Source organism: Ascidiella aspersa, chromosome 6, assembly GCF_963924565.1.
Source record: "Ascidiella aspersa chromosome 6, kaAscAspe10.2, whole genome shotgun sequence".
Taxonomy (NCBI): domain Eukaryota; kingdom Metazoa; phylum Chordata; class Ascidiacea; order Phlebobranchia; family Ascidiidae; genus Ascidiella; species Ascidiella aspersa.
The window spans coordinates 4,322,126-4,447,104 of NC_139452.1; the positions used below are offsets into that span (position 1 = coordinate 4,322,126).

Consider the following 124,979-nt stretch of genomic DNA (forward strand, 5'->3'; position numbering starts at 1 on the left):
ATGAGTGTATGCGTACCAGTCCTTTGCTAATAAAATAAAATTTCCAAGATATGAAACGAATATCCCCAGATCCCAAGGTCTAAGCTGAAATACCAAGATCTTGGGAAAAATCCCAAGGAGTGACAGCCCTGGTCACACAGTGTACAAGTCTTTGAACGGTGACGGTTCTCTGTTAAACAGTACGAAAAATCAACATACCGAAATGCGATTATGACGTCATACACGGCTATGGCAGAAGACCATTTACAATCTTACATTAACGTAAAAGCAGATACTCATAATTTAGCACAAACAAGTATTTATGTTGCTTTTACATTAGTGAGCAGGAAATATTGCAACAATAAATGTACGTACCAACTTGTTACGGATCCAGAGTTAACTTGGATAAAAACATGCACAGCTAATATTTAGTTCCAGTTGTTTATAATCAAATACTAAACAAACACTAAACGCAGTATGGCGCTGGTCTAGAATTCTACCACATTTTCGGGTTTGGGTGGGTCAAGCATTATTATTATATTTGTTGGGTAGGGTAAGCAATATTATTAAATGATAACACTTGACCCACCCTCAAGCGAACACTAACCGACACCCTAACCTCAATATTATACGTTGCTTTAATAATTGTTTCAACGCTGTGGTAGGATTCTAGACCAGTGCCCGCAATATTAATAACTTCCTACAAAATCTAAGCTTAATACAGCTAACTAGTACAAAAATACATAATTTACAGTTAGCAACTGAAAGTTAAGAACTTGCGCCATGTGCTTTTTGCTAGCAAAAAACTAGAAGGGAAAACGGTAACATTGTTACGTCATCAACATAGATACTAAATAACGCTTCTCGCTGTAAATCATTTTGGTAATGAGTGTATACTGTATAGTTTTGCTGTAAAGCTTATAAGAATAATTTGGCGCAACAAAATACCCTTGTACATAGTTTTGATATTTTAAATGATATTGCAATCCACAGAACTTTTACACTTGCGCAATAATTTGCGATTAGGGATGCTTGATAACCAGCGTTGGAATTTCAAATTTTTTTGTCAGCCGGTTCTATCACAAAAGTCATATATTTCAGCCGGTTCTGTTATCAAAAGTCATATTATCCGGTAAATAATTAAAGTATTACAAGAACAGGATGCAACCCCAGGTTCCAGCGAAAGTTGCGAACTGCGAACCGACTGAATCCCATCACTGCTAAGAGTCACACTAAAATTAAAAAGCAGCAGTCGTCTCATGACTTGCTTTTATGGCCCAACAGTTCCATTTTCTGACAAACGATGAAGCACATACAAAATTTTATTTATCCATAATTTGCTTAAGCGAAAGCATAATTTGCTTCAACTACGGTATACAACAGTTGCCACTTTTATGTGATTTTATGAACTAGTTTTTGACTCGTCGTGTCGTAGAACCCAACAACGCTAGCAAGAATTTATGCCGCCGAACTCAAACACTTTTATACCAACAGACATTCAACTATAAACAAGCTGTATTTTATAACTACTTGTAGCGAGGACTGTTAATCAGGGATAAAACTAAGGTATTTCGCAATTCATACCTGATGGAGGATAAGGTTTGGCGCGAAAAATTGCTTTTTTTTAGTTCAAATTTTAAAAAAAATATGGAATGGCCTCGTGTATTTGTAAAATATGTTGCAGACCGCACGATTTGTGTCCGCGCGCCGTAGGTAGCCCACCCTTGCTTAATAGGCTATAAACAAACGAATTTTGCATTTTGCAAAAGCCAGTTACCAAGTGCGATCAAAAAAATTCCACGCTGATTGAAATCAGCTGTTTATGAGGGAGTGAATTATCTGGAAAATACTTTGACCAAATGAAGGCAGGATAAGGTATGCAGTAATGCTTACTACAGCTATTTATTTAGGTTAGGGTACATGTTTAGCGTTTGGGTTCAGGTGGGTCAAGTATTCTTATATTTTTAATCTCCTAGATCAACAGATGTCTGGAAAATTATAAATTATTATTTATCATTGCGAGTGGCTGCATTAGGCATTACGTCATACCTTATCCTGCCTTGGACTCAACATTTGGTCAGTGTTCTTTCTGAATAATGTATACAATTAATTAATTGTCCGCGCAAAATTGTCAGTTCTTATAGAATGGGAAAAATAAATTTGTGGATTAGTAAATGTTGTTGTTAGCTGTAAAAACGAAAAGGCACTTTGTTTCGATTCAATATTACCAAACGAATAAAGAGAATTATTTGTAACAATTGCGCCCAAGTTAAACTTATCTGGAAACTTCTTTAGTTCGTTTTCGATTGTTAAATTGTACAGGTTAAGATAAATGCTTTCCCATGGCCTTTAGCATTCAGATCGATTGTAGCACTGGTGCGCCACTTGACGGTCGACAACATAACAATACAATTGGCGGATAGTGGCGGTAGAGAATCAAATTAAGCGATGAAGTCTAATTTACCGTTAACTGTGTGTTTGTGGTATAAAAGTAAAATTCCTAAGAAATTTATACTAAAATAGTTTCTTAATAGAAACAAATTAAAATAGAAAAATTAAGAAAAAAATTAAAGACTTTTGCAATGTCCCACTTCACGGAAATCTTTAGTAAAAGGCGAAAGATTTACACGTTGTGAAATAAGGCCCAGAGTAACGAGGTTTTGGTATTTAATTATTATGACGGAAGTTACTGCGACTAAGAATTGCTGTGCCAGGCCACTCTTTGGATACTATTGGAGACAATTTTGTTACTACCTCTAAATTTAGTATGAAAAACTTTTCCTCCCCAATTCCTTCCTGGAACAAAATTTTCCATGAAAGGATTAATATATAGCTGAATGCAGATTTTCTATATGATTGTGATAGAAATTTTGTTTCGATAACGATTTCGTAAAACCGAACAAATATTGCCGACGCTTTAAAATGTTCAATATTCTCATAAACTTGACATAAGAGCAAACCCTAAAGTGTATTTCCTTTAAAAAAGTTATTTGCTCAATGTACATAGTTTAATATTTTCTAAGACAGTGTGCCTGCCCTAAAAATAAGCACAAATCATAGAAATAGGCCTAAAATCGTCTATTGGAAAGCCTGCCTATGGGAATTTATTGCCTGCTGTGTTAAATTAGTTGGTAGCAAGACATTTGGGTTTTTGTTTACCATTATAAAAGTCAAATTTGGATTTAAATATCTCAAAATTAAAATCAAATTTCGACTGGAATGTCTTGTTATTATTAGTTTTGATCACTTACTGACCCACCTAATTTTAGGAAACTTTCGCACATGATATGTGTTTGTTTCATTTCTATTTTTTCTGTATAGTTTACATGCAATTTGTGCTGTATTTAATGCGCAGTTATTGTATAAGCTGTGTACTTTTAGCTTGTGAATAAAATTAACCGATGTATATATTTTTTCAATGACCTAGGAAAAATGTTTTAAATTGCAAGATAAGCAAAATATAAAGATTGTCTTTATGGCACGTACACTTTTTTTAAACTAGAGTTTTTAAAATCTTTCTTTCATTTATATTTTAATATTTATTAATACTTTACCCAATATATTTATTAAAACTTTACCTAAAATTAAATTGAATTGAACCATTTTTTAAGGATTTAGGGAGTTCTTCTTCAACATTATTAACATAAATTTAATTCAAATTCGAGTCAGTCTGCAATTAAATATCCTCGGTTCGTAAACTTGTAACGAATTTCAACATGTCTAAAATTTCCTAAAAACTTTCCTATAAGTATTTCTTTTTTTTCAGTTTAAAGCACAATTTTTTCTCTTTTTTAGACCTTTCGGTCTGTTAGACCTTTCGCTAGTCTTATAATTGTTCTTGTTTGTTCATTTTACCTGATATAGTCTTGCAATTTTGTTTCAAATTTTATGATATTTTAATAAATATTTCTTTTACAGAGAATTTACCATCAGCAATCTGTTTAAACCACCTAAAACTGGGTTACACCAGAATTTGGAGAAATTCGGAGTACAAAAGTTTTAAATTTTTTTTAAATTGAATAAAGCTTTTTCCCATTTTCAATTTTACGATTTTTTAATAAATATTTATTATTATTATTTAGGTATCAGATTTTTTATCAGCGACCTGTTCAAATAAACTAAAACTGGCTTACAAAAGATTTGAAGGAATTTAGAGAAAAAAGTTTTGATAGAACAATTCTAAATTTGACAAGACTGTAGGCTAGTATTTTTTTTTATACATTTTTTATTAAATCTTATTTTAAAATAGATTTTTTTGCATATTTATCAACAATCTGTTTAAATCACATTAAACTTGCTTAAACCAGGATTTGGAGGAATTTAGTGCATAAATGTTTTGATAGAGAATTTAAAAGTTTTCAATTCCTTTAATGTTTTAATTTTTAAATTTTCAATAAATTTTATATTTTTTCTTTTAATAAAACTGCTTTAAACCACAGCACAAAAGTGTTGATAAAGAATTCTAAAATTTGGAAAGACTGCATAGTGCTCCCATAATTTCAATTTAAACAGTTTTTAATAAATCTTATTTTTTCAAGAGATTTATCAGAATTTTCATCAGCAACTTGTTTAAACCATCTCAAACTGGTTTGCACCAAAATTTTAGAAAATTCAGAGTCAAATATGTTTTCAAGAAACTTTAAAAATTTGACAAGGCTGTTATCTTTTTCTTGTTTTCATTTTTTTTCTGGGAAATTTACTAGAATCAACAACCTGTTTAAACCATAAATTTAAAAGAAAATGTCAAATAATTCTTGTTAATTTTCATAAATGTTTTTATTCCAAAAAACTGGATTTTTCATCAGCAACCAGTTTAAACAACCTTAAACTTGCGATTTGGAGGGATTTTGATCACAAAAGTTTTGATAGAGAATTTACAAGTTTGCAAGACTGTAGTATTTCCATGTTTTATTTTTTGACAGTAAATATTTTTATATTTTCTTTCATTACAACTGTTTTAAACCACCGCAAACGTTAGCCAAAAAAATTGAAGCATAAAAATTTTGATAGAATATTTAAAATTTGGCAAAACTGTAGCATTCACCATTTTCAATTTATACATTTATTAAAAAATCCTAATTTATAAGGGATTTATCAGAATTTTCATCAGCAACTTGTTTAAACCATCTCAAACTGGTTTACACCAGAAGTTTAGAAAATTCAGAGTCAAATATTTTTTTGGGGGGAAATTTGCTTGAATTACCGTCAGCAACCTGTTTAAACCACCTTAAACTGACTTAAACCAGATTTCGGGGAAATCAGAGTCATAAATTGAGTCAATTGTTAAAAGAAAATTTTTAGATTGGACAATATTTATAAATTTTCATAAATGTTCTTATTAAAAAAAAATGATTTCTCCTCAGCAACCTGTTTAAACCATCTTAAACTTGCTTATACAACGATTTAAAGGAATTTTGATGACAAAAGTTTATAAAGAAAATTTTTAAATTTGGCTAGGATTTAGCCTTTCGCGTTTTTTAATTTAAACAAATTTTAAATAAATCATTTTTGGAGGCGAAATTTGCCAGGTTTATTATCAGATATCTGCTTTAAACCATTGGTTCTTTAACGCTGGTCCGAAAACGATTAACGATCACGGGTCGAAAGTTCTACAGCAAATCTTTAAATAAAATACCGTTATATAGCCAAAGCGCCTGTAAACGTGTTTTATCAGCCAAGTTTAAATAATTAATACCTAGTTTCCGAAACTTACTGTTCTCTGGTTTGACAGGCGTCCTACATTTTAGAGCTTTACTTTACTCTAATCTTTTCCTGACTTGAAACTCGCGTGCAAATAAAATGAAACCCACAAAAATTTTATAAATGGCATGAGAATGCATACAGTCATTTCATGAAATTTTTATACGAAATTATCATAAACAGCACGTTTTATAGGTAAAATAAATTTACAAAATATATAAAGGCAAAAAATAACACTTGCTTAAATCACAAGTAAAACATGTTGGAATAATAAAAGTTCAGCAACAATATAAAATGTGCAATTTGCTGCACATCTTCTTTCTAAGTCATCAATTCTTGCATTTTTTATAACCCGGCGACATTGCATTATGACCTTTCCTTGATTCCAGGAATTCTTTGTGGACCTTTTTCTGTTTAGTGAGTTCATAAATCCTAGCAATCGTCTTGTCTTTCCGTGAGCCATGAATAATCATGAATTAAGATGATGTGATACAAATAGAACGTCGACAGATTCTTTAAAGTCCGTAAAATACAAATAAAGCATCGTACGCATTAGTTAATGAACTGGTTGACAAAGTAACCTAAAAGTCAATGTTGTAAACAAATCACTTTGAAATGAATGAAGTCGCAGTCAATTTATTTGTCAAAACACTTATGTCCAAGTCAAGTTTTTTTAATAAATAACAGGTATAGCCACAGTGAAGTCATAATTAGAGAAACAAAAGTTGAACGTTAAACTATTCAAATTGGTAAACTCGTTCGATTATGATCAATGTAAAAAAAATAACTCAAAACACAATATAGCGAGCAAATTGTTTTATGTTTAAGACTCAAAATAAATATTTCAATTTTATCAAAAAATGCCTGAAAAAAACTCTTCGTTTCAACCCAAGACATTTGCCCAAAAGACCTAAGTCAAGTCAAGTCGTTTGTCCGAAAGACTTGAGTCAGGTCAAGTCATTTATAAATAGTGACTTAAGTGCACTTCGTCAAGTCATTGGCTAAATCAATACAAAACTACTTACAGGTGTGTTGTTGGCCTTATATGGCTGTTGAAGGGCATGGCTTTATTGTTATGTCCCAAATACTAGATGTATAACATGTCAAGTATCGTATATCACTTTTACCATTAAATGTTATAAATTAGCAAGTAAACAATGTTTTCATATTTATCTGTAGTCATTCAATCCATATCCTACTGTTTCCAAAATCTTTCATCGTAACAGCAATACTGCTTTAAAATCCAATTCATTTTGATAGTATTGAATCAGGGGTTCTTGAACTTTTTTTACCGCGGACCCCTAAATTGTTTTTTTGTTATGCGTGGACCACAGGAGGCGAGAAATTAAAAAAAATGATGTCATAAATTGACGTCACAATACAAATAGAATTCAGAAATCTGCCGATTTCTGTCCAAAAAATGTGAAGGTGCCTTCATCGACCCCCAAAAACTAGTTCACGGACCCCCAAGGGGTCCATGGACCCCAGTTTAAGAGCCCCTGTATTAAATGGTATTTAACTTTTCTTCTACTTTAGGACATAAATATTATATCGCAGCAAATGCATAATGAATAAAATTAGACCCATGTAGTTCGAAAAGCGCAATTTTAACCCAATGGAAACTTTTCTACCAGGTGTTTTATAAAATTGACACTGCGTTTCAGCATTGTATGCACCTTTTTAATTGCCCACAATATAGAGTTGTCGTCGATTTCGCCATGCACATTAAAAGGCTTCTCATTTTACATTGAACCTCAGTATCTAACAAACACCTAGCGGATTTGCCTCTAGGTGGCGCTGTACGGTAAGTTAAATTTTTGTTTCGTTTTTTTCCATGAAAACCCAAATCTTTAAAAACGCCCCCTTTTAACGCAGTAGAAGATGTTTAGTGCCCGTTTTAGGTTTAAGTTACCCAAGTAGGTTTGTTTTATTAAAGGTTTTAGCAAGTAGGTTACTGCTTTTTTTATAAAACGTAAAATTAAAATATCTTATAATCTTAAGCATGTGGCGTCCTTTCGGAAAGGTTGTATATAATGGCATAGGACATGTGCTACACACATTTAAAGAAAGCATGGAATTAAATCTTTGTAAATGGTCGAATTTGTCTAATTCTAAATAGGGTAATTATGTGACACTATATATATTGACAAATCGTATTGAATCTTCGATAGGATTTTGCACATTCGTGCTTCATCAGGTCAAAGTAGAAATGAAAGCATTTAAAATGCACGAAGTAGAAGCACAAGCGCGAGTAAAACACAATAGGAATGATGAATTCTATTATATACGTAATTTACAGTAGGTGACTTATATTATTTGATAGCTAGAGAAAGCGCACCGCTTCGAACAACAATCAGTCAGCGAGTCCGAAATTTTTCAGAAGTGTTTTCGTCGGCATTATGTGTTTTGAGGGCAAGATTTATAGTGGGGACACATAGTAAGCTAATATTATTTAAATTGTAAAACAAATCACCATTAAAATTGCTTTTAAGCGAACCACAGAGAATATAAGTTTTGCACCAGGGTCGTATTTCAGTCTGGCCAGTCTCTTTTCACAAGTGGCGGCAAAATTTCGACTGAAGTGCTATCGAGGCCTGCTCAACGCTCTGCGCTCCATCGCGTAAGTAGAGCGCAAGCGAATCTCGACTCCCAGTTCGTTTTTTTGCCCTGAAAGTTTGCAATTTTTTTTTGCTTCGCACGAACTCGCAAGGTTGTAAATAAACATTCTCGGGATGCAACGATGCAATAAGAAGTTACGAAATTGTTGGCACTGATTTTGAATGGTTTAAAAATAGACCTTAGATAGTTTATTTTCATTGTGGTGTTCTATCCGTATTTTAATATTCTTTTAAATATTAAGTCAAATAATCTTTTTTAGGTAGGCGCCAGTTCATTAACCGTTAAGCTGTTAGATGTATGAATAAAATATTTGAACCTATAAATAAATATTTGGTTATTGTTTTGCGAAATTATTTATTCGAGAAGGTCCAGTAGTCTGGCATATAATAAAATGCTCTTTTATCATTTGTGCAATATATTATTTCAAATAACGCCTTTGATTTTTGATATATTGGATTTTCGTTGCTGAATTCCGATAAGCAGAATCTGAACGTTATTTCAAAATTTGGCAAAAGGTTTGATCAAAGATTTTTCTAATTTTTCGCATTTAATTTATGCTTAAATTTTGTTTGACTTATAACCTATACCCTTTATAAAATTAGTTTACCGGGAACATCGTATCTGTTTGAATACCAAATCAAAATAGTAGTACACAGTAGTTAGTCAGAATATTGAGATATTAGTTTCATTACAGGAGGTTTTACCAGACTGGTGTTTTAAAATTATGTTTAGAAAAACAACCGTTCAAGTTTTTTAATTTAACGACCACACGTGTTTAAATGTGTTTATATAGTCAGTGGTGACATCGTAGTAATGCGCAAAAAGAAGTATAGTATTCTACAAGAATGTACAGTCACGGTATTGAGAACTTTTAACAAAACCCTATAAATGGGGAACGTATAATATCTCCACAGTCATTATAAGATAAAGTTTTCCCTTTGAAGTTGTGCTTCATAAGATGCTGAGACTGCGACCAGAAATTCGGCCCCGGTCATCATTCGCCAGTTATTGGGTTGCGTCAGTTGAGAAACCCAATACACCGCTGTTTTACTGGGTGCTTTTGGCAACGTGCTACTTTCAAAGCGAAAGCTATCGGTGTTTCTCAACTGTTGGTACGCGTGCAGCTTTCAAGTCTTAAGCGGAGTTTAAGGAAAAATAAGAAATTGCAATATTATTGCGGTATATTTCAGTTATATTCTCTCTTCGTCATGTTAAATTTATATATACTAGTTAAAATTTGACGTTTGCGCTATGAGCGAGATTTTTAATGCAGTGTTTGGGTTCAATCAACATAACAAAATAAACCGGTGGTGCGCGAGTATCTTTTCCAGTCTTTCGCGAGTTTGTGAAAAACAGGAAATGGCAATAATATTGCGGTATCTATAAGCTATACTTGATCTTTGCCAGCAATTTGTGTTGACCTGCAGAATTAAAAATTCGCTAATGCTATACGAGCAAGGTTTGCATTTCAGTTTTTGAGTTTAATCAACGTAAGTAAAATTTTTTTTATTTCATATTAGTATGGTATGGCCGACCAGGTGGTATGGCCAAAAAGGTGAATATCCACTGGTTTAAGTTTAGCTTGAAACAAATTGTTCAAAATCGAATCGCCAGAGATGATATAACTTAAAACTGACAATAGTCTATACGTACAGCAATACGTTGTTTTTAATTTTTTTATATCGCCAAACTAAGCTATTTATTCGAGTATTTACAAATATTTAGACAAGTTTACCATAGTTTTTAATGTAGCGGTGTTACTTTAAAGCAAAATGGTTGGACGTTGCAGTAGTAAGACGTAATAAAAATATTAAAGCCCATAAAAAATGCTTCTATTTACGGTAATATCATTTCGTGTTGCCTTTTTTGGGGTAAGTCACATTTGGCCGTGACTCAAACTTGTAAAGAAACCCAATGCTTCTCGCAGGATGACTTACGGCTGAAAATGACGTAATTAAGGTAGGGTTATTTCGTTGGTTGAATCACCCCAAGACTTCTATGATTCATAAGGCGTTTAAATCACGATTTTTTCGACGAATTGGCGTAAGTTGTGAAATCGGAACCGAATGCCCAGGGAAATAGTTTAGTGATGATCACGTTATTTGGAGCGTAACGTTTTTTTAAAATAGATACCAAGGTTTGCATATAGGCCTACATCAAACGCATCACTTGGCTGGAATAGTGTAGTTATTAAATATAATGTGTTATTTTTTCCTTAAAGATGTATTTTCTAAAGCTTTTTTTAAAAGTTGTTAATATGTTAATATGTGATCTAATTAAAAGACCAGTTTAAAGAAAACCTAACATAATTAAATATTGGAAGCTGCAATATAGAAAGTCGCACAATACATTATTAGTGGAAAATCAAAATAAAGTAAAAAACGTTTACAACCCCCAAACGCGAATTTAAGTGTTTAATTCCATCCAGTGTAATAAACGCCGCGCTTCCACCGCTCTCACAAGTTACGTAATCCCAGCTTCGGCGCGCTCTAGACATAAACGCTCAAAACCCTTCGAACCTTTACCAATGTTTCGCCGCTGGGACGATTTAAAAAGCGACTCTCTGGGCCCCATTGGGTGAAGGCAAAAAGGGACTCGAGCGTTTCAAAAGCCTCCAAGCACTTTACGCTTGAAGAACGTCGATGAATGCCTGTGACTTGGTACTGGGAGACTCTCAAAAGCTGTACACAGCCTGTAGTTTGTACTGGCGCTTTTATTATCCACCGTTTGGGTGGCTGGTATTTTGACGAGTGGTGAAATTAGGCGGGGAGCATAGAACACGGTTTGGTCCATTTTTTACAAGAAACGAATGAGCGAACACTTTTGTCTAGCTTTGATGCTTGTCAGCGTTGTTTCAATTTATTAGATTTGAATCTGGGATGCCGGGAAAAACAAATTGAGAAATCTTTATTGTGTTTGTCTTTTAGGTTATTTTCAACTTTTTTTAAAGATAAAACTTTTTTGTTATGTTACTCTACCTTGTAGAATTCCACTGATATTATCTTCTTTTCATTACGCCTTTACGTTTGTAACGTACACGTTACGGAAAACAGTACAACGCAAAATACAATGTGTCGCCCAATCAATAGTGACAAGTCGTCTAATTCGCCTTCGTATTAAATCTCATTTTTGTATTTTAACAACATACAGTTTAACTTAGTTTATTTTACGTAATAAACAGGATAAAAATTAACGATAACATGACATAAAAAAGTTAACAATTATATTATATCGTTAATCAACTGTTTATTACTGGTAATATTTATGCTTTATTAGTAACCATTGAGTTTTTGCAAATTGACTTTCACACAATTTAAATCACTTTTTTTTACAATTTTTCTAATCAGTGAGTTGCTGTTTTAAGCACCTGCACCCCAGTTTAAAACCAGCCAACTTTTTTAAACAACGTTTACCCCGGTCGTTTTAGGGTTAAAACTGGGTCTATGGGTTTCCTGGCCCCTCACGGTTCAGTGAACCCGGGGCGAGGTCCTAAACGTTCTTGACTGGGTTCATTCTTGAAAAACAAGTTCATCGCAACGTTTTGACGGACTCTTGTTTTTACAGGAAAGCGGTATTTTTTAAAAGGGCGCCAAATATGTTTGACGGAAACTAATTTGTTTTGTGTAATTTTTTTTACGCATTTTTGTAAAATTCTAAAAATTTTTTGAGCTAAACGCGCAGTACCGAACCCATACTATACTTCATGTTTGTGTTTTAAATTTACTTGTTTCATAGTTTACAACTGGTACGAAGGAAACTGAAAACCGATTTTGAATGTGAAATGGAAAACTTAAACGGATTAAAAATAAACTCCTACGATTTTTGTTCGATAAATTGGTAATTTAAACGTTACATTTTTTTCGGACGGTAACAACTTTCCATGGTGGTAATAATCAAGCAGAAAACTAAAAGTGCGCTTCGGCAAGTAATCTTTTTATTCGCGTTTTCCTGACTTTTTAGAAAACATTAGATTTTGTTTCCGCTTGTTTAAGATGCTCAATTAATCGGTCTGGTAATTAAAGCATATTCAAAACTGGAAAAAAATTAATTGGTTAAACAGAAACAACCCATAACGATTTTGCGGAAGATCTTGAATGAAAATGTTCAAGTAAAAACTTTTGTTCGCTCATTGCGCAAATTTATTTTATATTGTGTTTTTTTTTGTTCACTAATGGGTAAAAAATCAAAATGCGCAGAGACAAGTTAGGTTTTCAAAAAAAAACGAGACAGCTCGAAAAACCAATACGGTTCAGTGCGTGTTTTCTAGTTTAAAATTGCCTTCAAGTTAACAACCGTAGAAACAAAAATCGAACGGTCGAGTTGTGTTGTATTCAAAAGCACCCACGCACAAAATAACCCACCAAACACACGGCAGTGTAGCACTTTTAACCAATCGAGCGTCGGCCTAGCTAGCGGTGTGATACTTGGCCAGCCAGGCGTAGCCCCTCTACAATGGCTCGGTGTTGAGTTTCAAGTGAAATATCGCGCGTTCTCTTTGTGCCAGAGCCGCCGTCGCGCTTGGCGATTTCATTTAACCCCGTTCCCTTTTTGTGCCCATTCAGTCTGTTGCTCGGTCGCTCTGTTGTTCGCTGTACATGTTTTTTTTCGCCTCTAGGCTTCGGTTGGGTGTTTGGGCGTTGGTTAGTGTTTTATATAAAGGCAAAAATCTCCTTGCTGCGAATTTTGTGTTTTGATGATGATCTTCTGTCCGAATATGTTGCAATTTTTAAAACGATTTAACGATGGTTTTCAAACAGTGTAAAAATATTTTTTAATTTTTGTAATAAGATAATTTATTTTTTTTAGATTTTGATTATACTGGTTTTAAAGGCGACAAACTCTTGTCACGAAATTTGTGGATTTGGAGTGATTTTGAGTCAAGATTTGTTCGAATATTCGAAATAAGTCAGCAGTGATAGCGAAACATTGTTGAAAAAATGTTTAATTTAAGCAGAAGAATTTTTGAAGAATTTTTTTGGCGGCAACAGTATATTTAGGTATTTTTTTAAAGTTTTTTTTAATTTTATTGCTTGTATTTTAGTTTTGAATACACGCTTTAAGTTAAAAACTCATTCTTTGTCGCTGTTTCGCTGTACAGTTTTTTTTTCGCCTCTAGGTTTCGGTGGGGTCGTTGGGCGATGGTTGATTTTGCGCTGTTTTTATAACAGCGAACAACTCTTGATAAGACTTGTATTGATTTGTAGTGATTTTAAGTCAGAATTTGTTGAAGTATGTTAGCAGCGATACTAAAACAATGAAAAATTTAATTTAGGTAGATTAATTCGTTTTGAAATTTTTATAATTTTTTGGTGTTTTTTTTATTTTATTACAGGTATTTTGGTTTTAAATTCATACTCCATCACTGTTTGCGAGCTGTGTAAAGGTTTTATTTATAAAATTAAGGTATATTTTTTATTTTGATTAGACCGTTTATAATAAAAGCTTTATTAAAATCTGTTATAAAATAAGTCAGTAAAAAGTAAAAAAATCAAGAAAATGGTGAACGGAGCTTTACAAGTTTGTGGTTTCGTTACTGCCCTGTTGGGCTGGATCTTGTCCATCGTGACATGCGCCATTCCAAGTTGGAGAAAGAGCGACCAGCAAGGTACAAAAGTGTTTTGTTCCCCCAATTTATCCTCTTGTGAACGTTATCAATATATCGCACAATTTTTCGTTGGAAGCGCATTCCATTAATAAAACTTATATATTTTTCAAAATAATAAAAATAGTTTTGATCTAAAATAGACTAAAAAGACCGAAACTCTTCGAAAGAACTTTCGTTCGTTCGCATCAAAATTGAACATGGTTAAACAAAAACTAACTTTTCACGCGTATATTTTATCCGTAGTATTTAACATTGAGTCAAATCAATACATTATGGTTTACAAGGGATGTGTTTTGTAGAATACGCTGGTACCTGTACAACGCCAAAAAAGACTGCGTAAATGAACAAAATAACCTCCTTGGTATATTGGGGTACTGTAAACCAGTATAAGCCGTTTTAGTCCTTTTAATAATCTTGATTAGAAATGTCCGGTACTTGAAACTTTATTGCGACATAGATAACGATAAGTTTGGGAGAGAAGTTCAGCGACCCAATCCAATATCAAATGACGTCATTTCGATACCGAAAGAAGCTAAGTAGATGAAATTTGGATAGAAAACCATTGTCTAAACTCCTCTATTAATTTAGTATCGGTCGAGTACCGATACTACCACTTAACACGGTTCCGATCCGATATTATCGAATATTCCTACATACACCCCTATTGTATCTTGTGATTGGGTATAACAGGGTTTTTTTTAAGGTTTGGTTTGGGTGACCGCTAAGTAGTTTTAAGAGACCGCAAGTGTTTCAATTAAATACCAAAAAGTTGCAAGTCCAAAATTTTGGAAACCGCTGGAGAAATTTGGGGGACCGTTTTTGTCTCCCAAAACACCTTAAAAAACACACTGGGGTATCAGCTCCGATCTGATATTATGGTACATCTCTAATCTCGATGCGTGAAATAAGTAGCCTACTTTACTAACACATTAATCGGTTTTATTGCAACTTTTCAGGCGAGGTTATTGAGTCAGTGTATCGGACGACGGGCTTGTGGTCGGCCTGCACACATCAGACCACAGGAATCTATGCTTGTGATTCTTACGACTCCTTCTTTCTCGGCCTCCCCGTCTCTTTGCAGGTATGTGGCTATCACCCCAAAGATCTTATTGTGCCCCTGTGGACACGGTTTGCCTTGTGTTCCACCCTTTGGTCGCTATTGTGTTTACGCACAAGTGTACGACATTCCTATAAGCAGGGTTGCCATGCTAATGCTATTGCCATTAGCATAGACCGCAAAAGGACGAGGAGAAATTTAACTTTTCATACAACGAAACACGCTTTTAAACAAATCTTTGCTTTCATGCGAGCCAAGACCTACCACATTTGATCAAAAATGCTTGTTTGTTCAACGGCATTTTCGGTCTTAAACTTAATCTATTGTAAACAACTAAACGTAATAAACGTAATTCTAGTTCAAAAAAAAAATGACCCAAGACCACACTTTTAACAATAAAAAAAGCAAAAATTATACTTTTTAGGCAATTTACTGCCATGGTTAAATCTATGGTTTGGTTGTGTGTTTCACCGAACAACTCCACTGATGTCGAGCTTTTGCTTGCCCAACACTAAAGTAGAGGGCTTAATGGCCATTAGGACGCTTCCCAGAAAACCGCCAAACTATTGTAGTAAGCTTCCCGTAGCTTCCTATTGTTCGAGTTAAATTCGACCAGTTTTCAAGGCCTTTTAAAAGGGTCCCGGCTCTTTATTACCAGCAGCTTTTTCTACGTTTTTAGCAATGATTTAGCGCCATTTGTTTTCTAATTCAGTTTTAACAGCTGTTTTGAACACACCAGTTTTATACTTTATTCAAATTAGCACTAAATTAAGTCAGTAAAACTGGTTCAAAAAGGGAGCCGGTATTGAAATGGCTATGTTAGCTGGCCAGCTCGTCAGCCAGACTAAAGCTTGTTCACGAACGTTTTCCTTTTGAAAAGGAACGCCGTGGAAAGATGTAACAAAAGGTAAATGGCTTACCTTTTCAAGGACGAACTAGCGGCCTTGGTAATCTTGTTACAACATTTTTCTACAGGACGCTAAGCGAATGAATGCTAAAGCCCAGACTTGCCTGTTAGTTTTCCAATGTTTATTTTTTACATGGAGTCTGGAGTCAGGTGACCTTTTTGACGTATTTTAACCGATTGTTTCTTAAAATGAACCTTTCGTCATCCTCGTTTGGCCTGAACCCTTTAAATGACTTGCACTGAAAACTAATTTATAGTATAAAGTTGTTATATTTCGAAATGACCCTCCATTATCCTCTGTAATGCAAACGTTAGAAACTCTCTTTTCGTTATATAATCTTTTGAACTTGCAATGCTAAAAATAACAAACTGTGACCTAAAATTGCGCTGGTTTACTTGAGCCTAGGCTGTCCGTGCCTTTAGGGCTAAGACTGGAAACAAATTTCAGAAACCTTTTTTTTTCAAATCTAATTGTAAATATAAGGAAGTTATGTACTTATTTAAACATACCGGTACATGGCTTAAGAAGCAAACTTTATCCTAACAATTCACTCTGGTTTATGTTTCCAGGCCGCCCGTGCCCTCACCTGTCTGAGCATGGCCGTTGGATTCTTCGGGGCCATCCTTTGCATCATGGGACTCAACTGCACCAACGTTTCCACTGACAACCCCAAGCTTAAGTCCCGTATGGTGAGCACTTGAATTTTTTAACTTTATCGTGGTTCTTCAGCTTTTTGGGGGGTCGGTTAACACCAGTGGTGAAGGAGTCCGGAACGACCCCGGTGTTAAAGAATAAAAAAAATACATATATATTTTTACAAGAAAGATTAATTTTTACCAGGCCATATCCCTTCTTTACCAGGCTATCCTGTTACTTCCTAAATTTTTATTTAAAGTAAGATTTCAGGTACCTCAATCGATGACCTCAGGTTTCATAAGTTTCTTGTTTTATGGACAAATTTTGAAATATATTAATCCCATTGTAGCTCACGCAACAGAATAATAATTTCACGTAGATACATTTTGTAAGCTTTTTGGGGATTTAAATCGAAAATCAATTTAAAGCCAAAAAGGTCGAACCAATCAAAATGTTGTCATAAGGGAAGTAGAACGTTTGTTGAATTAGACAAAATGGTATTAAACCATGGGCTTTATCCGGCGGGTTGGCTGTGAAAAGCATACGAGGAATGAAATCGTCCCCAAAATGAATTCTTCAAAATTTCACTACACTTGTATTCAATTGATGTAACGATTCCAGGAACGAAATTTAATAAAAAAGCACGGTAAAGAGGAAATACAACGTTTGTTCAAGTGTTGACAAAGCTGCTAGTTCAAAACCCAGCCAAGTGCCAATTGAGCGATTTAATTTTCCTGCGATGAAAGCTTCAATTTTCACCCTTGCTTGTTTGTCCATAGTTATGACGTCATTTAGTATCGGATAGCGGTACTTTTTGTGTAAAATATCGTTTATCGGTATCGAAATAATATGAGTATTAACAAAAGTCCCTAAAGACGATTCCAGAAATAAAATAAAAGACGATTTTCAGAAAAAAAAACTATTACGGATGAAAGGAAGTATAACATTAATTTAGGTGTTGACAAAACTCCAATATTCAACCCGCACACAAGTCCCAATAGTATTCAACGATTTAGTTTTCCTGCGCTGAAAGTTTCAATTTCCTCCATTACGCTTGTTTGAGAATAGTGATGACGTCATTTGGTATCGAATCGCGATATTTTTTTCTAAAATATCGGGTATTGGAATCGGAAGAAAATGACCAGTATCTGACATTCCTATGCGAAGTTGTTTTAACGATTTCAAGAACCAAGAACTAATATAGAAACACGGATAAGAGGAAATATAACATTCATTCAGGTGTTGACAAAATTTCAATATTGCGACCCACGCAAGTCGCAATGTTATTTGTCACGAGACCCAGTTTCCCCAGAATAGAATTCGCCCTCTCTCGCCCACGCAAATCCCAGACAGCGTAGTCGCACCTAACGCCTTATAAGGAGCGTCCAACACAGACTAAAGGCGACCGTACACAGGAATAGAATGGGTCTCTACGTAATTGTGTTGGCTTACCCTTATGAAAGGTGCGGTCTGGCTGTTACGACATCCCTGTGTGACTTGGGTACTGAGAAGTGTTTTTTTCGGGGGTTTTGGGTTACCCCGAATTACCCCGAACTTTTATGACGTCATTTTTTCGGAGTCATGGGTTTGGATAATTTCGTTGTGGGCTTTTCCTGTTTCGATGTTTGTTTGGGTTTTACGCTTGGGTTGGTAAATACGTATTAGGCGCTAATTATCGTAATTTTCAAAGTATTATATATTTAAAAATACCTGTATATAAAGTAATTTAACGTTCTCAAGGTCATCTATTCCTTTAATGATTTACGTTTGCAAAATAATTTAGGGTCAGTTTAAGCCTATACTTCGCCCTTTTTCTTTTTTATTAGGATTACTTTGAGTGCAATTGCACAGTTTTTCTACAATTCTGTTCCTAAACTAGAACGACCTAAATGTCAGTTCGTCTGATCGATTTACGTTGAAAGCAGTCGAGTGTGACGGCGGATAGAATCGGAATGTTTTCGCTTGATCACAAAAGCCCGAAAGAAAACAAGAGCCGTGCGGTTTATTATTGGGGGGCCATGGTTTAACATTGTCACAGACAAATTCGCCCTCTTGTGTTTTTAGGGATTCGAATAGATGCCATCCCTGATGAAACCTATAGGCGCACAGTATAGTTCTTTAAACGGGTGAAATTTTGATTGCGTGTTTTGTTTAGAGTGCTTGTAAATTAGGTCAAGCGATTCCGAGTGCTAACGATTTTGTATCAATTCGTCAACGAATTCGATTTTATCATAATCTAGCTTTTCCAAGGTTACCGAATCAAAAATATTTTTTTCGTTTATTTATTTTTTTCAATTTGTAAATAGTTAAAACGTGTCGCAGGGTAACTTTCGCACAAATAAATTTGGCGATAAAAGTTGCGTCGAAGCTTCCCCAACCCAAAAATGTTAAGCTTAATCGCGATTATTGAAATCATTGGCCTCCACCATCTTTCCAATTAGATTATTGTGAAGGTATGTCGAGGCCTAAAAAACAATAGTCCCAAGTGAGGTTCGAACTCACGACCTCGGCCGTCCCGGGACCATTACTTGACCAAGTGAACTAACGCAGGCTCAGTGGGGAGCGAAAACATCCATAGCATTGCTACCTACTCCAACTTGTTTGTAAATCTAGGCTCAGGTGAGATTCGAACCCACGACCTGGACAATCTGGGAACAACCATATCCCGACTAAGCTACGTGTGTAACGAATGTTTCATTTGCCTTAAAGAGAAATGCATAATAAAACCTGGTCCGTCATATTAGTTAATACTTAGCATAACGAAAAGGCAAACAAACGTAAATATTGGCAGCCTCGAAAGCCCAACAAAATTTGAACACAACATAAAGTAAAATAAAAGTGTGAATTTCATTTTAGCTAAAAACGTGATCCAGTATCACTAATTGTGTAATGAATGTAATAGTTTGTTTAAAGATGTATATGGCTAAAAACCTGATCCCGACATCACTTATCCTCATCTTCTTCTGTCCTCCAGGTGATCGTTTCCGCGATCCTGAACATGATCGGAGGAATCGCTATCGGGATCGCCGTGTCCTGGTTCGCATCCAACATCCTCCGGGAATATCAGAACCAGGTCCTCCTTGGATCCACTCTGGCCGCCACAAAATACGTCTACGGGGAGGCACTCTTCCTTGGATGGGTGAGTCCCGAGATTAAATTCACATATTTTAGGTTAAAATTTCCAACGGGGCTGGATTAAAAGATTGGACGAATCTTTGAATCTCAGAGGAGTCTTTAAAGTTGATCAAGTCAAAAATGTCTACAGTTAAAAAAGCAGCTTCAGAAAGGCTAGATCACAGTTGTTGAACACATTTGTGTGTGCATCTTTCATTGAATGGCTAGTTGTGAGCCTAAAACCGCGAGATTTAATTTATATTTTAGGTTAAACTTTACAACGGGGCTGGATTAAAAGATGATGTGATCTTCTAAAAAGGTCTTAAATTTTAAAGCCTTTAAAGTTGATCAATTCTAAACTGTCTTCGGTTTAAAGAAAATGGCGAGCAAACGATTTTTCTTTTAAAGTCCGAATAAGGGATTTACATAGGCGGTTAAAGTTGTTTGACATGGTGTTTATAAATATGAAATTAACAGACTTTTGTCTTTATCTGTTTCCACAGACGGCTCGCCATTGTGAGTTAGTTTTTTATAGTTTGGGTAACTTTTACACTCAGTCCCACAAAAACAAAAATTTTATTAACTTTTTGTATATTTAAACCACTTTGATTTTTTTGTATTTTTGAACGTTTTTTAAACCATATCAATTTTTTGAACCAAAATAATCAAATTCAAAGTTTGGTATTTTTATTAAACTTGGCATATTTTCTTCATAAGCTATGTGACGAGACAAAGGCGTGTCATTATGTCTAAATCTTTTCATCGGTCCAGTGGACTCTAATTCGTAATTCAGTATTGCGTATACATACGTCATTAAAAGCCGATACTTCGCGGATTTGTCGACAGTCAGAAATGTGACGTAATTTAATTACGTCTTTGTTGAACGGGAAACCATAACAGAAATCAGGATTGAACCTAATATGCCTAAGGTTAAAAGGTTCCAGACTAGCTCTGATAGAACTTTAACAGTGAGAGCGCCTTTTGGATCGGGTATACTTATTTAAGGGTTCGTGAATTGAGTTATCATGTTTGGCATTCTCTAAAACTTGTTTTATCGGCCATGCCGGTGGTGAAGTTCTTATTTCCCACGTTATGCGCGCATATTAAATTACCAAAGAACCTCAAACTTGTTCCGGGTGAGTTAAAACTGCTCACCCGATTACGACGGTGATAAAAACTATTGATAGTCGGTGATGAAACCTATTGATTTGGTGTAGTGAAAAAAAGCGGGGCTTACTCTAACTTTTAACATCAAATCGTATACTTGAAAAGCAAACGAAAAAAATAGCATATCACCTCTAGCACAGGGGTTCTTAAACTGGGGTCCATGAACCCCTTGGAGGTGCGTAAATTAGTTTTAGGGGGTCCATGAAGGCCTAATTGAAATATTTGTGTATATTTAAAAAGTAATCATTTTTTCAAAGAAAGCAGTTTAATTACAACCAAAATGGTTTTGTACTGACTGTATTTAGACTCCATTATACTTTCACATTTTTTAGACCGAAATCTACAGATTCATGAAGTTTATTTGTATTGTAACGTCAGTTTATGACGTCATTTTTTGACAATTTTTACATATCGTGGTCCACACGACGTCAAAAAAAATATTTTAGGGGTCGCTATATAAAAAGTTTGAGAACCCCTGATCTAGCAGTAGGTTGGACAACCACAATGTTCACGGCTTATAAAGACTTTTATAAAGGTTGGCGGCTGTAAGGGTTAAGTTACAAGGTTGGATTTCACTTGAATGCGTTTAGTTTTGCTTGTCTGCATACCAGCACCTATTCAACGCAGCTTGTTGGAATGTAGAGTGTAAAACCAGTTTTCGGTTAGGTCTTGTTACCTTTCAGCATAACTTTCATTAGTCACTTTACATAGTTTTAAGCCATTTTTTACTTGTGAATGCAAGTTTCTGGATAACTTAAGATTTTAAGCATCTTACTTTTTTTTTTTTTTGACGACCCTAATCACATTGTTCGTAGACCTTTAACTAAACCAACACAAATTTACACAGTTTTCTGCAAAAAAAAATAACTTAGTTAGGACTTTCTAGCTCTAGCGAATAAAAATTGATTGGATAAATTTTAATTAATCTTTTTTAATTTTCATCGACGTTTTATTTGCAACTTGTGGTCTATACTTTTACGTCAAGACTTTATTGTTTTCAATTAATACACCCGTGGTCATTGAGTTAATTTGCTCATCATGCCAAAATAAAAATACCCAAAAAACACCTGAACCCTACATTACTTTCTTGCTTTAATTTCCTAATTATTTAGCTTTCTATAGTGTTTAGTTTAATACCCGAAAAAAACCTATCGTTTTTTTTCCAACATTTATTTTGTGTTTACTCTTTAATGGTACTGAAAATTAACTGGCGTACCTGAACCTACATTTATTTATTGTATTTATTTGGTTGTCAAGGTTTCTATGGCGGTAAGCATCATTTAAAAATTATTTATTTGAACAACATTTATTTTTTTTCTTATTTTTTAAGCTTTCTATGGCGTTAACATCATTAAAAATACGAGAATTGTTGAATTGACCAACATTTTACTCAGTTTATTGGTTTACTTGTTCAGGTTTCAATGGTTCTGAGTATTATCGGCGGCTTGGTTCAATGCTGCTCATCATGGAATGTTGACGACGATGATTCTGGTCGTGGTCATTACGCCTACAACCCTCCCAAGCCCAAGCATTCCTCGGCCGAATACATCTGAGTGAACAACATACAAAAGGCACACCAACTACTATTAGCACCTACACACGGGTCATGTTGCACACGAAAAATTATCACTTCAAGTCAATTTCTGTACTCTTAACTGTAAAATGAATCTTACTTTCAAGCCGTATTTGCCTTGTTAAATGTTGTAAGTTAGGCGGCACCGTTATTTGGCAAATAATTGTAACTTTAATTATCTTTTTACAGCCTTGTTTAGGTAAAACAACGAAATTTCGTTTGTTTAATTTGTGTTCTTACATGTTTTGTTTTTACTTGATTAAACGTGGCTGTTGTTATATAATTAGCGTTTAACAGTGTCACCTAACTTACAGATTAAGTCTTAACGTCGAGCTTAACTTCTATCAATTTAGCAACGTTTTATTTTGTGCTTTTAAGTTACCAACCAGAAAAACATTCAGCTTGCATTTTGTCCTGCTTTCGTGAATTTCCAGTCGTCTATTCTTGTTTTTTTGTACAAAGGGTTGCTGTGATTGTACCATGTAGTAAACCGAACGCGGTCGACTGATGTCAATGCTCCTACCTACTTTTAAATTGCGTTGCTGTTTGCTCGTTTTTTCCTGATAACAATCAATGAAAATTTCCCTGAAGCATTACGCTCTTCGGCGCTTTTGCAGTCCTGTCAAGTTTTTGTAACGGAGAACTTAAATTTTTGTGAATATCGTCGCCCTCCTAATAAATCGGTTTTCTGTAAAAGCGTCTCTTGTTGGCAGCCTATTGCTGATTAAGGTAACATAATTTCGACATAGGCCTAAAAGCGAAATAATTCCCAGCCGAAAACGAAATAATAGCAAATACGGTTTGTCGGACCCGGAAGGAATCTTTGATCTTTTTTACTTGGCCCAGCCAACGTAGTTTAATAATTGTTATAAAAAGCCTATATTTTGGACATACAAATTACTAGGAAAGTCTTAAATAACATCAGCCCCAAATGTAATTTTTACCGGAGCTCCCTGTAATATTTTAGTAGCTTGTATTCATTTGAAAATAAATTAAGTCCAAGTCATCAGTTTCCCAAGTCAAGTCATAATTAGAACAAGTCAACTCCAAGCCATAAAATCAAACGTTAAGTCAGCGTGGTCCAACTGCAGGCCCGCGAGTTCAGCTTTTTGGGCCCGCGAACTGATAGTCAGCTTTAGTTCAAATTGGCAATATCACTTCAATTTTTGTTTTTTAATTTTTTGGTGTTGAAATTAGTTCATAACTGCCGCAATTGAACAAAGGTATACATTCCATAAAGTTAGTATATATGCCATAGACTATGTATAATTTGCCAGCAATAAGCCTAAGAATCGCAATATAAAAACATTGGCCCGCAAGATAAAATAGACCTTGTTTTTGGCCAACGATGAAAAGAAGTTGATCCACCCTGCGTTGAACTAATAGAAAATTCATATGTTATTAGCACTAACTGAACTAAAAAATACGAACAACGCAACATATAGCAAGCAAACTGTTTTATGTGCAAAACCTAGGATAACTAGCCCAATTAAGAAAAAAAATTATGGATAAAAACATTTAAATTTAAGTCATTTGTCCGAAAGACTGAAGTCAAGTCATTTAAAAACAGTGACTTAAGTCGAGTCAATGATTTAAGTCATTACAACATTGGTAGCTTTTCAAACAAAGGGTTACAATTTGTTAACAAAATAATCGTTCAAATAATGTCCACGATGGTACATCGGACTTAGCCAGAACATAGGCTTAAATCAAAGTTTAATGTCGGACTTATTTACAAAAGTTTATATAGCCTAAATTCGTAACTTACCTCAGTGGAGCAAAATGACTTGCTTAGAAATTAACCTGCCATCGCTCAGTCGGCAAAGAGCACGCCAGTTAAACTTATAAACCTTTTAATCTAGTATTTACGACAAAAAACGCAAACTCGGGGGAGACACAGTGCAAAAAAGGTCACGGAGAAAACACAAGAGCATCTAGAAGTCTGTCAGAACAACTGCGAACTGACAAGTGACCAGGAAATACTTGAAAACGCCGGAAAATACTCTTTAAAAGCGGTCTGCTAGAACTAGTGCCCGCTCTTCTATGGGAAACTATAGGAAAAGTAGAAAAGATTCAATCGAAAAAATAGAAATCTAAAAAAGAACAAGGAGCTAAACGGGCGCTTTTTATAGAGATATGTTACACGAATACAAGCAAAAAAGATAGAAAAATAACACGGGAAACTTTTACCGAGAACTGTTAGGAGCTGGAGTGTACAAGGGAAGGAATGCAGGTAGTTTCAACATTTAAAAAAACTCAAAAAGAATAAGGTATTTTTTGGTTACGTTTGGATTAAATTTTTGGTCCAATAGCTGATTGCAAGTATATTTTCAGTTGTAAATAAAAGCATTTTAAGCAAAAGATTAGGAATTTATATTGATACCCTACAACGGAAAAAGTTTGCAAGCCTTATAACAGATTGTAGATATATCCACGAAGCTTGTTACAAAAAGAAACAGGTCTGTGTGTGTCCATTGTAAAAATCACAAACAACTACAGTAATGGAATCGTTGAAATACGCTTATCGAGCCATGACGCAGGGTTGCCACACAGTTTAATGAAAGAAAAATTCACAGACATTCAAAGAAAATTTATAGCTTTTGAAAGAACCTTATGTTGGATCGTTCGACGTTTTTTTTCATATAGTTTGAAAAAGAAAACACTAAAATGCTCTGGTCAATACAATGATAAATAGTTAGAGGTTGTTATTGGTATTCGCTCCTAATTAACACAATAACTTGGAGCTGAACATAAAATAATACAAGACAATTCAAAGACTTAGAAAACATAGGGATTTTTTTAAGACGTTTTAATACACAAATCAATCCAAAGACACTCAAATAATTTTTAAGGTTCAAAGACTTTACGGCCGGCAACCCTGGGTAAAGAAATGGGAAAATAAAATGCTTACAACTATAAAAAAACAGATATCACAATACACAAGCGTGGTCCCTTAACACTAAGAGCTCTTCACAATGAAAAATCGAGTGTAAATAAGCTTAGAGTTAGAACCGTTTAAACTTGTCACTGCAAAAAGGTCCGCTTTCAGAAAATGTGTTTTTGCGGTAAATTAGGACAAGCGCAAAAAATAAGCAAAAAACGAAAGCTAGAAAATTTTAAACAAAGAAATAATCCGATTTCTTTCCTTTCTTTTTACATACACGCCGCAACAGTGTAATAATTAATAGGGATTTGTACACTGTACGAGTATTTATCGCCTATATATTTTTTCGATCTATATTAAAAGCAGGGGTGGGCAACTTACAGAACGCGGGCCAAACCGGGCCAGCTAATTAATATCATCCGGCCCGCTATCTCCTTTACGAAATGAGTAAGAGGCCATTTCTACTATTTTTGGCGATTTCAACTAGGTAAATACGAAAATTGTCCAGCCTCAAGGTGTAATGTCTACTATGGATTGGATATAACAACAATAGAAGTTTCGCCAACTCATTGATCTGAATGCACAATTGTCAGTTAAAATTTGTTAAGGCCAGCAGAGACCTTTCCGAGGTTGGTTTTGGCCCGCGACTAGGAAAAGATGGCCTGCCCATGGGCAATAGGATAACACTTTGAAGAAAAGGCTGGTAATGTGCAGAGTTTAATCCACAGAAGGGGTGTTTTTAACACGATAATTCTCACAGAGATTTTTGTTTGGTAGACGCTAATCGATTTACAGGGAAAAAAAACCTTGAAAAAAAAATTTGCCCACGGGTCATTTTTATAGAATCCACGACAATATTTACGGAGGTTTTGACGCCACAAAATTCACACAAACGTAAGACAAACTACCAGAATAAAGGAATAGACGTTCGCGCAAAAACATAAAATAAATAATATTCGATATTAATTGAGGGCCATATTTATATCAAGTTTCAATATTCGTTTTTCGAAGAAAAAACAACCTTTGTAAATTGACATGCATTCGCCATTAGGGATTTATGTCCAGTCTGTTGGTATTAAATATTAAAACAACCAGATTTGATTGTAGGGCATATTGTTAGTTGTTGATTATTTCAGGTTACCTTTTATTTAACCTTTGTTTCGTTTTTTAATAAACAAATAACGAAAATATAGAAAACCCAACGCTTGAAAGTGACCGTGAAGTGTCACGAAAAAAAGAAATTAAAAATGGAACTAAGAATTTTTCTTTAGAAAATCAGTCCACTCAGGCCAAACAGCTAAAACGGGGCCAAATGAGCGTGAACAAGGGGATGAACCACGTTAAAAACTTTGCAAACTTTCCAGAAGGATATAAAAAAATTGGGGTACGCAAATAAAATGGTACCAGGTTTTCAGAAAAAAAAAAGACTCCAGAAAAAACATTTAAAGCGTTAAATGTACTTTTGTGTTAAAAATGTCGTTAACCCTATTAAATGGAGAACGCCGCTTTAGAGGGACAACATTTTCCTTTAAAGCAGGGAAATTGTATAATTAGGGGACCTAGAACAGCGTTACCCAACTGCGGAGCAGTCCTTAGGGGCCATAAGCATATATTATTTCGAATATTAACCATTCACACTCAATTTGTCATTATTATGACTTTAAAACATCCATTGTTAAGCAGTTTTCCAGTTGGTCAGCAAAATGGGCCCTTGGAAGGGGGCCACTACTTAAGAAAGGTTGTAAGCCGAGAAATAAAACCGAAAAAACGGGTAAAAATCGTTTGTTTTCTTTAACCATAAACCAGTATAACTCATCTCCAACTCTTGGGACAAACTATAACGAGTTCTCGATGAACTCCTTAACCATCGGTCCCACGTTCTTGAGTTCTGCTAGGTCAAGGAGTCGCTCGTCGAGTAGGGAGTAAAACGTGACGGTTAGCTGTTCCAGCTCCCTCTTCAGCTGGATTGCACTCCCTCCTTTGTGCGAGAGTAGAAGGTTCCAGAGCACGGGAAGACCGTAGCGCTCCAGAACCTGCATCTTACGGGATCCGATGTTCGACACAAGCTCTGGGGGAATAAGGAGATGTTTAGTTCGAAATTTTTGTAGTGCTTATTACGCTTGAGGTTTGGAATGATTTTATTTTTTTCCGTTTTGGAAAGCACCTGTTTTTGTTGAATTGTGTTTCAGAGTACAATAAATTAGTAAGGCTCTTCTTGTGAAGTATAGCGAAGTAGTTTAAGATTAGGAGCATATTGGGGCAGGGTTGCGGACTTAGTTAAAAATAACCGAGTCCGACTTCGTCCAAATGTAATATTTCGTTAAAAAACGTAGATATTCAGCAATCCACTCCTAGGGGTGTTATATAATTCATCTAACCACAATACGATATGATACTGGCGATCCCCTTCATTAAGAAGTTGCTTGTACTAACAGATTGAGCAAGCATTGGCGCATGGTTGTTTCTCGACTCGTTCCTCTCTGAGCCTGCATAGCTCAGTTGGTAGAGCGACGGTCCCGGCTTGACCGGAGGTCGTGAGTTCGAACCTCACTGCAGGCTAGTTGTTTTTTCTAGTCTGCTCTGCTTGCATCCTTGTTCGACAGATTCGGTGAAGAGTCTGCAATGGCTTTTCGGTGAACCACAATACATGGTTGAAAAATATCCATCCATATATTTTATTCTGCTTTTACAATTTGCAGTTTTCGTCCATATCAGTTTCGAAATTTGATACTGTGCATGTGCGTGCCGAACTCGGGACTCGGGTAGTACGTTCCTTTTTTCAAATTTTGGTTTAACTATTGATGAGGTTTAGATATATATTGAATTTACAATATGTCACGTTTGTCAAACACCATTTGAAAGCAACTAATTTCGACGAAGCTATGTTTTTAGTAATGGTGATAATAATGGCAAAAAAATCTGCGTTAGGTTTTAGCTGGCAAAGATTACATGTATTTGATACATTTTTGTGTTTTTCGTGACATCTTACCGTTAAACTTGACGATTGCCACTTGTCTTGCCTTGGTTGGTCCATATTGTGCCGCGTTTCCAACAGCTTGGAGCAAGAGCATCGAGTCTACACAAGCAAAACACTAAATATTACAAGATGTCCCTTGAAATATAACATACCGTAAATCAGTAAATATTACACGACTAATTTTGCACTAATCTATAGAGAGACTTTAACTTAGTGTTGCTCATTATACCGGGAGCCTTTTGGAAAGCAAACCGGATATAATTTTTTTTATCCGATGCAAAAACACCGTAGGTCTTCAAGAAACTAACCGAGTCAGCCAGTTAAGGCTATTTAATTTATACAAGTCAGGCTAGAAAAACATCTAGCTTGCGGTGAGGTTCGAACTCACGACCTCCGGTCATCTGCACTACAATATTTAACCTTTTAAACAACTTCAAAAGGGCCAGATCACAGCTGTTGAACATGTAAGTGTGTGCTGCATCCTGCATTGTCGATGCAAAAACATGACAAGAAAACCAACGGTGTTAGTACTTTAACAGCAACATATACGCATAAATATGTATCTATAAACCCTTAAACAAAAGCTCCAGCCCTTCAACATACCGACTTTCTTGAGTAGCACATCGACCACGGTTAACGCGAGGTCTCCATTCGCTTTGGACGGGATGAGTTTGAAAAGGTCGGGAACCAGTTTGCTGAGGGAGTCCTTCAAACCTTCACCCAACACCTCGATAAGCCGGGGTAAGGCTTCAAGGGCTACTGAGTTGAGCTTGATGTTGGCGGTTGTAAGTAAAGTGCTGAAGCAGTCCATTACCTGTGACGGTAAGTTTGGTTGAGTTTGAGGTTGTTTCATTTTAGTGTTTTTTTCATAAAGTAGCTATTTTTAGTTTAATATTAAGTAGGCATAGCCACTGTTGTTTTGATTTTAATCAATGACTTGACTTAAATGCTGTTTTTAAATGACTTGATTTAAGGTATTTTAGACAATCACTTGACTTGAATCTAATTATTGAGTCAAATGGCTTGGGCTGAAGTTTAGTGTTTTTATTTAACATTATTATGTAAATCGAGTGATTTAACTAAATTTGCGCGCGTAAACCATATCACTTATATATGTTGGGTTTTTGGTTACTTTTTAAAGTGCTGAAGCAGTCATGTGACGATCAGTTTAATTGAGTTTGGGGTTATTTAGATATAGTTTTTTTTATTATGTAGCGATTTTTAGTTAAATATTAAGTAATAACTAGGCATGCACGAAGCCACTGTTTTTAAATGACTTGACCTAACTTTTATTTTTATATCAATGACTTAAAGTTGACTTGCTCTAGAAATGATTTAATTGGGGCTGGACTTGGGCAACTAAACTTATTATTTTTTCAAAAAATTGATTTGAACTTAAATTAGTTTAGAAATGACTCGACTGGGACGAAGGTGATTTAAAATGACTTCTTTTCAACAGTAGGCTAGTGTGCATAGCTCCAATGTATCAACTAGCAGTGGCGTTATTAAAAGTTAGAAAATTATGTGGATGTTAACCAGCCTGCATTACATAGGTCCATATTTACCTTCATAACGTGTTCCTCTATGAGAGCTGGATTGCTGTCAGCTTTACTGAGCAATGTGGCGACGGCATTCTTGCGTTCCTCGAAAGAACCTTTGCTCAGCTCGTAACACAGAACCTTCACTTCTTCGTGGTCCTATCAAAGTTAAAATTGTTAAATTAGTAATATACAGATCGACTGATATCATTTTTTCGGACCGGTGCCGAAACCCGATTTTTAACGTTTTTGCCAGACCGATGCCTGATACCCAGTGTTTTTTTTAAGGTGTTTTTTCCCCAAATTTCTCCAGCGGTTTCCCAAATTTTGGACTTGCAACTTTTTGGTATTTAAATGAAACACTTGCGGTCTCTTAACACTGCTTAGCGGAAATTGAGTTAATTTGCAGGAAAAAACGTTCATATTTTCATACTAAATATTACTCGAAAATTTACTGATATCAATATATCGGTAAACCGGTATATCGGTCTATATCTACAGATCATACTAGGAACAGTTGTCGAACACACATATGTGTAACTTGCATCTCTCATTGAACGCTTACCAGATCTGAGAAGTTCCTTGACCCAGCTTTCCTCCTGGCAGGAGCACTGGATGACGCTTGGGAGGAGTGCTCGGAGAGGCGGTGGTGTGCTCCTGGAGCGGATCCGCTCATCCTGGTGGTGGAGAGGTTACGACGTCCTCCCTTCGAACTGGAGGAGCCGAGACCCTGAGGAAGAAGACACACTTTCATCTTCGGCGAATTTAGATGTAAAATGGTGGATGTGACGACTAGGGTTTGATGGCTGTTCTAGTCTTCTTCATGGAGGACATTTTACCGTAAAATATTTATATATTGCTTTAACTTTTTTTAAGACCAATTTATTTATTTTTGATATTTTTTATTCATATAATAGTTTTTCAACATCTTATTGAGTGGTTCTATGGCTCTTGCCCCACATGGGTCGCACAAGCACAATTGAAATCTGCCAAAAATTAGACTGTTGTAAATTAATTTAAGAACTTTTTTCTTTATATTCAAGTTTCTTTCATTCCATCATAGACTAAATTATTGCTTTAAACCAGGGGTGTCCAACAAGCGGCACGCGTGCCAAATGTGACACGCGACCTAATAAAAAATGGCACGCAAGCCCTCCCTAAAAATACTAAAATTGTTATTTAGCCAATTGCCCAAAAAGCTCAATTTGTTATTCAGCCAATTGTCAGAAAATACTAAGTTTGTTAAACAGCCTAAGTTTGTTATATTGCCATTGTTTGTTCACAATATAAAACAATCGCGGTAATCGCGACAACCAACAATTACTTTTGATATAGTAACATTATTCTGTGTGGAGGCTAGCATTCACATAATATTATTAAGCTTGGTGTGAAGAAACAAAAGTGAGCTCAACGAGAGACACTTTGATGCAGTGATGCGCATTTCTACTAGACAGTTTTTTTTTTCAAGTTTAAATATACGTTCTTAATTTTGGTAAAAAAGCGCTTTTATAATTAAAAAGAATTGGTTCGGTTACGAAACTTTGGCACGGGAAAAAGTTATAAGATAAAAATTGGCACGTCGGCATGTTTGAGTTGGACACCCCTGTTTTACACACATTTCCCTACATTTCGTCTTATTAAACTAAACTTTTGCATCGTAAGAAGTTTTGGCGCTTCCAGGGCACTATCCCTCCAACAAATCATGTATGTGTTCAAGGCAGGTTTAGTTGATTACGACACAATATGAAAGCTGAATAGTTTAGTAAGTAGGTCAGTGGAGTAAAACGCCATCAAACCATATTAATCTTTTTAATAGGAATCGACAAAATCCAATAAAAACTAACATATATACTTTAAGACTTTCTTGTCTCAGTCAAAATCAGTCACTATAGGTTCTAGTTTATCAAAGAGAAATATATTTCGCCAATCACGGCATCATCAGTCTCTAAAAAACGAATACAAAATAATGTAAACACGTAAACCAGGTGGTAGAAATTAAAAGTCATAGGAAAATAATCGTAGAACCAAGAGCAACAAACTACGCGACCAGGTTAAAAATATACAAGATAAAAGTTATAGGAATAGGCCATAGTGCTATAGAAAACCGGACCATCCTGCTACCCAAGTCTTGGGAAAAACAACAACCAGCTGTGTTGGTAAAGCGAAAAGAAAAAAGGATGGCAAGAGGTGGTTGTTAGGGCGAGGAAATATCTTCTTTTTTACATATTCAGTTTGCAAAAACTGACATATCATACTATAGTTTTTCGTGTCTTTGGACGCGAGGTGTTTACAAAACCTAAGTTTATCCCATTCGAAAAAGTTTGGGAACCAATTTTAGAATAACGGACTCTGACATTGTTTCAAGTTATTCTAGTTAACAGACCAAAGCCATTTTTACCAGGGTAATCTATTGCTTCACTAACAACTTATAAAAGAATTAGTTTGCAGTTGCGTCATAAGAAAAGCTGGGGTATATTTAATGACACTGTCTGAATTTATTTGCAAGGGACAAAATAATGTCGTTTGAAAAAAAGGTTAGATAGATATTTGCCCTCATTTTGTTTTAAATTATTACTAAAAAAATTGTTACGTACAATAAGTGCAAGAACGGCATTTCAAAGAATTAATTAATATTTTTTTTGCGATTTCACACCGATTCAAAGTTTTTTATGAAAATTAACATATTCTGTCTGGGCAAAATACTTTTAAAAAACAACCACCTTTTATTTATCAATTTCACCATAAAAAAACGTCATCATTTCACTCGAAGCATCTACAAGTACTTGACGGTCATTTGAAATCCTAAGGGCCTTACTTAACAAAAAAACGAAAGCAATGTTTAAACAAGTGGGCATCAAACACTTGATCAAGAAAGGCGATTATTTAATATACACTCAAGCCTGTATGACGTCACACACCCCCCCCCCCCCCCCCCCCCCCAAGCAATCGAATTGAGTGGCCAACCGTTTTGATGTTCAGTTTTCAATCATAACTTAGATTGTCGTGAATTTATAGATGAAATATTAAGGAAACGGATTACACACGTATGACATAAGTCACATAACCTTAAAAAGGATCCCTATAAACATCAAACCTTACTAAAAAACTTATTAGGGCCAAGTTTAAATTCCATTTTTTAGAATAAAGATGAAATAAACTATTGTGTTTTCAAAATACTGCAAAACTACTTTCGAAAAGTTTAAAAAACTACAAAAAAAAAATTAAAACGTATAAACGCACAATTCACAATTTGTCAGGATTATTTGACTTTTTACCAGAATAAAACCCGTATATCATATTAATTGTAATGTGAGAAAAGCGATTTATGATTTTTTTTGCTTCGAATAGAAAGAGAGGAATAATTGAAACTGCTGACTTATAAAGTTTAAATAACGTTGCCGTTTGTTTTTGACGTAACGAATTTTCCAAAACTGCACACTAGTGTTCTACCGGTTTAAATCACTGTTATAAACAAACAAATAGTGCAAATTAGGTAGCACTATAAAAAGACAAATTGTACTAAATCTCGCCAAGCTTTCGCTCAACCGTGCTTCAGAAAACAATTGTCCCCCGGACATTAGGTGAAAAAACGAGAGACTTTTTAAAGCATGTTTACAGATAATAGGTGGCATAAATTAATTTTTATTAAGGCTATAAAAAAATACTGCTTTTTTATTGAGATATCACCTCTCCCATCTTAAGCTAAATCAGCAACAATATTTATGTGTATGAATATGCTGTTGCTACCAGGCATTGTTTCAATTGTACAAGTGTTCTTCCAGCAAAATTTATATAGGTGAATGTTATAAAATATATGTGAATGTTATTGTAGTTTTTTACCCTCTGTTGTATCGCAAGGGCGCTGTCCTTAATCTCCTGAGCACTCTTTTTGGGGAGATATTTGTCGAGGCAGGCGTTGAAGTCCGGGTGCGACATCAGGTCGTTAATGATGAAGCGTCCGTAGTAACGCACATCAGGTGAACTATCCACTATGAAGGTGGACACCTGAGGAAAGGGGGTAAAAATTGTAAATCGCAACGATTTTTCAATACCTTGTTGTCGATTTTAATTACCAGGGAGCTACTTTTTGTGAAAGAAACTACATTTTTTATGTAGAAATTTACAATTACTATGGGACGGAAAAACTGATTTTAAATTTTTACTGAAAAAACCTCAGTATACCATTAGCATACTAATTCCCAAAAAGAAAGAAAAATCATAATAACTTTTAACATATTGTATGAAAAAAATTGAGCCTCTTTATTTGATTGAAAAAACGTTTATTTTTTCAATACACAAACACTAAGCTGCAAAATTTTGTTCTATTTTACCAAAAATGCTGTAAAACGTGAATGGCGCATTTTAATATAAATGTTATGTGGCAATTCAAACAGTCAAGCAAAACTAAAAAAAAAAACTTTTATGCAAAAAAACGTAAATCAATTTTTAATATTTTTATTTATTCGTGAAAACGTCCTAGTTATAAAACAATTACAATTTAGGTAACTTACAGCATCCAACAGTTTGTCAGTAATGTCTTTCACTCCACTCAATGCCTTCCCGGGCCCCATTTTCTCCACGATTTGGGAACAACAGTGTGCTGTCGTCTTGCGGATTGTCTTGTTTTTGTGCCTAGAAAAATAAAAAAAGTTAAAGACGGGTAAATTTAACAAAACATAGTTTTTTAGTAAAATAGTACATTATTAACTAGAAGCCAGTACTAGATATGGTAAAGAGGGGCAGGGGCGTATCAAAAAATCCAAAGTTTGGGCCTCGAATTTTTAACTTGGGGAATTCCCATAATTTCCGTCTGACGTTAATGGCGCCATAAAATAGGGAAGACGCTTAACGCAAACTGCAATTTTACGTCCAAAATTAATAGAGAAAGGTGCTCTATGGATAAATAATTCCGTGCGTTTACGATCGAAACCAGTTGAAAAAAAAGTGACGAAAAGGCACCAGTTTGTGTTTGACTTTAGTTTCGCATTAGCTTAAAATAGTTGACCCAATTCCATTTAAAACTCGGACTCTCAAAACCCCTGGATACGCTATTGATGATTAAATTTTTTATGTTAAGTAAAATGTTGCTAAGTTACAAGAACAAAAAATTATACTATATTACACCCCATGCAAACGAATGGGGCGTGTCTAACAATATTGCCATTTGCCGAGACAACAAACAAAATTTCTAACGTCTGCCCCTTTTGGCAAACAATAGGTACATTAAAATAGGGCGTGGAATCCTTCAACAAATAAAAGACAATGATGAAAAACTTAGTCTCGTTTTCTTGATGGGGAGAGGAATTTTTTTGTAAGATTGTTATCATCTCTCGTTCAAATTCCCAGCGTATTTTTTTTGTTTGGTTTAATTTACAGATATTTCTAAATGCTGAAAAGTATCGTGTCATTTTTTGGTTGTTTTCTACATATTCTTATTGTTTATGGGTGCAACATTTTTAAACGATTTGTGAAAAAAAATAACAAGAAACTAGACGGGGGTGCGGTTGTTGCATATTTTGTCAGGGGGTATATTTTCAGGGCTTAGTGTTTATTTTTATTTTGTTTTAATTTTTTTTTAAATTGATTTTATTTTTTTCAATTTTTATTTTTTCATATTCATTTTTTAATTTTAATTTTTTATTTTTTATTTTTTAATATTTGTATTGTGTATTTTATATTATATATTTCATATTTTGTTTTTCATTTTCCTTAACTTGTTTCTGCAAGCAAAAACAGATATGGGCCGAAAACTTCCCCACTTTGATGCGAAAGGGGTTCAAATATGGCGTAGTATTTGGGGAATGATCGAAACATATATTTGATAAATAGAATTTACGTAGATAATGTGTATGGCCATTTTATTACATTTTGGCCAGCTTACGTGTTTGAAAAGCAAACATTATCATTCTCCTAAAGACTAAAAATGGTTTAACGCCTATGGTTCGCAATAGTTTTCAAACTTATTCTCGGTAAATTTTTACCATGGCTTGGTCTGAGCAATCACTGTTAAAACAGACTTTAAATCTGTCGTTTCAAACAATATGAAACGCACTATTATGTGCCTAATACGAAAACTATTAAATCGAAAGTTTTGCTAGTTGTTTAGGCCTGATATTGGTATGTTGGTTGGAGCAACATGCACAACAGGTGCTAACAGAGAGGCGTACACTGCCTTAAGATTTCGCATTTAAATTTGCGGCGGTAAATACACCCTATTGACACTTCATTATTAGGCGAAGCTTATCGCAAAGTAATTGGTCGCCCGAAAAAATGCTGAATAAATTTTCGGCCCATATAATAACGGCAAAAACAAGATATGACCCGGAAATAAATTTTCGGCCCATATAAATAACAAAAAAAAAATTAAGTTGAAATTAAATTGTAAAGCATGTTAAGTAGAGAAAATCAACTTTGACCAAGCTACATTACAGATCTGTTCATAGTGTAACCAATTGCAACTTGTTTAATTAAAAGGCAGCATTTAAAAAAATATTGCGAATAAACTGACTGACAAAAATCAGATTACGTTATTATTTCAGGTGAAAACGTTGACTTCAAACAATAATTCCTTTAGTTTTGGTTGAATGATATGGGTTTAAAATGCACAAAATTAAACATTCCAATATTTTAAATGCTGCAAGAATATAAAAATAACTTTCAATCAACAGACCAACCAAATGCCAAAACGGAAAGACCAAAAAACATGGCCGAAAAAACAACCCCAAATCATTTAACTAAAAAGTAATCTCTTAAAAAAATGTCAAAAAGGCAATGCCCTTGGCTAAGCAGGTGCTTTATGTAAACTATCCACCCACCTTTGACCAACAGTTAGGAACGGTGGAATGAGCTTAGTGGGTGTGGCTGAAGTGATGACGCTTTGCAGTGCTTTGTTAATCTCCTCCTTCATGAAGGTATTTGCTATTCCCGACTCCGTCAACAGAGCGCGGATCATAATCTGTAATTGCAATTCAACATCTTATGTTCAGTTTAAAAATTTTAATTTTTTTAATTCTTACCTGTTAGTATTTTGCATAAATCAAATAACCATCAAATTTTTTTTTTTTAAATGAAACAACCAGGGAAGTTACTTTGATTTTCCAGACAAATACAAATTAAATGCTATCAAAAGTTAACAACGATTTATTCATAATGTTAACATGCAGTCTACTATTGTTTGGGCAATAATTATCAAATCTATGTTTAAATGACTTAAGTCCCAGTCAAGTCGTTTGTGAAATAAGTCAAGACCAGGTCAACTCTTTAAAAAACTGACAAGACAAGTATTAATCCAAGTCATCAGTTGCCCAAGTCAAGTCCCAGTTAAGTCATTATTAGAGCAAGTCAACTTCAAGTCAAGTCATTGACATAAAAATAAAAAGATTAACTATTCAAATTATTAAACTCGTCTGATTTATGAGCAGATTTTCATCTAAAAACTAAAAATTTTGACCAAAAGAGTTAAATCCATCTAGTGATTTGAAAACAGTTGCTGTAAGTACAGAGGCATGAACTAAAGGCATAACAAACCTACATCACACAATAAAAATAAAAATTTATATCACTATCATTTGAGAGATGAAAGTTGTAAAACAAGTTTATCATGCTATTGGTCAAGTTTTTAGCAAGATTGTTAAAAAGCAAGCAAATTACATGGGGAAAGTATTGAGGACACACGCATTATAATTTACGCGTCATTTCCACTATCAAACGAATGTTATTTACTGTTTCGGGCTAGTTAGTTAACAGAGAATAGTTAACAATACAAATGAACATAAAAGGTGCAACTGCTTGGATAAGGGGATAATTATTCACCACAAGAAGCCTTTACAAGTATCACGTATCTGTCTGAAGAATAATCACAGGGGTGTAAGGTGACAAAAGACTTCCGCTTTCTCAAACAACGTTTTGTGAATGGCAATGTGCCCATTTCCTACACTATTATTATTGGTGGATTAAAGACTCCATGATAACAACAACACTAAAATTTTTAAAAGCTGGGATAATGTCATAATTTTACGAAGTGCTTGAGATTGGTAAAAAGCAGACCTGTTGAAAAAAATCGTTTTTACTACGTTATTCTTATTCACTGGCAAGGTAAAAAGGTTTTCATTTAAAGCAGTTTCAAATCTGATATTACACAAGAAGTAAAAGGTATCCCACTATTTCAAGTTGAAATTTGCTTTTCCCATATATTTTGTAAATAATTTTGCAGCTACGCAAATATAAAGCAAAAACAGAAAATCGATGCTTTAGCGGCTCGATTCTTTATATTGCTTCCACAATTCTCTCAATTTAACTTGCTCAGTACGCATCTCGATAAATCTAAGCTTGACAACTACTATAGTCGGTGACCCAACCATATAACAGCCACGCAACATTTTGGGTTGTTAGCCATGGTGTTAGAAACACTGGTTAAATAGACAAGGTTTTGGTGTTAAACGTAAGCTTATCTTTTGTTGAACATTGATACCGACCTCTACGCTAGTGTCCAACACTGGTCGCTTAAGGTTGTTGTAGATGTCGCAGATGGTGCTCACACATTTTCGTGAAACTTGAGATCGAAGGTTGTGAACCTGAAGAGACAAATTTTAGAAGTTAAAAATTCGTGGGTGGCTAATATTGGCTGAAATATCTTGAAACAAAAGATGCATAAAATACAAAAATCAAACTATGGATTTGCTAAAACACTGCATTGTGTAACCTTTTGGTAAAAACCAGGCAAATCTTTAATGAAAAGTAGTTAATAGTTGTTAACTCTTGTATACTTTATTCCAAAATTATGTATTATGTTCAGCAATTTATGTATTTTTTGCATATATATCATTACGTATAAGTTTTCTGTTTAATAACAGTTTGAAATTTATCAGATATTTGGTAAATAACAACAGGAGAATGTAAATCAAACAACATTTAAAATTATAATTTTGCCAACAAAACCACATTTCACAAATAGTTACGACATTTACAACACTTACAGATTTTGTGAGAAGTACAAGGATGTCGTGAAATCTTGACGCGAGCACGTTTGGATGGTAGATTGCGAGTCGTGAAATGATCGACAATCCGTTGTTAACTGCTTCCCAGTCCGATGAGCCGATGAGTTTGATCGCATCGGTGAGGTTTCGCTCGGGATTATCTAACGGAGTTCTGGTGGCACCAGCTGATGACACTGATGTTGATGATGAAGCTAATTTAATAAAATGAAAAAATATGACTTTAGCTGAATTATATGACAAGCTTCAAAAAATGTAGAAACATAATTTAAAATGTTTGGTTTAGGTGAGTGTGTTTTAAAATGGTTACAGTCCGATTTTCTTTAATCACCATTAAAAAAATACAATTTAATTTTAGGATTGAATAGTTTATTAGCGTTTATTTTTTTACAAAAATTTCACATTCAGCCATTTCCTAATGAAGAAAAACACTGGATTTTCATGAATAACAACAAATCTTAAGCGACCAGTTTCCTAAATGAAGGAGTCTAAAAAAATTAGTCTTTGCAAAATAGCGAAAAAATTAAAATAGATAAATTGGCTAAAGCAAAATAAGTAAACCAATTATTATCTTGGCCAAATGAGAAATTACAACTTCATTTTATGATATTAAACTTATAAGAACAAAATTTATGTTTCTTGCTCCAAAAAAATTAAACATAAAGAACAAATGGTTTGCCTTAAAGCCAACCAAGAATAGATCAATTTCCAAAGGAACTAAACCCACCTCGATACACTTCAGTATACGTCAGCCTAATATGAATGCCGCAATTTTTATAATTTTCATTTTCTTCTTGTTGTGGTTTATATTTTTGGTTTGTGATTTTACTAAGGTTTAATTAAGTTAGGAAACTGATTAGAATTGTTGTTATTTATGAAAAACAGTGTCTTTATTTTAATGTTTAACAGTGCCACCTGATTTTCACATTTGGATTTAGACAAATATTGTTATCAACAAATGAAAAAAGGTAGGCTATGGAGTTTTTATAAAACTTTTAATAAACTAATAATTTTCAGCTAAAATGTATAATAATGGATACTAGTGGTTAAAAGTATTCTGAAGGAAACTATTCCAAATACAAGTAAAAGGATAAGTTCATAATGACCAAAAAGAAACTTAGTAAAAACAGAATAAGCCAGACAGTACAAAACAACAATGCTGTTCCTAGTCATTTCATCATAAAGAATACACAGACAGCATTCCATTCATTCGAACCTCAATATAAGCAAATGGATCTATTGAATAAACACACAGTGTGTTGGTATTTGGTTAAAAACCAAGGTCTAGGGTACAATGTATGTTTGAGTGCAAACAAGCTAGGTGGGGAATCAAACAATATGGAACATTAGATGAATTTAACGTGTTGTACATATCCAAGTTCTACATATCCAAGTTCCACATATATGCATATGAAAATAGAAAAAAAAGATCATATCAAATTTAGTATTATGGTCATATGAAATTGGAAAAAAAATTATAAAAATAAAAAGTGACTTGTTATTTAAGTGTCCCTGCTTAATGTATGTTTGAGTGTAGTAAACAAAGGTAGGTGGGGAATAAAACAAGATATGGAACATTCAGTAATTCAAAAGTATTCTACATGAGCAAGACAAACCAAACTATATCATATACAATTAATCGTAAGAAATTCGAAAAAAAAATTAACTTATCATCTGCAATTATTTATGTGAATTAAGAGAAAGATTAACTATATAAAATGAAAAAAATATATATCACATGAAGTAGGGAAAAAATTAACTAGTAGTACAAAATTGATAAAATGAAATTGAAAAAAAAGCTACATCATATAAAATTAGAAAAAAATTACAAATAGAAACTAACTTATTATATTTTAATCAATAAATTAGGTGTCCAATTTAATTTAAATTTGTAATGCTTATGCCTTGATAACCAACTAGAAAAAGAGCACAAACAAAAATTTAGATTAGACTAAACTCAGTCTGTCAGCCACTCTTTCTCAGAAATTTGGTTTTAATTTTTTTTAATTTTTAGAAATTTATTCTTTCCAAAGACACACAAAAATTAAAAAGTTTGACTAACCGGCTTTGAATTGACTTGGTGCGTTGAAAGATTGGGAGAATTCCATTTTACTTGGATTGAACGATGGTTTCTTCTTTAAACTGTCGATTTTAGCACTCCTCAAGAAAAAAAATAAAGTTTTAATTTAAAAAAATACTGTCAATAAATTCTAACATTTAAATCAGTACAAACTTTTTACTGTACAAAAACTGTCAAATGATTTACTATCTATAATAAAAGCTTATTCATATATTGTATATAGATTGTAATTTACTAATGCACGCTCTGTAGTAATTACAACACCAAGACATACAAACAAAAAATCTTTACAGCAACAGTAAAACATCACAAACAAGAACAGTTGTGAAAGAATAATAAAGTTTTTTTATTTGAGAAAGCACATTGTGAACTTGTCAACTTGAAGTAACCAACAGGATGGAAACAAAAGAGTCCCGAATTTTACGAGCCAGTTAAGTAATATAAAGCTCAGCTGGGTACTTTAGTTATAATGCAGAGTACACAAACCTTATTTCTGCCAGAGGTTTAGTTGGGGAACGTTCGGGTGATGAATATGGGAAACTTTTCGAAACAGGATCTGAATCTAAAAAGGAAAAGTTATTAAATCTTTCCAATAGGTTTGTAAAACAGTAAATTTATATTGACATAAAGAAATACCTTTTTAGTGTAATTACAATAAGGTTACCCCTGAATGACTTTTTCAAGAGTTTTCAACAATTATTAGATCCATTCTATCGAGTGAATCATAGTCATTAAGGCCAGTACATAAATAAGAGTATTAAAATTAAAGCGAAATAAAACAAAAAAAAAATGGAAATTGTGAAAAATATTGTGAAAAATGTATTAAAAGAATGGCCTATTTTTTTTTTAATTATATACTAAACAAAGTGACACAAACAAGGTAAATTTGTGGGCAACCCTCATTAAATAACTACATTTTCTGAACTAAAATAAATAGAAAATTAATAGGGTATGTTACTGGAAAAAGGCAAAGTCTAACAGTGTAAAAAATATCACATTTAATTTTGCACTTTAAAAAGTTATTCTGGTTTGTCGCCTTCCCATTTATCTCTAATGTAGTTAAAAGATAAAACTAACCTAAAATTTTTGGGCTGCTCCTGTCTTGCTTTAAATGTGAAGTTTCTTTTTCCTTGTAGTGAGTGAAAAACGAACTTGAGGATAGATTCTTCTTCTGCAAGGAATCCTGTGGCGGAACTGATTTCCCCAAAACGCCATCTGTAACAAAATATACAAGGATTTGAGTATTTATTGGTAGTTTAATTGGCCCCCACTAAATTGAGTTCATTGAAAGACTGTATCCTAGGTGTACATAAATGTGTATAAATGTTACAGTTCATCAATATGAATAAAAAGCACAAGGTTTAACCAAAAATAATGGCATGCTACATATTTGAAAAAATACTTTAAGGTTTAAATGTATTGTTTTTAGGTACAAATGTAAATCCTTAAATATAGGGGATTTTTTAGGCTTTGTCAAGCTCAAAAACACACATCTTCAGAGTACATTGAATTTTAAATCTAGTTTAAACATTGATATTAATAAATGTTTGGATGATTTATACACTACTTACTGATTTTTAATATTTTTTTTCAGAATAGAAAATACCCTTTAAAAAAAATAATTTAGCCTATTTGTACATAATTCACAAACATTCTGGCAAGCTCCATTTCTGAGAAATTTTACAAAGTAAACAAACATAAACTTTCCTGGTCTTTATTGTAAAAAGTAAATAAACTCTGATAGGAGAAAATAACAAAAAAAAGATTCAAAGGCTTTATGGCAACTCTGTAAACTTAATTAAACAAAAACATTCATCAATATAACTCAACCAAATAAAGACAAACTATAAACAAAACATAATATTTTTCTACAAATCATAGTTTTAAATGATTACCTTTCTTGTAGAATCGCCTACAACACATATTTGCCGAATCAAATTGTTTTGGACATGCCAATGGACAAATGCTTAAATATATAGTGGTCATCCCACTTCAGGGACTAATGCTTTTTCAAAAAAAAAAAAAAAAAAAAAAAAGATTGCGCAAAACAAGATAAGCAACTCAGCTTTTCAAAATTTTATTGGGTTGGCAAAACTTCAAGGAAAGGCGGTTGGAAGAAAATTATTTCAAGTGTTGGTTTTGCTCTTTGCTAAACACTTGTTGTGCTCAAGGCCCGTGCCAATATTCGCCGCAAGATGTTTGAACAGTTTTAATCAAAAAGATCCCCTTTAAAAGTGTGCCTGGCAATATGAAGAATTCATTTCTCTGTTTTTGGTTATTTTTATTATTATCAGATTACCATTATTCATTATTTATTATTTTTATCTTTTAATTAAAAAGCGTCAGGCCCAAGTCTCTGACTAATTTTTTTGAATGACATACTTTTATCGTTGTTTTTAAAAGTTATACCTTTCAAAGAGTAGGAATAAAAACTAAAGAAAGTTTAGGATAAAAAATAAAATAAAATCTGGACAAAAAGAGTTATTTGATGTCTATGGCTTGTGTTTCTTCGTGTTTTTTGAGGTAATCATTTTACTATTTAATAATAATTCCTATGCTATTCAAAAACAATTGAACTGATCTTAAGTTTCTAAAAACAGGCAAAACACGATTTTATATAACTTAAATATAATAAATATTAAAATAACATTATTTTTTTGAAAAGTTTTTTTTTTTTTTTTGAAGAAAAAATTGTGTCAAAAAACTTACAAGTGAGTAAAACTGCTCTTTTTTTTCAGATCACATAACTTACTTTCAAAAAAAATAAAGCAAATTTTAAGATGCAGAACAAGTTTTGTCACTGATAAGCTGACAAAAGCAAAATAAAAAAAAGGTAATTTTTTAAATGTAGAGGCAAATCCCAGCCTACCTAATGTTTTTGTAGTTTCCCTGGCACTACGTTCAATAACCGGAGAATCCAATTCTGACCTAAGTGAAGTTGAAGACGGAGTTGGGGAGAATACACCTGGTTTACAAAACAAATAAAATTCAAGCAAATGAAAAATTGAAACAAATCGGTTGTATTCTATCCACTTAACCACCCACTATGCTACATTCACAGTTGCTAAAAAGCATGCCCATTTTACTATATTTATATTCCCTTCTTTTTTTATGTCATATATTTATGCAAATATAGGCGCTGGTCTATAATCCTACAACATTTTCGTCCGGGGTTTATATTGCGGGTGGGAGTTACTGTTTGGGTTTGGCTGGGTGAGGTATTTTTATTATTTTTATTCTCCCATATTTATTTATTTATTGCAATTTCAATTTTATCAACTCGTTCTGTTCCTAAAAAGTGGTAGCATTCTAGACCAGCGCCCAAATGTCTTTATAAAACTTTATTTTTCTTTGAAATGGCCAGCTAAAATAGTATATAGTTTAAAATTGTACTGATCGGTACAGTTTAACATGTTTGAACTTCTAATTTAAGCAAACACAAGCTAACTAATATCAGACATTTTGTGTTCAAATATTTTTGCGGACAAATTTAATAATTTATAGAGTAAAACTTTTAAGGTAAGCCACCAAGAGACCTTAGTATTTTTAACAAAATTCAGTAAGCATTAAGGATTAAACTGACATTTATCTTCTAAAAATGTTTGGTTTATCGCTGGAAAAAACATAATCTTGTAATTTGGCAAACAAAAGTTAAATAATATCAGATTTTGTGTTTAAAAACGGACATATTTAATAATTTGAGTAAAATTTCCGTAAGTCACCAAGAGAGCTTAGAATTTATAACTAAATTCATTTAACAGTGCTGATTAAATTGACATTTATCTTCTTAATATGTGCTGCATTCGTTGGAAAATAATATAATCTTAAAATGCGCCAAAGAGAGGTAAAATGATCAGACTTTAAACTTGGACAAATTTAATAAATTATTAAGCAAAAATTTTAAGGTAAGACACCAGACTTCAAAATTACTAACTAAATCATTCAGCACTAAGGATTAAATTGACATTTATCTTCTTAATATGTGTGCTGTTATCGTTGGAAAACACACATAACTTAATGGCTTAACTTCATATGGGCTACATCAAATATTACGAACCTTTTCCTTGAATGTTGAATGAACCTTCAAAGCTGTGTGACTGGATTGATGGGCTGGTAGGGCCTCCTGTTTAATAATACATGGATGTTTGGTAAGAAGTTATACAAACAGCAAAATGTCAAGTAACTCGGGTGAATCACAAAGGTCTAAGCTGGGGGTTTTTGAATGGCAGGAGTTCGGAAAACATTTTTTATGTTAAGTAGGTGTGTATTGGTAAGAATTTCGGTGAACAACAATAGCCAAATGTGGATTTATTTTATTTAGGGCAGGGTGTATGTCTTTCAGCTAACTTACAAATATGACAGTTACTTAGAACATGACGAAAACTTGGGAAATTTTTTAACTTAATTGTGCCAAACCCAGGCTTGCCATGTACACCACAATTAATTTAAAAACACGAACAACATGTACATTATAAACATAAAATTAAAAAAAATTTAATTATTTTAAACTTTATTTTTTCACAATTTTGACTTAAGTGTATGTCAAACTTGGGATTTTTTTACAAAATTCCTCATGTATATATATCTACATTTTAAAATAGAAGACTTTAATAACAATTTAAAAACATTATCAAAACAATCATGTTTTTTTTTCCTAAAAAAAATAAAAGTTTTTTGGGGTATTAAATTAATTATTTATAGACAGCTCTCCAGTTGGCAGAAAATAACACAACAAATATTTAAATGTTAATAATTTAGCAAAATCCTTTTATAAAACAATTAAAAATTACAGGTAATTATAAATTTAAATTTTGGTAAACCATCAAATATTGGCCAGCTTTTAAAATCCAGGGAAATAGCAAAATTATCTTTTAGCTTAAACTCTTGCTAAATATATTCAAAAAGAGTTATAATTTTGTGTATTAAACTATCAACTAAGATAATTTTGTGTATTAAACTATCAACTAAGATAATTTTGTGTATTAAACTATCAACTAAGATAATTTTGTGTATTAAACTATCAAATCACCTCTTGGTTTCTTTGTTCTATCAATGTGATGACTGGAAGGGGATTTTGTTCCACCGTTGGAACTTACAAGACTAGCAGAGGACAGTTGACTGATATTACTGGGACTTTCACTCAAGCTGCTGCCATTTCTTCCCATACCGACACCTACCACTGAAACGTCAGAGTTTACCTGAAAAAATGAGCAATTATGATTAGAATCAACATATTTGTTTAAAATAAATATGAAGATTAGTGTGTAGGTGTTGGTGTATGCTTGCGTGTGTGCTTCATAATTTAAAAGGGACAGGGATATGGAATCAAAATAAGTGAAGTATAGGTCAACTCATACAGAAAACAAAAATCTAGATAAAGAAAGTTGTTTAGATTTTTACTCAATTGGCCAACAATGCTAAACAACTCAAATATGTAAAAAAAGTCATAAAAAAATTAGGAAAACCATTTTAAGCTATAGAAACAATTTGAGAGTAAAATTTCATTTAAGATATCAAGAAATTACAACCTGATTTTGATTGCAAGCAAGACATTGGTGCATATATGGTTATTCTAACTAAGCCTTTCAGGATATTACAGGAGCATTTATTGTTAAAAAGTGTAATCGTTGTTACCATCAGGGCTGCGCAGTCGGAGTAAAATTATAACCACTAAGGCAAACGATAAGTTGTAAATGTGATATATTTTCTAACCATGTATTGTGGGTGGATGAATTATATGACATACCCTATGGATGGATTGCTGAAAATCCACCTTATTTTCGTTACATAAATGGGTGTAAGTACAGGCTGTACAGTCAGATCAAGTAAATGCTAGTACTGATGGCGATAAAACCTAAGACATACCGGCTTGCTGTCAAATGTTACTCCCATGTTTGGGTTGTATTTAAACGACGGTTTCGATTTGTCGTCTTCAAGGGAATAATCTGCATCATCGTCCAGCTTAATGGAGTAATCGAGACTGCGCTCCGAGTACCTGGTTAACAGTATTGGAAATTTAATAGAGCTTTACAAAAATGTCTAGACTGTGCTGTATTTAGGCCATTATTACAACTAAAAGTTCTGAAAAGAAACAAACTTATATTTGTTTGGTATATCTCAGAACTGAACCTTTAATAAAAACTGTATAGCAAGTTCTGCCCTACTGCAAATATCACAAAAAAAAAATCAGAATAAAAATCTGATCAAACAACTACAATTTAAAATTGTTATTTATTTGACTAATTTATGTATTAATATTGTGAAAAGCAACTTCATCAAAGGTTGTAAGCATAAATATCTGGGCGAAGTAATTTAATAGATACGGATATAACAGAAAAAAAAATTATAAAAAAAAATAAAACAAAAATGACCCGTTTATGCTAAATCCACCCGATCCGTTAGAAATCAGTGCATTTCTAAGCAAAAAGGTCTACGACAATCAGGGCATCCAATGGCAGAAAAGTCTAGACTTTTAGACCTTGAGGTCCTGGCAATGCACTAAAGGTAAACTCCCGGCGTAGATAAATTAAAAATATTCATTAAAAGTTCAGAAAAGATAACAAAAAATATGAGATAGGATTAATAACACTTGACCCACCTAAACCCTAACGCTAACCCGAATCCTAACCCAAATAATGTGCGTTATTTTAATATTTCTTTAAATGCTGGGGAAAAAAGCCCAAACTCGGATGGGCATAAGATGGTTTCTCGTCCATTGCATTTAAGATTATTACGTCACAAATTGAGGTATTGGGGCCTGAAGCGTTATAATTATTAAATTATCGCACATTATTTGGGTTAGGGCGCTGGTTAGCGTTTGGGTTTGGTTGGGTAAAGTATTGTTAAACTTAATCTTCTTATGCACATTTGTTAATGCAAATTAGTGCATTGTCCAAGACCTCAAAGTCTAAAAGTCGGACTTTTTGATCCTTTGAATGCACTGATTGTCGTAGACCTTTTTGCTTAGAACTGCACTGATTTCTGACGAATGGGGCGCTAAATCAATCTACCAAACAGGTTTTGGTCAAAAATATTGGGGTTAAACATATTGTATTCAAAATTTACCACAAGCTAAACAAATTTTAAGAATATTGTTTTAATAACAAGTTGTTCATGTTGCAGCAATATTGAAGTTGGCCTAATTTGAAACATCATAACATACTAGAAAGTTTACTTACAATGAAGTATCTGAGCTTGATATGGAGTCGGCGATACCCGAAGTACTGCTGCTTGTCGGCTGGCTTTGGATTTGTTTCCGCTTGTTCTGAGCGCTTCGACGAATCACTGAGAGCTGCGAATCAATCTGAAAAAAGTTGTTATTTATATTAGTGGAGATAAACATCTTGAAAAAAATTTAACATTAATTATTGCAAGCTGAATTTTTCAAAATATTTATCAGTTGGCGCAAATTTTACCTTTTTGGCTTTGCGATTTATTATCAAGACTATTTATGTTTGGTAAAGTTTAAAGATTATACTGAAAAATTTTTTTTAGACTTTAGAATACATGACACTTTGTGCATTGAAAGCTAATAAAAAAAAGCAGACAAAACTACCTACAAAATGAGAAATTTAAGCACAATAAAATAAGTCAATAACTTTAAGAACAAAATGCATGGATCTGTAATGTATTTTAATAATGAATTTAAAGCCAAAAATTCAAGTAAATCGACATTGTCTTGATTAAGCTGTTTCAAAACATGCTTGAATCGTCATCACTTAATGTCACATATCAACATTACATTAACTGAAGATGATACAAGCTCGTATCAAATCGTCTTTATTAAGATGATTTTAATTTACTCAACCAATTAGGTTTAAAAATTCATTATAAAAATAAATCAACCTTCCAACATACTTCATTGGGATCTTTCTCCAAGACCGGGTAATAAGACAACTGCTGAACGAGGCTGCTAGTGGAGCTGTAGTGGTCGGACTGGTCAGAACGGTCAGGACGCTCCGCCGTGTAGGCCGCCAAATCCTTGGCCTTGTTGTCCGGCAAAATGGTGTAGCGCTTTTTGACCTTCTGGGGAGATTTTGTGGTGCTCGGCGACCAGGTCCCCGAGTTGGTGACCTTCGGGGGAGGGTGGAAGGGTTTGTTCTCTCGGTGCTCGGGATGCGGGGCCTTCATGGCTGACCGAAGGGGGGCGCTGTTGCTATGGTTATGGAGCTGGTCGAGCATTCTTTCAAGCTGAGAGGACGAATCCTATGAAAAGAAAGGTTTTTTTGGGCGATGATTTCACAAGGTCATGATGTCAAGGTTTTCGAAATAAAGTTTGTTTTCAACAAGTGATGACTGATAACTGTTTTTAAAACATCGTCGCTTATTTTAGCCACGATTTTACAATTGCAGACAACTAATTAATCTATTACCACCTTTGCCACTGCCAAAAATTAGAGTGACATGTATTGTACCCTGGTATCTGTTTGGATCAGATTTCAAATAAACCAAGTTATGGGTTTTAGCAAACAATTATTTAGCTAGGAAGCAAGCCATTGAAAAGCTAAAATAAGAGTTTAACAAATGAAACTTAAGCTTAACTTTAAACTTTAACTTTAACCCAGTTGTTTTTCAAAAGAACATAACTTTTTAATCCCTCAAACTACTTTGGTAAAATAAAGTTTATTGGAATTAGGTTGAAAAACTCTATACATGTACAAAATTGCAGTTTTAAAAGCATATGGGTTAAAAAGGTTGGTTGTTATGACACCAAGTTGTAATTTTTTGTATTTTAAGTTAAACTGAAATATCAACTTACGCTCGGTTTGATCTCAGGTGATCTCACAACACGATCGTGAACCGAGCTCGTCGTTGAATTTAGCGAGTTCCTCTCTCTCCGGTTGGCCGCAGATCGTGCCAGGGTCGGTTTCAGTCGGATGGGTGAAGGAAGGGGGTCGGGGTCTGCAAAGTACAAAATTATTAAAATGTAGGGGGTTAAAAATAAGGAAATATATTACAATGTACAAAGCAGTGTTGTAATGACGTAAGTTCACTAAAGTCACTTTTTAAATTACTTGACAATTAGCTGGGATTAAAATCAAGTGTTTTCATTCATCAATTTTTACAAAATTGGGTTTATTTATCTAAACTTCTATTTATCTAAACAATTTGCTTGCGTGATTTTGTTAGTTTTAATTGAGTTTATATTGACCATAATAATCGGACGAGTTTACCAATTTTAATAATATACTTGCTTTATTTTTATGGCAAGACTTGTTCTAATAATTACTTGGACTAAGACTTGATTTGTTATTAATTAAAAAAGACTTGACTTGTACTTAAGTTTATCTTACAAATGACTAAACTGGGACTTCAAAAAATATTGGTTTACACTTGTGGTCCAAAAAAAAAGAACCTGAGAAAGAACTGATAATGACAATTTTTTAATTAATTAAAGGCTTTTGTTCTGTAAGCTTGAACCAGGTTCAGTAGTGACAAACCTAATATTAGCTAAATCCGTTAACAAATAATTCTTTGAAAAAAATTCATGCCCCTAACAAAAAATAATTTTAATGACTTTTATTTTCCAAAAAAGAACACTAAATTTTTTTATTTCAAATATTATAGAACAAAACATGTAAATACTAAATAACTTTTTGTTAGGACCAACACTTTTATTGTTTAGGTTTTAAAAATTATACTAAAAAAACTTTTTAAGACATTATACTAAAAAACTTTTTTTTTTTCAAGAGCAATAAAAGAGTTCAACAATTCATGGGAAAATTATAGCAAGACAATTTACAAAATGATGCTTACAAGAGCCTGAATCGTTCGAATCGTTTCTGTCATTTTCCTTCGGCTGGCGTTGCTCCCCCCGGTGGAAGAAAGTGCTCGGACAAGAGTTGGAGAGAAACGATTTGTCCGATGACGGTGAATCGCTTGCCGCAAACGATGGTTTGTAAATCGAAGAATTACCTGAAAAAAGAAAACAAGTTGATGTTGGTATTACTAATGCGAAGCCATAATTAGTTTATCTTTTAAAAAAAAAGAATCACTTTGTTTACATTTGCAAAGAAAGCTATTCTGTAGATAAACCTGTGTTATTTTTACCATTTATAAGCAGAAAATAAAACAGAAACAGATTTTAATAGAGTTAATTCGTTGGCATCTTTTGATTTATAAAACAAAATTTATTTAAAACTTTTTTAATGCATGTTCACAGATTATTAATTTATTGAGATATTCTAACTTGTAAGTCTATGATAGATCTACTAAAACACAGCATAGATATATGATTCTCTGTTTAAATACAAGTGTATAAAGTTTCATAAAAAGGTAATTGCATATAAGATAATTTTGTGGTACAATATTTGGTGTATCTTCACTAAAATATTACAATATTTATATAAATCACTCAAGGAAACAATTCAAAGCAATAGGGAAGTAATATGTCTATGGGGCGTTAAACATTCTTTTAAATTTACATACCTATTATCTGGATGCGATACATTCAAATTCACAGTGGACTGCTAAAACTAACAGTTGTACCTTCTTTATTTAAAATAAAACTTGAACATACACAACTACACAATAAGCCAGAAAGCACTAAGAGAGGTTTTTGGCTGGGAAAATTTTAGGACACCACTATTGTATGAGGTATTTCTTAAATGTCACATTCAAAACTCTCTGCTATAGTATGAGAGTACTTTACAAATCGTACTATCAGAAAGAATAACAAATGTGTGGTAATATATAGTACATGATAAAACAACACACTGTTAAACTTTAAGGTTGTTTGTATACAGGTTTTTTTTAAGGTTTGGTTTGGGTGACCGCTAAGAAGTTTTAAGAGACCGCAAGTGTTTTATTTAAATACCAAAAAGTCCAAAATTTGGGAAACCGCTGGAGAAATTTGAGGAACCGTTTTGGTCCGCCAAAACACCTTAAAAAAAACACTGTATTGTATATATAAAAAAAATTCGAAATCGGTCTGAAAAAAGAAAGTTAACACAATTTTTAAACCTTCAGAAAGTTTGAGTATCCCTTAAATTTCATAATTTAATCTGAAGAATTAGAAGTATTATATCAACTACATCTCTCTGGTAAAATATATATAGTTATGGAATTGCTGATTTACTTTGTTGAGCAACAAGTTGTGCAGAGTTACCCAAACCCTAACTGAGATAGGACACTTGCAACATGGAAGGCCACATTTTACAAGATAATAAAAACTAAAACCACCAAAAAATGCAGTAACATACAACTATCCAGCTGATAAATATATAGCCTTAAAAATACACTGAACTAAAAAGTGACATATTCAAGCCAGCTCGAAAGAACCAAGACAGGTTGAACTACCTGGAGAGTTTGAGAGCTGTAGCAATGGAGACCGGTTGGCCAGCACTTTCTTTTTTAAGTAGATTTCTTGATAACTGTTGCCTGCGCAAATAAATGCCTATTGTTCTCAAGGGTTTCACAATAAACCGGGGCAAATATTTAACACAGTGTACAGGCATGTGAACAAATAAGAAAATACCATTGTTTTTGAGAATAAAAAGGATATATACCGCATGAAATTAAACTAACTTACAGTAGCAGTTTACTCACAAAAGTGCAAAAAAATTAATTTTTAAACTTGTGAATTACTGTTAATTTAAATTCTTAGAAAAGTTAGTATCAAAATGGTCATTGAAATTTAAACTTTAACTTGTAGGTCCAACAGGAGTAAATGGTAAAGACGAACAATTCATACCAGAGCTGGTGATTTGTCCATTGTTAGTTAGTTGTGGTTTAAGGTCTGGTTGGCTGTTTGCCGAAGGTTTGTCCATGGACTCAGGCCCCCACATCGTGCGTGGTACCACGGGTGGCTGCCTTTCATTGGCCTTAGGCTCCGACAGTTGCTGAAAGATGCACAACAAAACTGTTGAGGGGCTTGTTTATAAAAGGCAATGACCCGAAACTGGGAAACAATAAGAGCCCGACAATTTGACAAAGATGAGTGATTTAAGATATTATGCATTTGTGAGACTAAAATTTTCCAAAATAAAAGGTTTACATATTCATTTTTTGTGGGAATCTTTGCTCAGAAAATGACTCTAAAACAAATAAACAATTATTCCTAATCGCTTTTTTGTATATTGGCATAAAACAAATTAAACCCAGTGCTATCAATTTTAGATTTTTAAACTTAAACTGAACGGATTTAACAGTTAAATGTATATCAAACAGAATGTTGTGCACAGTACAAAAGTTTAAACCATAACCTTATTTTTAGGAGTTTAAACTACCAAAAACTAGTTTTAAACATGTGTTAAAAAACGACTTTAAAGGGGGTGCCATCTTATTAATACAAACAGTTATTGTCAAGTACAGAGACTGCTAGTAGGGATGTTCAAAGTAGAATCCCAAGGTATTCTAGAATAATAGGTTTCGAATCTAGAATAACGAATCCAGAATAGCGAATCCTAGTATATTTTTATTAAATTATTTAACCTCGATTTTGTTTGGGGAAGGGATTAATCTTAATCTACCCTACAGGGCCCACAATCACAGCAATAAATCGCCCAAACAATTTTCTAACATGTGTACATTATAATAAAAAAACTCTCTCATATGTTGAACATTCTTAACAACTGTCATCTGAAGCCGTTCTGTAAACTGGAATATGTCAACTGTCCAGGTTGTGTCCAAAACTTATATTTTTGCCAATAGTGAGCAAATGCAACACTGCACACAGAAGTCTTAAGCAATTCGGTCCTGTTTTTGAAAGCATTGTTAAGTCTTATTGCTTCTTTTTTGACTAACATGATCTGTTATGCAGTCAAATGATGTACTGCAAAGAATACAAAGTTATTATTGACATAACGAATTCTTGACAATTACGTTGTGCATAACTGCATAACTTCCCTGAATATTGGCCTAAAGTTGACCTTAAGTAACCCCATAGCGCATTTTGTGGACGGCCAGCACGTTTTGCAACGCTATGTTACTTTTGCAACTTAACGCATTTAGGGAAATTGCGAACTCCACACCAGACATTACACGCTAGTCGCTCGCCCAATAACGCTTGATTGACACTTAATTATTAGACGAACGTTATCGCGAGACGCGGTAATTGGTCGCCCGAAAAAACGCTGACACTGCACTACGAGGTTACATTTAAAGCAAGCACCATAAATTGGTCGCCGCAGCGACAGGCCAAATTACCACACGCGTTTGTGCAATTAGGCGCGACGGTCGGCGGTAAAACATTAAATTATATCGGTTCCAATTACCCGAAATAAATGGCAGAATTGGATTCGAATCTCATCTGGATTCGAATCCAAGGATTCGATATTCTACTTTGAACATCCCTAACTGCTAGTTTCCTACAATTTACAATAAGCCTGATAATAAAACTTGTGAATTCCAAGATTGATTTACCAACCTTGACAGGTGCACTTCTTGGGTAGGAGCCTCCATCAAAATCCAAACTAGTCCACGGGAAATTCTGCCTCTGCTTTCCAGCACTGAGGTATCTCCTCGAGTGCTTCCCGTTGTTTTGGCTTCGGGCAACATCAGTTGTTTTCTTGCGCGGCCTTTGGCTTTCATGGTGGTTCTTTGTATCGATTTTTGACTTTGTGCTGCCTGCAGCCAAAACCCACTGCAGATCGGCACCCTGGGGTGACGTTACTGGGGCTGTCGATGGGGGAAAAATAGCATATTCAACCAGCATGTCCTCGTTAAGGCGTGGCAGCTGCTTGCGCACCAATCGCGCATGCACAGCCGACATTATACCAGTTGCGTCGTCATGGTGCAATTCAACTTGGTCTACAGCCTTTGAAATGGGCTGAAGTGACTTTGGACTTCCACCGAGCAAATGAGCAATAAGGGCGAAGCAATCTAAACATGCCTGGCGGACTACTGGTCTTGGGTCCAGCAAAAGCGGGGCTATCCTGTTGCAAATGTTGCTAATCTCCCTTTCCGATTCAATCTTGTTGTTGTTGGGTGAAATTTTGAGAAGGGAAGCGATAATGATGTTTATTGTGTCTTCTCGAACCTTGGCTTGCCGGTGCTGAAGTTTCGACCAGAGTTGTTCGCGTACTGGTTCCGGTCCTAAAATCTGCATTGTGTGCAGCAACAGCTTGTTCACCTCAGAGCGTATAACGTCCTTGGAGCATCCAAACTTCTTAGTTGTGCCGAGAACAATAACTTTCAGATAGTTGGAAAGTTTATTGCCCAGTTTGCCGACGATTACATCGAAGATACGAAAGTAATTGACAACAACCTGGGTGCTCTGGTCCTCCAGCATTGGTTGTATTATACTGAACACTGAAATGATATGATGCCGCAATAAATCAGCATTCCGTTCATCTGCAATAACATGCTTTATTTCTAGCCCGGCCTGCAGACGTACAGATGCGTCGGGGTCAGACAACCTTTCCAGCACTTCATTTGGAATGAATCCTAACTGATATGATGAATTGGAATACTTCTCGGATTGCTCCCGGTGGATTTGCGGATACTGATGTTCGACAACGTCGTGTCTTGGTTCTGGCGCTCGATGGTTATGATGACCATCGTAAGATGAATGTTCCGAAGCTGATCTAGCCATCTTGGAACGCTCAAAGCAAGCTGTAAGTTGACTTACAAATGTCGCTTTGATAGTGCCGGGCAGTTGCTCCACATAGCTGTTGAACTTTTTATCGCCCAAGAACTCTTTGAGCTTTTTCACAGTTTGAAAAGTGAGCTCTTTGTCAACCGAAATGTCGACGAGGTTACTCGCGAGGCCGTGCAGAATGTCGAAGAAATCTTCCTGGTGGAATTCGGGAAAGAGCAAGGTCGGGAATTTGTGCATGACGTGTTCCCTGATTTGGACGTTGGGGTTTTGCATTCCCTTCAATGCGATAACTTTAAAGATCTGGAAGACGTCGCAGGAGTGCTTCATGGAAATGTGCAGGGTTTGGAGGGATTCCTTTTGCAAGGTCACAGAAGGACTGCCCATATTGGAAACCACGTCAGCCATGATAATGCTCATGTAGGTGTCCATTTCCGATGCAAGTTGCGGGATAATTTTCGACACGATTTTCAGACACTGCGCTCTCACGCTTTGATTGCTGTCTTGAAGAGCAGACGCAAAGCCTTTGAAAAGGGATGTTTTGTTGTTGAAAATCAGGATGGTTTTGCCGTCTTTCAGATGCTCGTCCAAATAGCTCAGGCCCTCTCGTTTTCGCTCGGAAAAGAGCAAGTCGAGAACTACTTTTTCATCGAACTGATCGGACAGATACTCGCCCATGTAGTTGACGTGATTGGACATCGTTGGCAAGGTTTTGACTTTTAACATCGGTTCCTGTAACTCATGCAAGGCAAATGGAAGGTACTGCCTTTCAATGTTACTGGCCATTCCATAGGCAGTGTTCCCAACTAAGGCTTTTAATGAAATCAAGCTTTACCTTCATTCGGTTTCAAATTATTTATCCATCCTTGAGAAAATCCAAATTTAAAGGCTAAAAAGACAAAAAAGCTAAGTTTATACAGATTGTAAAGGCTTTAAAATGCATTTGGTCGGTTGCATGCGAGCCTATGTCAATATTTGCATTAAAACTGTCACAGAAACGGTAACTATGGAAGCTAAGCCGTTTGACGTAAAACACACAAATTGAAGTTATTTGTAAACTAACTTAATGCAACTAATCCGAACGCCGAATTGATTAACATGCCTTTTATTTCTAGTTTTTAGGTTTTAAAAGGCAAAGTTTACTTTTTGCAAAGGTATTTTACGTAGCGTCGGTCACCTACATAAATAAATCCTTGAGAACAAATTGTTGTTGATACCGCACGGTGGCGAAAGAGTGCTCACAATTTTCTGATTGGGGAAATATTGCGGTTTGGAGTTCTGAGTATTTTTAGAGGTTTTTTTTATTTGTGCACTATTCAATTATAACCGTGAAGTACTGTTAAAGAACCAATGTGACATAAAACCATCACATTGAAACATTTCAAAGTAATGTAGGACAGTTACACGCTTTACCGGAGTATTTGTAGAAAAACATACCTCGCCAAGCTGTCCTTTTGCTCTAGAAATAGCAGGACCTTATTAGCAACCGCTAGAACACCAATGTCGTCCAATTTACAACACAAATGAAGCCATAGCTCAGTTTTTAAATCGTGCTTGTTGTATTACGCTAAATATTTTCCAGACAGTCTAAATTAGTAACGAATACGGTTTTTGATTCCATGTTAAAAGGAAATGGGGAGATTACTCATTCATGTGGGCCTATCACAAAATTCTCAAAAAAAAATTTCTGAAAAAGTTTAAGCAAATGTAAAATATTTCGCGTAAATCACTGTGCTTCAATGTATCTTTAATCTTGCATAATATATTAAAACATATATCAACCAAAACCAATTAAACTTCAATCAGTTTCTAGTTTCTACTTTTACTTAAGAAACTCTATCCGTGTAAAAACATTTAGGCATATACAGTATTCCTCAAAACACAATTTCGCAAGCTATCAGAACAAACACTCGGGTAACTTTGCTTTAATAAACAATTTAAATGTGCAAATATAAAACGAAATACGGTACAGTAAAAGCTAACGAAACTAGTAGACGTTTCAAACACTCTGTGAAAACACCACCAAGTTCATGTCATGTTCGTTCATATTCTGTCCGTGTGAATGCATGTGCACAGTTGGGTTCAGATTCATTTTAGTTTGTACAGCCAAAAAAAATTATAAAACGAAAAGTAGTGAAAGCACCGGAAAAGTAAAAAAACAGCTGTCTGTCGGTAAGGTTCAACTGTCGCACATTTGCAGCAGCAATTACAGTTAAACTGACGCGTATGTAGCCTACAGTACAACCAGGGCTGCGGAGTCGGAGTCGAACGTGGGACTCGCGTAAGACCACGCAAAACCGAGTCCCGAGTCCGACATGCGCATTCGCACTACCGAATTTCAAAACTCATATAGCCGCCAATTGAAAATTGTACAGGTGGAAATGGCATATGGAGGAATATTTTCCATATGGGGGAATATTAATTATACGACACCCATATAGTGGATTGCTGAATATCCACATTATTTTAGTTACGTAAATTGGCGGAATACAGACTGTAGAGTCAGGTTCAGACTCGGGACTGAACAAAGTCAAACGTTTGACCGGAGTCGGACTGGGGTTTATTTGTTTGGCCGACTCCACAGACCTGCAGTAAACTTGAGTAAAATCAGCTTTTAAGTCACAGATAGGCCAACATTATGTATAGTGCAGTTTGTAAAATAAAAAAAAAAAAACAGACTCAGTTTATTTACAGTAGAAATGTCCGATACCTGACATTTTCTTCCGGTACCCGACAATTTGGCCAAAAATCTACGTCATTGCCATGCTCAATCAAGTAGAATAGATGAAATTGTAACGTTTAGAGGTTTGAGGTATAAGCCGAAACTCACTTTATCGTTCTAAAGTTTAGTTGACACCGGTTGTTGACCTACTCATTTTAATGAATTTACCATTTAAGGTTGAAATCGCTGCGTTGGAAAATAAAATATGGATAAAATTTATATATTATTTGATATCGGATAGGCAGCGATACCACACCAGTATCGGACGAATAGAGATACTACGACTTGGCAATGGGTATCGGCCCTGATCCGATATTATTTTTTTTTTTTTTCCTAATCTACCTTAATGTATAAAGCAAGATAATTCCATATTCACGAGAGTCCAGGTTTGGTCTTGCAGTTGTGTTTGGGTCATGTACATTTTAGTGCACTTTGCTTGGATGATTAAAGCAGGGCTAGAGAAACATTTTACATAAGCTGTGATAGGTTGCACACTTTTCGAATCACGAAATATAATTGAGTTTTAGAAAGTATGTCACTGTTTAGCCTATATACAGTGTGTAGTGCACTCGGCTGGTGGATACGACTGCAACATTAGTAGTTGTATGACATCATTCATGGCGTATCTCGACTGCGTTGTGCGGAAATTCGGTCAGTTCGTTTGCCAGCTGCTCTTTGGCGCTAACTTGCGGCGTGTCGACTTCGAAATGGTTGTGGAAGTTGGAATAATTCACCTGCGAGTAAAAGGGTTGTTCAATTTTGGCAAAAAAACAGGCCACGAGTTTATTCACATGTCAAGCACACCAGTTGTTCAACAAGGGTTAACTGCTTGTGGATCCAATGTTGTAAGCAAGTCCAATAAATCGACTTATATCCCAGTCAAACATTAAGTCCGTATCAAGTCGTGAGTTGTCCAAATCAGGTCATTGACATTAAAATAAATTGTTACCGTACAAAACCGAAACATTTTTTATTTAAGCAATGTTTTAAGTAACATACAGAAACTTAGAATTATAGTTTTAGCGTGTAAAGCCGTACGTAAAAAACAACAAGTTTAAAAAAACAACAAGTTTAAAAAGAGATAATTTTTTAGTGAAAACACGTTCGTCTATAGACAAGTTGTTTGCCTCAACTGATCATTTACTAAATAGAAGTCAAGCCAACTCATTTTAAACAGTGAATATGTAGACTTGAGTGTCAGTAAGTTGAGTCAACAAAACTGTTGTGTGCACACATAAAGTTAAAAAAAAGTTATTTACACGGCTACTAAGCCACGCCCCCAATTAAAAGGTGCGTATAGTCTGCTGTTTTAATCTGCAACTAAAACGTAAAACACAATGGACAAAGTTACCTTACTAAACACACCTCAAAAGGGTAAGTGTTTAGGTTGTGTATTACTTATTGAGCTTAGCATTAGAAGGCACAAAGCAAAGCAACGTTTCCCAAGACCAAAGAACAACGTAAATATAAACAATAACTTATAGACCTTATAGAATGAGGTGAAGCGACTGGTTCATTTACATCTATTCTTAAAGCCTTTTGTAAAGTTTGAGCGTTGCGTTAGGTTTTATAGTCAATCAACTAATATATGTTACCTCGTAGCATCCCTTTTCAAGCATAAGCACCGGCATGAACCTCTGGCCCCACAAAACCTCGTCTTCTACATAAGAACTCCTTGCTTGGCACGTCATACCTTTAAAAAGTCGATAAAAAATAAAATTTAGTGGAAAATCGTCTAGTTTTTTTTTACAATTTGCGTATTAAAACCTCGAACAAATATTTTTTTGAAAATATAGGTCTATATGTATCCGTAATACCTGTTCTTGTTAAAACAAATAATTTCTACAGTGCCAGGAAAGAAAAATAGCAACTTACCGGTTGCTTCCACCATTCCCTCCAAAATCACAACAATCTCGAACTCATCTTCCTTAAAGTCGCTCGACGACATGTTCCAGAACGGTGACTTTTCGTTTATGACGTGGCAGATGATGAGCGGGGTTACCTGAGGTCAAGTGAAAAACAAATGGGTGAGGTGAACGTCAATATTTAAGAAAAACACAACAATCTGTATTTTTGGTATCAGCCTTAAATTTCTGTCGCATTAAAAAATATATTTAATCTATATCGAATATAATATGTAGCTGTTTTTTAAATGTCATATTTAACGAAAAAAGAACACATTAGTAATAATCTATAATAAAAACAAATATGGGCCTGATTTCAGAAGTGTTTCATATGAAAAAGTTAAATTAGGTCGAAAAAAGAAAAAGCCATGACACACATTGAGAAAATACTATAATATTTTTTTAAGACTATTTTCTTCGTTGGTGACTAACCATAAAAAACACTTTTAATTTAAAAATAATATTTTACCAAGAATCTAAAAAGTGAATCAAAAAACAAAAAGCTCACAAAATGGAAAAATGTAGTAAAAATAACAAAAAATGTTAACAAAGAATGGTCTGTTACGTCATACCAGGAACAATCGATCGGCCCCTGTTGTGTAACCGACATCTAGGTCGGTTTGGTCGAGCGCCATGAATTCGCCTTCCACAGTTTGTCTCGACTTGATCAGCTTGGCTCGAATCTGGGCTTCTACTATGTGAGAACTTCTCAGGTCTCCAACCCTGAAAACAGGGGTGAAAAAAAGTTCATTGGTGAAAATAACAGTGTTGTAATGACTTAAGTCGATGCATTGCATTAAGGGCAATTAAGTCACTGTTTTCAAATGGCCTGACTTGTCTTAAGTCGTTTTGGTAAAATGACTTGACTTAAGTCTTTGAATCAAATGACTTGGGTTAAAATAAAGTGTTTTAATCAATATTTTATTATAAAATTGAGCTATTTATTTCAATTTTTGCACGTAAAGCCATTAGGTTGCTATATATTGTTTGTCTTTATTTTTTAGTTAAATTACTGCTCATAATCGGACGAGTTTACTGATTTTACTGATAGTGATTAATCGTTTTATTATTATATTAGTGGTTTGACTTAATCAGCTTTATTAGGCATTTAAACAGTACACTTTAAATATATGAATATGTTTATAAAGACCAAAAAATGGAAGCACGAAAAAAAACAAGCCGACGGCAACAGGCATATTGCCCTGAATCACAAAATAAACATCACAGCATTAATCGATAATGCTCAGGTCACCCGTATGCCAGACCCTTGTGTGTTTTTACAGGGATTTTCTAGTTTTTGATGCGTTTTGTTTTCCTCGAAGCACAAATTCGTCTGGGTTAAGTAAGGAGAAACGTGTTAAAACGCGCAAATTATTTTTGAGACTATGGTTAAGAATTTCGAGGACTGGGACAAGTTTGCTTAAAGAGCACACAAAACTACAAGTCTTATGACTTGGAACAATTAAGTTCTTCAAACAGAATACAATTGTAAAAGTACTGTTCTCCAATTGTACGTAGGCAAAATTCAATCCTGATTTGAAGTTTGGGGAAACGCTCTCCAATTACGACATGATTTTCGTATTAGTAGATAGACCACAAAATATTAACATTGGTAATTTACGAGCACAAACATCTTGTCAATTTGCGCAACTCATAATTTCATACCTGAACATGAGACACATCTCTCCATCTCTCAACGAGATAACTGCCTTCTCGCTAAACACCAACGTTTCTGCTCTCTTGTTTGGTTGCGATATTTTCACGAACATACAGCCCACCTGTGCACACATCACATTAAAACACAAGTTTTACTTTTTGTTTTATGTGCTACGAAATATAAACTTGAAGGTGAAGGGCAAACCCAGGCCAGCGGCCACATGGTCATAATTACTTATACGTGTCTTGCGAAAATTGCTAAGTTTAATAATTCCGAAACCTTTTCTGTTCAACATCCAACTATATGCAGAACGTCTCGAAAATACAATAAACGTAAAACATAATATTCAATCGATTGAAATGGAACGACTTGCTTAGCAGTGATTTAACCTACGGTGTGTCGCCAATTAATGAAAACGGACAAGATTCTCGTTCGGAAAATTAGTGTAGTTCGATTTTTAACAAAGTAATTCGCACGCATTCTTTGGCAAAGTAATATTAACCTTTAAATCCACGTTTTGCTAGTAAATTAAAGTTGAAGTTCTTGAACGACACTGTAAGCCGGTATAACTGTCATCAAGTTTTAGTACAGCCTACTTGTGATATAGCTCTTACCATGAAAGCGTCGACGATGGACCCAAAAATACTCTGTGTTAGAAGAAGGATAATCGCCTCCGGGCAGTTGTCGGTGATAGCACGCGTTCCGTAGCCTATCGTGACCTGTAGCACAAAGCAGGGGTTATTATGGGGTTTAAGGGGTCTGGAACATGAGAGAGCGATTGTTAATGGAATAAAGCTTGTTACTCAGACAGTTCTTTTGTAATCTGAATATGGCAATTAGAAAGGTATCTTATTGTTGCCCAGTCTAGTGCAGAGATTTGACCTACAGACCATTTTTTTTTCAGGGTGTGCTTTACAGCGACTAAAATACGTTTAATTAAAAAAAAATTTACATAATCTTTTAGCTAACGATTAAGTTTTTTTTTTTAAATCGCCTAAACAAGCCGAGCAAATTAAATATCGGGAGAGAAGCCAATCACACATTCCTATTTGGTTTTATGATAAAGGTTTTAAATCTTTTACGTAGCGAAACGAAGCACACAACAATGACATGACATTTCTGAGGTTTATCGATATATCGATCCAATGGAACAAACCCTGCCTTAAAGAAAATGCAATGATTTCTATTAGCTTGTTTACAATAAAAGACTACTATTATAATTTTGTCATAAAAATAACATTAAAGGAGCAGGGGTTCCAAACTGCTGTGCCATTTATAACGCTGAGTGATGCCGAGCGATATGTCAGATTCTTTTGGATTTCAATTTTTGATCCATAGGTGGGTTTTTTTAAACACTTTTTTACGTACAATTAGTGAAACAAATCGGAATGTTTTTCTACAGAGTACACAGTGAGTGTGCAGTTTTAATTGGTTTATTGTTACATGGCAGTTAACCACTTGGCGAAAATGCTTGTAAGGTTTCCACGAGCTATTTATAGTTGATGAAGGGTGCTGTAAGCCCCCAAATGTTCGGAACCACTGTCTTATAGGTTTACCTGTGTCTCGATTGAGAACAGAAAGGCGGAAGTGAAGGATTTTATGTTGATGACACAAACGTTTGTCGACCCCACGTCGGTTGAAAGATCACCCCTGAACAGCAAAACTTGTGAATGTATTGTTTGTACTCGAATGTTCTGCAATTCTGCATTCCGTATTGTTATTCAAGCCTATATATTGATGAGGATCAAATGTCGCAATTAAATATGGTTTTCACGCGTTTACAAGAACTATTTTACTCTTTAAAACGTATCAGAAAATACAAGTAAGAACTATGAAGAGTGTTTAGCAAAAACAACCAAATTAACGTGGGCATTGGGATCAAACAACACACTTGTAAATTTATCGTTTGTACCTGGGCGATTAGAGGTACACTTGGAAATCTGCATTTCGTTTTGCTATAAAAGCCTATATTTATGATGATAAAATGTCGCGAACAAATATGGTTGCATAAAAAGGTGTGTCTTTATGGAATCCAAAACCATTGGCAGCAGTTTCTGCTTGTCGATCACTGTTCCGCTGACGCGTATATTAACAATAAAACCTAATATTTAAATACCGGAGTACAACGAGGATCAAACACGAAAAATGTCTGATGCTTAACCAATGTCTGATCGTGATTTTATTCTGGTTTTTCAGCTTTAGGTTTTTAGCTTTGAGAATATGGTGTTCATACGTTTGTTAGGAAGCCCTCTACCACGTTTTAACAAAATAAAAGTATGGACTACAAAGTTTAAGAAGTTGCTGAGGGTCGTTCACAAACTTTAAGCGTGCAATCCCATAAAACTTAAGAGGGTGCCGCCCATGATTGGATAACTTTTGCACCTTTATTGTTCAGTTCGGGGCAGAAACCATTTGACAATCAACAGCATGCTATTCCAACGTATTCCTCGATAATAAATAACTTATAGTTGAGCGTCTACTTATCGTTGACCGTTTATAAGTTAATCCTTTTACTTTTGTTTGGCATGTGTTGGGACAAAAAAGTTATATAAATCTATCAAATACCTATAATCCAACGTGTCATCGCTTAAATCGTTGTTCTAACCGATTTACCTTATGTAGAGGCGATAATCTTGCATTTATGACAACAAATAAACGTTACATACGAATCTACCACAAACCAAATAAAGTTAGCTTTTGAACTTGAAAACACATACGACTATCATTATAATCCACAACCTGTCATCGCTCTAGTCTTACTCGATTTAAACAACGTTACCTTGCGTAGGCGATAATCCACCATATCAGTGCAAATCCGAGCCATGTTAAGGTGTAGGTTGCCACGAATATCGCAACGTTATAACTCCACGTCAAGTCCACGATCGAAGTGAAAAGGTCGGCGAAGTAACGAAGACGATCCTTTACGTTGCCATGACGGACGTTGCAGTGGCCATTTTTGGTCACAAACCTATGCAAATAATAAATAAATGAGTTAAGTGATAATTTATATCACAAATCCTATAATAAACGTACTGAGTTCAGTGGCAACATTTCGTCAAAATATTATACAGAGAGCGTACGAGTTGCACTGGGTTTTGTTGGTCATAAATCTTTTGCAAAATTGTAACGTTACCAGCGATAAAACCTCTCTTTTAAGTTTGAAACCTCTACTTTAAGTTAAAAAAAAATGATAAAATGACACAACCTTGTTTGACAGAAACAAAAACTATGAGCTATAAAAACAGGTTTAGGTTTTTTTAGCTCTGCTAAATTTCAAATACTTTTGGTAACCTTTTCAACAGACCACATCACATTTTCACCTCGCGAAGTATTATAACTAATAACTAGGGCCCGCAAAAGTCAATAAAGTTAAAAATTTTTAAGGAGCTCGTCTGTCCACGAATCAAAGAATAAAGTTGGTTTCAGAACCTAGGGGACTATTTCTAAGAAGTTTATAGGTTAAAATAAAGTCAAAATTTTCAATAAAGTCAAAATTTGTCAAATCATGGCTTTTGACAAAGTTTTTTGTGTTTCTTGAGAGTAATTTTTGTAAAAATCATCATGGAAGCATTGTAAATCAGGAACTGCAAGTTGTCCATTTTTTTATTCATAGTTACGCATTTAAATAATTCTTATAAAACACTTCCTCTTCATAAACGTGGTCTTTTCGAAGTTCAACAGTTTGGATCTTAGGAATAGCCTACTGACATTCTGTAATACAAAAATGTCTAAGCAAGCTAAATCTATCGCCAGAAAACACGAAGCACTTTTTAAATCCATAAAACAGCTTGACTTTGCGACAAAATATTACGTTTATGGGTCTGAAATCGACAAAATATTATGTTTGGGTAACTGACATCGATTCAAGGAAGAACTGTAGCCTCTACAAATAAGCAATTTCGTTAGGTTAAAATAAAGTTAAAATTTGATAAAAATAAAGTTAAAAAATTTTTTTTTAGGTTAAAATAAAAATGGCCCTACTAATAACATAACGCCCGTTACCATAATTTAAAATGAACAAAAATATCACATGAACTTATAATGATACAATCAGGTATCGAAACGTATTAATCAAGATGATGTCGATCTACTCGACCTTTTTGGCTCTGCAATTCATTATCAAGAAACAAATAACTTTATAACCTCGTCTGGCGCCTTTTCTTGATCGGTCGTTTAAAGGTTTTCGTGTGCGAAGTTTTCACCAGAGTATCATTGGCATTTCCTCTGAAGCTGGGTTGCATTTCTTCAGGGTAAAAGTGCCTGCGAAAAACACATTTGCTACAATCCTGTAACCAGACTTGGACAACTAGTTTTAGTTTTAGCTTTATGAAAATTAGATTAGAATTAAAACTAGAGTATTTTAGTTTTTCCACTTCAGATAACAATTAGATCTAAATCGGTTTGAGTTTTTTTCAAATTAGATTAGAATTACCGAATTCATAAAGTGTCAAATTTAAACTAAAATTTGAACTAGATTTTCATTTAATTATTCACAATCAATTCTATTTAAATCGCAAATTATTCTAATACGAACGTGAATGGTATATGTGTGAGTTAATTTTTATGCCTTTTTAGACTGTAAAAATTACATACAAGTCGCTCCATCCAAAGTTTTAATTGAAATTCTTTGTTTAAACTGAGAGACTAAAATGCCTTTGGACAAAGAGTTTTTTTGGTGAAACCCTAATTAGATTAGAACTAGATCACACAATCAATTCGCAAATTAGATTAGAATTAGAATTAGCTGCATTTTGCCCCAATTCATTAAAAACTAAAAATATCTAGTTGTCCAAGTCTGCCTGCAACCAACTAAAACCGTTACTGCATCCTCAACGCATATATAGGCAACGCGTAGTTTTCGACTGTTCATTGTTTTATAATGCGCGTTGACAGAGCTAAAATATTTCCAAGGACTGGTGGAATCGAACGGGCGTCGCATTTGCTTCGCTCAGCTGAACTTGTCAGCAGCTAAAAGCATTTCTGATGCAAAACATGAAACCTCGCCCAAAAAATAAAATAAGTTGTTAGAATTGTTTGATTTCTAAGCATAGTTTTTGCTTCACAGCAATTCAACACAAAACTGATCCTATTTTAAGAGTGGCGAAAATATGGTAAACCTCATTTAACCTAGTGCTTTTATGAACAACATGTCTTAATTAGCAATATACGTCTACAAATAAGACATATTGCTGTGATAAGCAATACACAAAACGTAAACACATAAAAACTTTAGTTTTGTAGAGAAATGAATGCCGAAATTGGTTTTCTTATTACGTTTGTCTGATCTTATCTACATTACACAAGGAAATCGCCATAAACGCACGGGATAATCGCCTTTGTTTGATTCATAAACAAAAACTACAGTTATCTAATCAAGTAATAAAACTCCTATAGCAGTAAAACTACGTTGGCTAAGTGACTATTGAAACAAAATTTTAATTCTTCACAGAAAATCACCTTATACCGCCCATAGTGTGGCCTTGCTGATAAAAGCCAATGTTCAACTAAGAGAAAGCCGAAAAAAAAATACATTTTACTTTCATGTGCCATGTACCATATCAAACGGAAACGCTTCGTATCTTTACAGCCACACTCCGTCGTGCTATTTGTAGATAGTGGGAAATATACTTTTGCGACCGTTCAGCCGAAACCGCGTAGCGGATTTATGAAAAACCGTACTGTAGTTTAGCAAAGCAAGCCATTTCTGAACAAGACCTGCATTTATTTAGTTTGGTATAATTTAAACAAAACTCGACCTCAAAACTGTTTTATCTTTCGATATGATCACTTGACTTAATACTTTTGCAAAAAGATTTAACTTGGACTTAGGTTATTTGGGACTTAAGTCATTTCAAAATGACTTGTTTACATCACTACGTCAACGGAACCTTAAAAAATCCATGTCTGTTCCGACCCACGCGAACTAAAATAAATTTTAGAGGCCGGTGTTCAAAAAAACGTTAAGAACCCTGTTCTAATTAAAATGTTGCGCAAAAGGGTTTGTTTTCAAGTCTTAAGTCCTGTATATGAAAATGAAGCTTTTCACTTGGCCCGACAGTCATTTTAACCACCGCAGCCAATGCAACGCATAAGTAAGCGAGCGTCAAAGTACAATAGTGTTCTTACCGGAATGCATGAAATTTTTCAGAAATGACGTCAAAAAGTTAAGTCGTTAAAAAAGAAACCGTGACCTGGTAACCTGGGCTTATCGTGAAATATGCAACTAAACTAGGCAAATATAGTTTGGGGACATTGGTTCTCTAAAACTTATTTTTTTTACCCGAACCAGCTTACTTTCCCACTGCGCATAAGCGATGATTAAAATAATGTGTTGTGTGTTGAAACGCCAGGTGTCTCGGCGTCAACATGTTTACTGCCATTTAAATTACCCCATCGATTTTTTGATACGCGATAGGAAACGGATCTAGTAGTTTTGTTTGCGGAATGCCACATTGAAACATATTGAGATATGACGTCACAAAGTTACGTCATAACGTGAAGTCACAAAGTTGCATTTAAACGCCACACAGTTCGTTTTCTTCGTTAAAGTTGTCGGAGAGGTTGTTACTTTAAACTAAAAGTTTAAACCAGGGGCGTGCACCTGCGGCCCGCGGGCCAAATGCGGCCAAAATATGTGGCCCTCGGTGTGCTTTGGTTTTTGGCCCGCACCACTAAACATTCAGGTAACTGTTAAAATATTGAAACTTCCTGACTGTTCCTTAGTCTTGGTCGCCTTATATAGCATGTCAATTTTTAGTTTATTATAATTAGAATAGAATGTGACCTGCTAACAAAATAAAACTACAAAATGTGTTTTGGATGCTGTTGCTGAAAGTGCACAACTTTGTGGGAAAGTGAATTACACTGAGCGCTGCAATTTTTTGTTCATTAAATGCTTTCGAATAGCTACTTATGGCCATGTAAAGAAAGCATATTAAGAAAGCATATTAAATGTCCGTTTGATCTTTTTCGCTCATTAGAAATGTAATTGTTTTATGTTCAATTTCAATCTTCATGTGAGTTTTAAAAAAGGAAACAAATTTCTCTCTGCGCAGCTAAGTAGTTTTTTACCGTTAACATCTCGATCTAAATAAGTTTCCACAGCTAAGTAAAAAAATGTGCTAGTCAACAATACGGTGCTAGGCCAACTGTGGACCGCGAGTTATTTTTGAATAGCTTGGTGTTATCATGTACCGTAGTTGTTGGCCGCATGATAGCCGTACATTCATTGTACTTTATTTTAACAATTGGTGTGGTATATGATGTTTTAAATTGGCTCAGCTTGGAAAGACCCACGTGCCAAATGTGATCCTGTTAGCCTGTAAAACTATGTTTTTTGCTAACTTTAACTCTATGTAAACGCAATTTTTTCGCGCTTCGCGCGTGTTCTTTTTTATATAATGTTTTACATTATGATATGGCAGTGTTTGGGTCATTAAGCGCCGTACAATATTTCACCTTAAAACCAAATATCCCCCTGAATCCGCCACTGTTTTCGTAGTGGTTTTATGTAGTGGGCCTTTAAGTAGCTCTGAAAAGACTACTTTGGGCCGCAACAAAAAGTTTGCCGACCACTGCACTAACAGGTAGACGACGAGATATGCAAGTGGCCCGTGGTCTAATCCGAATACACATATTTGGCCAGGCAGTATGAAAGGTTGCAGGCCCCTGGTTTAAACCAAAAAAGCTGCCTTATAAAGATTTAAATTGCGCAATTTTTGGATTTACGTAGCAAAGCATATGGCAACGGCTACGATCCGATATTATCGGACCAGATCAGAGCCGGTGCCACCCTAGTACCGGACGAAAACCGATACTTCTACATTTGGCATCGGGTATCGACTGCGATTCAGTATTATCGGAGCGCTTCAGAGCCTATGCCAAATGTAGAAGTATCGGTACTCGTCCGATATTTGGGTAGTATCGGTTTTAATCCGGTGCGACATTTTCGGACAACGCTAAAATAAATAAGCTACTCACGGTTGTTGAACGATTTGATCTGGTGACATTATGTTGCTCGGGTCGTTTAAGTTTTCGACAGCCGCCTCGTAAACATATCCGTTGTGCAGCAAGACCATCACGTGAGCTCAAACAACGGTGAAAACTCTCCCCTATACTTACAAGTCCTGGAACAGCTGGAAAACAATCAGTTGGAATTATTTATTTGCGCACGTCTGACCTTTGCTTCTATAGCAGTTTGTACAGGGCTTCGAAGTCGGACTCGGGACTCGAGTAAGACTATAAGTAAAAGTACCAGAGTTCCCAATCAGACGTGCGCATGCGTAGTACCATTTTTCGAAACTAATCAGGCAAAAAATTATAAAATCGTAAACGTGGAATAGATTGTGGTAGAATATCTGCCAACCACGTATTTCGAAGGAATGAATTGTATGATAACCTTAAGTGTATTACTGTATCCCCCTTGAAATAATTAACCACCAACATCTGGCCGATGTAAGCTAATATAAAAAGCCAGCAAAAATCGATCAAATCAGCAGTCACAAACTGTTCACACGTTGAGTTTGTTCGCGCACATTTGCTGAATTGGAATTATCAAACATTTTTAAGTAAAGCTGGTAGCACCGACTTACCGTTTTGTTTATTTTGCGAAGTATTCTTTCATTGTGTATTTATTTTCATCCCACACCCACACTTCAATCAGTTTAATAATGGCCTCAAATTTAGTCTTATATCAGTGTTTGTTCGTAAAACGTCACTATATAAATCTAATAAGGTAGCATTTGAAATGTTGGGCATTAAACAAGGCATATGTGCGTTAGACGTTTGGAAGCGATAGGTAAAGTAGACAAAAACAACCAGTAAAATATTATGGATTTTTGTCTGTCGAGGTTTTAAAGGTATTGCTGTTTACAACAGCTAAAAGGGATTTAAAGTATTAAGTCACGTCTTTACTGATACGGCGCACAAAACGTAGTAAATTATAAGAAATCTTTCTCAAAAAAGTGAAATCCCTTTGCCCGACGGCAACCTGATGGGGCTATATCAAACGTCTTTTTATCCAAAGGATAAAGCGCGCTACAGTAAAATACGTTTTTTATAATATTTCAAAAAGTCAATTTTAACCCCACAGCCAGCTGCTGACATTTGTAATGTGTCTATTGAACGTCAACCTAAAACAAATGAATATACTGTTGCTGCCAGGCATCGTTTCAATTGTAAAATTGTTCTTTCTTGTAAAATTGCACTAAAACGAATTTAATGAAAAGTATCAACCGTTACACGCCGTTAAATTTCTGCTATATCTATTCTTTATACATTTCATTACGACTTTCTCAGTAGTAGCAACGCACTGTATATGCAAGCGTACGGCTGAGGTCTATAGCACAGGCCTGCGCCTGTACAATGCATTATTCATGTTGATGGCAGCAAGCTAGACACAGCCAAAATAAAGTGAATATCCAACAACATTCTCTGGCAAAATCAGTCGTTTCATTCCACATGTTTACCTCAGAGCAACATAAACTAAAGACTGAAGGTTTTCGGCCTAATTTGCCGTTCTAAGGATATTCGTTTGTCTTCACATTCAAGCTAGGTGAAATCGATTAAAAAGACAAAGGCTCCATAAAATCGATATATTACATTTTCGTTGTAGGCCTACAAGCTATAGCTTTACAGCCATTGAATTTACTAGCAGGCTACTGCGTAGAATCAAATAGAAACAACTTTCTACTAGAGCAAATCGCAAATTACAAAAGGCAAATATCATTACAGCCTCTGAAACAAATCTAATGCGTACTATTCCCCAGGGTACAGCAACAAATTGCCTTAATTTTCCACTCTAAACAACAAACTAAAGATATTGTCCACAAATTTGCATTGCAATAAAACATGCCATTTTGTGGTAGATACACATTTAGGACAACATTTGAACTCCATTTTCTGCAAAAATGCTTTTAAAATCACCCTTTTTCGTTGTATTTCAAAAAAGAAATATGTTATATGAATGTTAGCCTGCGAAACTAATTTAATATGCAATATCCGGAAAGACATTTAAAAATAAAATCAGTTGTTTTGCTATTTAGGCTTTCAATTCGTTTTTACTGTAAACGCTATTTCAAGATAACGGTTTCGCAGGCTATTGGACAATGCTTTATAAATTAAAAACATCCTTTTAAATCAAGATTTATAGGCGCGGTTAGGCCATAAAACGACTTTTACAAGCTGACGATGTAGGCCTATAGACTTGCTAGTATATGCGACAAGCTCTGAATCACACCGTTGACTTTCTTAAAATTTAGGCAGGTTTTCATTGACCCTTGAAAATCAATCATTGGTTTACTTTAGTTTTGTTAAACTTTCACTGTTTGCATACTAGTTTTATTTTTCGACTTTTGTTTTACACTATTTTGGGAGATAAGTATAGAGAAACGCGAAACTTTATATAATACCTCAACGCTGGTTGCCAATGCAACTTTACGCTAGTAGAGTTCAACCTAATACAAACAGAATACGACAGCAAAACGGTTTTATTATCTGGTTATGTTGTACTGAACAAGGTTGCATGTTAAATATATGATACTTTACGTTTTCTAAAACAGGTAATTTTACCCCGTATATTTGCAAAACAACTAAAAAATAAGCATCAATTGTCGTATTTTGTTTATATGGAGAAAATAATCGCCTTTTCTAGCATTTATACGATAGAATACTTACAAACACTTTGCCATGCAATTCCTTAGACCATTAATGGCGGAGGTGTCATTTTCAGTTAAAGGGGGGTTTCCCAGAACTGCTTAAAGTGTAGACAGCTGAGAGAAGAAAACTGCGAAGGACAAACCAATGTCAATATGAGAAAAGTAGCAACTTTTCACAATAAATACAAACTTTGTCGTCGACTGTAGGCACATTTCATTAAGCTTAAACTATCATGGTTAACGTGAAATTTTGTGGTATTTGACAAAGTAAGAAAACGACAGAACAGCAGCTAGTTTATAAATTAAAAGGTCCAATGGCGCTGGTCTACACATTTTCGTCCGTGCATTATTTGGATTAGGGTGTTAGCTTTTGGTTGGAGGATTTTCAAAGTATTTTAAGTATTGTTATTATATTTATTCTCTCATATTTATTTTTTCCTTGCAATTTCAATTTTGACAACTCGTTAACTGTCAAAAAAGTGGTAGTATTTTAGACCACACTTATTTAATACCATATTTATAAAGCAGAATGTATAACAAATAACTTTATTTAGATTTTTTGTCAATTATTGCACTCTGCTTGTTTTTAACTACAAACTGTTTCCTATACCTGTACAGTTTAGGAGTATAGCTAGTGTGCTGGCTAGCTTTTGGTCAGTTTAGGCTAATCTAGTTTGTTTTAAAGTTGATTTTGTTGTTTCGCGCTGGTCTAGAATCCTACATTTATTTTAACAGTAACAAAACGAGTTGTCAAATTTTAAATTGTTAGGAAGAAAGAAATATTGGAGAATATTAATAATAACAATTGACCCACCCAAACTCTTACCTTAAACCAAATATTATTAGCAACATAAACCCCAGTGAAAATGTGGTAGGATTGTGGACCAGCACCTGTTGTTTTCCTGAATATACAGGTTCTTTAGTAATGTAGTCACTAACCCCCATTTTTATACTATTTTAGAAATATTGCTTTAAGTGTTAAACTGCCACATTTTGCAAAATGGCTGCCAAGTACAAGGTTGTGATGATTCGCCATGGTGAAAGCGAATGGAATAAACTAAACAAGTTCTGTGGATGGTTTGATGCAGAACTAAGTTCAAAGGGATTAGAGGAAGCAAAAGCAGCAGGGGAGGCTCTAAAAGATGCCGGGTACAAATTCGACATCGCTTATACTTCGGTGCTAAAAAGAGCCAACAACACCCTTGAAGAGATTTTAAAAATCCTTGGGCAGGAGGACCTTTGCGTTGAAAAGTCTTGGCGTCTCAACGAGCGTCATTACGGAGGCCTAACTGGCTTAAACAAAGCCGAAACTGCAAAGAAATACGGCGACGAGCAAGTACACATTTGGCGAAGAAGCTTTGACACTCCACCACCTGAAATGAAAGAGGATCATGAGTACTATGAAAAAATCGCAAAAGATGAAAGATACAGCAACATGAAACCAGGGGATATGCCGACTTGTGAAAGCCTCAAGCTGACCATCAAACGGGCGCTTCCGTACTGGAACGACAGCATTGTTCCAAGTATAAAGGCTGGAAAGAGCATTATCATCGCAGCGCACGGCAACAGTCTTCGAGGCATCGTAAAGTATTTAGACAACATGTCTGATGAAGCCATTATGGCACTGAACCTGCCAACTGGGATCCCCTTCTATTACGAACTGGACGAAAACATGAAACCGGTCACGTCTATGAAGTTTATGGGAAGTGAAGAGACAGTTCAAAAGGCAATGGCTGCTGTCGCAGCACAAGGCAAATCAAAGTAGTTCTGTCCAAGCATTTCGCCCCCATATAAAATTCAATATGTTAACCAGAAATTTATTTACACTGTCGTTTTGGATATTTTGTATTAATAGAGTACTTTTGTTATGCCTGTAAATGCACAATATTTTCTGTTTTTGTTTGTTGTTGCAGATCTTACTCAAAAATGCTTTTATTAATATTTGTATGAATGTTTAAATGTTGTCAATACAGTATATTAAGCATAAAACATTAATTTCTTGTTTGAAGTTTACAGGAAATTAAGATTATGTTTAAAGCAAAATATACTGTTGATCAAACCAATAAAAAGTAATTTTACAAAATTACATAAAAATAGTTATAGATAGAAAAACCATAACATCTAAAATAACAACTATTATAAAAAGCCAAAATTTTACATCACTAATAACAATTTGTTGTTTAGAATTGCCATTTTATTTGTGGTACAGTATCAGGCATTGCTCTTAGCAGTCAAAAACAGGTTTCCGAAACAAAATGTAAAAAGTTTATTAAGTCGGAGATATTAAATGTAATTTCAACCAACAATAATAATCACCCTTTTTTTATGCTAAACAATATGTTTATAGCAAAACAACTTAAAATAAAACGTAAAAAAAAGCAATTTAACATTATAAAAAGTTTACTAAGATGAACGTTTTCTACAGTTTTAATAATACGTTTTCTACAGTTTTAAAATAGTAACTTACCTTCAAAATTAAGTCACTGAAAACAAAAGCAATCTAGAACTATATGCCAATGCTAACATGGTTTTGCAAAATAAACATTACTGAACAAAAAAAATAAGCTTAGGCCAACCAAAAATGTTTAAATTCGAGTTCCAATGAGCAATAACTAGTTAATAATAAAACTAAGAAGTCTAGAGCTATAATTCTAATATATAAAAAAAACGTTTTTGCAAACTGTGCATCTTTTTTCAGTAAAATAACAACGTAGACCTACATGTAACTGGCCGGGAACCCATGTGCAGTAATGCATAACAAGATATATTAGCCAGTCAAGGAGATTGGGGCCCTAAAACATTCCAATGGAATATGGGTAACCACGTTAGTACAGTGATATTTGACAGCCATCCTACTGTTGAACAGTAATTTCAAATTGCGAAGCTGGTATTGTTAACTACAGTGTTCGACAAACTGTGGGCCTTTTAGCCAATTTTAATGGGCCGCCAGATATTTAATATTATTTCAGTTTTATCATGTAGTTGTGGGCAGGGGCGCCCGCAGAAAATTTTCCAGGGGGGGCAATCAGGGGTCTTGAATTTTCAACTTAGGGAATTCCCCTTTTTTTCGCCTGATGTTAATGAATAATGACGTCATTACAGATAGCACAGTTGCCGCCCCTGTCCTACGAAGAGGTAATGGTATCGTATGACGTCGTGTCACTTTTTACATGTGTTCCTGTGGAGTTGGCAATGAACATCGCGTCATCCAGGATTATAAACGACTATAGCCTTAAAGACAGAACACCATGGCTCCCGTTGGATATTGTGGACGGTTTGCGGATTTGCTTGGAGCAATCCTTTTTAACATTCAGGGGAAGCTTTTACCAGCAGGTTCAAGGCACAGCGATGGGTTCCCCGGTCTCTGTGGTTGTCGCGAACATGACAATGGAAGCGCTTGAGGAAAAAGACTTATCAACATTTGCCTACCCACCAAGATTCTGGCGGCGATATGTTGACGACATTTTTTGTGTCATTGATAATAACAAGGTTGAGGCATTTCTACAGCATCTCAACGAGGCGCAACCAGGCATTCTGTTTACCATGGAACTTCAATCGGTAAACTGTCTTCAATTTTTAGATGTTCAGGTCACAAGAACCGATGGCGGTGTCTTGTACTCGAAAGTGTACCACAAGCCAACGAGTACCGACAGGTATCTCAATTTTCGATCTCATCACCCTACATACCAGAAAAGAGGGGTGGTTCGTTCCCTGAAAGATCGGGCACGACGCTTGTGCACACTTAACGACGACTGCGAGGCGGAAAAATATAATGGCTACCCCAATTGGATTCTCCGTGATCGACGGGCAACTTGTCCCAAACAGGTGACTCATCCAAAAACAGAGGGTTTTGTGACACTTCCGTACATACCAAAACTGACGGATATTCTGCGGCGTATGTTGCGTGACTTTGGTGTAGCGGTGGGCGTCCAACCTGCCAATACTCTCCGCAAGCTACTGTGTCACCCGAAAGATCCAATCAACACCTTTGAACAACGAGGTGTTGTATATTCTATTCCCTGCGCCGAGTGTCCGTTAATATATATCGGGGACACTGGAAGGTCACTTAACACCCGACGAAAAGAACATCACCGGGATGTTGCCAACAGTGACGCGAAGAAGTCGGCCCTCTCCAATCACGCGGTGTCACAGGGCCACCGTATTAATTTTAATGCGGCGTCTGTTTTGGCCCGGAAATCTGACTACAGGAAAAGACTATTTCTTGAGTCATGGATTATTCACCAACGGGGCAACACAATGAACATCAAAACGGACGTGATGCTTTCAGCGTGCTACAGGCACCTGCTTAAAGATTAGAGGCCCAATCATTCGTTATCGCGTGTTGTTGTCGTTGCGTTGTGACGTGCTTGCGTTCCATTCTTTTTTCCTTTTTTCCTTTGTTTATCGTGCACTGTACTAGTCGCATTCAGTGTTATTTACCCTGATAAAGACGACCTGTATAGGACGTCGAAACGTCGGAATAAAAATTACATTTGCCAGAAGAGCTCTACAAACCTGATATTATGCCTGACAGCAATAGCTTATATAAGCAATTGTTAGTGCCTTTCTAACCTTTTGTAGCAGTTTGTGCTGGGCTGCAAGCTCGGGACTCGTGTAAGACTACCCGAGTCCGACGTGCGCATGCGCAATAGCATTTTTCGAAACTAGTTGTCGCTGGTATTATTTGATAGGGTCAAACTCTGGTCATTCTGTGCACAGCTTGTCCGACTGTGTCGCTCAAGCGCTTGTTGTAAATTTGATCGTCCAGTGCTCAAATTCCCAGTTGTGTTTTTCTCGCGTTTGCTAAAGAAATAGTAACACTTCTGGCCGATATAAGATATACGAAGCAGCAAAAATCGCTGGAATCAGCAGTCACAAACTGTCCACACGTGGATTTTGATCGCGCTTGTTTACGGAGTTAAAATCATCGAACATTTCTTAAGTAAAGCTGGTAGCACCGACTTACCGTTTGTTTGCCCGATGGTGTACGTTGGCGAAACGGGAAGATCGTTCAATACACGCAGGAAAGAGCATATTCGCGATGTGAACAACAACGACGCCAAGAAGTCAGCCTTGGCGCAGCACGCTTGCAGTCGTCAACACGATATTAATTTCGATGGGGGCACTGTTCTTGCTAGAGAGAGCGACTACCGAAAACGTCTGTTTCGCGAATCCTGGCAGATACACCGAACGCCGGATACGATGAATATCAAAACGGACGTTTTGTTTCCAGCGCCGTACCGACAGGTGTTAAAAGATAACCTCTAAATTGCGCGTTGTCTTATCGCTTTATATTTTGAACGTTGTTTTATCGCTGTGAATTTTGAACGCGGCTCGCGCATTTTTATCTTCTTTTTTCTTATTGTGATTTTACTTGGCGCCTTGTTGGCTTTGTGCGTCAGTCCCTGACGAAGGCTTGCCGGATAGTAAGTCGAAACGTTGGTAGAAAATAATATATATTGCCAGAGGAACCTGTTTTAAATATTACCGTTTGTTTATTCGCGATAAATTTATTGTGTATTTATTTTTTTTTATCCCACACCCACCCTTCATCAGTTCAATAATGGCCTCAAATTTAGGTCTTATTTCAGTGTTCGTTCGTAAAACGTCACTATATAAATCTAACAAGGTAGCATTTGAAATAATGGGCTTTAAACAAGGCATATGTGCGTTAGACGTTTGGAAGCGATAGGTAAAGCAAACAGAAAACAACCAGTAAAATAATATTGATTTTTTTGTCTGCCCAGACAGGTTTTAAAGGTATTGCTGTTCAAAACAGCTAAAAGGGATTTAAAGACCAAGTCACACCTTTACTGATAAGGTGCACAAAACGTTGTAAATTATAAGGAATCGTTCTCAAAAAAGTGAAATCCCTTTGCCCGACGGCAACCTGGGGCTACATCAAACGTCTTTTTATTCAAAGGATAAAGCGCGCTACAGTAAAACACGTTTTTTATAATATTTCTAAAAGTGAATTTTAACCTCACAGTCAGCTGCTGACATTTATAATGTGTCTATTGAACGTCAACCTAAAACAAATGAATATACTGTTGCTGCCAGGCATCGTTTCAAATGTAAAATTGTTCTTTCTTGTAAAATTGCACTAAAACGAATTTAATGAAAAGTACCAACGGTTACACGCCGTTAAATTTCTGCTATATCTATTCTTATACATTCCATTACGACCTTCTCAGTAGTAGCAACGCACTGTATATGCAAGCGTACGGCTGAGGTCTATAGCACAGGCCTGCGCCTGTACAATGCATTATTCATGTTGATGGCAGCAAGCTAGATTCATGTTGATGGCAGCAAGCTAGACACAGCCAAAATACATTGAATATACAACAACATTCGCTGGCAAAATCAGTCGTTACTAAAGACTGAAGGTTTTCGGCCAAATTTGCCGTTCTAAGGCTATTCGAATATCTTCAGATTCAAGCTAGGTGAAATCGATTGAAAAGACAAAGGCTCCATAAAATCAACATATTCCATTTCACTGTACAAGCTATAGCCTTTCAGTCGTTGAATTTACTAGCAGGTTACTGCGTAGAATCAAATAGAAACAAATTTCTACTAGAGCAAATCGAAAATTACAAAAGGCAAATATCATTACAGCCTCTGAAACAAATCTAATGCGTACTATTCCCCAGGGTACAGCAACAAAATTGCCTTAATGTTCCACTCTAAACAACAAACTAAAGATATTGTCCACACATTGGCGTTGCAATAAAAAAAACATTTTGCAAAAATCCCTTTAAAATCACCCTTTTTCGTTTGTATTTGTAAGGGAAATATGTTATATCACTGTTAGCCTGCGAAACTAATTTAATCTGCAATATCCGGAGAGACATTTAAAAATAAAATCAGTTGTTTTGCTATTTAGGCTTTCAATTCGTTTATACTGTAAACGCTATTCCAAGATAACGGTTTCGCAGGCCATTGGACAATGCTTTATAAATTAAAAACATCCTTTTAAATCAATATTTATAGGCGCGGTTATGCCATAAAACGACTTTAACAAGCCGACGTTATATAGACTTGCTAGTCTATGCGGCAAGCTCTATGTTAAACACACAGTTGACTTTCTTAAAATTTTAGGGAGGTTTTCATCAACCCTTGAAAAGTCATTTTACATTAGTTTTGTTAAACTTTCACTGTTTACTTTTTCGACTTTTGTTTTACATTATTTTGGGAGATGAAGCGTTGCGAAACGCGACTTTGTATATCATACTTAAACGCTGGGTGCCAATGCAATTTTATGCCAATAAAGTTCAACCGAATATAAACAGAATACGACAGCAAAATGGTTATTAACTATATTGAACAAGGTTGCATGTTAAATATCTGATACTTTAGGTTTTTCTAAAACAGGTAATTTCATCCCGTATATTTGCTAAACAACTAAAAAAAGCATTAATTGTCGTATTTTGTTTATATGGAAAAAACAATCGCTTTTTCTAGCATTTATACGATAGAATACTTCGAACACTTTGCCATGCAATTCCACGGACCATTAATGGCGGTGTCATTTAACTTAAAGGGGGGTTTCCCAGAACTGCTTAAAGTGTAGACAGCTGAGAGACCATTGTCATTTCGGCGAATTAATTTTTCATGCTTTTTTTAATATTTTTTACGCCGTTTAACACAATTTCACATTCTTTTGCCTACGACGTATAAAACTGAACTACAATTAAATATTTTCGCGGTTTTTGTCATCAATATAATCAGATTGTCAATTCATTCAGATATTTACAGCAAAACAGGTTATTTTTAAAACTATCCACACATAAAATTTCCTAAAAAATTACATACATCTACTAGCAAGTATTCTTAACAAGATAAGCATAGTCTCCCACTCTGGTCATTCAGATATTTTCAGCGAAATAGGTTTTCCGTAGCCCATTTGTGCTTAAAAACAAAAAAAAGTAAAGTTTGGGGGGTACATTTGGTCGAATTTTTAAAAACTATCCGCACATTAAATTATCCTAAAAATTTCCATACAACTACTAGAAAGTATTCTTAACAAGATAAGCATAGTCTCCCACTCTGGTCATTCAGATATTTTCAGCGAAATAGGTTTTCCGTAGCCCATTTGTGCTAAAAAAAGTAAAGTTTGGGGGGTACATTTGGTCGAATTTTTAAAAACTATCCGCACATTAAATTATCCTAAAAATTTCCATACAACTACTAGAAAATATTCTTAACAAGATAAGCATAATCTCCCACTCTGGTCATTCAGATATTTTCAGCGAAATAGGTTTTCAGTAGCCCATTTGTGCTTAAAAACAAAAAAAAGTAAAGTTTGGGGTGTACATTTGGTCGAATTTTTAAAAACTATCCACACATTAAATTATCTTAAAAATTTACATACAACTACTAGAAAGTATTCTTAACAAGATAAGCATAGTCTCCCACTCTGGTCATTCAGATATTTTCAGCGAAATACGTTTTCCGTAGCCCATTTGTGCTAAAAAAAAAGTAAAGTTTGGGGGGTACATTTGGTCGATTGTTTGAAAACTATACGCACATTAAAATTTCCATACAACTGCAAGAAAGTATTCTTAACAAGATAAGCATAGTCTCCCACTCTGGTCATTCAGATATTTTCAGCGAAATAGGTTTTCCGTAGCCCATTTGGGCTTAAAACCAAAAAAAATTAAAGTTTGGGGGGTACATTTGGTCGAAGTTTTAAAAACTATCCGCACATTAAAATTTCCTACAAATTTACATACAACCACTAGAAAGTATTCTTAACAAGATAAGCATAGTCTCCCACTCTGGTCATTCAGATATTTTCAGCGAAATCGGTTTTTGTGCTTAAAAACAAAAAAAAGTAAAGTTTGGGGGGTACATTTGGTTGCATACCTCTCTAGTAGCCTCATTAAGCTTATATGTGGCAAGTAATTTTAGGGTTTCACGTTTATTTTGTGTTAACCAAATAATTTTTTTTGTAATATTTTGCAAATGGCGTCAAACGCAAAAATGGTATAACATACCTTGATCCTTTAAAGCAGTGGTCGGCAAACTGTGAACCGCGACCCAAATGTTGGCCGCAGAGCCATTTTAGTGGCCCGCGAGTTACTTTTAAATGGTTTATTGTTATCATGTAGTTGTGGGCCGCGTGATGGCCGTGCATTCATTGCACTTCATTTTAAAAGTTTATGTGGCTGAGAATTACACTGTCTCAGCCTGGTTCAGGCCCGCGCGCCAAATGTGGCCATGTTCTTCCAACTGAAACCTGTAGGCGCAATTTTTGCGTTTCGCGTGATAAATGTGGTTTATTTGCATAATACGTGTTGTTTCTGTTAGGGAAGAACACGTTTCTTAAATTACTTGATCTATGACGTTACTTGTGACGTTAATGGTGCGGATTTTTATGTTCTTCTATCAGTTTTACTTTAATCCAGTGTTTCTTAACCTTTTTTGTTTAAGGGCGCACGTTAGAGACGTATGAAAACGTTGCGGCGCACCTTACGAGCGAAGCGAGCGCGAAATTTTTTAGGTGTACCGGTATTTCTCTTAAATTGTCTTCATTATGCCAATTTTGATGGTAATTGGCTTTTATGAATTTGTTGCTGATGAAACTACTTTTATTTGAACATTCTAACGTAGTTGGTTTCGGCAAACTTGTGTCTTCGTGTAGTATCAGCTCCTGTGCTTGCTACTGTACCTTGCTCTCAGTATGTTTTATCAAGGACACATAATAAAAGCACAACGTTTTCAACATCGTCACCATTGCGTGAAGGAATTTATCCGGGGGAACCAGACCGTGGCCCAAAACAACACCCTAGACCTTCTCTGGGGCTGTTACTATAGCAACCTCAAGGTCCGTGCGTCACATTTGGTGGTTTTCCATTGATTTCCGGCTGAAGTGAAAATTTGTTTCTCTCTTAAGCAACCTAGAGAGTGTTGCGTACTTAGCTGCATTAGACGCTTTTCTAGTCGTCGTGTGTTCTAGCTTACTTGTTTGCGTATTTTATCAAAGGGAGCGTTGAACAACTTGCTATCTGACACCAACCGAATCTGTAATTACAGTAAATGGAGTTTAATAAGCATATATTTTATCTACTTTACACAAATTTGCGTAGTTCAATAAATATAGCCTAAAGCGTTCCACAAGCATGTGGCGAAAGTGTATTTTTTTATAGTGTCTATAAATCAAAACTGTTTTTATTGTCATGAGGAACCGCAGTGTTTGGGATAAGCTGGTTTTTTTCGAAGGTTAACCGAGATACGCGACGCCTTTAATTTAAAACAATTTTAGCAAAATAGGATTGGACATACTAAAAACATAACTCAGATTTTTTCAGTTAAGCGGAAAATACAGCTGGGGGTGGGGGGGGGCATGACCACGCTCCCTTGGATACGCCCATGTTTGTCGGTTAGGCCGAAGCGGTTCCGCTTCAATTTAAAGACGAGCGTTGGTTCCGTTAAACTTGAACAAAGCAAGAAAAAAGGTTTGTGAGCGAACAAAATACGCGAGAGTCTGCATCGCAAGGTTGTCTCGTACTTCGCTCGACATTTACCACTTGTTGTTCAACCATTAGCGACTGAAAGTTTGAGATTTTGGTGAAAACCTTCTAAATGTAGCTCAGAAAACAAAAGCATAATTAAGTTCGGTTCAAAATATTTAAAATTAATGCCTTTTTATCAGTTTTAATCGTTTTTTTTAATTAAAAGCAGTCGTTATGTTTGCCTTACTGAAGGTGTTGTCAACAAAATTTGTTTACTATGTTTTTGCAAAGTAACATGTCAAAAATTCACGGTAAATCTTGTATTATTTAACAACTTTTTTAGCCGGTTTTGGCGCAAATTTTTATGGTGGACTTACTTTATGACGTCATTAATAACCGTTACTATCTGATTAACAGTAAAGACTACCATTGTCATTTCGGCGAAATAATTTTTCATGCTTTTTTTAACATTTTTTACGCCGGTTAACACAATTTCACTTTGTTTTGTCTACGACGTATAAAACTGAACTACAATTAAATATTTTCGAGTTTTTTGTTATCAATATAATCAGATTGTCAATTCATTCGGATATTTACAGCAAAATAGGTTTTCCGTAGCCCATTTGTGCTTAAAAACAAAGAAAAATTGAAGTTGGGGGTACATTTGGTCGAATTTTTAAAAACTATCCGCACATTAAATTATCCTAAAAATTTACATACAACTACTAGAAAGTATTCTTAACTAGATAAGCATAGTCTCCCACTCTGGTCATTCAGATATTTTCAGCGAAATAGGTTTTCCGTAGCCCATTTGTGCTTAAAAACCAAAAAAAATTAAAGTTTGGGGGGTACATTTGGTCGAATTTTTAAAAACTATCCGCACATTAAAATTTCCTACAAATTTACATACAACTACTAGAAAGTATTCTTAACAAGATAAGCATAGTCTCCCACTCTGGTCATTCAGATATTTTCAGCGAAATCGGTTTTTGTGCTTAAAAACAAAAAAAAAGTAAAGTTTGGGGGGTACATTTGGTTGCATACCTCTCTAGTAGCCTCATTAAGCTTATATGTGGCAAGTAATTTTTAGGGTTTCACGTTTATTTTGTGTTAACCAAATAATTTTATTTGTAATATTTTGCAAATGGCGTCAAACGCAAAAATGGTATAACATACCTTGATCCTTTAAAGCAGTGGTCGGCAAACTGTGAACCGCGACCCAAATGTTGGCCGCAGAGCCATTTTAGTGGCCCGCGAGTTACTTTTAAATGGTTTATTGTTATCATGTAGTTGTGGGCCGCGTGATGGCCGTGCATTCATTGCACTTCATTTTAAAAGTTTATGTGGCTGAGAATTACACTGTCTCAGCCTGGTTCAGGCCCGCGCGCCAAATGTGGCCATGTTCTTCCAACTGAAACCTGTAGGCGCAATTTTTGCGTTTCGCGTGATAAATGTGGTTTATTTGCATAATACGTGTTGTTTCTGTTAGGGAAGAACACGTTTCTTAAATTACTTGATCTATGACGTTACTTGTGACGTTAATGGTGCGGATTTTTATGTTCTTCTATCAGTTTTACTTTAATCCAGTGTTTCTTAACCTTTTTTGTTTAAGGGCGCACGTTAGAGACGTATGAAAACGTTGCGGCGCACCTTACGAGCGAAGCGAGCGCGAAATTTTTTAGGTGTACCGGTATTTCTCTTAAATTGTCTTCATTATGCCAATTTTGATGGTAATTGGCTTTTATGAATTTGTTGCTGATGAAACTACTTTTATTTGAACATTCTAACGTAGTTGGTTTCGGCAAACTTGTGTCTTCGTGTAGTATCAGCTCCTGTGCTTGCTACTGTACCTTGCTTTCAGTATGTTTTATCAAGGACACATAATAAAAGCACAACGTTTTCAACATCGTCACCATTGCGTGAAGGAATTTATCCGGGGAAACCAGACCGTGGCCCAAAACAACACCCTAGACCTTCTCTGGGGCTGTTACTATAGCAACCTCAAGGTCCGTGCGTCACATTTGGTGGTTTTCCATTGATTTCCGGCTGAAGTGAAAATTTGTTTCTCTCTTAAGCAACCTAGAGAGTGTTGCGTACTTAGCTGCATTAGACGCTTTTCTAGTCGTCGTGTGTTCTAGCTTACTTGTTTGCGTATTTTATCAAAGGGAGCGTTGAACAACTTGCTATCTGACACCAACCGAATCTGTAATTACAGTAAATGGAGTTTAATAAGCATATATTTTATCTACTTTACACAAATTTGCGTAGTTCAATAAATATAGCCTAAAGCGTTCCACAAGCATGCGGCGAAAGTGTATTTTTTTATAGTGTCTATAAATCAAAACTGTTTTTATTGTCATGAGGAACCGCAGTGTTTGGGATAAGCTGGTTTTTTTCGAAGGTTAACCGAGATACGCGACGCCTTTAATTTAAAACAATTTTAGCAAAATAGGATTGGACATACTAAAAACATAACTCAGATTTTTTCAGTTAAGCGGAAAATACAGCTGGGGGTGGGGGGGGGGCATGACCACGCTCCCTTGGATACGCCCATGTTTGTCGGTTAGGCCGAAGCGGTTCCGCTTCAATTTAAAGACGAGCGTTGGTTCCGTTAAACTTGAACAAAGCAAGAAAAAAGGTTTGTGAGCGAACAAAATAAGCGAGAGTCTGCATCGCAAGGTTGTCTCGTACTTCGCTCGACATTTAGCACTTGTTGTTCAACCATTAGCGACTGAAAGTTTGAGATTTTGGTGAAAACATTCCAAATGTAGCTCAGAAAACAAAAGCATAATTAAGTTCGGTTCAAAATATTTAAAATTAATGCCTTTTTATCAGTTTTAATCGTTTTTTTTTAATTAAAAGCAGTCGTTATGTTTGCCTTACTGAAGGTTTTGTCAACAAAATTTGTTTACTATGTTTTTGCAAAGTAACATGTCAAAAATTCACGGTAAATCTTGTATTATTTAACAACTTTTTTAGCCGGTTTTGGCGCAAATTTTTATGGTGGACTTACTTTATGACGTCATTAATAACCGTTACTATCTGATTAACAGTAAAGACTACCATTGTCATTTCGGCGAAATAATTTTTCATGCTTTTTTTAACATTTTTTACGCCGGTTAACACAATTTCACTTTGTTTTGTCTACGACGTATAAAACTGAACTACAATTAAATATTTTCGAGTTTTTTGTTATCAATATAATCAGATTGTCAATTCATTCGGATATTTACAGCAAAATAGGTTTTCCGTAGCCCATTTGTGCTTAAAAACAAAGAAAAATTGAAGTTGGGGGTACATTTGGTCGAATTTTTAAAAACTATCCGCACATTAAATTATCCTAAAAATTTACATACAACTACTAGAAAGTATTCTTAACTAGATAAGCATAGTCTCCCACTCTGGTCATTCAGATATTTTCAGCGAAATAGGTTTTCCGTAGCCCATTTGTGCTTAAAAACCAAAAAAAATTAAAGTTTGAGGGGTACATTTGGTCGAATTTTTAAAAACTATCCGCACATTAAAATTTCCTACAAATTTACATACAACTACTAGAAAGTATTCTTAACAAGATAAGCATAGTCTCCCACTCTGGTCATTCAGATATTTTCAGCGAAATCGGTTTTTGTGCTTAAAAACAAAAAAAGAGTAAAGTTTGGGGGGTACATTTGGTTGCATACCTCTCTAGTAGCCTCATTAAGCTTATATGTGGCAAGTAATTTTTAGGGTTTCACGTTTATTTTGTGTTAACCAAATAATTTTATTTGTAATATTTTGCAAATGGCGTCAAACGCAAAAATGGTATAACATACCTTGATCCTTTAAAGCAGTGGTCGGCAAACTGTGAACCGCGACCCAAATGTTGACCGCAGAGCCATTTTAGTGGCCCGCGAGTTACTTTTAAATGGTTTATTGTTATCATGTAGTTGTGGGCCGCGTGATAGCCGTGCATTCATTGCACTTCATTTTAAAAGTTTATGTGGCTGAGAATTACACTGTCTCAGCCTGGTTCAGGCCCGCGCGCCAAATGTGGCCATGTTCTTCCAACTGAAACCTGTAGGCGCAATTTTTTGCGTTTCGCGTGATAAATGTGGTTTATTTGCATAATACGTGTTGTTTCTGTTAGGGAAGAACACGTTTCTTAAATTACTTGATCTATGACGTTACTTGTGACGTTAATAGTGCGGATTTTTTTGTTCTTCTATCAGTTTTACTTTAATCCAGTATGTTTCTTAACCTTTTTTGCTTAAGGGCGCACGTTAGAGACGTATGAAAACGTTGCGGCGCACCTTACGAGCGAAGCGAGCTTGAAATTTTTTAGGTGTACCGGTATTTCTCTTAAATTGTCTTCATTATGCCAATTTTGATGGTAATTGGCTTTTATGAATTTGTTGCTGATGAAACTACTTTTATTTGAACATTCTAACGTAGTTGGTTTCGGCAAACTTGTGTGTTCGTGTAGTATCAGCTTCTGTGCTTGCTACTGTACCTTGCTCTCAGTATGTTTTATCAAGGACACATAATAAAAGCACAACGTTTTCAACATTGTCACCATTGCGTGAAGGAATTTATCCGGGGGAACCAGACCGTGGCCCAAAACAACACCCTAGACCTTCTCTGGGGCTGTTACTATAGCAACTCAAGGTCCGTGCGTCACATTTGGTGGTTTTCCATTGGTTTCCGGCTGAAGTGAAAATTTGTTTCTCTCTTAAGCAACCTAGAGAGTGTTGCGTACTTAGCTGCATTAGACGCTTTTCTAGTCGTCGTGTGTTCTAGCTTACTTGTTTGCGTATTTTATCAAAGGGAGCGTTGAACAACTTGCTATCTGACACCAGCCGAATCTGTAATTACAGTAAATGGAGTTTCATAAGCATATATTTTATTTACTTTACACAAATTTGCGTAGTTCAATAAATATAGCCTAAAGCGTTCCACAAGCATGTGGCGAAAGTGTATTTTTTTATAGTGTCTATAAATCAAAACTGTTTTTATTGTCATGAGGAACCGCTGTGTTTGGGATAAGCTGTTTTTTTTTCGAAGCTTAACCGAGATACGCGACGCCTTTAGTTTAAAACAATTTTAGCAAAATAGGATTGGACATACTAAAAACATAACTCAGATTTTTTCAGTTAAGCGGAAATTACAGCTGGGGGTGGGGGCGCATGACCACGCTCCCTTGCATACGCCCATGTTTGTCGGTTAGGCCGAAGCGGTTCCGCTTCAATTTAAAGACGAGCGTTGGTTCCGTTAAACTTGAACAAAGCAAGAAAAAAGGTTTGTGAGCGAACAAAATACGCGAGAGTCTGCATCGCAAGGTTGTCTCGTACTTCGCTCGACATTTAGCACTTGTTGTTCAACCATTAGCGACTGAAAGTTTGAGATTTTGGTGAAAACCTTCTAAATGTAGCTCAGAAAACAAAAGCATAATTAAGTTCGGTTCAAAATATTTAAAATTAATGCCTTTTTATCAGTTTTAATCGTTTTGTTTAATTAAAAGCAGTCGTTAAGTTTGCCTTACTGAAGGTTTTGTCAACAAAATTTGTTTACTATGTTTTTGCAAAGTAACATGTCAAAAATTCACGGTAAATCTTGTATTATTTGACAACTTTTTTAGCCGGTTTTGGCGCAAATTTTTATGGTGGACTTACTTTATGACGTCATTAATAACCGTTACTATCTGATTAACAGTAAAGACTACCATTGTCATTTCGGCGAAATAATTTTTCATGCTTTTTTAAACATTTTTTACGCCGTTTAACACAATTTCACTTTGTTTTGTCTACGACGTATAAAACTGAACTACAATTAAATATTTTCGCGTTTTTTGTCATCAATATAATCAGATTGTCAATTCATTCAGATATTTACAGCAAAATAGGTTTTCCGTAGCCCATTTGTGCTTAAAAACAAAGAAAAGTTGAAGTTGGGGGTACATTTGGTCGAATTTTTAAAAACTATCCGCACATTAAAATTTCCTAAAAATTTACAAGAAAGTATTCCTAACAAGATAAGCATAGTCTCCCACTCTGGTCATTCAGATATTTTCAGCGAAATAGGTTTTTGTGCTTAAAAACTAAAAAAATTAAAGTTTGGGGGGTACATTTGGTCGAATTTTTAAAAACTATCCGCACATTAAAATTTCCTACAAATTTACATACAACTACTAGAAAGTATTCTTAACAAGATAAGCATAGTCTCCCACTCTGGTCATTCAGATATTTTCAGCGAAATAGGTTTTCCGTAGCCCATTTGTGCTTAAAAACAAAAAAAATTAAAGTTTGGGGGGTACATTTGGTCGAATTTTTAAAAACTATCCGCACATTAAAATTTCCTAAAAATTTACAAGAAAGTATTCCTAACAAGATAAGCATAGTCTCCCACTCTGGTCATTCAGATATTTTCAGCGAAATAGGTTTTTGTGCTTAAAAACAAAAAACATTAAAGTTTGGGGGGTACATTTGGTCGAATTTTTAAAAACTATCCGCACATTAAAATTTCCTACAAATTTACATACAACTACTAGAAAGTATTCTTAACAAGATAAGCATAGTCTCCCACTCTGGTCATTCAGATATTCATTCAGCTAACGTGAAGTTTTGTGCTATTTGACAAAGTAAGAAAACGACAAAACAAACATAGTTTATAAATTAAAAGGTTTAATGGCGCTGGTCTACAATCCTACCACATTTTCTTCCGTGCATTATTTGGATTAAGGTGTTTAATTTAAGTATTGTTATTATATTTATTCTCCCATATTTATTTTTTCTTGCAATTTCAATTTTGACAACTCATTAACTGTCAAAAAGTGGTAGTATTTTAGACAAGCACCTATTTAATACTATATTTATAAAGCAAAATGTATAACAAGTAACTTAATTTAGATATTTTGTCAATTATTGCACTTTGCTTCTCTTTGAACTACAAATTGTTACTTAATGTACAGTTTGTGCTAATTTAACTTCCTTTTTGTTGTCAAGTTGATTTTGTCGTATTCTTATATATACGAGTGTTTTATTATTGTAGTAACTAACCCCCATTTTTGTATTATTGTAGAAATATTGCTTTAAGTTTTAAACTGCCACATTTTGCAAAATGGCTGCCAAGTACAAGGTTGTGATGATTCGCAACGGCGAAAGTGAATGGAACAAAAAAAACAAGTTCTGCGGATGGTTTGATGCAGAGCTAAGTATAAAGGGATTAAAGGAAGTAAAAGAAGCAGGGGAGGCTCTAAAAGATGCCGGTTACAAATTCGACATCGCTTACACTTCGGTGCTAAACAGAGCCAACAGCACCCTTGACGAGATTTTAAAAATCCTTGGGCAGGAGGACCTTCGCGTTGAAAGGTCTTGGCGTCTCAATGAGCGCCATTACGGAGGCCTAACTGGCTTGGACATAGCCGAAACCGTAAACATATACGGCCACGAGCAAGTACGCATTTGGCAAAGAAGCTTTGACACTCCACCACCTGAAATGAAAGAGGATCATGAGTACTATGAAATAATCGCAAAAGATGAGAGATACAGCAGCATGAAACCAGGTGATATGCCGACTTGTGAAAGCCTCAAGCTGACCCTCAAACGGGCGCTTCCGTACTGGAACGACAGCATTGTTCCAAGTATAAAGGCTGGAAAGAGCATTATCATTGCATCGCACGGCAACAGTCTTCGAGGCATCGTGAAGTATTTAGATGACATGTCTGATGAAGCCATTATGGCACTGAACCTGCCAACTGGGATCCCCTTCTATTACGAACTGGACGAAAACATGAAACCGGTCACGTCTATGAAGTTTATAGGAAGTGAAGAGACAGTTCAAAAGGCAATGGCAGCTGTTTCAGCACAAGGCTAATCAAAGTAGTCTGTCCAAGCATTTCGCCCCCATATAAAATTCAATATGTTAACCAGAAAATTATTTACACTCTTGTTTTGGATATTTTGTATTAATAGAGTACTTTTGTCATGCCTGTAAATGCACAATATTTTCTGTTTTTGTTTGTTGTAGCAGATCTTACCCAAAAATGCTTTTATTAATATTTGTATGAATATTTAAATGTTGTCAATACAGTATATTAAGCATTAATTTCTTGTTTGGAAGTCCACAGGAAATTAAGATTATGTTTAAAGCAAAATATACTGTTGATCAAACCAATTAATCTATCAGTAAAAAGTAATTTTACAAAATTACATAAAAATAGTTATAGATAGAAAAACCATAGCATCTGACATAACAACTATTATAAAAAGCCAAAATTTTACATCACGAATAACAATTTGTTGTTTAGAATTGCCATTTTATTTGTGGTACAGTATCAGGCACTGCTCTTAGCAGTCAAAAACAGGTTTCCGAAACAAAATGTAAAAAGTTTATTAAGTCAGAGATATTAAATGTAATTTCAACCAAAAATAATAATCATCCTTTTTTATGTTGAACACAAACAACAACATTGTAGCATTTAGCCTACTTTTACGTCAATATACACGTGACCATTGTCCACTGACGTGTGACCGCCGCGCCTAGCGAATTGCTTTTCCGCTTTTTGACAATTGAATTTATACGTCTTAGTGATAGGCGGCCAGAATCCACGCGGTATTATCGCGTGTGTACTGAGATTTGCGATGTAACAATCCCTAAGACGACAGAAGAAAATTCCATGGGCAAGTTGACCCACAATAACTTTAAAGCCAAACGCTAAGCTTACCGAATTGTGCATGAAATTTATCGCCATGTATCTATTATTCGATGTATCGCATTTCATCAATGTACGCCTGAAATTTATTTGTGTCACAAAGGGTCCGAGCGACCAAGAAAAATAATCGTTCAAACTTTGTTTATAAAACAGACAGCCTTCAGCTGTTCATTTGAGTTGCCGCAGCTTAAAAGAGCCCGGCCAAACATTTATTGTTTCCTGTATTGCATCTTCAATCGTTTGTGTACATATATATCACGGAGAAAACTCTTTTACAAAATCGCCCCCAAAAAAATCATAAAAACACCCATAAAACGTTGCTCTCTTGAGTTGTAAATATATTGTTTTCTAATAACGCCACGCTTGTTTTTCGCTCGCCATTTTTGCATGCTATTTCTCTTCATGTCCCACAGCTTTCGAACATGCACTCAAACCAAATCCTAATATCAATCTTCCAGATCTCTTTTCAAATTAATGAACAACCCTTCCTACGTCTGGCTTGTTCATTGGAAGGGGAATTCTGTAGCATTTAGCTTACTTTTACGTCACTATACACGTGACCATTGTTCACTGACGTGTGACCGCCGAGCCTAGCGAATTGCTTTTCCGCTTTTGACAATTCATTCTACTATATACGTCTTACTAATAGCGGCTTGAATCACCGCTCTGTTTATCGCTGTATTTCTGAGATTTGTAAATATACTCTAAGAGCAACTATCTACTGAGTGGATTGTCTTTGCTTAGAGTACAAGAAGTTAGAGTCGGATTAAGAACTTGTAAGAGACTTAGTCAGCCGTCGACCCTCGTCTACAGGGTCAGCAGCCTTCTTATAGCTCCCTACGAACTCTCCACGCTTCAACATAAATATGTTTTTAGCAAAACAACTTTAAATAAAATGTAAAAAAGGCAATTTAACATTACAAAAAGTTTATTAAGATGAACGTTTACTACAGTTTTAATAATATAGTAACTTACCTTCAAAATTAAGTCACTGAAAATTAAAGCAATCTAGAACTATATGCAGTTATGCCAATGCTAACATGGTTTTGCAAAAGACACATTACTGAACAAAAAATTAGGCTTAGGGCAACAACAAAATCCAATAAACTATAACTAGTTAATAATAAAACTAAGAAGTAAAGAGCTACAATTCTAATATGTAAAAAAACGTTTTTGCAAACTGTGAATATTTTTTCAGTAAAATAACAAAGTAGACCTACATGGTAATTATAGTAACCGCAAAATCAATCAAGTGTAACTGGCCGGGAACCCATGTGCAGTGATGCATAACAAGATATATTAGCCAGTCAAGGAGATTGGGGCCCTAAAACATTCCAATGGAATATGGGTAGCCACGCTAGCATACAGTGATATTTGACAGCCAACAGTAATTTCAAATTGCGAAGCTGGTATTGTGAACTACAGTGGTCGACAAACTGTCGGCCTTTTAGCCAATTTTAATGGGCCGCCAGCTATTTAATATTATTTCAGTTTTATCATGTAGTTGTGGGCCGCGTGATATCAGTCCTATCATTGTACTGTATTTGAAAAGTTGGTTTGGCTAAGAGTGTTTGATGTTAGTGTAGAGTACGTAGGCCTATTGTTATTTGTTGGTATTATTCGAACTTAATCTTTTATAACAAACTTATTGACGTGGCCAAACCGCAGTCCTCTCACCATTAAACATTTGACCGTGTCTGTAAACAAGTGACATGGAGATGTTACCCGTTAACACGCCTCTGCTAAATGCTGGTATGACCAGACGATGTGTACAAAAGCTGTGGGCATTAAGCCAAACGAGGCTAACGAAACTTAACCAACTAAAATAATGTAACGGACAGAAGTTATTATGCTGGACCGTTATTTGGCCTACTGTGCATGGACCTTAAGGTATTCTTATAAGTTGATTGCCGTTCTGATGTTATACAATAAACTCAGATCCGTTTAATACCTTGCTGTGGCTAAGCTGCCAGAACACGCAACCTTTCAAGCAACCTTCAAGTCAACTCAATAAATGATGCCGGTTTCAATCTTCAACTAGCAACAGCTTCAAACCAAAATCAGCCCTGCATTAGCACATTGTTGCATCCCAAAGTATGCGTTTAGCCAAGTTTAACCATGTAAATACAAATTGAATTCCTGTTAGCTATTATAAACGCCGTTGGTTTCGAGCAGTATTCGAGTCTCGTTTATGGTCACGTATCGGTTTAATTAAAGTTTTTGTTTGTGCTTCGCGCGATCAGACTGGATTTTAGCTGCATATTTTCGCACGAGGTCGCTCCAGAACACAAGATGATTTTTCTTTTGACGTAACTTTGTGTCGTCATTCTGAACATTGTTCTACTAGAGCAAATCGAAAATTACAAAAGGCAAATATCATTACAGCCTCTGAAACAAATCTAATGCGTACTATTCCCCAGGGTACAGCAACAAAATTGCCTTAATGTTCCACTCTAAACAACAAACTAAAGATATTGTCCACACATTGGCGTTGCAATAAAAAAAACATTTTGCAAAAATCCCTTTAAAATCACCCTTTTTCGTTTGTATTTGTAAGGGAAATATGTTATATCACTGTTAGCCTGCGAAACTAATTTAATCTGCAATATCCGGAGAGACATTTAAAAATAAAATCAGTTGTTTTGCTATTTAGGCTTTCAATTCGTTTATACTGTAAACGCTATTCCAAGATAACGGTTTCGCAGGCCATTGGACAATGCTTTATGAATTAAAAACATCCTTTTAAATCAATATTTATAGGCGCGGTTATGCCATAAAACGAATTTAACAAGCCGACGTTATATAGACTTGCTAGTCTATGCGGCAAGCTCTATGTTAAACACACAGTTGACTTTCTTAAAATTTTAGGGAGGTTTTCATCAACCCTTGAAAAGTCATTTTTACATTAGTTTTGTTAAACTTTCACTGTTTACTTTTTCGACTTTTGTTTTACGTTATTTTGGGAGATGAAGCCTTGCGAAACGCGACTTTGTATATCATACTTAAACGCTGGGTGCCAATGCAATTTTATGCCAATAAAGTTCAACCGAATATAAACAGAATACGACAGCAAAATGGTTATTAACTATATTGAACAAGGTTGCATGTTAAATATCTGATACTTTAGGTTTTTCTAAAACAGGTAATTTCATCCCGTATATTTGCTAAACAACTAAAAAAAAAGCATTAATTGTCGTATTTTGTTTATATGGAAAAAATAATCGCTTTTTCTAGCATTTATACGATAGAATACTTCGAACACTTTGCCATGCAATTCCACGGACCATTAATGGCGGTGTCATTTAACGTTTCCCAGAACTGCTTAAAGTGTAGACAGCTGAGAGACCATTGTCATTTCGGCGAATTAATTTTTCATGCTTTTTTTAACATTTTTTACGCCGTTTAACACAATTTCACATTCTTTTGCCTACGACGTATAAAACTGAACTACAATTAAATATTTTCACGGTTTTTGTCATCAATATAATCAGATTGTCAATTCATTCAGATATTTACAGCAAAACAGGTTATTTTTAAAACTATCCACACATAAAATTTCCTAAAAAATTACATACATCTACTAGCAAGTATTCTTAACAAGATAAGCATAGTCTCCTACTCTGGTCATTCAGATATTTTCAGCGAAATAGGTTTTCCGTAGCCCATTTGTGCTTAAAAACAAAAAAAAGTAAAGTTTGGGGGGTACATTTGGTCGAATTTTTAAAAACTATCCGCACATTAAATTATCCTAAAAATTTCCATACAACTACTAGAAAGTATTCTTAACAAGATAAGCATAGTCTCCCACTCTGGTCATTCAGATATTTTCAGCGAAATAGGTTTTCCGTAGCCCATTTGTGCTAAAAAAAGTAAAGTTTGGGGGGTACATTTGGTCGAATTTTTAAAAACTATCCGCACATTAAAATTTCCTAAAAATTTCCATACAACTACTAGAAAGTATTCTTAACAAGATAAGCATAGTCTCCCACTCTGGTCATTCAGATATTTTCAGCGAAATAAGTTTTCCGTAGCCCATTTGGGCTTAAAAACCAAAAAAAATTAAAGTTTGGGGGGTACATTTGGTCGAATTTTTAAAAACTATCCGCACATTAAAATTTCCTAAAAATTTACATACAACTACTAGAAAGTATTCTTAACAAGATAAGCATAGTCTCCCACTCTGGTCATTCAGATATTTTCAGCGAAATAGGTTTTTGTGCTTAAAAACAAAAAAAAGTAAAGTTTGGGGGGTACATTTGGTTGCATACCTCTCTAGTAGCCTCATTAAGCTTATATGTGGCAAGTAATTTTAGGGTTTCACGTTTATTTTGTGTTAACCAAATAATTGTTTTTTTAATATTTTGCAAATGGCGTCAAACGCAAAAATGGTATAACCTACCTTGATCCTTTAAAGCAGTGGTCGGCAAACTGTGAACCGCGACCCAAATGTTGGCCGCAGAGCCATTTTAGTGGCCCGCGAGTTACTTTTAAATGGTTTATTGTTATCATGTAGTTGTGGGCCGCGTGATAGCCGTGCATTCATTGCACTTCATTTTAAAAGTTTATGTGGCTGAGAATTACACTGTCTCAGCCTGGTTCAGGCCCGCGCGCCAAATGTGGCCATGTTCTTCCAACTGAAACCTGTAGGCGCAATTTTTTGAGTTTCGCGTGATAAATGTGGTTTATTTGCATAATACGTGTTGTTTCTGTTAGGGAAGAACACGTTTCTTAAATTACTTGATCTATGACGTTACTTGTGACGTTAATGGTGCGGATTTTTATGTTCTTCTATCAGTTTTACTTTAATCCAGTGTTTCTTAACCTTTTTTGCTTAAGGGCGCACGTTAGAGACGTATGAAAACGTTGCGGCGCACCTTACGAGCGAAGCGAGCGCGAAATTTTTTAGGTGTACCGGTATTTCTCTTAAATTGTCTTCATTATGCCAATTTTGATGGTAATTGGCTTTTATGAATTTGTTGCTGATGAAACTACTTTTATTTAAACATTCTAACGTAGTTGGTTTCGGCAAACTTGTGTGTTCGTTTAGCATCAGCTTCTGTGCTTGCTACTGTACCTTGCTCTCAGTATGTTTTATCAAGGACACATAATAAAAGCACAACGTTTTCAACATCGTCACCATTGCGTGAAGGAATTTATCCGGGGGAACCAGACCGTGGCCCAAAACAACACCCTAGACCTTCTCTGGGGCTGTTACTATAGCAACCTCAAGGTCCGTGCGTCACATTTGGTGGTTTTCCATTGGTTTCCGGCTGAAGTGAAAATTTGTTTCTCTCTTAAGCAACCTAGAGAGTGTTGCGTACTTAGCTGCATTAGACGCTTTTCTAGTCGTCGTGTGTTCTAGCTTACTTGTTTGCGTATTTTATCAAAGGGAGCGTTGAACAACTTGCTATTTGACACCAACCGAATCTGTAATTACAGTAAATGGAGTTTAATAAGCATATATTTTATCTACTTTACACAAATTTGCGTAGTTCAATAAATATAGCCTAAAGCGTTCCACAAGCATGTGGCGAAAGTGTATTTTTTTATAGTGTCTATAAATCAAAACTGTTTTTATTGTCATGAGGAACTGCTGTGTTTGGGATAAGCTGGTTTTTTTCGAAGGTTAACCGAGATACGCGACGCCTTTAATTTAAAACAATTTTAGCAAAATAGGATTGGACATACTAAAAACATAACTCAGATTTTTTCAGTTAAGCGGAAAATACAGCTGGGGGTGGGGGGGCATGACCACGCTCCCTTGGATACGCCCATGTTTGTCGGTTAGGCCGAAGCGGTTCCGCTTCAATTTAAAGACGAGCGTTGGTTCCGTTAAACTTCAACAAAGCAAGAAAAAAGGTTTGTGAGCGAACAAAATACGCGAGAGTCTGCATCGCAAGGTTGTCTCGTACTTCGCTCGACATTTACCACTTGTTGTTCAACCATTAGCGACTGAAAGTTTGAGATTTTGGTGAAAACCTTCTAAATGTAACTCAGAAAACAAAAGCATAATTAAGTTCGGTTCAAAATATTTAAAATTAATGCCTTTTTATTAGTTTTAATCGATTTTTTTTAATTAAAAGCAGTCGTTATGTTTGCCTTACTGAAGGTTTTGTCAACAGAATTTGTTTACTATGTTTTTGCAAAGTAACATGTCAAAAATTCACGGTAAATCTTGTATTATTTGACAACTTTTTTAGCCGGTTTTGGCGCAAATTTTTATGGTGGACTTACTTTATGACGTCATTAATAACCGTTACTATCTGATTAATAGTAAAGACTACCATTGTCATTTCGGCGAAATAATTTTTCATGCTTTTTTTAACATTTTTTACGCCGTTTAACACAATTTCACTTTGTTTTGTCTACGACGTATAAAACTGAACTACAATTAAATATTTTCGAGTTTTTTGTCATCAATATAATCAGATTGTCAATTCATTCAGATATTTACAGCAAAATAGGTTTTCCGTAGCCCATTTGTGCTTAAAAACAAAGAAAAATTGAAGTTGGGGGTACATTTGGTCGAATTTTTAAAAACTATCCACACATTAAAATTTCCTAAAAATTTACATACAACTACTAGAAAGTATTCTTAACAAGATAAGCATAGTCTCCCACTCTGGTCATTCAGATATTTTCAGCGAAATAGGTTTTCCGTAGCCCATTTGTGCTTTAAAACAAAAAAAAATTAAAGTTTGGGGGGTACATTTGGTCGAATTTTTAAAAAACTATCCGCACATTAAAATTTCCTACAAATTTACATACAACTACTAGAAAGTATTCTTAACAAGATAAGCATAGTCTCCCACTCTGGTCATTCAGATATTTTCAGCGAAATAGGTTTTTGTGCTTAAAAACAAAAAAAAAAGTAAAGTTTGGGGGGTACATTTGGTTGCATACCTCTCTAGTAGCCTCATTAAGCTTATATGTGGCAAGTAATTTTAGGGTTTCACGTTTATTTTGTGTTAACCAAATAATTGTTTTTGTAATATTTTGCAAATGGCGTCAAACGCAAAAATGGTATAACCTACTTTGATCCTTTAAAGCAGTGGTCGGCAAACTGTGAACCGCGACCCAAATGTTGGCCGCAGAGCCATTTTAGTGGCCCGCGAGTTACTTTTAAATGGTTTATTGTTATCATGTAGTTGTGGGCCGCGTGATGGCCGTGCATTCATTGCACTTCATTTTAAAAGTTTATGTGGCTGAGAATTACACTGTCTCAGCCTGGTTCAGGCCCGCGCGCCAAATGTGGCCATGTTCTTCCAACTGAAACCTGTAGGCGCAATTTTTGCGTTTCGCGTGATAAATGTGGTTTATTTGCATAATACGTGTTGTTTCTGTTAGGGAAGAACACGTTTCTTAAATTACTTGATCTATGACGTTACTTGTGACGTTAATGGTGCGGATTTTTATGTTCTTCTATCAGTTTTACTTTAATCCAGTGTTTCTTAACCTTTTTTGTTTAAGGGCGCACGTTAGAGACGTATGAAAACGTTGCGGCGCACCTTACGAGCGAAGCGAGCGCGAAATTTTTTAGGTGTACCGGTATTTCTCTTAAATTGTCTTCATTATGCCAATTTTGATGGTAATTGGCTTTTATGAATTTGTTGCTGATGAAACTACTTTTATTTGAACATTCTAACGTAGTTGGTTTCGGCAAACTTGGGTGTTCGTGTAGTATCAGCTTTTGTGCTTGCTACTGTATCTTGCTCTCAGTATGTTTTATCAAGGACACATAATAAAAGCACAACGTTTTCAACATCGTCACCATTGCGTGAAGGAATTTATCCGGGGGAACCAGACCGTGGCCCAAAACAACACCCTAGACCTTCTCTGGGGCTGTTACTATAGCAACCTCAAGGTCCGTGCGTCACATTTGGTGGTTTTCCATTGGTTTCCGGCTGAAGTGAAAATTTGTTTCTCTCTTAAGCAACCTAGAGAGTGTTGCGTACTTAGCTGCATTAGACGCTTTTCTAGTCGTCGCGTGTTCTAGCTTACTTGTTTGCGTATTTTATCAAAGGGAGCATTGAACAACTTGCTATCTGACACCAACCGAATCTGTAATTACAGTAAATGGAGTTTAATAAGCATATATTTTATCTACTTTACCCAAATTTGCGTAGTTCAATAAATATAGCCTAAAGCGTTCCACAAGCATGTGGCGAAAGTGTATTTTTTTATAGTGTCTATAAATCAAAACTGTTTTTATTGTCATGAGGAACCGCTGTGTTTGGGATAAGCTGTTTTTTTTCGAAGCTTAACCGAGATACGCGACGCCTTTAGTTTAAAACAATTTTAGCAAAATAGAATTGGACATACTAAAAACATAACTCAGATTTTTTCAGTTAAGCGGAAAATACAGCTGGGGGTGGGGGGGCATGACCACGCTCCCTTGGATACGCCCATGTTTGTCGGTTAGGCCGAAGCGGTTCCGCTTCAATTTAAAGACGAGCGTTGGTTCCGTTAAACTTGAACAAAGCAAGAAAAAAGGTTTGTGAGCGAACAAAATACGCGAGAGTCTGCATCGCAAGGTTGTCTCGTACTTCGCTCGACATTTAGCACTTGTTGTTCAACCATTAGCGACTGAAAGTTTGAGATTTTGGTGAAAACCTTCTAAATGTAGCTCAGAAAACAAAAGCATAATTAAGTTCGGTTCAAAATATTTAAAATTAATGCCTTTTTATTAGTTTTAATCGTTATTTTTAATTAAAAGCAGTCGTTATGTTTGCCTTACTGAAGGTTTTGTCAACAAAATTTGTTTACTATGTTTTTGCAAAGTAACATGTCAAAAATTCACGGTAAATCTTGTATTATTTGACAACTTTTTTAGCCGGTTTTGGCGCAAATTTTTATGGTGGACTTACTTTATGACGTCATTAATAACCGTTACTATCTGATTAACAGTAAAGACTACCATTGTCATTTCGGCGAAATAATTTTTCATGCTTTTTTTAACATTTTTTACGCCGTTTAACACAATTTCACTTTGTTTTGTCTACGACGTATAAAACTGAACTACAATTAAATATTTTCGCGTTTTTTGTCATCAATATAATCAGATTGTCAATTCATTCAGATATTTACAGCAAAATAGGTTTTCCGTAGCCCATTTGTGCTTAAAAACAAAGAAAAGTTGAAGTTGGGGGTACATTTGGTCGAATTTTTAAAAACTATCCGCACATTAAAATTTCCTAAAAATTTACAAGAAAGTATTCCTAACAAGATAAGCATAGTCTCCCACTCTGGGCATTCAGATATTTTCAGCGAAATAGGTTTTTGTGCTTAAAAACTAAAAAAATTAAAGTTTGGGGGGTACATTTGGTCGAATTTTTAAAAACTATCCGCACATTAAAATTTCCTACAAATTTACATACAACTACTAGAAAGTATTCTTAACAAGATAAGCATAGTCTCCCACTCTGGTCATTCAGATATTTTCAGCGAAATAGGTTTTCCGTAGCCCATTTGTGCTTAAAAACAAAAAAAATTAAAGTTTGGGGGGTACATTTGGTCGAATTTTTAAAAACTATCCGCACATTAAAATTTCCTAAAAATTTACAAGAAAGTATTCCTAACAAGATAAGCATAGTCTCCCACTCTGGTCAATCAGATATTTTCAGCGAAATAGGTTTTTGTGCTTAAAAACAAAAAACATTAAAGTTTGGGGGGTACATTTGGTCGAATTTTTAAAAACTATCCGCACATTAAAATTTCCTACAAATTTACAGACAACTACTAGAAAGTATTCTTAACAAGATAAGCATAGTCTCCCACTCTGGTCATTCAGATATTCATTCAGCTAACGTGAAGTTTTGTGCTATTTGACAAAGTAAGAAAACGACAAAACAAACATAGTTTATAAATTAAAAGGTTTAATGGCGCTGGTCTACAATCCTACCACATTTTCTTCCGTGCATTATTTGGATTAAGGTGTTTAATTTAAGTATTGTGATTATATTTATTCTCCCATATTTATTTTTTCTTGCAATTTCAATTTTGACAACTCATTAACTGTCAAAAAGTGGTAGTATTTTAGACAAGCACCTATTTAATACTATATTTATAAAGCAAAATGTATAACAAGTAACTTAATTTAGATATTTTGTCAATTATTGCACTTTGCTTCTCTTTGAACTACAAATTGTTACTTAATGTACAGTTTGTGCTAATTTAACTTCCTTTTTGTTGTCAAGTTGATTTTGTCGTATTCTTATATATACGAGTGTTTTAGTATTGTAGTGACTAACCCCCATTTTTGTATTATTGTAGAAATATTGCTTTAAGTTTTAAACTGCCACATTTTGCAAAATGGCTGCCAAGTACAAGGTTGTGATGATTCGCAACGGCGAAAGTGAATGGAACAAAAAAAACAAGTTCTGCGGATGGTTTGACGCAGGGCTAAGTATAAAGGGATTAAAGGAAGTAAAAGAAGCAGGGGAGGCTCTAAAAGATGCCGGTTACAAATTCGACATCGCTTACACTTCGGTGCTAAAAAGAGCCGACAGCACCCTTGAAGAGATTTTACAAATCCTTGGGCAGGGGGACCTTCGCGTTGAAAGGTCTTGGCGCCTCAATGAGCGCCATTACGGAGGCCTAACTGGCTTGGACATAGCCGAAACCGTAAACATATACGGCGACGAGCAAGTACGCATTTGGCAAAGAAGCTTTGACACTCCACCACCTGAAATGAAAGAGGATCATGAGTACTATGAAATAATCGCAAAAGATGAGAGATACAGCAGCATGAAACCAGGTGATATGCCGACTTGTGAAAGCCTCAAGCTGACCCTCAAACGGGCGCTTCCGTACTGGAACGACAGCATTGTTCCAAGTATAAAGGCTGGAAAGAGCATTATCATTGCATCGCACGGCAACAGTCTTCGAGGCATCGTGAAGTATTTAGATGACATGTCTGATGAAGCCATTATGGCACTGAACCTGCCAACTGGGATCCCCTTCTATTACGAACTGGACGAAAACATGAAACCGGTCACGTCTATGAAGTTTATAGGAAGTGAAGAGACAGTTCAAAAGGCAATGGCAGCTGTTTCAGCACAAGGCTAATCAAAGTAGTCTGTCCAAGCATTTCGCCCCCATATAAAATTCAATATGTTAACCAGAAAATTATTTACACTCTTGTTTTGGATATTTTGTATTAATAGAGTACTTTTGTCATGCCTGTAAATGCACAATATTTTCTGTTTTTGTTTGTTGTAGCAGATCTTACCCAAAAATGCTTTTATTAATATTTGTATGAATATTTAAATGTTGTCAAAACAGTATATTAAGCATTAATTTCTTGTTTGGAAGTCCACAGGAAATTAAGATTATGTTTAAAGCAAAATATACTGTTGATCAAACCAATTAATCTATCAGTAAAAAGTAATTTTACAAAATTACATAAAAATAGTTATAGATAGAAAAACCATAGCATCTGACATAACAAAATTTTACATCACTAATAACAATTTGTTGTTTAGAATTGACATTTTATTTGTGGTACAGTATCAGGCACTGCTCTTAGCAGTCAAAAACAGGTTTCCGAAACAAAATGTAAAAAGTTTATTAAGTCAGAGATATTAAATGTAATTTCAACCAAAAATAATAATCATCCTTTTTTATGTTGAACACAAACAACAACATTGTAGCATTTAGCCTACTTTTACGTCACTATACACGTGACCATTGTCCACTGACGTGTGACCGCCGCGCCTAGCGAATTGCTTTTCCGCTTTTGACAATTGATTCTAATTTATACGTCTTACTGATAGGCGGCCAGAATCCACGCGGTATTATCGCGTGTGTACTGAGATTTGCGATGTAACAATCCCTAAGACGACAGAAGAAAATTCCATGGGCAAGTTGACCCACAATAACTTTAAAGCCAAACGCTAAGCTTACCGAATTGTGCATGAAATTTATCGCCATGTGTCTATTATTCGATGTATCGCATTTCATCAATGTACGCCTGAAATTTATTTGTGTCACAAAGGGTCCGAGCGACCAAGAAAAATAATCGTTCAAACTTTGTTTATAAAACAGACAGCCTTCAGCTGTTCATTTGAGTTGCCGCAGCTTAAAAGAGCCCGGCCAAACATTTATTGTTTCCTGTATTGCATCTTCAATCGTTTGTGTACATATATATCACGGAGAAAAATCTTTTACAAAATCGCCCCCAAAAAAATCATAAAAACACCCATAAAACGTTGCTCTCTTGAGTTGTAAATATATTGTTTTCTAATAACGCCACGCTTGTTTTTCGCTCGCCATTTTTGCATGCTATTTCTCTTCATGTCCCACAGCTTTCGAACATGCACTCAAACCAAATCCTAATATCAATCTTCCAGATCTCTTTTCAAATTAATGAACAACCCTTCCTACGTCTGGCTTGTTCATTGGAAGGGGAATTCTGTAGCATTTAGCCTACTTTTACGTCACTATACACGTGACCATTGTTCACTGACGTGTGACCGCCGCGCCTAGCTTACTAATAGCGGCTTGAATCACCGCTCTGTTTATCGCTGTATTTCTGAGATTTGTAAATATACTCTAAGAGCAACTATCTACTGAGTGGATTGTCTTTGCTTAGAGTACAAGAAGTTAGAGTCGGATTAAGAACTTGTAAGAGACTTAGTCAGCCGTCGACCCTCGTCTACAGGGTCAGCAGCCTTCTTATAGCTCCCTACGAACTCTCCACGCTTCAACATAAATATGTTTTTAGCAAAACAACTTTAAATAAAATGTAAAAAAGGCAATTTAACATTACAAAAAGTTTATTAAGATGAACGTTTACTACAGTTTTAATAATATAGTAACTTACCTTCAAAATTAAGTCACTGAAAATTAAAGCAATCTAGAACTATATGCAGTTATGCCAATGCTAACATGGTTTTGCAAAAGACACATTACTGAACAAAAAATTAGGCTTAGGGCAACAACAAAATTTAAATTCGAGTTCCAATAAACTATAACTAGTTAATAATAAAACTAAGAAGTAAAGAGCTACAATTCTAATATATAAAAAAACGTTTTTGCAAACTGTGAATATTTTTTCAGTAAAATAAGTAGAGTAGACCTACATGGTAATTATAGTAACCGCAAAATCAATCAAGTGTAACTGGCCGGGAACCCATGTGCAGTGATGCATAACAAGATATATTAGCCAGTCAAGGAGATTGGGGCCCTAAAACATTCCAATGGAATATGGGTAGCCACGCTAGCATACAGTGATATTTGACAGCCAACAGTAATTTCAAATTGCGAAGCTGGTATTGTGAACTACAGTGGTCGACAAACTGTCGGCCTTTTAGCCAATTTTAATGGGCCGCCAGCTATTTAATATTATTTCAGTTTTATCATGTAGTTGTGGGCCGCGTGATATCAGTCCTATCATTGTACTGTATTTGAAAAGTTGGTTTGGCTAAGAGTGTTTGATGTTAGTGTAGAGTACGTAGGCCTATTGTTATTTGTTGGTATTATTCGAACTTAATCTTTTATAACAAACTTATTGACGTGGCCAAACCGCAGTCCTCTCACCATTAAACATTTGACCGTGTCTGTAAACAAGTGACATGGAGATGTTACCCGTTAACACGCCTCTGCTAAATGCTGGTATGACCAGACGATGTGTACAAAAGCTGTGGGCATTAAGCCAAACGAGGCTAACGAAACTTAACCAACTAAAATAATGTAACGGACAGAAGTTATTATGCTGGACCGTTATTTGGCCTACTGTGCATGGACCTTAAGGTATTCTTATAAGTTGATTGCCGTTCTGATGTTATACAATAAACTCAGATCCGTTTAATACCTTGCTGTGGCTAAGCTGCCAGAACACGCAACCTTTCAAGCAACCTTCAAGTCAACTCAATAAATGATGCCGGTTTCAATCTTCAACTAGCAACAGCTTCAAACCAAAATCAGCCCTGCATTAGCACATTGTTGCATCCCAAAGTATGCGTTTAGCCAAGTTTAACCATGTAAATACAAATTGAATTCCTGTTAGCTATTATAAACGACGTTGGTTTCGAGCAGTATTCGAGTCTCGTTTATGGTCACGTATCGGTTTAATTAAAGTTTTTGTTTGTGCTTCGCGCGATCAGACTGGATTTTAGCTGCATATTTTCGCACGAGGTCGCTCCAGAACACAAGATGATTTTTCTTTTGACGTAACTTTGTGTCGTCATTCTGAACATTGTTCTACTAGAGCAAATCGAAAATTACAAAAGGCAAATATCATTACAGCCTCTGAAACAAATCTAATGCGTACTATTCCCCAGGGTACAGCAACAAAATTGCCTTAATGTTCCACTCTAAACAACAAACTAAAGATATTGTCCACACATTGGCGTTGCAATAAAAAAAACATTTTGCAAAAATCCCTTTAAAATCACCCTTTTTCGTTTGTATTTGTAAGGGAAATATGTTATATCACTGTTAGCCTGCGAAACTAATTTAATCTGCAATATCCGGAGAGACATTTAAAAATAAAATCAGTTGTTTTGCTATTTAGGCTTTCAATTCGTTTATACTGTAAACGCTATTCCAAGATAACGGTTTCGCAGGCCATTGGACAATGCTTTATAAATTAAAAACATCCTTTTAAATCAAGATTTATAGGCGCGGTTATGCCATAAAACGACTTTAACAAGCCGACGATAGACTTGCTAGTCTATGCGGCAAGCTCTATGTTAAACACACAGTTGACTTTCTTAAAATTTAGGGAGGTTTTCATCAACCCTTGAAAAGCAATCATTTTTTTACATTAGTTTTGTTAAACTTTCACTGTTTACATACTAGTTTTATTTTTCGACTTTTGTTTTACATTATTTTGGGAGATGAAGCATTGCGAAACGCGACTTTGTATATCATACTTTAACATAGTTTATAAATTAAAAGGTTTAATGGCGCTGGTCTACAATCCTACCACATTTTCTTCCGTGCATTATTTGGATTAAGGTGTTTACTTTAAGTATTGTTATTATATTTATTCTCCCATATTTATTTTTTCTTGCAATTTCAATTTTGACAACTCATTAACTGTCAAAAAGGAGAGGGGTTGGTAGCCGAGGTCGCATATACGGGCGTTTATGGTAATTTACTACAGCACTTGATGAGTGTGACGTCACGATGAAGACATGATATGACGTCATAACTGTCAGGCAACACAAACACTTCATATTGGCCTACTAAAATCTGATAGAACGCCATTCCGACACCTTACACCACACTGTATGTTCGGTAGAGAAATTCGCCCGTATGTGCGACATAAACGCCCGTATATGCGACCTCGGCTACCAACCCTGATGAACCAGGTTGCAAAGTTTAGCCTATGCAGAGAATTAAGTAGCCCATAAGCCCACTAAGCCGCGGCCATAGTCGCACATTCTATGTAAAATCCCTTTAAAATGCGCTCAGCCGCAAAAAGTCTTTCAAACGCATGCCGCCTCGCTAACAGCTTTAAGTATATAGCACTTCATTATCAGCTATGCAAATTTTAAAAACAAAGATACAGCCGCGCAAATTTGAGAAGAGATGTAAAATCGTCTCCCCCAAACAATATACAAAGTTTCTAATTGGATCGCTAACCAATTTTCTTTAAATAAGGTATGGAATAAAATTGGGAGCTGTTATCACCGTAGGACAAGGCCTGCGCGCGGATAAATTCCTCGCTCAGTTGACCACTCAGCGGCGGTCATAGTCGCGCATCTTACGCAAAATCAACGTAAAACTAGACAGGGTGTGCGGTTTTTGTATATTTTTCCAGGGGGTATAGCGCGGTTCTACTCTATTATATCAGGGGGTATGGTGCGGTTCTGCTATATTATACCAGGGGTGTACAGCGCAGTTCTACTATATTTTACCAGGGTGTCATTCCTTAGTTATTCTACATTCTTTAAACGGGTCTTATTTGTCAGTGTCCATATACTCCCAATGTTGTGCTTCCAGTTTCGGTGCTTTAGCAGGCAAAAGCGGATGTGGCCCGAAGTTGCGTGGTATAGGTTGGACATGATGCACTTTTACAAGATTGATTGCCAGTGGTCTTAATATAAATTTGGCTGCGAAGCAAGCCTATAACTTGTCTTTATAATTAAAAAATATTTGACAATTTTTTCTTGCACCCCTGTACGCCTCTCATTGGGGACAAAAGTCAATAGTGTGACGTAATCGATTTAGTTCTTTACAGCTACATACTCTAACCTAGCGGCAGAAAACCTTCAATGCAGAATTTGTTCATATCGCTTGCTTTATTCTGTCCGCGAAGCGTCTGGCTGCCTACTGTGCTTTTTTTGTCCAGCGCGTGCAACATTTATTGTGCGAAGTGGCTTGTCTCAGTGAAACTAAGCACGTGCGACTTGCCTTTTAAAAAGAGGCTTCTCTTAGTAAATTAACTTATTGCTTTTACAAAACAACATATTTTACCGCCGCAGATTGAAATGAAAAATTGTGGAGGCAGTGTACACCACTCTGTTTCCAGTTTTTGTTCTATGAATGAAATCACTTTAATTTCTATATTTTTGTTTAGTTATTTTCCTTCATAGGTTAATTATTTTAAATTGAAGTTCAAAATTGGCCTGAGGAGCAATCTATAATTTGTCTTTATAATTGAAAACTATTTAACAATGTTTTCTTTAGTTTTTTAGACACCTCTAAACACAAAAACGGCCGAATTTTAATTTTACCCCCCTAAAATACTCCCCTATTTTCAAGAGGTAAAATGTTTATTTTAACATCAGCTTTAAATTATTCTCTAACATTTGTGAAATTTTCAGAGTTTTATGTCATTTCCTTCTAGTGTAAATATATCATTGAAATTTCCTAAAGTGTTGTGCATTTTGACCCCCCGGATGAAAAGTTCAGGGGTAAGGTTTAAAATTTTGTTACTTAGCATTGTATATGTCATGTATCCATCATCCATAAATATATCAGATTTTTTTTACATTTTTTCATCTCTGAAAAGTGCCGAAAACCAAAATTAACAAAAAATGACAGTTTTACCCCCCTAAAAACCACCCCTTAGAACCTAGCCAATTTTTTTTTATATTAGAAGCAACTTTGGGAGGGCATTTAACAGTTGTGAAAATTTCATGTTCCAACTATGTTTTTTTCCTTGTCAAAAGTGAGCCATAAAAATTGACTGAAAAAAAAAAAAAAAAAAAAAAAAAATAATTCGGATAAAAACAACATGTGTCCAAAAAAAAATTTTTTTTTTCGGGCCACATAAAAATGGCTCAAAATTTCTGTCGCGCTAACGGCTTTCAGTATAGTACTTCATTTCCAGCCGTGAAAACTTAACAAACAACTTATTACAGCAAAAAATACTTTCCTATCGGCTCTGATTTGATATTCGCTTAATTTAGTTAAATTGTTTTTATTGTTGTTTTTTTGTAATGATTTAGTTGAATTACTCAGCACACCTTAACAATAAACAACGAGGAAAAACTTATTGTTCGTTTAAAAAAACACATGCGATTCAAAATATAAAGTTTAGTCAAATCGGGAAAAAACCCTAACATTTTATATATTCTTTTAACAAATAAAATTGTGATTTAGGTTGGAATAATTTTCTAGATACAAGTTTCTACAATAAAAATGTTTGCATAACAAATTCGTGGAAAAAAACATAAACAAATGAAAATTACAAATTCAAAAAAAAAAATGCTACGTGTGCGAATCAGGCGACTCTTTTTTTCCCTCTTTGTGCGTTGCGTAACGGAAATGACGTCACGCAAAACAAGATCGAAGTCGAACCAGTTGCCGAGTTTGGATTTTTGCTCAGTTCACTAATCAGCTGTTACCGAGTAGTTTGTTGTGTGCTAATGAATAGGTATTGTAAGCATCGATAAATTGTTATTGTAGTGTCGATAAGTAAATTTTGTGAGTTTTTACGCTTTTGTTTACAAAACTTAGGGCGCTGGTCTACAAACCTACCACAAAGCACATTATTTGGGTTAGGGTGCGGGTTAAGGTAGGTCAAGTATTATTATTAAATAATAAATATAATATTACTTGACCCACCCACACCCTAACCCAAATAATATGCGTTGATTTAATATTTCTGGTAGGATTCTAGACCTGAGCCTAAATTAACATACAAAGTTGCAATAGTAGTAATTTAATAAACTTTGAAATTTTGAAAAGTCTTAAAATTCATTTTATGCCAAGCTTAAGTTATGTGTGCAGCAAGTGTCGGTAAAATCAACTGTAAACTATATTTATATTTGTTATTGTGTTGACTATGGCATCTTACTATTTTGTTTTTAAATTATATTAAAATATGTTGACCAATCCAATTTTAGATCTTCGAAAAATTCTTTAAATAGACTGTGAATTTCCTTAATTTTTTTCATAAAATTGTGTGGCAACCCTGTATTTGGTGCATTTTTGAACCTTGCGTTAAATGTTGTGCCTGTTTTATTATCCAAATAGATTGCACACTGATATCGATTTTCATTTTCTTGTCAAACGCCAAGCACCAACCAACCATTTTCTGTCCTGTCATGCATACGGAGACCCTAGATAATTTCGCCAGCAAGCAGTATGAAGAAAAAGAGAAAAAAGAAGGCTACTTCACCGTTCTTAGCTCAAAAACCGCCGCCGAGGAAATTCTCCGGGGCAACTCTAAAAACACCCCCGGGCCTCGGCAGTGCTCCTGACGTCCCCAGCAGGTGATTGTTTGTATGTGTGACAAAACAATAGGTTGTTGTCTTTATTTAACATACATGGTTGGAATGTATGATTGTTTTGGATAGCCCAACTGCATTCCATAATTCATTGCCGCCAAAGAACCACACAAAACATTTATAGATCCGAAATCCAACGCCAAATAATGCTATTCATATTGTAACATGACAATATTTTCACCAAATGATACGCTGGTGTAGTTTTGCACAGCATTTTACACCAAAGATCTTTGGTGGAAAGACACAGGAATGCAATTGGGTCGGATAGGAGCCGATACCTAATGATAAGTACTGGGTTGTACAGGTATAATTTAAATCTGCCTAGATTGAACAGTTTTAAATTTTTCTAAAAAAAACTTCTAATTAAACTGAATTATTGCATCATAAGCAGTCTTGGCAGTATTCAAGTAACTTCCTTTAGTGAACTTGTGTAAGTTAAAGTGAAGCTTAGTTGATTCCGGAACAGTATTTGGAGCTAAATAGTTCAGTAAAAATTATAAAAGTAAAATTAATTTTAAAGTGTTTGCTGAGAATTGCCCTTTTCACTAAAAAATAACATATTTTAGAAGTTTTCTGTGCGTTTAGGTCACAAGGTGTACAACTTAAAATTGGGTGGCATTCACAAAAAGTTTGAGAACCACTGACTTACACCAACCACTGTTTTGGCATTTCAGGCTAACTTGTAACAGTGGTGATGTGAGTGTGATGAAATTTGCCAAGGAAATTCTGCAAATCAAATCGTGTCCTTCTGTCTGTGGTGATGTTGTGATTCGCTCTTTTATCCGTCAAATAACCGAACGGGTTGTTGTTCAATGGGACACGGTAAGCTTAAATATTTCTAAGTATATAAACTATTGCTCTGCATCTAAATAACATGTATCGAAAAACAGCTCTTCTGGCTGTTGTGGTTTTACTCAAATATTTTAATGACCCATAAAGGTCATCTTTATCAGGGTTTAGTGAGAACTTTAAATAAATGTCAAAATAAATATATATTAGGGAAAAATGTAACTATACCTACAAAACTTTTAAAAGGCCTACAAGAATGCATTTACAAATGCACAAACAGCCTTTTTAATTAAAGTTACAGTTTTGTTTAGCTAATGCCAAAATCAAGTGAGGATGATTTCAGTGGTTCGTTTAAAACTGGTTGGACTAGTTTGTTATAAATCGGACACATATTATGTGACTTGTATGCCTGACACAATTTATTGCCCTAGCTGTTGCCTGCTTGCCTTTTTCTCTGAACTTTAGGGGAGTTTTCATGTTTTTTTTGTAGTTACAGATAGACTTTTTCATATATAAAATTATTACTATATATTATTTAGCCTTAGTGTACCTCAGAACTTTCTAGAGATACTTTTGGTGTGAATATACTGTTGCTGCCAGGCATTATATTAATTATAAAGAGGGTTCTTCCGACAAATATTTCTTCTGTGCCGACGTTTCGATAACCTATCCGGGTAATCTTCTTCATGGCATATTAACTAGTTAATATTTGTAAAAACATCTCTAAAGAGATTAATTTACCCAGTTATGGCTTCGCCCAGTTTTGGTTTTCAGATATTACTCACTCTGTTTTTTGCCAAAAAATACAAATAAAAATAAATATTTTGTGGGATTTTTTTAGGTTCAACAGGGCGACCTGCTGTACGTTCGAGTACCACTCGAGGTCAGCAAAGACAGCTTTATTGAGCTGCTCGACTTTGCAGAAGAATCGCTCGACGTGCAGCAAGTTATTGTGTGTGTGAATCGTCAGCACCCTGACTTCAACAACCTGATTCGCACTTTCTGCTTCATGGGTTTTCAGTCTATTGCCCCCTACTCATTGGGAAACCCCCAAGTTACAGTGACCCCAAACTCTCAATTTCACTTTCTCGGATACGATTTGGAATAAACTGGCTCTCTTAAGACTTTATGGATTATTGGGTGATCAAACAAACACTATAAATATATATTTAATATGTCAATTCGTGTCTGGCTGTTTTCACTTGTTAATTATTAAGATTCTTTATATAGTGTTTCGTCGATGTATAATTTCCATTCGATTCGTTGTCCATAGAATGTTGCTTTTTCGGCGTTTTGTCTTGTGCACTTTCCTAACACATTGTACTTATTGTCGAAAATGTGTGTACCATCAAAAACTCGCGCTTGCATAATATTTCTCGCCTTTAAAAATCTTCCTTCTACAAAGACGTGGTAGTGTACTGATCAGCGATACAACCCACAAAAAATTGACTTAATAGCATTTTGCTTATTATTTTACTTTGGTAGTTTAAACTCTGGTCTTGATGTCCTTTGCTTTGTGTACATATCGCTTTGCATACGTTTATGGTAAACACACATCGTCCATTTAAGTTATGATTTGTAAAGTATTGACTGTGCATATTATACGTGCAAACAGTGGTAACGAAAAATCTCAAAAAACGAACTTTAACATTGAACTGTGCAACTTGGTACCTAGATGTAACTGCACAGTGCACAACTATTACCGGGCGCTATTTTAAAACAACACTTACCCGATAATAAACTACCCGAATGACATTGTATTGTGTTGTATTGTTGCAGGCGTTAAGGGGCTTAGGTTGTATGAGGTAACCCTGACGCTTGTAAGCTTTATGACCGTCTGGCAAACAAAACAGATGAAAGGCACCTTCTATGTGTTGTACGCAGCCTTCGCATTGGTCCAAGTACAATCAGCTATCGCGCAAAACGGACTGAAAGACTTTTCGCAGTGGCGTTTCAACAGCGCTTTCGCCCAGCAACTACCAGTCGAGGCGCAAAAAGGAAATCACGTCCGGCAAGTCCACAACGCTGTTTTTTCGCGGTGTGAGCCCACGCCCTTGCAAAAAGACGTCCGACTAAGGCTGCTGTCTCGCGAGGCGCTCGAAGACTGTCTGGAACTGGATTTTACAAAGGCCAGGCAAAGTCTTGAGTTCAGAGATTTTGTCAACGGCGTTACAAAGCCGGGAAACTTAACGCTTGCGCACAGGTAGACGCTTCTAACATGCGTTTTGCGTGGAATGAATGCGCGAAGTCTTGTGGGTGTAATGTTGCGTCAGCTGACGCTTTTAAGTGCGCGCTGCTGGTTCACTGAAAATTCTTTGTTAAATTGTAAAGCCACAGCATAGTTAAAATCGCAGCCTAGTGCTCATATTTGTAACTCAACATGGTTTAAAAGCAATTCGTTAATAATGCTGAAATACTGCGATTGAAAATAACCAAGATGGCATATAAGTAGAATCATTTATACGATTAAAAAATCTATAAAATCCACATACAAAACCCATTTAAACTAAAATGGGCAGTTCATCGGCTTTGTTTAAGCACAATTAGCGTTTTAATCAATCAGCTGGTCGGTTGCTGACTTGCTGATGGCCTGATCTATTTTAAGCCACGTGTCCCTTCGCCCTTTACCAAATCGCCCGAGGCTAAAACAAGTCAAAATGAAATCGCCGGCTATTCCGTGCAGATTACGAGCAGCAAAGCGTCAATTTAGTCTCCCGCAAATCCGGTATTGATTAATATTCGTGTAACACGAAACTGGGAACTATGCCAGTTGGAACTATGATTTGCAAGAAAGTTGAGATTTTTTGTAAATGACGCCATATGTTGACGCTAAATGTTCACTCACAATCACCAACTAAAAAACAAACAAAACTATCTTGTTAGTAACATTCGTTAAACTCTTTTTCAAACGCCACTTTTTATCACGCGATAATAAATCATACACAAAAAAACAGCCTTTTCTACGGGGCATTGCATTCGTCGTCAAAAGGGTTGACACCAATTTAATATTCAGCGGCATGTGTATGTATCAACATCCAGCATATTTGCCCCATCGTGTTTAGTGTTTGCGCATAGTTTTGTTCGCTTAATTAACTCTTTGACATCTAGATGTCCATATAAACTGAAATAATTTCGTTTTAAGTTTGCGCACTCAATTCGATAAACTCTTGTTGATCAAGGTATTATTACATACATCCCTTAAATAGTATCCTAGTGGGGTATCATTAATGTACCTTTCCACAAAATTAACAACTGTGGCCCAATCCAATATTGCACTACGTTCCTTACAATGTATTTGACAAAGACAAGAGCTGATAGAAAGTCAGTCATTTTAAAGGGATTTCAAGGGAAATAAAAGCAGCGTCATCATTATTTTAATTTGATTGCATAGCTGCCTTGACATAGCGCAAACGTTTTGATTGACAGGTACGGTGGGCACCAATTCGGCGACTGGGCGGGCCAGCTGGGCGACGGTCGGGCGCACTTTCTGGGGGAGTACGTTAACCGGCGCCAGGAACACTGGGAACTCCAGCTAAAGGGCTCCGGGAAAACCCCCTACTCGAGACACGGCGACGGCAGGGCGGTCCTTCGTTCCTCGATCCGGGAATTTCTGGCCAGCGAGGCCATGCACCATCTGGGGGTACCTACGTCACGCGCCGTGGCCCTGGCTGACTCGGCCGACCTGGCCCTGCGGGACCCGACCTACAACGGAACCATTTTGGCCGAAAAAACGGCCATCGTTTTACGCCTTGCCCCTTCGTGGCTTCGTTTCGGCTCTTTGGAAATCCTAGCCAAAAACGGAGAAGTCCCACTCTTGCGAACCGTCCTCGACTTCGCTATACGTCATCACTTCAATGACGTCACCGATGCCGAAGACCCGGATCGCTACGTTAAGCTGTTCGCCGCCGTACAGAACCGCACCGCTCATATGATCGTGAGGTGGATGACGGTGGGATTTGCTCACGGCGTGTGCAACACGGACAACTTCAGCCTCCTTTCACTCACGATAGATTACGGACCATTCGGTTTCGTGGACTCGTATGACCCCAACTTTATCCCAAATCTGTCCGACGATTCTGGGCTGTACGCTTTGCACAGGCAACCTTCAGCAGCCTTATTTAACCTACACAAGCTCTACGAGGCTTTATCGATCGTTATGACGCGTCAGCAGCGCGAAACAGCGCGCAAAGGCCTGAGAAATTTCGAGGCTGATTACCAGCGCCAGTTGTTGATTGAATTCCGTCGCAAGCTCGGACTTATCGATTCGCGCCAAGGCGACGCTATGTTGGTAGCCTCGCTGCTGCATCTAATGCACGAAACTGGTGCCGATTTTACCGCCACTTTCCGCCAGCTTGCCGATCTCACCTTGGACGACCTTGAGCGCGCCCACGTGCCAAGAGATCTGTGGGCTTGGCGCGACCTCAGCACACACAGTTTGTTTAAGAACTGGTGCAAAGCCTGTCGCGAGCGCGTCATCAGAGCGGAACCTACGCTGACACCGCGCATGCGCAGGTCACGCATGAACGCCGTCAACCCGAGGTAGGTTTATCTTGCGGTTTTTTGTGTTGTTGATTTAAGCTCTTGTACTGGTTTGTGATTTTTTGCTGACTGTGCGAATCGTTGGGTGGATGCACGGACTTATGGCCAGTTACTATTGCTAGGGGTTCTTGATATCGTAGATTTGTTCTTTAATAAAACACGGTTATTTTTTATACAACGATGTATGAGTATGTCGAGCATGTCTGAATGCCTATTTTACAGGCATTTGATTTTCCTTTACGATTAATGATTCTCTTAACGGTGTCGCATTGTATGACGAATTTATCTTATCTCAATACCACACAAAAATATTTTCATTCAAATTTTCAAAGGGTAGAAATTCAATCAAAATCAGGTAGATCTGCGAAATTGGACGCCATTTAACCATTCGGGTGCTCAATGTAAAGCAAAAAAGGTTTGTTTAATGATAATTCCACATTCAAATTTCAATTTCGTTGTAAAATAATCGTAAAAAGTTTAGCACTGCTTTATAAAGCAATAAAAACAAACTCCCCCTCTTTGGGTCTTACGCATTAATTACAAAGCATGCTAATATGTAGCAGTAGCTTACACGGGTAATCGAGCATTGGTCTTGCGCTAAGACCATCATTATCTCCTAATCCAGCTAAACCAACAGGAACTGCAGCGATAAGCCAACGCCTGAACAGCTATTCTGTTTCTTTTTTAAATCGCGTACACAGCAATTCGTTGCCTCCACAAACATAGCTCCAGACTTGGTTATGAGAAAACAAAACAGTAAAAAGGAAGTCCTTAAACTTTACAGGCGGGGCATAAAATATAATTGTTTAGATGGGACGTCACGAGTTACGTCATAATACAATTGCTTTTTGAGAGACGTAAAAGTGTGCACAAAAAGCAAAAATGCATTAACTAGAAAATGAACATTAATTTGTAGTGAGTCTGAGTCCGTAGTATATGTAATGTACGTGATGTATATTTTGTATGTATTGTATTCTATGTAATGCAAGTAATGTAAATTATTATGTAATTTGAAACATCAAGTATCGCAAAACATTTTGATATTTGTCGATTCTTGTTGTTTTTTTGTTTTTTTTTATGTTCAAATAAAATCTTATCTTATCCTATCTATACGGCGGTGGGCTGTCGACACGTAAAAAACGTAAATACATTTCACGGCGCCTCAAGTTTGGACTGAGTTATAGTCCCGGCCATGAATGTTTGAAAACAAGTCGCAAAAAACCATAACCCTTACTTATGACCAAACAGCCTTAACTTGGGAACAAATCCTAACCCCGTTCTTTGCCATTTTTCAAAGGTACGTGCTTCGAAACTGGATGGCGGAATCGGCGATTCGTAAAGCGACGGAGGGAGATTATTCGGAGACCTGGCGCATTCACATGGTGCTTAAGCGACCGTTCGAAGAGCAAGCGCCCGCAGAATACAGTGGTTATGCCGACAGACCGCCCGAATGGTCACGAAACCTCAAAGTCAGCTGCTCGTCGTAAACTAGAAGCGTGTGCTCTGAAGTTCCCTTAGGAAAATGCGGTATCAACTAGTCGACATTTGATCACGAATTGACGTGAAGACAGCTTGGGAATCATTTGACTCATGATTATTCTATGACGAACCCGTCGCAATGCCCTGGAAAGCCAGCGCGCACTACAGTAGAGCTACTAAACAGAGCGTGGACTGGTGCTACAACGCGTATACGCAATCATGGTTAACTTACAAGCAAGTGGTCAACATCTTGGGGCATAAGTGTACCGAAATGGGGCTTGTAGTTCAAAGCAGTGGTGAAAGTAAGCCGGAACGGCGTTCGGGTAAAAACAATTTTTTATACATAGTATCGGTAAAAAAATATTTTTTTTAATATTTTTCTTAGGTTAGCCCGCCATTTCCTCGAATATTTTTAAACTATGGGGTTTCAGTTGCTTATTTGCACACGATATCGAAAGATGATTTGGGTTAAATCTTACATGTTTCAGGCGCCCCGTTATGACGCAACTTTGTGACGTCATCCAAGAAAATTTTCATGCCTTTCAGTAAGATTCTTTTTCACTATGCACGGATCTGTAACGTTGCTTGGTAATGATGAATTTTACAGCCAAAAAGGTCGAATAAATCGACATCATCTTGATAAATTATCAGTTAATTAACTGATTGGCCCAAAGTGTGAACCTCATGGCGGAATCAAGCCAACATTTCAAACGCCTTGGATACTTCTGAAAGCATCTAAAATAATCGATTAGTTAAAATGCCATATTTCAGCCTCTGCTCAAACATTAGTGAGCAATAGTTTCCTGCCAACTGCGAATTCGTACAAAAAATTCGGCGAAGTGTGTTGTTTCATCCGATTAATCTATTTATCTCTTGACATTTTAAAACCCCCCATATGCCAATGTCATAATATTGTGTAGTTTATAGTCATAGGTGTAGGTTTTATGCTTTAGGTGCTGGTCACATACAGTATAGGAAAAACAACGCATTCTTACAAACGTTTCGCTATTTTACCTGCAAAAATACCAGAGTGTTTTAATAACTTCGCATTGTACTTGAAGACTACACGGTGCTTGCAATTAACAACGAAATGTGCTTATATATTTTGCTGTTTTGCTTTTTGTATGTGATATGACATATACCAACATTCTATTTAAATACAATTTGATTTTAAATCTCAAAATTCTTTCGCAGAGGTTGTTTTTATGGAATCAGAATGAACATCAACAAATCATCTATGCTATAACATCAACAAGATTATGTATACCAGCTAGGTCAAAAACAACCTTGTTTTTGTTTGACGTTAAACCCTACGTTTTACTGGGTGCATAGTCACTAGTCAGTCATTACAAGGTTTATTGCTTCGAGCCACAAAACGTCAAACAGGAAGCGTTTCACTCGAGGAAGCCTAACAGCTGAATGAGCGGGAAAGTAGCTTTCACAGAAACAACAAGACAATCGAGTATTTGCATACTAAACCAGGACTGAATTAACCATTAAGCAATGTATGTACGACTGTACGTGCTCATAGGGCATCCAGCGAAAAAAGACACCATAGAAGAATTATTGTCGGATTTACATTATATTTGATCTATCCTCATCTTTTTGTATTTATTTTGTTCTTTGATTGCGACACCAATAGGTTAACAAATGTAGCCAACTTGATGCAAACTAACTATAAGGGAAGGCAAAAAGGAAACTTTGGTGAAACCTACAGCAAAGCAATCACTACAGTGTTTTTCAGCCATTCTTTATACTTCATAATTAATATTCGCCAGAAGCAAACAGCCAAGTTGCGCAATTTCTAAAATCGATTACAACGCAACCAGCGTTACTGCGCATGCGCGAAGCCTGGTTGCTAACCGGAAGTGCTGGTGGGCGTGAGTGGATCACGTGACACACCTGCTCATTAACGTACTATTGTTCTCAAACTTGAAGAACTATACTTTTTTCAGCTTTCCTAAGCTTAAAAATGATATTAGAGTTAGAATTACTGACTACACCAAAACAACGAACTAAACTTTGAATTCCATTTATTTTGGTTTACTATCAATCTAAATTCTTGATGTCATCGCATTTTTTCCCAATGATAAGGTAAAGCGCACAGATTTTCATGCCAAATAGTACTTTTTAAGGCTACGTAATTTACCTGATTGGATAAAATGTGTTTCAACTGGGAAATTTAAATATTGCCGAGAAGCAATTCTCAGGTGGAAATTATATTTACACAGACAAGCATTTTTGAAAATTAGAATTGTAATTAGCAGCTTTTTGCTGTAGTTCGTCTAAAACTTTAACTAGAACAGTGGTTCTCAATCGGGGTGCCGCGGCACTGTAGGCTGTCATTTTTACGCTGAAGGGTGTATTTTCTGCTCTGTTGGTAATCTTCCTAATACAATTTTTTGTGTAAGATAATAGTGCCAAGAATTAAGAAGTTTTTTTCAACCTTGTTGCACAGTTAATAACGTGTTTTTTTTTATTTTTTTATTTTTTTTTGTTTTTTCAATCTCGTTTATTGTAACGTTACAGTTAACCACTCAGCAAAAATACGAGCAAGGGTGCCGCGAACTATTTATAATTTCTGTAGGGTGCCGCAAGCCAAAAAAGGTTGCGAAACACTGATATAGAATTTTCTAGATGTTATTGTTGTTCCAACAGCGATTTACTTACATATCGATTTACTGGTGTCCTTTGTGACGTAACAACACTCGTCTATAGTGGGCGTGGCGTCACACTATAGCGAGGCGTTGGTGTCACTCCTTACTGTATTAACCCACGCAAGCCACACAGTGTACTGATTACTTACGTGATCTTAGGTAAAACCGTTTTGCATTACGCGGCTTTGTATTGATTTTCCATGGCATGCAGTGGTTTAAGTAAGCCTAAACAGTCCAAATAGCCGTTCCAGTAAAATGAATTTGGCAAGTACGCCGTATCGGTAAAAAATGCTCCTTTTTTACTAGGCTATCGGCCATTTTATTCAATGTATTTAAACTGGTTGTTTCGCGTAAAACAATCAGACTGCTATATGTTGGAAATTTGGTAATTTTTATAATTGCCCAACTGCTCATAATAATCGGACGAGTTTACCAATTTCAATAGTTTCGCGTTATATTTTTGAATCAATGACTTCAGTTGACCTGCTCTAATAATAGCTTGACTGAGACTTGACCTGTAAAAAGAAAATACTTAATATGGGCTAAGTTGTTTTATTTTCAGTTTTTTTTTTTTCAGTTTTTTTTTGCACATAAAACGATAACCTAACGTTTCCTTTTAGGTTACTTTTTTTAGAGATCTAGGCGTTATGACGTAACTATCTCTGAAATTTTCATGCATTTCGCTAAAAAAATTGTCATCGTTTCGGTAAGAAGAAAATTCTTCTTCCACCCCATAATGGCATTTAATCAATTTCGTTTAGGCCTGCGTACATGCGTCCGTATACGCAGCTGATTACGCACGTGCGCGCGCAAAAAGGGCGACAACGCGTGCGCACCAATGGAGAAATATCTTCTCCTTGGTAACTGCAACATGCAACGTAATAAGGCGGAGGAATTGGTGTTCAAGTTGACTGGGTAGTGGGTATGGTTGACGAAATACTGGGTTTAACACCTGTATACGTTTTTCTGCTTAAGCCTACATAAATTGAGGGGAATATACAAGAAGACCTATAAATAAGCAAGTTCTAGTTTCGGTCTTACTGCTGGCGCACCAATTATAGGGAAAATTTTGTGGCGTTTTTATTTATTGTACTTATTGCAGCCTCATGTTGTTTTGTGAACATTCTAATCTTTGCCTCCTTAGCTTTAAAGTTAAGTCCAGAGATGACAACTTTACTTTTCCGGCGTTTTATTGATTTCCCAATTTGATCAACGTGCAATTCGCTATGCCCCCAAAAATTACAATTTTAAACACGCCACACAATGCTATCTGATTTTTTAATTGCACGCCGTAAAACAGAGTCAAATGCAATTTGCTTAAACGCGGAAGCAGCTGCATAAGCTGCTAATGCAAGCTCGCTTGAAACTGTTGGTACTTGGTAGTTAACTAGTTACTTTTTAAGTGTGTTTACTTTAAACTACTTTATTGTCGTATGTGCTGCAACTACAAGTTCAAGCAACTTTGGTGTACACTTTGCAAGAATTCGTAGGCTTGTCGAACAATGTTGAATAATAAAGTCAAATATATCTCATTAACCGGCATTTTGCTAAATTACGAGAAATTTAAATTAGAATTTCGCTGTGCATTACTTTATTCTGCCGCATTTTTGCAAATATTTGAAACAACAGCACAATGTAAACTACAAAAATGGTCATTCTATTAAGCGGGAGGTTTCGGACAACAATTCCTCATCACTCAGTTATTATTCGCCTGACTCATCAACATTGAGTTCTGAGCAACGACCAAAACGTCATGTTGAGAACAATATATCATCAGGGTCACTTGTAGATTATCGCTTGATTATCGCAATTCAATGCTGTGTGAAGAAGCAATGAATTGCGTGACGAAATTCCGCCTTTTGTTAGTGCGATCGGCGATCTATAAAGTTCGAAACCGCTGAGGATTTGAATAGATTGTTGAAACTGTGGCAGCAGTCACTTGTCGACTCCAAACGCCATCTTGCGGTAAGTGTATAATGCACTAAATTACACCAAACGCAATAGATTGGAGGCCACGTTAGGAAGGATTTGTCCTCTTTTTCAAAGAAAAATAAATGGTCCTCCGAAGACACTGAAAATGACCAAATGTCTTACTCTTTTTACATTTTACGTTTTTGTTTTGATATTTTCAACAGAAAAATATTTTCATGCAACCTTTGAATTTTATTCCAAAGTTATTTTTTCTTATCAGAAGGATAGGTGGCATTTTGTGAATAAATCTAAGTAATGGCTGGAGGTTGTAAAGCTAGACGAGGGATGAACATCAAAGCCATAACAGAATACAGGGTTCTTTGAGTTTTTATTCATTGTATGTTTCTAGTGAGTTGTTCGTGTGTTTATTTTGAAACCGGTTTCACAATCCGAATAAAACCCAGCCCCTCATTGAAAGTGTTTTGCAGAATTCCGCGATTGTCGAACCAAAACACGTTAATAAAGGCGTCATTGTTTGTTAACACATGTTCAAAACACAGCTACCTATTCATCCAATATCCCGTGAAGGCTGCGGTAATACTATAGCAGAGCTGAAGGCACGCAACTAGCTTACAACAAAACACCCAATGTTCCAACCCACAATTTGACACGATGTTTGTGGAAAGCACTGTGGTTCAGATCCCTGAAACCTTTCATTTGGCGCATTCGTGGTAGACGTGTGTGTTTGGTGAAAAACCGTGAAAAGACGTTGTTTTAAAGCTGCTAACTAGAGTCGTAAATTGATGTTTTCATAGGCTTGAATTAGCAGCCTATTAATGTAAAACGAGTTTTATGGAAAGTTGTTCGTGTTAAAACGTTAAGTTTAAGTCGACATAAATTGTTTCAGAAGCAATTGCCTTGCTATATATTTGCCTGGTTTTTAATTTTTCTGTTTAGTTTGAAACGTGGTAAAAAAACAAGCAATAAAAACCTTTTGGAGTTTGCGAAGAGTATGCATAACTGCAATTTGGGGTGAAAAAGGCGGTAAATCATTACTCTATTATTTTTTTACGGACTGTACTAAAAACATCAAAAGCCGTGTTTAGAAAACATATTTAAAAGGGACTCTTTTGAAGCTTTTTGCAGTACATGTGTCCACAGAAATTGCGGTGAAAATAGGTGCGCTAAAGCATGCATGAAATCGAAAGTTTGCTTTCCAAGATTTAAACTCTGTATTCCAATTTACGTGCACTGCGAAATAATTTGCTTTCGACAAATCAAGAACGGCGCTATTAGGCCTATTTATTGTTATAATAACATATTCAAGTTTACCGAAGGGGCTAGAAGCAAGTAAACACTTTCGCTCGCTTTTCTCAGGTAAGCGGCCAAGCACAGAACTCAAATTGAATAAAAAAGAAGGAAAAAGGCGGTAAATCATTATTCTATTGTTTTAAAAACGGGCAGAACGAAAAACAACAAAATCATTATTTGATTCTTTTGAAGCTTCCTAAAGCGAATACAGGTAATTGCGGTAAAAATACGAGCGCTAAAGCATTCATGAAACCGAAAGTGCTTTTCGAGGTTTAAACTCTGTATTCCAATTCACGTCCCTTGCGAAATCATTAGCTTTCGGTGCATCAATGACAAAGAACGGCGCTTTAGGCCCAATTTTGTTATAACTTATTCAAGTTTACCAAAGCGACCAGCAGCTAGCAAAGACTTTCGCTCGCTTTTTTTATGTGAGCAGCCAGCCACACTAGTGAAAAAAGGGCGCTAAATCATTATTCTATTGTTTTGAAAACGGGCTGCACAAAAATAACAAAATCGTGATTTGGAAAACGAATTGAAAGGGACTCTTTTGGGGCTTTTGAAAGTGAATAGAGGAAATTGCTATTAAAAAGGGCTCTAATGCATACATTAAACCGAAAAAAGGTTGCTTTCCAAGATTTAAACTCTCTATTTCAACTCACGTCTCCTGAGAAATCACCAGCTTTCGGTACATCAAGAACGGCGCTATTAGGCCTATTTATTATTTAGTCAAGTTTGCCGAAGCGGTCAGCATCAAGCAAAAACTTTCGCTCGCCCTTCTCAGGTGAGCGGCCAACCACACTACTCGAGTAGGGCGAATTTTCAACGCTTGGTCGGTGTTGTGTGGCCATCTAAAGCGATAAGTCGCGCGCCGACCGACACGCCCCAAAAGGCAGGGGAGATATACGGCGCGCGCCCAAAGGGTACAACTTGTGTGATAGATTGCCGGGTCATAAAATCAGATAAGCGTGTTTACCCCTGCTGGCTAGCTGGCTATGGTTGAAGGTGAGTGTGGTGTGTGCTGTTTTTGGTTTAGGCGACATTCGAGTGTATTACTTCGAAGTTGTGCTAGGTGAGCCAAGGTTTACGCGTGTGGTTTTAAGACGTAGTAAGAATTTTAAAACCCGTAGAAAAGTAGGTATCATTGTGGACGTTTCGACTAAATCTTTATTTATTTTCAACACTGAGTGCCTATACTTACTATGTTTAAAGTGAATAAAGAGTTATTCGAAAAGTTCAAAATAACACCTACTTCTGTATGGGCTTTGATATAAAAAAACTCTTTAAGTAGTTTTTGGGATGGTAATGAGTTATGAGTGCTTTGCAGTATAAATAGAAATGAAATAAGACCAACAAATTACAACTACCGGTAACGGTTTTGGTAAAAGCCTAAAATTTGTGATCTAAAGATTGGTACCATTAGCACAATGCGTTGCCAGACGAATAAAAGGCTAGATAGGCTTCCTTTTAAAAAAAATTCTCACCGTTTTATAATTTAGACTGCATTTATTCAAATAGAGACGCGATATTATACCACGGCCCTATAATTTTTATTGTATCGATAAAACCGCTACACAAAGTTCGCTTTAATTTAATACCCGTTTTGCACGCTAAAACACCATCGTCATCGGTAAACTTTGTGTTAATAGCCGCACAAGAACGAAAGTGCTGTTAGGGAGTGCAATTTCTCATTTTGTTTTGCTTTGGTTAGATGTTGCTTTATTAAGCAGACTATACAGCTCATTTTTTATAAATTTGCAGTATAAACGAAAGTAGATTAGAGGGCTAGAAAATACGTCCCTGATTTTCATCATATGTTTATTCCGTCTATTTCCGTAAAAGTTTCATATATTTTAGCCGACTTTTCGTTTTTAGGATAAACAGACTTTTTTTTTTGTCCAACAGTACTTTGTTCATTTCATAGATTTGTTAAATATATAAAACCACACAGTGATACTATATTGAAAAATAGACCTACCAGTAGTTCAGGCCTTACGTTATGTCGAGGCCAGCGTGTTTTGCCTAATCCCGACAAATTACACTCTGCGGTTGTTGTAATCTTAAGAGATTAAAAACTTATCCTGGATACTTCGGTACTAAGCCAACAGCATTCGAGTGCAAATGGCAGGGTTAATGGCGAGCTGTAAAAATGCGTTTGGCTGTCAT

General features: G+C 35.7%; 6 protein-coding genes, 2 non-coding genes and 3 pseudogenes across 10 annotated transcripts; 8 read left to right on the forward strand and 3 right to left on the reverse strand.

The window, feature by feature from the left end:
• Window positions 1-2,516: 2,516 nt before the first annotated feature.
• On the reverse strand, window positions 2,517-2,631 carry LOC146139253 (U5 spliceosomal RNA). Its single transcript, XR_014501392.1, has one exon. It is a non-coding gene; the product is annotated as a U5 spliceosomal RNA (small nuclear RNA).
• Window positions 2,632-13,693: 11,062 nt separating this feature from the next.
• Window positions 13,694-22,803, forward strand: LOC146139254 (claudin-7-like). The gene is made up of 5 exons (XM_083391115.1): window positions 13,694-13,903; window positions 14,860-14,984; window positions 16,438-16,557; window positions 19,479-19,643; window positions 22,201-22,803. Exons 1-5 carry the CDS (start codon window positions 13,795-13,797, stop codon window positions 22,336-22,338), a joined length of 657 nt encoding a protein of 218 aa, XP_083247241.1. The 5' UTR covers window positions 13,694-13,794; the 3' UTR covers window positions 22,339-22,803.
• A 2,171-nt stretch (window positions 22,804-24,974) lies between these two features.
• On the reverse strand, window positions 24,975-56,242 carry LOC146139255 (TOG array regulator of axonemal microtubules protein 1-like). 2 transcript variants are annotated; one of them, XM_083393017.1, is made up of 24 exons: window positions 54,197-56,242; window positions 52,523-52,670; window positions 52,129-52,209; window positions 50,587-50,745; window positions 49,589-49,731; window positions 48,688-49,035; window positions 48,009-48,133; window positions 46,696-46,825; window positions 45,860-46,028; window positions 44,888-44,953; window positions 43,700-43,795; window positions 41,908-42,045; window positions 41,317-41,392; window positions 40,813-40,907; window positions 38,733-38,944; window positions 38,232-38,330; window positions 36,573-36,712; window positions 34,269-34,389; window positions 33,598-33,762; window positions 30,323-30,487; window positions 29,785-29,916; window positions 28,823-29,033; window positions 28,232-28,318; window positions 24,975-27,310 (listed from the first exon to the last, which is right to left on the reverse strand). In XM_083393017.1, the coding sequence occupies exons 1-24, from the start codon at window positions 56,150-56,152 to the stop codon at window positions 27,078-27,080; spliced, it is 5,295 nt and encodes a 1,764-aa protein (XP_083249143.1). In that variant the 5' UTR covers window positions 56,153-56,242; the 3' UTR covers window positions 24,975-27,077. The 2 variants fall into 2 exon arrangements, with proteins under 2 accessions (XP_083249143.1, XP_083249142.1); XM_083393016.1 differs by having other exon boundaries at window positions 40,813-40,910.
• Window positions 27,727-27,801, forward strand: Trnaa-ggc (transfer RNA alanine (anticodon GGC)). The gene has a single exon. It is a non-coding gene; the product is annotated as a tRNA-Ala (tRNA).
• A 1,800-nt stretch (window positions 56,243-58,042) lies between the features above and the next one.
• LOC146139257 (G protein-activated inward rectifier potassium channel 4-like) lies at window positions 58,043-69,770 on the reverse strand. 2 transcript variants are annotated; one of them, XM_083393018.1, is made up of 10 exons: window positions 69,630-69,770; window positions 65,793-65,909; window positions 64,429-64,617; window positions 63,206-63,299; window positions 62,264-62,368; window positions 61,658-61,770; window positions 60,565-60,715; window positions 59,964-60,090; window positions 59,684-59,781; window positions 58,043-58,822 (listed from the first exon to the last, which is right to left on the reverse strand). In XM_083393018.1, exons 1-10 carry the CDS (start codon window positions 69,725-69,727, stop codon window positions 58,700-58,702), a joined length of 1,215 nt encoding a protein of 404 aa, XP_083249144.1. In that variant the 5' UTR covers window positions 69,728-69,770; the 3' UTR covers window positions 58,043-58,699. The 2 variants fall into 2 exon arrangements, with proteins under 2 accessions (XP_083249144.1, XP_083249145.1); XM_083393019.1 differs by lacking the exon at window positions 69,630-69,770 and adding an exon at window positions 67,107-67,122.
• Window positions 69,771-73,269: 3,499 nt separating this feature from the next.
• LOC146139258 (phosphoglycerate mutase 2 pseudogene) lies at window positions 73,270-74,616 on the forward strand (annotated as a pseudogene).
• A 1,231-nt stretch (window positions 74,617-75,847) lies between these two features.
• On the forward strand, window positions 75,848-76,621 carry LOC146139259 (uncharacterized). The gene has a single exon (XM_083391778.1). It carries the CDS (start codon window positions 75,848-75,850, stop codon window positions 76,619-76,621), a length of 774 nt encoding a protein of 257 aa, XP_083247904.1.
• Window positions 76,622-89,815: 13,194 nt separating this feature from the next.
• LOC146139260 (phosphoglycerate mutase 2 pseudogene) lies at window positions 89,816-92,161 on the forward strand (annotated as a pseudogene).
• Window positions 92,162-101,720: 9,559 nt separating this feature from the next.
• Window positions 101,721-104,003, forward strand: LOC146139261 (phosphoglycerate mutase 2 pseudogene; annotated as a pseudogene).
• A 5,457-nt stretch (window positions 104,004-109,460) lies between these two features.
• Window positions 109,461-112,679, forward strand: LOC146139262 (ornithine decarboxylase antizyme 2-like). The gene is made up of 3 exons (XM_083391260.1): window positions 109,461-110,115; window positions 110,805-110,952; window positions 111,761-112,679. The coding sequence occupies exons 1-3, from the start codon at window positions 109,988-109,990 to the stop codon at window positions 112,025-112,027; spliced, it is 543 nt and encodes a 180-aa protein (XP_083247386.1). The 5' UTR covers window positions 109,461-109,987; the 3' UTR covers window positions 112,028-112,679.
• Window positions 112,680-112,681: 2 nt separating this feature from the next.
• On the forward strand, window positions 112,682-118,056 carry LOC146139263 (uncharacterized). Its single transcript, XM_083391259.1, has 3 exons — window positions 112,682-113,122; window positions 114,346-115,458; window positions 116,756-118,056. Exons 1-3 carry the CDS (start codon window positions 112,749-112,751, stop codon window positions 116,943-116,945), a joined length of 1,677 nt encoding a protein of 558 aa, XP_083247385.1. The 5' UTR covers window positions 112,682-112,748; the 3' UTR covers window positions 116,946-118,056.
• Window positions 118,057-124,979: the final 6,923 nt, after the last annotated feature.

Bases quoted from the DNA above. Each gene is read 5' to 3' on its own strand.
- LOC146139254 (XM_083391115.1), top strand. From the start codon at position 13,795: ATGGTGAACGGAGCTTTACAAGTTTGTGGTTTCGTTACTGCCCTGTTG. The intron at 14,985-16,437 runs GTATGTGGCTAT...TTATGTTTCCAG, and splicing joins GCCTCCCCGTCTCTTTGCAG to GCCGCCCGTGCCCTCACCTG. The intron at 19,644-22,200 runs GTGAGTCCCGAG...TTACTTGTTCAG, and splicing joins AGGCACTCTTCCTTGGATGG to GTTTCAATGGTTCTGAGTAT.
- LOC146139255 (XM_083393016.1), bottom strand. From the start codon at position 56,152: ATGGCCAGTAACATTGAAAGGCAGTACCTTCCATTTGCCTTGCATGAG. The intron at 49,732-50,586 runs GTAAGCATCATT...TGTACTTTGCAG, and splicing joins TTCGAACGATTCAGGCTCTT to ACCCCGACCCCCTTCCTTCA. The intron at 38,945-40,812 runs GTTAGTCAAACT...TTATTAAATTAG, and splicing joins ACCAAGTCAATTCAAAGCCG to CTTCATCATCAACATCAGTG.
- LOC146139257 (XM_083393018.1), bottom strand. From the start codon at position 69,727: ATGGTCTTGCTGCACAACGGATATGTTTACGAGGCGGCTGTCGAAAAC. The intron at 60,716-61,657 runs GTATGAAATTAT...CCCTGTTTTCAG, and splicing joins GAGATGTGTCTCATGTTCAG to GGTTGGAGACCTGAGAAGTT. The intron at 58,823-59,683 runs GTAACATATATT...TTTTACTCGCAG, and splicing joins TTGAAAAGGGATGCTACGAG to GTGAATTATTCCAACTTCCA.
- LOC146139259 (XM_083391778.1), top strand. From the start codon at position 75,848: ATGGAACTTCAATCGGTAAACTGTCTTCAATTTTTAGATGTTCAGGTC.
- LOC146139262 (XM_083391260.1), top strand. From the start codon at position 109,988: ATGAAGAAAAAGAGAAAAAAGAAGGCTACTTCACCGTTCTTAGCTCAA. The intron at 110,116-110,804 runs GTGATTGTTTGT...TTGGCATTTCAG, and splicing joins GCTCCTGACGTCCCCAGCAG to GCTAACTTGTAACAGTGGTG. The intron at 110,953-111,760 runs GTAAGCTTAAAT...GGATTTTTTTAG, and splicing joins TTGTTGTTCAATGGGACACG to GTTCAACAGGGCGACCTGCT.
- LOC146139263 (XM_083391259.1), top strand. From the start codon at position 112,749: ATGACCGTCTGGCAAACAAAACAGATGAAAGGCACCTTCTATGTGTTG. The intron at 113,123-114,345 runs GTAGACGCTTCT...TTTGATTGACAG, and splicing joins AACTTAACGCTTGCGCACAG to GTACGGTGGGCACCAATTCG. The intron at 115,459-116,755 runs GTAGGTTTATCT...CATTTTTCAAAG, and splicing joins ATGAACGCCGTCAACCCGAG to GTACGTGCTTCGAAACTGGA.